General features: G+C 37.1%; 1 protein-coding gene across 2 annotated transcripts; it reads right to left on the bottom strand.

The window, feature by feature from the left end:
* Positions 1-59527: 59527 nt before the first annotated feature.
* BMP5 (bone morphogenetic protein 5) lies at positions 59528-118181 on the bottom strand. Of its 2 annotated transcripts, XM_085324859.1 has the most exons (8): positions 117957-118181; positions 116982-117349; positions 94357-94549; positions 88731-88879; positions 78414-78611; positions 67548-67624; positions 65896-66006; positions 59529-61822 (listed from the first exon to the last, which is right to left on the bottom strand). In XM_085324859.1, the coding sequence occupies exons 2-8, from the start codon at positions 117229-117231 to the stop codon at positions 61673-61675; spliced, it is 1128 nt and encodes a 375-aa protein (XP_085180985.1). In that variant the 5' UTR covers positions 117232-117349; positions 117957-118181; the 3' UTR covers positions 59529-61672. The 2 variants fall into 2 exon arrangements, with proteins under 2 accessions (XP_085180984.1, XP_085180985.1); XM_085324858.1 differs by having other exon boundaries at positions 59528-61822; positions 116982-118181.
* Positions 118182-142236: the final 24055 nt, after the last annotated feature.

Here is a 142236-nt window from a genome sequence, read left to right as displayed (position 1 = left end):
AGCATTAAATTGCTCCAAAAAATAGTAACAGTTTAAATTATAGTTTARCAGAGGTCAATCTATCTTTATCTAGAACTTTTTATCTCTTCTCTGCCACAAACATTACTCTAGTTGAGACCAAAAATAAACAGGGAAAAAATCTACCGTGCAGTATAAAGTTGCCTAATTAGGCAACCAAAAAAATGAAAAAGGCAGAGGTATAACTAAGTGGGCAAAGTATTTTCTCAGTGCAGATACACTATAGTTGGATAGCGTGGCTAGTACCTATATAAAACCAAAGCATCAAAATTTGTACAAGATGACTAATGGACTATCCTCCCAAAAATCTGGGTTCTGAATGATGATGCCTTGAAACCACAATGGAAGATGTTAGTTAACTCGATCAATAAAATGGCTTTTCAAAAATGTAAGTATCCAAAGCACAGTTTATGATATTTGCACATATCACTAAAAATATATATTCTATAATCAGAGTATTTTAGAGCAAGAAGAGTTATTCTATAAATCTTTCTTTTTTCCTAGTTTTACTAGGAACTATAAGAGTGTGTAAGAACTCAAGCTCCAGGTGCTAAATGTTGGAAACTGACTTTCCTATGAATACAGATAAAAGGTTTTTACTTAATGGACAGGGGATTTTTTATTTAGAGGGCACAAAAAGCATGAATTCCCTTTAAAAAATACAGCAGCTACCATCTACTAAACACATCTGTATTTCTATATAAAAGGATAAATTTTGATATTATTTAATATTTTAATTCTTTTAACTTTTATGTTAATTCAGAATTTGATAGAGTTACAATATCTTTGCATCTTCAATAAATTTTCCGGCCAGCCAAGATTTTTATTACATCCTTAAGTTACTCATACATACTCATTTTTTTAACTCCACTTTAAATTGCTTTCTCCCTAGTTAAAATAACATCAGTGAAACAGACAGAAATAGCTCATCCAGTGTAAAAATGTTGTGTTTGCCAAGGTAACTTCCATATGTTTAATGTGACTGTCTGATATTTTTCAATTTACTCCATATCATTTGTCAAAACAGTACATATTTAAAAATGCATACCCACAATAACTGAATGCAGTTGTTAAATTATCAACATAGCAAGAACTTTTGGACAAAATACTACTGACTAATGAAAAATAAATTGAAATAATGTGTAATACAGAATAAAAACAAATATCACATGTACCATAATACAAAGTAATCTATGATCATCAACTAAATGTGTGCATCATTTATTTCATTTCTGTTTGTATTTAACTTCAGAGTCAGATTGCAGGCTTCAGCTGTGTCCTGTGATCTAAAATCCTCTTTGGTAGCATGCATAAGTTAGGACAAAGGATTGTATTTTGGCTTCACTAGCAAAGACTATACCAAGCCAATGAATACTTAACTCTAGAATAAAGACTCATATAGGAAATGCTGTAATGACATTGACATTCAAGGATTCACTTTTTAGCACAATGGTGACAGTAACACTTTAAAATAAAACACTTGGAAGAAAAGTTGCGTTTTTTACATCTACTTTTCTGTCTTCTTCATTAAATTAAGATGTAATCACATAGGAATTAATGTCCACTACTTCATATTACAGTTGCAAAGATAAACATTTTCTTGAGTCTACAGTATTTGAAACAAAAAATGTACCTGTAAGCCTTATCTGTAGATACAAAAAAAAAAGGAAATAGTACTTTTAAAGGAAAATATTGATGTAATGTTGCAAAGCAGAAGACTTTTTTTTTTCATTATTGGTTTTTAGGAGCCCACAATGTCAGGTAAGCAATATTCTGTGAAAAAAAGAACAACATTCTTAGTTTTTGTGACAAGAACATCATTTAGAGTATCAACCATTTATTTCTACCCCAATGATTTCTTTGTCCAAACTAAAATACAGTTCACATCCAGAGAACACTCTTGTGTGTTCTTGTGTGATACCATGACAAGAAAAGAATTGTTTCATAAGAATCATAGAATCATAGAATCAGTAAGGTTGGAAGGGACCTCTGGAGATCATCTAGTCCAACCTCCCTGCTCAGCAGGGTCACCTACAGCATGTTAGACAGGGTTGCATCCAGGCGGGCCTTGAAGATCTCCAGAGAAGGAGACTCCACAACCTCTCTGGGCAACCTGTGCCAGTGCTTGGTCACTCTCACAGTGAAGTCACTGTGAGGCACCTGGGTTTTTTTAAGTTTATGTGTCAGCTCACAGAATTATATGACAACATAAGAATTAACTTCCTTAAGAAAATTAACAGTTTGCAAAGTATGGTGGTTCTAGTACAACAGATATTACAGTCTACCTTCATGAGGCTGCAAAGAATGCCAATAGTATTAAGGCAGTATTAGGAACTTTAGTGCTGAACCATAGCCAAACCTCCCTTAACTTAGTAGCTTAGCTTAGGCACTTAACTTAGGCATTGCAGCATCTAGGAGCCTTTAGATTGTTTTAGACTGCCTAAGCTGATTTTTTTCTACAGAATAAGGTGAGCTGTGTGTCCAAGCTAGGTCTCCCAAGGGGTTATTCAGAGCAGCTTAGCTGTGGGCTTACTTCTCTGCTGCAACAGAGGAAGCTGAAGTACATCTTCTAGACAGTGCTGTATGTGCACATTTTGAATGGGTAGCTACTGAATTTTGGCCAATAGAAAACATCAAGCACAGAGAAATAGCCATGAAGTTCCTGGCTCAGGATTTGAGAAGCCTTAAGGGTATTGAACCCACGCTTCCCATTTCCTAGGAGAGAATCCTAAATGCCAAACCAAATGTTGACACTGGATCACTGTACAGCCAGGAATTTGAGTAATAAGGAATCAGGAATTAAAAACAATGCATAAAGTATTTCTTTAAGTTCTATAGTAATACATTACTGTTACAGCTCTGACTTTTCATTGACCTTTGAGTATTGCTGATCTTAGCGCAGAGAGATGCTCAAAAAGCTATAGTTTCCCTTGAGGACAACAGGTAAATGGACTTTCTAAATTAAAATTATTCTTTATTGTTTTTGGAAAACACTTTTTCCTCTTCTACCCTTCTTCTGTTAAAGTTTCTGAGGTGTTTCATACCATGTTAACATAATTTGACCCAGTATCTCAAATATTATAAATCAGATTTATAATTCAGAGCTCAAGGAGAGAGCAAAGATGTGCATGACTGTAGTGTTAAAAGAGGCAGGTTGAGTTCTTATAGTCCTCTTTCCATGAATCTTTTGAGGAATAGGAAGGACAGTGGACAGGCAACCACAGGGCATCAGAAGATCTAACACATGCAGCAGAGGCAGTGCTGTAGCCAGAGAGGTAATAGGACTGCTGCAACGCACTGTAGCCAGGAAGAGAGGCTTTAAGTTTCTTTCACAATTGGTCCCAGAGAGACTTTTGCTCTTCCAACCTCATTAGCCTCCATTTCCTGCTCCCTGCCACAGTGTTGTCACCACACGTTCTCAAGACATTACCTCTCTTGCTCATGGTAAATCTGCGCCTGAAGTAGTGACCACTATGTTTAAGTTGCCAAACTTTTTTCTATTACAAAAGTATGTCCAATTAATTTTAAGAAACAGACATCTCCAAGTCTTGCAGCAAGAATTTGAATTAATTTGAATTAATTTCTAAAGCTATTGAGAAATACAATTTTCTGGCTGCGTTTTGCTCCTTTATGTTTGCTAAGGGCTAGCAGCAAAGCAATTTAATATTCCATTTTCTCTGAGCACATTTTGCTCTGGCATGTTGCTCCAGCATGGGAAACAATGCGGAATCTACATCTGGAACCCAAACACAATACAAATTCTGCCACTGCCCACAACAAACGTACTCTCCAAGAAGGAAAATTAATAAGACACTAAAGAAGAGTTCTGTAATGAACATAAAACTTCATTCTTTAGGGCTTCAGGCAAGCTGAGTATTAGGGCTTAGGATGAGACCTTCTTAATTGAGAGGTAACCCAACATCTGCCTACTGCAAGGATTTTTTGCACCTTCTCTAAAACATCTGTTGCTGGCTACTATCACAGACAGGATGCTGCACTTCATAGATCACACGTCCAATTCATATGCTTTTTATATTAAGAAGAAGAAGTTCACAGAATGCTAGTACACAGAATATTAGTTCAGAAGGAATGCTGTTGTACCTGTGTGGTGTTTTGGTTTTACTCGAACAACAATTTCCAGCAAGAGATCATTCTGCTAATAAACATAAGATGCTAATTATGAACATATGAAAGTACACAGTACTTGCATGTTTATTTTGAGCTTGGCTGTATGCAGACATAAAATAAAACGTGGTCCCTGTCCCAATTTATCAAAATGCCAAAAGACAGCAGAAATACAGGAAAGGTAAGGTAAATCAGAAAATAATAACCTCTTAAAAGCCTTTCATTTGCAATAATGCTACAGAATAACCATCACTGTTTTTTTTAGAGAGGCACAACTAGGAACAATCTGTAGGCAAAAAGTGCTGTTCTCTATGTACAAGTGGTGACTGGACTTTATGAATGACTTATTAGCTATGTAGGGGTAAGATGTCCTGTAGAAAGCCTTTTAAGAAAACCAAGAAATAATCTCTGTTTTTCTTTGTTAGGTATATTAGCCTATCATTGGCCTGGTGTTTAAACAGTACTATGCTACAAAAAGAATAAATGAGCCCTGTTTAAACAGAGGAGAGATCAAAGTCACACTCTCAGAGCAGAGGACTAGGAGGAGCACTCCAAGTGGGAGGTGGAATTCTAACCAGAAGGAACTCAGTCTTAACAGTGGTGAAAACTCCACCCGTAAGACAGCTGTATGGAAAAGGCAAAAACAGTTCAAGTGCCTTTTCTGCTGGAAGATGTGAAGCAATCTGCTAAATTAAGGAGCATATTCACCGTGTGATGAATAATTCACCACCCTTATTAATCCTCTGGTCTGCTCAGACACATTTGAGATCTTTCCATAGAAAAATAAATAGTCTGTTAAACAAAATAACTATTGTGTCATTTTCGAAATGCAGTATATTTGAAGTGCGCTCTCATGCGTTATTATGCAGCTGGTACTATATGCATACATCGAATAGAGGAATTACAACCATTAAGGTAATATGAATCTTAACTGCCAATAAGTCTTATCTGTCTTTACGTATAGCTCTAATGATTTCTGCTTTTGATGAGTCAAAGTGAGAATAAATAAAATCAAGAATCAATGAGATGCACCTTAAACATGTACTGGATATCATTAAAATAAGTGACCTATTATTTTACGTACTTTTATGATTCCGTAAAAAATGGAAGCTTAGAAAAGAAGGTGTTTGAGAAGTATCTTTACAACAAAAAAAATGTATCTTGTTTAAATAGGTAGTGTAGCTAGTCTGAGAGAAAAAGAAAGGGGGGGAGGGTTAATTGAAAACATATTTCCTGAGGAATGATATCTGAAAACAGTGATTCAGCTTTTAAAAACAAACTGCAAATTATATTCCCATACCATTAAGAAAGCAAATGATTCCTTTGATTCCTAACACATGTCATCATGACAAATCAGAAAAGTATGATTTTCTAACCAAGGTTAAAATTGAGTATGTCACATTTTTCCCCTTAAAGCATAGAAACAAGGATGAATTTCATGGCAGGCTGAACATTTCAAACTGATAAAAATATTTTTATTTCAATATGCATTAGTCAATTCTTAACTAGTAGGGATTATTATCTTTGCATAAAATATCAAGGAAGCTAAGAGCTTAGCAGAATTCTAAGGACTAGTGTCCATATGCATGAAAATATAGACCACTATAAAATGAAGGTTAAGAAATATAGCAAGGATTTACCCAGCTGACACTTGGTTGAATTAGACAGTTTCTACTACAAGCAGGTTTCATTATTGGACACTATCAGATCTCTTATAATAATCAATGGGTTGCAAAAACTGAGACAGATTACTGATAAGCTAGATCTACATCTACTCTGGATGGAGTTTGTATGTTAATCTACAATTCATATAAATATTGCCATGCAACCTTCATTTAAGAACACTAATTATGTCAAACTTCTGAAGTAAGGCTTGATTGTTCCCTTTTATAGTGCTGTAGCTAAGCCCTTCCTTCTCTGCAACTGCAAAAGATAAGGCTGTATAAATAGCTCAAAAGACAGAAAGCATGACAACTTAAACATTTTGAACAGCTGACAACTAAATAACTTGAACAGTTTTTCAGCTGTGATTTCACTATAGATAACGTGTCCCCTAGCAACAACAATATAAGGGTATGAGGTATGATGTCAGAAGACAATAAAGTTGATGGATATGTGGCTGTGATGAAATCAACCTTCTCCTAAAATAGGTTGCCCAGCAATTACTATATTAGGAGTGTCTAGCAACATGGGAAAACCGACTACACAAGACACAACCCAAGACTTTCATACTATTTTATTTTTTCTGAGGCATTATATAGGTAATCAGAACATCCTATTCCTTGTGTCACWCAGTATTCTGCAGAACGAAGAACTGGAACTAGCATGATCACTGGCCCTGCTCCCATTTTTAGCCATTACTGGTGCACTGGTCTGTACAGAGATTTACCATCAAAGTCTGTTGTCCCGACTTGTGCTGCCAAAACACAATTACAAGGCAGAAGGAGTCTTCTTGGCCTCAGAAGCAGAATTAGAATTTGCCCCAAGGGAGAAAAAGCACTTTATTTTCCTCATACAATGAGAAATCCTGAAATCCTGCATAATGACACAGCATTTGGCCTTTGTGCAGGTGATGCATGTGGATCTGGAGGAAGGGAAGTTGCCAAATGTTCATTTGTGCTCTTAACCTGGCCTACCCCAATATATCCTAACTGATATAATAGATGCAAAACTCACCTTTCCTCACTCATCATTGCCTTAAGACCAGTTACAACATTAAGCGCAGGATCTTCTTACATGACACTTCTGGCACAAAAGGCTCAAGTATACCTTGCAACGATATCAGTGAAACCACTCATATCCACTCCAGGATTTCATACTGCTGCCTAGTATTACAGTAGCTGARCTTTTTCTACAGCAATGTTCCAGCTTTGCAAAAAAGACCAAAGTCATTTTGGACTGGAACTTTTATTTTGAGATGCAAGATTTTAATAATTTATTTTTGTTTATATGGTTATATTCTCAAATATTAATACTTGTAGTATTGCTGTGGTTGTGATGGTCAGAATATGCATAACATGTTTGTAGGCAGAGGCACTACCTTTAGTGAAATTAATCCAGTATATTTGGAAAAAATAGATAATCTTTTAGTCCTTAATCCTTCCAAAATGCGCTTTTTTTTTTTTTTTTTTTTTTTTTTTCCTGCTACAGCGACAATTTGACTGGTTTGGATATCTGGTGTTTTTAAGAGAAGAGAAGACAGGGATACAAACATTGAAGTTTTTTTCGAGGGGGGATTTTGTTAGTGGAATGAAAAGGTTAATGGTAGAAAAAAAGAAACCTGTTTTGTCTAGTCCTACCAGATTATCTGGTAAGACAAACAGAAAGCTTGGTTCCTCTGGAATATGATCCTGTAGATTTCCATGTGTTCCTGTTAATTTAATGCCTTGTATGTACTTTTACAGCTGGATTCATGAGCTGAAGCTGTTAAATTTAATTTCTAGTGAGCTAAATTGCTTATGGTCTAGTTTTATTATTCATATTTCTGAACCTTAAGCAATAAGATGTTGCCTGTAGGGATGTGTTAAACCAACACATGACTAATTCGCCCCATGAGAACATGAGTGAAGGAGGGGCCGTATATACACAGCTGATCCCCAATGACTTTTTCTCATTATTCTTGCAGACAAAATAGTATCATTTTAAAATTAGTGCAATAATAGAGAATAAAGCTTGGTGACTAACCTGATGAACTGTTCAAAAAATTTAATAAAGCAAAACAAGACTGAAAGATAAAGTGGGCTGGAATGAGTCTTCTTGGTATCATTCTTCACATTTGACAGACTCACCTGCTATGAAAGGAGATAAAGGATATTTCCCACTGAGATGTAAACTTTTTAGACTCTGATCCAAAAGTCACAGAATGTTGAAATAGGTCTGAGATAAGCYTTTTTCTCCAACAGAAATCTATTTTAAAACATTCTGGAATTTTGCAGACACATRCCTTTGGATAGCTATATTAATCCTTATGATAAAGTGTATGTTCACAGATAAAGCTCCAGTTTGTCTTTAAAATAAGCATTTTATTTTGTATTTAAACTCTACTTGTGTATTTTTCAGCAAAATCCATTCATATATCTTTTCCACATGAAAAATGACAAGCAAACTTCATTTACATTGTTTGGTGTATGATTTATGTTCCAAATTTCAACTGCTTTTRATTTGATATATTTTGTTTAGGCAAAAGCCTCCTTATGTGTAAAGCCTCCCTTACAACAGATGAGTACTTCACAGACTCGCCGCACAAGTTTGACAGAGTTCAGCACCTTTGGCAGGCTTTGCTCAAAAAGGGCTCAGGACTGTAATAGCTGTGGTGTGGCAAAGCAGAAACAAAGTGCAATGGGGAAGCGGTATTGGGATGGTTGCTTAGCACATGTCTGCAATGCATTCAGTTTTACCAAGGTACTGCCAGTTGTGCAATCTTGTAAACTGGCATCTTACTGTATGGCAAAAGCAACAGACCTGAAAGCAGCAAACCACTGGACTATATGAGCAATATAATATTTATTTCAAGTCTGAAAAGTGTATGTGTAGTGTTAGCTTAATAAAATGCAACTGTATGACTGTGCAGCTTAAGGACACTGTTTTGTGGAGTGCTGAGCACTCTTAACTTAAGACACTTAATATTTTTTAAATAAGGAGCTGTACTAGGCAAAAAGAAAGCCATTTCATTATGTCATCAGGTCTAATTAACCAAAATAGGAGTATTTAGTGAACACCTCAATATCCCATGTGCAATTTTTAAAAGAAAGCTTTAAACTTAAAAGCCCTGAGTCTATGAGTTCATCAAACACCTCTACTATTTGAGTAGATTCAATGTTATTATCATTTTGTTCTATAAATCAATGCTATATTACACTAATAAACAAGTATGAGCTAAGTTGTTCAATGTGAATTTAAAAATATAAATAAATGTAACAGCTCTTATATAGAAAGAATACTTCATTATTCCAGTCAGATTTTACGACCATATACTTGGAGGATGATGCTTAGTGCATATTAACAATGTATGTTAAGTCAGAAGAAATAGTTCCTTCTCTGTATTTGTGAAAATGCAGTAGATGAGAATTTCCAAGAATATATTTTTTGAAGAGACATACACACTCATATGCGCGTGCACGCGCACACACACACACACACACACACATGCACGTTCAGGTACACTTTTTAATTATTCATACTCAAGCATGAATTTGCATAGCAGTGACACATATATGTGAATATATACGAATATAAAAATATTGATGTATCTGTATCTACTGTATTTAAATTACACACAGGGCACTCATCCACTAATGAAAGGAGTACCAGACATAATCAGTGAACCGACCTTTATAAACATTAGTGCAGAACTGTCCCTCTTTGACATCTTCACTATTAGTTTCTTTGAGGAATGATTCAGGTTCATACATATGGACGCCTAATGTCTTCTGGCCCTGAAGGCAATGAGATTTTGTAGGTGGCTGACAGGAAATATCATATGATATGATATATGATTTGTATAGAACTGGAAGATTTATGGGACCGTGATCCATTCCTCTTTAGAGTATCTGTGTCTGCTATAATTGTGTAGTAAGTAGCACTGGCTTAAGGTTAGAGATAAAGATAAGCAGTTCAGGATCCTCCTCTGCCCCATGCTCTGCCACTACAGCTTGTATTTGCATTTTCAAATGAGCAAAACAAAACAGAAGGAAGGAGCATCCACATGTATCACCCCATCTCATGTAGGTATATATTTTACATAATGCAGCAAGGCGAAACAGCTTTTGTCTCTATTGCCTCATTTCTCACATTTGACAGTGGGGAGTGTCAAAATATATAAGCTTATAAAGATTTAGTTTTCTGATTCTAGGGCTCAACCTTGGTGTTTTTACTTACTCAACAATTAACAATGTTATTCTTTAGCAATAGCACATTCTGGGCCCCAAGCATCCTATATTGGTATAGTGAGAACAGATTTTGTTGGCTCCCAGCAGTGCAAAGAGAAACAAATGAAGTCTTCTAAATATAAAAAGATAAACTGTAAAAATGCTAAATTTATATTTTCCTTCTTTTCCTCCACTACTTGTTTTTTGGCAGTGTTTTGTTTTGGCTATTATTTTTGCAACAAAGTAAAACTAAACTGCTGAACTTAAGCCATAACTTCAAAAGTCTGAATTTTAATTACAACATATACAGCAGCAGCTGGTTCAGAAAGCTGGCCTTTTTAAACATTTCAAAATTGTTGGAAATATCATCTGCCAAAAGCACATGGAACACCTCTTAAACAGATGCAGAACAGTACGCTACAAAGGACACTGAATTCAAATGCCCTTTAAAACTGTTATCCAGTTTTAACTACAAGGCGAAGTGAAAGCCAAAAGACATTCAAGAGACTGAAACACCACAGCTTGGACTTCCTCCTACCACGTGCTGAAGAAAAAGTCAGATAGTAAAAAGTCATGAGCTGAGCTTCCATTGACCTTTGCTCTGCCTTCTTAACTCTGAAGAGCTCAGTGCTTCATGACTGTAGATAACCATAATCATGCTTCAAAAAGAGATAGTCCAGATTCAGGATACCTGCTAATGTACACATAAGTAGCAGAGGAAGAAAAAAACCTAATCCTCAAAGGTAATGTATTTCCACTGGGTAATTAACCACAACAAAATGGTTTAGGAATAACATTTCTTTCTGATAATAGATTTTTAAACTCATTTTTTCAAACTCAATGCAAAGGTGAAAACAAAAATAAACCTTTTCCCCCTCTAAAACTAACATCATCAAAATGCTTTTCTAGTTCCACAGATTTTTAGACATGTCATGAGAATTACAGCTGGCAGCAGTGTAACATCACTAATGCTTTAGACAATAACCTAGTGGTTTTAGCCTAGCTCTAATTGCTATATAACTATTGTTCAAGTTTTTTTGAAAATTTTGGGAATTCACTCTATTATCCTTATGAGCTATAGTTTTATGAATTACCATCTCTACAGAGATATGTCAGGTGTCTAAAAAGAAATAGTCCAGTTTTGTGGCAAACTTGCCTAATTGCAGGCATTTGCTTAAAGCAGGTTTACAGTGTTACTGACCTTACTGCTACTGATCTTTTTGGGAGGCAGCAGGAGGGAATTACAGTGCTTGTCTCACATCTCCCTACCATAGCTAAGATTCGCTTCTCACATACCACAGCACTGCTTACTTCACTKGCACAAATAACTTTCTGTCATACAGCACAGGCCAAAGAGATGATAATCCAAATCCATTAATAAGTCAGGCAGAAACAAACAAACAAACAAACAAACAAAAAAAAAAACACCACATATCCTTAGGTAAATTCATTTTCTCAGTGTTCTTGAAATAAGCTTAAGAAACAAAGTATTGGTAAGATCATATACTGGTTGCTTTATTTAGTGAGTATTCTGCTGTGTTAATTTAGCTGAAAAATTATGGGACGCTTAAGGGTAGAAAACGATCCTCAGTTTGGCAGATGAAGCTCTTCACTATAGGTTGAGATCATAGTCTTGTTTTTTTCAGAGCTCATTTTGGAAGGAAAAGGAATATATTCCATTCTACCCTCTCCTCCTTTTCCTTCCTTCTCTGTCCTTTTCTAATTCTTTTTCAGTCACCAGTTGCAAGAAACCTTGGGATAGCCTACCCTCATGTCCATCATTGGATTATTGAATATCTCCTGGCTCTCTCATCAGCAATAGCAGAAGCAAAATGATGATCTGAAGTGAGCTACTTAAGCAATGTCTTAAAGTGTCTTCTTCCTAATTGAAGATTTGCAAAAAATATATCAAATCCTATTTTTTTCTAGCTTTATTATTGATGTCAAATTACCTGATAGGTTCATGCAAGCTGGAGCCTCACATATTCATCTAAATGAATGAGAAAGACTGAAATTTGAATGCATCCAACTCGTGTAATCACTGCAAATAAAAAGGCAATAGTCTAGTGATTTTTTTTTTATCAAAATCATAGAGGGGTGTGTGGGTGTCGGTGTGTGGGGGGGGGGTGCGCGCACACGCATGTGGCTCAGGGAGCTGACAGCTGGGCCTAACTTCTTCCCATAACACTCAGCTTCCAGCAGTTGATTTGTACATTGTTCCCGCACCAGTAAAGCTTAGCAAAGCACTGGTGACATGACAGCAGGTGACCATCTTTTCTGTGGAGAGGAGACAGGGAGATGGGGTAGCAGATGAAATGATTAAGCTAGGAGAGAAAGTTCTCCTTCACCAGCTAAGAATTTCAATTCAGTGAATGGAGGAGCACAAACCTTCTCGGAAGGAAAGAGTCACAAAAGGCTTCAGTCTCTCCCAGTGGAGAAAAATGAAGCTAAATCAGCTGGCTTGAGAGACTGGAATAGGCAGCTACTATTCCAGAAGAGCTGTGCAACAAGAATCCCACTTCTGTGACCCATAAATATGACTGTTATATTTATTTCTCAAGGAAAGAGAAGAAGCCTTGTGAGGCACTCCTCACAAGCATACATTAGAGAAAATACTAATAAGAAGTTGTATTCTAGGGGAGAGAGGGAGCTGTTTTAACTACATGGGACAAGTGCCTAAGCAGAGCTTGATCCTGTGAGTTCTCATCCCTTTTGAGTAGCTCAAACAGTCCCATTCACCTGACCTAGGGAATTTCAGTGAACTTTTGGTCAGTGCCTAAGTGTGCATGTTTGGGGGGCAGGGGGCAGGACCGGGGCCAGTTTGTTATTTTGTAAGCAGGAAGCTCCTGAGGTCTTTGATTTGCACTGCAGAAAGGTACAAAGAAACTCCTCCTCMWMAAAAAAAAAAAAAAAAAAAAGGAAAAAATAAAAAGAAAGAAAAAATCAAATTCTGATATTCATCCTATCAGTGAAATTATGCTTGATTCCCTGCAAAGTTAGCAGGGAGAGAAGTGGTCAACACACATCACTCAAGAATTGCAGTGTATTTTCTTATTTTCCAAAGATGGGAACTTACATGAAACTGTCTTGACACTTCTCTATGGTGGAAGGAGATAACTAAAGATTTTTTAAAATGTTTGTCATCATGAAGGCATGTTTTTAGAAAAGTTAATGTAATCCAGAGAGTCTGGGAAGAGAAGAGGGATATTTCCCTCCTGTCCTGTCCCAGTGTTACACCTTCCTTAAATTATGTCATTAGAGTTGTGAAAGGTTTTCTTCAACATTAGAGAGGGAGGATCTGAAGCAGCTATATGTGAAGGTAAACTCAGTACTCAAAGGGAGAGATAACAACCTCTGCTTTTAACATTCCTCAGCATCCTCTCTTCTCTTCAACTCAGGCCCCCTGCCCCCCGTTCTTGTTATAGAGATGTTCCCTCCCTGTAGGCTAGGCCTAAGTGTTTGATTGCTTCACCATATTGAAGGCAAAATGCATACTTTGAAGAAAGCACAGTTCATATTTTAAGATATTTCGTCACTCAAGGCCACAGCTGGTCAATACCAAACAACTGATCAAGAGACTAAGGACTGTCAACAAAGAACAGTTCTTTACATCACAGAATCAGACACATTTGCACTCAATTAACACTTTGCTTAAAAATAGACAAAGATAAGCAGTAAAGAGCATGGTGCCCCACAACCCAATCCTTATATATACAAAAGCAATACTTAGCAATAGTTATCCTAAAGCCTTACCACTCCATTTGCTGTAACAAGAAAACAGAAACACTGCCTTATCATGTTATGGATATATTTGGAGATATTATCACAAAGCTCTCTCAGTGATATAGTCAAAGGTATGATAATCTAGTATTTGCTTTAAAAGTGAAATTTATACAATCTTCTCTTTTACTTAAATTCCTTGAGGCTGATTAAACATAATCCTTTGTCATATATGGGTGCAAAGATGCCTTTATGCTACCTTCAGTGTTCTTGAGGTTCAGCARAAGCCACTTAGAAGTTAGTTCTGCCTCAAAATTATACAAGTCTATATATAGAAACAAAGATATAGGAATCAGTGGAGTACAGGAATGCTCTGGACCACAGCATTTTCAGGGATACCCCACTGCTCTTTTTTGTGGCTAAAATCAAGTGGTACTCAGCTTTGCAGCCCTTTTCCATCAGCACTACCTGGGGATTCAGGCACTCAGAAGAACTTAAATCTGCATAGGTCAGCTTACTGAACAGCTGTTCTGCAGCATGTGAGTAGTACAAAGCAGAGAGAATTAGGCTGAGAGGAAAACTCATGTTATGGCAGGTCACAATTCAGTAAAGTATTCTGCCTCTCCTCAAACACTTCCATCTGCAAAGCTGTATCTGGAGAAGGCGTACAGTGTTTGCAGAGCACTCAACAAAAGAGTAAACTCTCTGTCGTTTTCTATAGCAGCTTTCTAGTGAAGGAAAACACTTGTAGAACAACAGTAATAGCTTTTTTTTTTATGGAAGTATAGTTCTTTAGAGATGGTTCCCACATGGAGAAGAAATGCCTCAAATTTTTTTTAGCATTTACTTGACACTTGGGACCTATTTATTACTTCATATACTTGGATGTAATGGCAGTTAACACACAGTTATGCTGGGGAAGTGATGTAGTATTCTAACAGATACAAATTGTAGTACATATTAAACTTCAATTTGCCACCAGTCTCGAGGCCTTCAGCTTTCCTAGGACTGTGTYGCCCCTCCAGAAGAACCATAGTGGACATGAGCTGTAGCAGCTTTTAGTTAAATCTGGTGCTGCAGGTCCAGTCATTGGGGGAGTAATATCAATATATTCTCTTCTCTGTACACTTCCATGATGCTATAGAGAGGATATGCATAAGTGATTGTAGTTTTGATAGAAGTGTGAGTGTGCAATACCTGGCTTCCTTGGTCATCTTACAAATAGGTGGTTTACAACATTAATATTTGTTGCARTGCGTTCTCTATTTCCCTATAGTTTTACTGATTACAATGGAAAAATATAATTAATTATAAGATTCAGTGCATGATTAAGACATCTGAATTTATGTGTCTACATGTAATTTTGTATGTGCATGCTAGGCAGATAAGCTCCAGTGACAGCCAGTGAGGACCTAGCCAATACAGTCAGCAGAAGTGGAGGAGCAGGTCCCAGCTCCAGGCACCAAGTGGATTAATTTACTCTCTAGGCTACATCAACTACATAGCCACCAACTATTACGAGAGCTTGAACACCCTGATTGAGATTCAGTTGCCTAAACCTACAGATTTGCTTAGAAGTGCCCATTGCCATTTGAGATGACATAGTCTCCTAGCTGCCAGTCCAGAAGTGTCTCCTGCAGGTCCTGTGATATTCTGCGAGGYCTTGGACACCCCACATCACCTCAGATGATGCTAGGTGCAGCCTAACCCTTAGTGGGTCTGTAGACATTTGTACGAGTCCCGGTGTTAGTGCTTATGGAATCTGATCTTTTCTCTGTGCAGTCCCTAATGCTGGAACTATTTCTCCAGGGAAAAAAAAAAAAGAAAAGAAAAGAAAAAAAAAAGAAGTGATAGTCAAGTACTTCAATTCAGCCCCAGAATGCAACTCCCTGGGAGATTTCACAGCCACATATTAGATTTCCTATTCAATCCTAAGGCAGAACCTGGGATCCAAGAGTGGGATTCACAGAAAGCAGAGATGTTGACCTTGGATCAGAAAAAGTAGTTAATAGAAAATGCTGTAAACAGGAGCTTGTCTTCAGCTTCAACCCTTGTAAGGATTTGGATATTTGCAGGTTGGGTAGATATACTTCTCACCAACGGCATTTCACAATCTTGAAACAAGTAATTCTTTCTTGCAAGAAAAGCCAAAGCAACCTTCTCTTCAGCCACTAGTCTAGTGGTATGGTTCAAAAAACACCTGAGCAGACCTGAACCCTTGTATTTGACTGAAGGAGTTTCCCAGCCATCAGGCTATAGCTTTTCCTAGAGTAATACCTTGTGTTAGGTGTCTCCATTTTCTCCAAACTGTATTTCATTATTTAGTTAAGTTTAGTTTAGTTAGTCAATAACAAAACCTTAATCAGCCAAAACTAACAGCTCCTATTCTCTGAAACCTCTGAAGTCAGGTACTTTAGAAAYGCTGCTAGATTCAAATCCTTTTAAATAAAAAATGGAACTGAAACCATATTTCTCATACATGCTAGCTGCACTATATCTGCTGGTCTTTCAAATAAAACCTCTACCCTCTTTAGGCATTGAGACAGTCATCTGTGGATACGCTGAGAAGCAAAATTTGAGTTACATGAGCAATTCTGTTGTCATAAACTTAAATTCATAGGATTTTTATATACCACTAGTGCTAGGAATTAGCTGAAAAGGGAGTTAGAAAAACTATACTTTAGAGTTAGGGTTCTAAAGAGGCATTTAGATGTATAAATTCTGCTTTAATCTCAGTTATCCTAGCTCTTAAGTAACTAATTTGGCAATAAGATTGTTGTTCAATTACAGCAAAAAGTTGATTAAAAATGTTAAACATTTTAAAAATATTTTAACATCAAGTTAAAGTTGATTTATCACACAAATTATGTATAGATCTGCTGTGCATTAACATTATATTTTTCTTTGTTATACCTGAAATCATCATACGGTGTGATGGAAAAGATAAGTCAAACAAAAGGAAGCATAGTTTTTCAGTAGTCTACCATRAGTTAAAGTAACTCTTATCTTTTGTRTCTAGAACTTGAATAAATGAATTTATCTTTTATCACACCATAACAGAATGTATTTTTATTACTGTTAAATACATTATTTAATACTAAAATTAAAAAACTGCAGGGAAATATCTGTGAGAACTTCCTGGATGAAGTCAACTTATCACTGAAAAAATAAATATAGAACAAAGATGAAAGAACCTGGAAAGTAGCTATGACTATTTTTAGATAATGGTATCCTTCCACTCTTGCATGATTATAACATAATCTTCAAGTAAGAAGCATGTAAAAACTTTCACTGAGTCTTACACAGCAAGTATTCTCAAGAGAGGACAATATATGGAAACATGCATCTGAAGTTTTTCTTTTGTCTTTCGATATTACTTACCAGAAGATACTACTTTTTTTTTTTTTTTTTGATTCCATTTTTCTTATTTCTCACTTAAAAACACTTATAATTTTTAGAAGACTGACAGAAATCAGGACTGTACTAGCCTTATGTGGTAAGTATGGTCTAATAGGGGTATTTGGTTTCATGCATACACTTAAGCAGCTAAAAGGATTTTCAGTGTCCAGGCGGTAAGTACATGCCTTTAGTGAATTGTTTTAATTTTACATATTTACACTAGAAACATTCTATGCTTGAGTGGAGAGGCAGGGATACCACTTACAATCTAAACTGTAATGTACTCAGATTTAAATGATGAGCATTATCTTCTAGAAAGGAAGGAAAAAAGGGTCTGTTAGCACTCTTAGTCAAGAATGAATTAATTTTTATCTTAATCCATATATGAAAAGCATTTCTTCCTCTTTGATGTGGCATATATTAAGTGAAAACATCATGCTTTACCCATCAAAATCATGCAAGTGGTCATTCTTTCTTTTGCACCRATTTTACAAAAGGAGATAGCCTGCATGGCTGGAAGGTATCCATGATATTAAACAGTTCATGGGCCTGTGAAGTGCTGAGAGCAATCATGCAGAGCAACAGGCCACAGGAATGCAAATCATCCACAAAGCCAAAAGTGGAGCTAGCAGGTGGCCTCTCCTATTCATCTGATGTCAACACACTGTTCAGATCAAGCCCTTTTAACATCTGGGTAGGCCCTCTATTGCTTTTAATTAAATATAATGCAGCCATTCAATGTTCTTGCATATAAGAAAACCACACAGTAAAAAGCATATCTTCTGCACACCAAGGGTCACTATAGTTATATAAATAAATAGTACCATTTAACTTAGATTCTAAGGTAGTTTATGTTTCATATACTTTCCATATACTTACTATTCAATGTTTTACAGTTAAAGTCTCTTTGACATTTCAGTGACTGACCATATTTCCATGGAAAATGTTCTTACTGCTTCAGAGGATTTGGGGGCAGAGGGGAAGCCTTATAATTAACTTTTCTACCTTTGAAACATTTCCACTGTAAAAGGTTTTGAACAGAAACATTTGTTCTCAAAATTAGTTTATAGAGAGAATTTAACTGTGTTAACATATAAGCCATGGAAACTGTCATAATATCTAATTAAATTATTACTGACGTTCCAATCAGTAGCAAGAAAACATCTGTAACTGTAATTCTACTACAGAGAAAGTATAATTAAATCTATTCAGTAATGGGTAACAAGACATTGCAAAAGCATATTGCACTGCTTTAGAAAGCTGGAATGCTTCAAATATCTTTTCAAGTATAATAAACCTTTTTAATAAACCTTTTCTTTTTTTAAGTGGGAACATGAATATATGCATTCTTCTGAAGACCCTTTATTAGTATTTAATTTCAATGCATTTATGATTACATTAGTACTTCTGTTTGAAATAAACTGGAAAAAAATAACTCTCATCTTTCAGAGTCTCAACTGAAAAGCACATAAGTATATATTCAGTCTTTTTCAAKGGAAAGCAAACAGTAATGGTCTGCTTCACTTTAATTTCATGAAATAAGTGCATTCTTAAAATAAAGCACACAGCTGATTGTTGTCCTAAAAAGAAACATTTTCCAGAATAGGAGCCAGAAACATGTGACAATGCTGAAATGCATTAATGTAAGATATTAAGAAAGTAGATGACTTGGGATGAAAGTAATGGGATACGAAGCATTTAAACTAAGGTCACAAGGTCGCCTGTTGATAATGGACTGAGAGTTTTAATGTAAATGATGGCTGTTCAGTAGCTCTGCTTATAGAGAGATAGATGTCCAGTCCCTAATGGGCAAATGTGATCATCCCATAACTATGTCACACTTGCYTTTTTTTCTTCCTTCAAGCAGAAAAGACTGCATCCAACAAGAATCTCATCTATACAGTCCTTTCAAGTCAGCACTAGATGTGCTAGTAGGCCAGAGTTTGGAAAGCTGCCTAGCCTGAAATTGTCTATATTGTAATTATACGTATATTGCAGATATTTTTCTCCCTGCTTCAAATTTGAAATTATTATTAAAACTGTAATAGACCACAAGGCCAAAAACACATCARCCTTCCAGCTCAACCACTTACAGATGTTAAAGACAAAGTTTGACTTATAAGCAGCAATATTTATCTTCTTCCCTGAAGAGGCACTCCATCCACTAGTTCTGTTTCATTCAGATACTCMATAGCGTATATTACAAACAGGCAATGTGTATTTTAGTTCATTATTCTGAGATAAAAGGCAGTGTATCTACTAAGAATCAAACAATATACAAGAAAACGGTACCTCACAACACTTTCAGAGTGAACCTCAGGTTTCAGCTGCATAACTTCTGCTGATTCGCTGGAGATTGTGTCTCTAAAAGCCCTATTAAACTCTTTCAAAATTTACGGGTATGTAACTTTTACCAGTGTTAAGTTAGTCTAACTGTAGGCACAAATATGTGGCAGGCACTGKGAAGATAACAAGTTTATTGGCCTGMAGGAAGAAAGAGAGTGTTACTTCTATTGAGATCCTCGGTAAAACTTCCATGGATTCTAACTGAGGAAGAACTAGGCCTGGAGGGAAAGCCATTTTCCTTCTCTTCTGTGTAAATTCTCCTATTCGCTTGGTTTCAGCTGGGGCTGGTTGCCTGTGCTGAAGAGAGGGAAAAGGAGAGAAACTGAGACCATCTTTGTTGCTAGCAAGCTCTTGAGAATTCTCAAGAGCTTCTGGATTATAGGCATCACACTGAGTAGGGAGATTTGTTTGTTCAGTTTATGGCTATTGAAAAAGAAATATGTAATAATAATAATGCAAATGAATCCATTCTGATTAGCTGACAAACATTGTTAGGCAATTAGAGTTAAGGGATTTACAAACTGCATACTTGAGAAAAATCTGTAAGTGGTCAAGCATATCAGATACCTAGCACTAAAGCATTTTGATGTTGTGTAAATGGGTRAAAGACAGTATACCATTTAATTTCAATAATTATACAAAAGCTTCCATGCTGGAAAAAATCTGTTCCTTATATTAACAAAATATTTCTTTTCGGACACAAGGAAATACATACATATACTCAATGGAATGTCTTATTGGACGTATATCTTTTCAGCACATTTTAGTAGTTGATCATTCTTTATCTTATAATCTCTTCAGTAAAGAAGATGAAGCGCTACCTGAAATGATCAAATAATTATTTCTATAACCACTGCCTTCCAAAATATTGAAATCTCAGAAATACAGTAAAAGTTCACAGAATCACAGAAGTGATTCCAAAAGTTCCAGAATCATTTTAGCTCTTAAATCAATTCAGTAATTGAAAATCTAATCAGAATTTTTGTATTGTGTCCTGTAATGAAGTGCAGTGTTTTTGAAAATAAACTGTTTGCATAATTTTYATTGGTATTAGGAGTTAATTCTATGACATTGAAATTGGTATTCTGAAAGCTGTGTGCTCAGTGCTGATTTTTCACCTCTACTTTGTTATAAGATTCCTCTCCTTTCTTGGAAATGTTGGTCTTGCTTAGGCACTTTAGTCAAACATAGCATTTCAGATGTATTTCACTGAAGCATCCACACCTTTCTTTCATTCATTTCATTGTAGAAGTAATTATGTTTTCAAGGTGTTATCTCTGTTAAATACTTCATGACCGTACATCTGTCAAATCTATTTTTGCATATATGATACTCTTTGGGGGAATTCTGAGGCACTCATATGGATTTCAGCTGGATTAGATGTTGTAATGAAAATGCTGCCCAAGTGTATTTTATACTACAGTAAGTACTTACTTCACAATTCAATTACACCTATAGGAATATATTCCCTGTCTGCTTATCTGGGATATATAGTTTTTTTGCAGAATGACTTCAGCTCTGCTAACTATGTTAGTGCTTTTGAACAAGAGATTGGGTGAAAATATTACATAGAGTCCAAGTTTCTTATTCTGGTCTACCAGACAATGGTATTCACTTCAGAGAAGTGAGAACAAGAAGGCTGCTCTCCTTGCTCCCTTTTGCATGTGCTCTTAGTTTTTCCACTATGCCTACATAATTGGAAATGTATCTACTAGGCTTTTTAAATTACAGTTTAAGAAAAAAAATCGCTKTGGCTTGCACTAGTACTGTACTTTGCAAAATCATCATGTGCAAGAGCTGTTCCAGGATCCTTCTGCAGCACAAATAACAATCAAAACGAGAAAATTCTGTTAGGTAGAAAGATAGGTTATCTCAGTATTTCATTATGACTATATTTTGGGAAACAGGTCTTATTACTCTGTGTTTAATTAACACTGATTAAGAAAAAAAATAAGTAACATTTTGGGTTTGGATTTCTGACTATTTATATCAGTTAATACTATGTAGAAATTACTAAAATTCTCTGTCACTTTTAGTTCTAGTGAATTCTTTTGGGGCTATCTTGATGTGCTTTCAATGTCTGATTTTACTTTTACTCGTTCATTGGTTTACTTGGCATATTCAAACAAATTTAGTTTTACAATTGTTTGAAATTTGTTATTTTATTTAGATGTTGGTTGTATGAGCTGTTTAAGACAGATTCTATTGCTATTTAGCATTCTTAGTATCTCCTAAATATTGAAAGATCCTCAAGATATAATTTTATGAAATAGTTTTACCAAAAATAATTTTATTTTTAATATTTAGTATTATGTGCAATGCACATAAAGGACATAAAATATACAAAATCATTAGGACTGAGAAAAATATTATCATTTTATTTATAGTTTTGCACCTTTTAATTCTTTAGTAGCTTTAGTATGCATTGATTGCTTACTGACTCTTCCTTTTGTCTTTATTGAAAACCAACTAACACATTCCTTTCCCCAAATCTCCTATCTTTCTGACCTCTTGAAACAGTGAAACTTTTTAAACTTTAAAAAGCTTTACAATGTGTTGTATGACGGTTCCCATACAAAATTGTCCATGCCTTATCTTAAAAAGGAGTTTAGAAAACTCTGTATTCATAGCAGATATCCAAAAAGAACCTACAGAAATGGTAAGAAGAATAGATTTCTAACAGATTCCTTCTGGATGTGATTTTTGGTAACACAGGGATAGGATTTTAGTGATCATGTATATTTGTTAGATCAGTGGTGTTAGAAATAATCAACATGTTTTCAGGGATACAAAATGTAATGATCATCTGCTGCAAATTTTGAGCTAAGTACAGACTGATTATAACCCTTTTGAATGAGTTAGTTATGTGACTCAGACATTCCTTTGAATAAAGGAGGATATAAGCAAGGAAAGGTGATGAACTTCTTAGCCCTTTAAAACAGATACATTTTTAGAGAAACATGTTCCCCTGAATATTGTTGTCCAAGGACAAATCTAAAACCGTTCATTTTTTTTTTGCATTTCAACTCTCATGTTTATCCTGGGAGTGTCAATTTGCAAGATAATTATCAAAATAGAGATATCTTGGGTTTACACATTCTATTCTGCCTATTATGATCAACCACTGCTCTTGTTAGATTCCTCCAACATCTCCTTATTTTGTGCAGCCTACTAAAAATAATCTATTTAATCTACACTGGAAGCCAAAACTAAGCCAATGGTTATGTGAGACCAATAGCTAAAGAACCCTTTCTAATGTATTCAGGATGATATGAGAAAATGATTAATTTGGAAAGCAATATAGGCACAGAGCAGGCCAAGTTCTCTAGTTGTTCCTCTGCAGCCACCAGCTCATACAGTTCATTCTCCAATACAGTTTAAGGTATGTGTATTTAGCCACTGTGAGTGATACTCTCTTGTTTGGGAAAATTCTGAAAAGAGCACTCTGATGAGGCTTAACCACGTCTGACTTGTAGGTGCTAGCTCTGGAAATGGATTTCATAACATTCGGTAAAGAATCTGCATTCCTTAACAGTAAATTTTGAAAGTTAGCTGCCTTAGGAGGGTATGGCATGTGATTCAGATAAGAAGTGGTGGTAGTGTCACTACTATTTACATAATACCCTAGTGCCTAAAGCATATGCCCAAGAAATGAAAGACCAAGATTAGTTTTTCACCTTAACCCAGGGGATCTGAATGCTTATCTTTCTTCTCCCAGAAGGTGAAACCGTGTATTGGTTGTTCTATTCCTGACCTGGGCAGTCAGGAATACAAATTTTGAAATGAGAAGGAGGTCTAGTAGTTAAGATCCTCTATACATAAAAACAAAATGATTTGCATTATTGCACTGACCTTTACATTAGATGGAGAGGATAAAGAGACATAATCTTGATAGCAAGGACTGAAATGGATAGTTTATTACTAGATTGTGCTGATGGATTAGGCTAGGCAAATATTCCTTAAATCAGCACTCTGATGCTAGTTAGTTCTTCTGTGTGACTATGCAGTGACCTTGACAAATACAATCAACATTTTCATCTAGCATCATGAAGAGTAGTGCTATATATCCCAGTTAATTCTATTGATACGACCAAACAGAAAACGTGACATCATGTCAGATAAAGTTCTTGTCACTTTCAAATTATTAATACCTTTTGGTTTGTTACTGTCTACRCTAATTCTATGGAAAACACTTTTGTTTAATTAAAGTTCTGTAAAGTTTCAAATCAAAAAAGGATAAATACATCAACTTGTAATGCATTCAGATAAAAATCTCTATACAGTTTAGAAATGAATCTAGAAATAAAATATTATCCTTTGAGTAACAAATTTAGCACTTGGCTTCATGATCTTCTCAACATTTCTCTCATCCAGGCTCCTATAAAGTCATCAAAATATGTGGAATGATATATTGTGTTCTGTTTAATCACRGAGCATGTGAATAGATGTGAGTTTTTTAGATGCGAAAAAGTGCTTAGAACTCTATTTTTGTAGTTTATATTTCCTTTATTCATGTCTAAGCAAATACAGACAGCCTCAGCAGTTTATATTCTCTTAGTAAAAGAGACTATAAGCAAGCTGATATTCTTCCCATTTATATAAGCATGCTTTTTTTTTCCTGTTTTGGAATCTTCTTAACTAACATAACCCATCTGTGACAGCTGCTCATGATAAAAGCTCTCTAAAAGCTGCTCTGCTTGAAAATATCATGTGCTGTATTTTTCTCTTTCACAACACCAAAAATTATTAGAAACAACTGACTGACTTTTCAGTCTCCTATTACTTTCTATTATTTAATTTTGTTTTATTATTTAATTTTATTCTTGTATTCAATTGTATTCAATTACATTTCTTTATAAGTACAATTGAAGAAATTCTTGACTGACTGGATCAGAATTCAAGATTCTTATATAACAAAAATGTCAAATAAAATAGGAAAATACCTCAGTGATTAGGTTAATTACTCATGAATGACTATTCTAGAAAGAAGAAAGGATCAAACAGGATTTTTTAGCAGCTGATTGGGAAATCTATTAAGTAAATAGTAGAGAAGTTCAAGAAAACTTTGTAAAGTAGACACAGCACTAAAAGATTACATATTAAGAAACAGAGAATAATTTATATTGTGATTAAGTCTTTTTAAAAAAATCTAAATGTATTTGAAACAGATGCAAACTATTTCCTGCATTTGTTTATATTTTATAAAATCGAGTTAATATTACAAACACTCAAAATTTAGCCTTTCATTCTGAAATTTGCTAAATTGTGACTATCTGAATATGCAATTTGATTACAATTCTTTAGTGTATGAAGAGGATCTTGGGCTTTTCAATAAAGGAAACTGAAATAAGAAAAACAAAGAGAACAGAAACTTTATGCAACTGTCCTTTGATCTCCCAATACACCAGACAAAAATTCTTCCACTTGAACAAATGAAGTAACTTGATAACACATGTAGAGTGGTCTTCCTCTTTGTTCATTATCACTAGAAGGGGGTAAGTCACTTTGTTAGTGTTTGCTGACATCTGAGTTGATAGCAGGTGAGGAATGTTGGGTTCTGGACTGAAGAGGAATAGCTGTTAGGAAAACAGGACATTTCTGCCTGCTGTGACCCCTTCAAGTCCACCAACTCTAAAGTGCCTTGGTTTTGGCCTMTTTACCAATCTGACTAAATATGTGGTTACCATATAGTCTGTTTTTTCTTTTTTTTCCCTTTTTTTTCTTTTTCCCCCACCTAGAATCTTTGTCCTGGAAAAATCTGAGTACACTGCCRTCTGCATGGCTGTCTAGATTTCTGGCTTTCTGATATTTTCATCAGAGTAGCAGCTCTGGTTGGGCTATTGAATGTCCAGAAATTCCAAATATTCCAAATGACTGCACATGTGAAGATCAACACAGTAGGTGTAGTGAATCTGTATTACAACAGAAAGTGCCATCTCAGTACAGTGATTTTGGTCTATTACAGTCATAGCCTTCTACATTATGCATACATATATTTTACAGTGACATTAGGCATTGATCCCAAGACTCATGGCTGGCTACCCACTGGATTGGTAGATTCACCTTCTGTCCTGAAATTCCCTAGAGCATCTTGCTCTTGCTGTTACCCTCCTGCCAACACCCTAATAACAGTGTTCCTAATTCGAATCACAATCACAGTGTCATGTTCCTAAACATGATCTTCCTGTCATAAGGACTGATCCCATCAATGCCATGGTACTGTCAGGTACACAGTACATGCTGGAAACCACTCTTAGTCAGAAATGTAGCTCATAAATTGAACCAATCTATTGTTCAAATAGTTATATTTTAGGGCTAACAGAGCATTTCGCAAGACCTATGGGCAACGCAGAGCCAAGTCTTATGTGCTACAAATGCAGCAAGGCCATATCATTTACACTCAGAGCTAGTGGATGGTACCTGGCTCTGCTGCAGTAACATCAGTTTAGGTCATTGAAAAGTGGCCACAGRAATAATCTCTTATCTGCAGTTATTGGATACCTGGTGAATGCATGATGCCTGGTAAGGTATATCCTAAGAACTTGTAGGATGGATATCATATTTGAAGTGTGGCATGGACACACCYGAGTTTCGACAGCATTGCAGTCTAGAGCCCTGTTGGTCAAGAGACACTAATGAGCAGCCTACAATCAGTTCTTGTGGTTTGATGTGGCTGCAGCAACAGCAAACTAAGTTGCAGTTACAAGGCAGACTGCAATTTCTGACATGTATGTCTTCAAAGCTGGCCTAACTCTCAGCCAGATTTGGGCACATTATCACTGCAAGCATTTTCCCATAGGCCAGAGGCCACTGATACGCCAGCTGAATTGGCAGTTAGTCATCCCTGCTAGTGTAAAGGTATGAGGGATTTTCAAAAAAAAAGTTCACCAGAGAACTGTTTTTTTTGTTGTTGTTGTTGTTCTATTTTGTTTTAGTGTGGGAAAAGAAATGCATTGCTTGTAAAGAATGCATTGGTCTCCCTAACTTTTAGGGGACTACTAAAGAGCTGAAATGTTCAAGATAGTAAATATATGCCCCATACAATCATTYGATTGTGAGGTGAGATATTGGTTTGAAATATTTCAGCCCAAATGGTTACATTTCAGCAACTGAAAATAAGATCTCATAGTGGAAAGTGTCAGGCAACTTGAAACAAACTGAGCTGCCAGCCCTGCCCGTAATAAAACTTCTGCACATGCACATATGCACACGTACATGCACTTCCTCAAAAACCTCGAGTGCCCTCATGCCTGCTTCTGGCCAGAGACAGCAAAACTGGTAAGACACAGACAGGAAGAGTACAGAACTACAAGAGCGAGCCTGAACTCTCTGCAGTCAGCCAGAAAATAGAGCTGCAGAGCCCTGGCCGCAGTTCTCCACTGCAGACAGTGGCTCATAGGTCACAGACATGCTGCGTGTGCGGGTGATAAACTCAAGAGCTAGGAGTAATTAGAGCAACTTGTAGGTCATATGTATGCAGACGTGACCAAAGGGTGACAGCCCTGGATGGCAGCCAGTTCTGCTAATGAAGATTTGGCGGATGGCACTTTTCCKCTCTAGTCTGCACTAAATCAACTCCACTTTAGCGTTCCCTGCCTGTATGAATAGCTATCTAACAGGAAAAGATCCTCCCTAAGATAGGAGTCAAGAGATGCACGTAGCATTTCATTGCATCCCCTGACATCCCTCCTGTTCTGCTAGCTGCCATGAAGAGTGGAGAGAAATGTGGAATCTGCTTGTTAGGAGGCTGAAAATTGTGGAGGGCCTACTTAATGCCCGGGAGTATGTATGTGGTTATACCCTTTCAGACCGGAGGCAAACCACTAGAGCAGCATGTTAATGGTATTTAGGGGAGTTCCAGTAGACCAACAGCTTAAAATAATGCTTTAAAATAAACATAAGAAATAAACCAAATAACGACATATTATTAAAATTAGAAACATATTATTAGAAAAAGGGCTTTATGATAGTGTTTTGAGTATTTTTCAGATTTCTTGGCTGCCACTTTCCCCCATGCTGTTCCAGACTTTCTCACAAGTCTGCAATGCTTGAGCCACTATAGGCTTCAACAGCCTTTCATCTCACATTCATCTTACAGTCCTACATCTTACAGCTTTCTTCTCCCATTAATAACTACACTTAGTTATTTAGTAACGTCAGTTCTGTTYGCTTTTAATATCAAAAAGTAAGTTAAACTGGGCAAGCTTCTTTCTTGAGATGAATGAAGAATGACATGCAATGAACACTGACACAGAAAGAGAAAATACCAGATACATCCCTTTATTTCTATTGTGCAGACACTTTTTTTTTCAGGTTTCCAGTAATATTGTCTACTGCTAATTTTTCTCTTTATGCTTTTCCAGCCTTTCTGGTGATCTCACCTTCCTCATCATGCTGATTTTCAATACCATCACTGGTAGCCATGTAATGAGGTCTGCTGTGAAAAAGAAAATGAGAAAAAATAACTCTGAACAAGAGTAAGGATCCATGTCTGAAAAAATGATAGTGGTCTACTTTTGGGAACCAAGGAGTGGATAGGTACTTGTTTGGGCTGTCAGAGAAATGTATAGGTTCTATATACCTGAAATAGGACGAATAAACTGTTTACCAGTGTTCACATTTGACTAGAGCACAGTTGCTCTCCAAATGCTAATAAATTAAGGTGGAGATCTTATTTTAAATTTGTCCTTGTAAGCCRTAAATGGAGCAGGAGACATTTCTAGTACTCTGGCACCTTGATAAATGGATGAAGAAGAAGAATCATCATGTTATAAAGAATTGGAAGCAGCTGGTATTGCATTTTAACCATCAGTAGGCAGAGCTGAAAAGAATAAGTATTTTCACATATTGTGCCCTAATTATCAAACAGTATGTCTTTTTTTTTTTTTTTTTTTTTTTTTTTTTTTTTTTTTTTTTGTTCTTATCTTCTAGGATCATGACACAGTTAATTTTTTGGTCTCTCTGTAAAAGAAACTACAGAGAATCTTCCACAAGGGTCCTGAAACCATTTAAAACAGCAGCAAACATCTAAATGATACTTAAAACATTGTTCTCATGAGGCTAACAGCTGTGCTCAGCCCTTATCTTTCTAGAAAAGAATGAAGATATTACATTCACAGTGAGCATGTCCAGACATTAAATTTAATCTTAAACTTAAGTGCCTTAAGTATTAACTCTGTAATATAATCAAAAGTGCTAGAAGAACATCTTGACAACATTTTTCCAGCTGTAGAAAGGTCCTTTTTTTTTCCCCCTGAAAAGTTCAGTTTCAGTCACTGTACATCGATTCCACTGAATTTGCACAATAGTTTAATTCATGGGGTTTTTTCCATGTTAAATTGTTCAAAAAACATCTAGTCATGATGTGAAGATCCTTCCTCTGCTCTTTTTCATCTGGTAGCTCAGGGGTTAAAATACTAATGTAGACAGTAGCTAATGAATTTTCCAGATAGAAGGATTTTAAGCCTCATCTTTAAAGAGAAAATTAAAAGATATAAAGCCTTCTGAGAGGAAATGGGTAGGCTGAGCTGCTTCTGTGGAAGCCATTCTATTCTACGTAAACACATTCCCACTGGAACTGTCACTGAAACACAGGCATCCACCACTTGGTGGATGGCACTTAACTAGTCCAGAGTTACTGCCTATCTCTGTCTCAATATTTTTAAGGATAGGACTGAAAAGCACTCACTTCAGAAGAGCAATGTTTCCCAGTATTTATATTGTTGAGCATCAGCTGAGAGAAAACTGGCCCCGTTCCATGCTTAACAGGGTGTAGCTCCTAACTCTCCTGCCTTCCCTAGCCCAGCCCCAGGACTGCTCCTGCTATTGCCCTGCAGAACCAGAGCTTGACCTTGGTATCTCCCTTTCATTGTGCTCACACCTCATTTTCTGGTTTGGAAATCACARATCTAAGCTGTAGAGCACTCATCTACCGGAAGATGACCACATTTGAATCTGTCTGATTCAGGGCACATGTGCTGAAATACGATCAGGACAGTGATAACTCTAGGGTTTTTTAGGCGTCTCTCTTTATCCCTCCTATTAACTTTCAAAATTTCCATTTTGCAGTCCATATTTAATTATTTGCCAAACTGGAGAGAGAAAGATTCTCTATTTCTTGCTTCTCATTAACACTCAGCTGAGAGTTAGCAAACCTTGATACACTTCCACTCACAGGGTGTTCAGTTRCTCATACAAAGTGGAACAAATTTAACAAAAATTGTTAAGAGTTTGGCCTCTAACATAGCATATCTGCTTGCCTTGTGGAGGGGACACTTCTGACAGGCTGAAGATTTGGAAACTGAGGCAGTTCTACCTCTTAATAGCTCTAAGATACTAGATATTTGACGTATTTCCAATTTTATTAATAGTTAGACTTCCCTATTCATTACTTTTCTTAAAGGTACCCAAATTATTTTATGGCACATCAAATGAGATATTTTGACATGAAACTGAACAAAACTGAAAAATGTCATTTTGCACATTCCATTCTTTTTCTTTTCTTCAGCTAATTAAAATAAATCAACCACTATAAACGACTTTCGCAGGACTGCCTTCTGGGTGTGCTGTGGAGCCACTCTTTCTGTTGGTAAGGAGGGGACTAAGAGATGGAGTGTCTCAATATAAAATTAGTCGCTAATAGGAACGTGGGAACATGGTTTTATTTCACTACCTAGTCACTGGAAGGTTTTTCTGTAGCTAACTTGCACCTTCCATGCTGTAGTTTCAGCCTGTTGATCTCCCCTTTATTGACAGAGAGATCATATTTTTTTCTTCTTCTTTATTTATTTCAATTTTTCCCACRAGATGAGGTACACTTCTTTAAGCCTAACCCTTACAATTCCTTCATTCTTTCCTGGTAGACCATACCTTCAAAATCTCAGATTACTCCCTCTGCTGTCCTTGGTCTTTTTTTATTTGAACTACATTTTCCCTGAATGTGATGCCCAAAGCTGGACAAAGTCAGACTTGAGCAGAGTGGAGGTATTATTTCACATGTCTCACAGTCTATGCTCTCACATTATAAAAGTTTTCTTATTGACACTTCAGAAACTTCTGAAACCTACTTGTCACTTTATAGTGAATTGAGTCTTCCTTATATAGGCCTGAAAGCCTTCTCCTCACTCCTACCCCAGCTTGCTGCAAACCACAAGAGGATTAATGATTAATTGAACACAGATGCTGACTTTTTCCTACATCGGATAATTCACTCAGTCACAACAACCATGGAATTAAAACAAAATAAAACAGTCATTAAGAAACCAGGTCACAGTACTGAATTGTCACTTAGAGGCAAGCAGTCCTTATGTCAGTGACTACTTAGACTTCCACTTACCTAAACCACAGCATCAAATTTCTGTATTAATGCAACATAATGTATCCAGGAAATCATCTCCCCCAAATTTGTCATGCAGGTAGTGGGCTGTGCAAATAATTGACTTTTCTATATAACTACAGAATAATTGGCTTTTCTATATAACCACAGACTCAAAATATATGATATGATATAATTTTTATTTCCCCTCTCATGTATCAAAATGATGTTAATTAATTATTTCTCACAGGTATTAGGAGTTTAAACAGGAGTTCATGGGGAGAGAAAGAGTAGTAGAGAGAGTCACCGCACAATATTCTGTAACAACATTGAAAACACTCCAAGGAGAAAGCAGGTAGAGAGCTTGAATAGAACATCTACTAAGCAAATATCCAAGCTGCTGAATTGTGTCCTAATTATGGGAGTGCTGGCAGCAGCAAAACAGGGTTACGAARGGCACCTTAGACTCACTGTGAACTGAACTCTAGGATTCAAAGCATTTAGAAATTTCAAATGAATATGCCTCATTTCCAAAATTTGTCTTTATTTTTCATTCAGTAGGAACAATTAAATGAAATACAAGTCCATTTTGCAACTGTTTCTGAATGACTTCAAACTGTATTTTAGAAAAGGATAGGAAGGGGTTCTTCTTTACTAGGAGAAAAAAAAAATCATCCAACTTCAGCAGTCAGACAATGTATGCAAAGTATACATCTGAGTCTCTGTTCAAAGCAAAATAGTGAAGATACTCAAATTTATCATGACAGTGTAATAAAAATTTGGACAATATAAATCACTTTAAACTACTATAAATAGTGGCTTTTATTTAAAGTCACATGCAGATGAGTTTTTCTTAGTATGGAGGGCAGGAGATTAAATATATTCTGCCAAAAAAATAGGATTAAAAGATAGAGTTGCAATGCTGGGGAAGATGAGGGATGGTAGTGATTATTTTAGAGCTCCACCAAGCACCTTTGTCCAATTATCCAAATACTTTCTTTCTCAGAGCAGCAGCAGTCCAGAGTTGCTGGCTGGCCTATAAAGGAGACATAAGTACTGCTGCTGAAGATGGTTAATCTTTATTTTGTCTTAAATCTGATATTCTTAAGCATGAGAAATAAATCCTCATTCCAAAAAGCAGAAAGCAGGTACAAGAACTGCATAAAATCAAAGTGATTTTGCTTCGTGAGAATTTTGAAAATGTGTCCTTTTGTTTCATGATTTTTCCTTCTCCCACCTAGATATTAAGTTTGAGTCCTCATTCGGACAAAAGTTTGGGTCTTCTTCCTGAGTGGTTCATTGCCGTGATTACCTCAACAATCTTACCTGRGATGTATATTTTTCTTAATTCCCTATAGCTTCTTACATGAGAGTTTAAATGAACTAAAATATTTTGCTTATCCTGAAGAGTTCTTCAGAATAATGATTTTAGCATTTCTTTTTTATGAAGCTGAGCTTCTTCAAAACAAAAAGCCAAAAATTAGAGGGCTAAAGAATGTTGCATCTGAAGGTTATGGCTACACTAAAAGGTTCTCACAGGAAAGCTTTAAATAGTTATAAAATTTTTTTAAATAGATTAAAACTGAAAAAAACAATGATGCTAATAATAATTAGTTAAATTTCCCCTCTCTTTCTCATCATATATGAGTCAGACTCCCAAGTTAGAATGTGGGTAGGCCATTCTCTAACTTTCCTGTTGACAGAAATGCATGGTTATTTGTATACCCGAAAATGCTCAGACGATCCCAGAGTCCAGTTGCTTTTCTTAATTACATTAACTTCAGAGTACAAAGCCCACTGCAGGGGGTGTCTCTTTAGCGCTGGAATAATTAACACAACAACAGCTAGATGGGGAGAACAGTTCGTATCAGCATAACGAGTCRGTCCGGGTATTTGCCTTCGAGGTCCTGAAGAGCTATCCATGCTGTGGTGACCTTATGGTTTCATGAATATGAATCCACCCACAGGGAAAACACACAGAGCCCTGCACAGAGCGCTACAGGGCTTAGCACTGCGTAGCACGCTAGTAGTAGGGGCTTCACARGGCGGATTAATAGATTCATAGACCAGAAAGGATCATGGGCTCATTCAGTGTCTTGTTCTATTTAGTACAAGGCATTGCATTTCAACACRTGTTTGACTAACATAAATCTTTCAGGAAGACATCCAGTCTCAGTTAGAAGAGATATAAAGTCCAAAACTTCCCTTTATTGRTTTGTTCCAGTTATAACACCCTCCTGATTAAGGCATGCCATTTCATTTCTAATCTGACTATTTTTTCTTTCAGAATTYGGTCATTAATTCTTGCTTTGTCTGCTTCTGCTTGATTTAAGAGTCTATATTTTTACCTAGAAAAATAATGGATTTTCAGTTCAATGCTTAATCTGAAAAACAGAAAATAATTTTTATTCAGTTCAAAATAGATCAATTTTATTTTAAGTTTTGCTATGAAACTAGCAAATAAAAGGTTTGAATCAGTTTGAAATGTTTAGGTTGGCTCTTTTATTTGACCTCTTTACTTAGGTCAATTTTTAAATTAAAATCCTATTTTTGAACAATGGAATAAACTCTAGCTTTCAAAGACCCAAAATGAAAAGCTTTTCATCTTTCTGCTGAAACTATCCACATATGCTAGTCATTTCAATCTTCACAAAACTACTGTTCTAGGTGAGTTTACAATGTCAAAATATTTCACAAGATGCATTTATACGCTGCAGTCAATTCACCTCTCAATCTTTTTGATAACCTAAGCAGATTGAGGGGCCTTAGGCATTTTCTCTATGTCTCAAATCATGTTGCAATCTCTCCAATTTCTAGAAATCCTATGCAAAATGCAAATACCAAAGATTTCTCTGCAGTCTTGAGTAACCCTCTAATGCTCGAGGGGGAAAAAAATCTAGTGTTCAGAAGAAAAATCAGCTCCCTAARATGGCAGGAGAAAAGAAAAAGAAAAATATTTGACAAGAAATCCACTGGGATAAAAAATGTGATCCTACCAGAACTACTCTTCYGTTTAAGCTTAAGATGATATAGGTGATATGAAGACAATGACTATGTCAATTTTTAAAGCTCAGACAACAAAGCAGCATTTCTGCAAATAAGGTCAGAGTATCCTACAGATCTCACTGGAAGTGGTAGAGAGGCTTATGGAAGTTTAACCACATCAGAAGCCATTTTTACAGCACTGATTTCAGAAAGGTGGAGCCTCAGTCACAGAGAGGCGCTTTGGCCGAGTAGGAAGAAGTAGGAAGAGTAGGAAGAAGCAGAGTTTCTCCCAGGTGCACAGCTCTGAATGACGGCCTGAAGGAGGAAAGGAGAGATACAGAAATGTGAAGTTGCCCTTTCTGTTTGTCCGATCATGCAGACCTCCTCAGATCTCTGTCTACCTGTGGATTCCATCCAACACAAAGCACGTGCTGCCTTGGGGGCTCGATATGCACTCAGTGGGATTACTTAATGGAAATGAAGGAGATGGCCAAGAAATCACAAAAGGATAAAGCTACTGGCAGAGGAAGGGGGAAGGGTTTATCCTTCAGGCACACATTCAATCAACAAGCCTGCCATCAATCCCATCTCCTATGGCTACTTCAGAGAGCAGCTGTGTCACAGATATGAAAGCAAAGCCAGGAGACTTTGCCAAGCAAGAGCGAGCACAACTTTCTAAGCACTAAATTCTCAACTTTTCTGCCAGTGTAACCCTGCTACATTGATCTTGCAGACAAGCATCCTCTCTGCTTGCCCTGGCCAGCTCAGCAGCCAAGTTTGCCACCACTGTTGTCAACCTTGTCTTAGTAATTCTTTTGCTTCTTGTTTTGCTTTGCTTGATTATTTCTGGCTATCTTTAAAACTATCTCTATACCCCTTTCTGCTTATCTTCTCCAGTACTCTCTTCTGCTACAAATCCCCAGAAAATGGCATGAAGTACATTGAAAAAACAGTTTGTCTTTATTGAACTGGGATGCTCTGGCAAGTGAAAAAAAAGGCCACTAGAGAAGAGGAAACAGTTCTATAGTTTCACTCTCTTGGAGGCATAGTAAGAATTGCCTGTATATTATGAATGGGGTAGACCATGACCCCATTACTGTGTCAATCACACAAGTTCATGGCACTCTGTTCATCGTAGCAGATCATCTACACCAAAAATTAGCACTGGAGCACTTCCACACAAGGAGGGAGAAAAGTATGTCTGAGGCAGGACTAGAATAAGCAACTCCAAGAGCCATTGGAGTGGAAACCTAACCCTGTTAAAGTCCATTAACTACAGTGGGGTCAGGATTTCACCCCAGCCTCTTTTTTTCTTGCTTTAAGTGTGTGATTTAGCAGGGGAAAAGTTCAATTGAAGGCACACAGTTAGACTAGACATAAAACAAAGAGGCGAGGAGGAAAAAAAAGCAGCACAAAGGATTACTTTAAAGTTAGACCTCAGCCCCTTCAGCTTTACACAATGAAGGAAAGCACACAGGTTTCAACAGGATAAAAGCAGACTTTATTTTGTAAAGAGATCTCGGGATGAAACAAAGGGCTGTAATTGTACCTCCTATCTGCAAATCTGAGGTGGTGAAGGAAAAGAAAGTGGGTGGATGGTTAACAAGAATAGCTTGAAACCGGGCTTTGTTAACAGAGTAAAATTAGCTTGCTGAGAACCTTTATTTTCCACATAACTTTTAACAAGAGCATTATTTTACATATCTCCATGGTAGAGAGCCCATTTACAAATTTGTAACAAGTAACCACTGAACTCAAACTAATTTCCCTCTGTGTTCTGTTTCAGCTGCTTAATTAATGGCAATACATTTGAGTTAGCTTTCTGGCATATCTAAAGCTAACGGTCTGTCAATGTTTCCCTTCTGCTCATCATGTGCACTTTCATTTTGGCCTATTAGCAGCTTTTAAAAACACATTCTAGCCTGATGAAACTGGGAAATGTCTGTAGGTAAGAGTATAGCTTGTTTTTTCAAAAAATCATTCATGTGGCTATATTTGAAATACAGGATGAATCATCTAAAATGAAAACAGAGTACCAAATTCAGATGTCTTTGACATTTATTTGATTTTTTGAAAATATGAAAAAAAAAAACATTTGGGTCAGATCAAAGGTCCATTTAGCTCAGTACTTGCCTGCAGCATGAGTTAGCAGCAGATGCTTCAGGGAAAAGTGATACCTCTCCCCAACCCCACCATACCTCCCAGCTACTGGCATAAGAACATCCTCCAAAATTGTCATAAAAATGAGCTGAGATCTGTAATTTGTGCTTGATTTTTTTACAGTCACATTTTAGCAAACATATACTGTACTTGGCATCATAAAACTTTCTTCCTAGTACAGATGTATCATTAAATGACAACTCATTCTGCTGGTTCTACAGACCATCTGTGGTGGAACACTGCTGATTACACAGGAACGTATTTTTATTCTTGCATTTTTGTATGGTGCTTAACACTAAGGAAGTGGTGTGGCCTATCAGTGCTGATGTCCAAAAACACTCTTGGAACTGACTAGTCTGTTTTTAAAATCTGGCAACTGCTTTCAGTTTCTTTTCTAACCTTTTCCGTGATCTTCTAGTCTTTGGTATTTCAAGGAAACAAATGCAAGATACAGGCTGTCCCCGTTATTTGTTTCAAAACCTCATCAGTTTTCATCTAAAAGTGTCCTCTACAACTCCTTCCCTGAAATATAGATTTTCCACTTATTTTTTTTAGGGCTTTTCTACCTTGCAGAGTGAATTTCATTATGACTTATGTCGTGGCAGGTGTTCATCTCCCCTCACCTTCTTAATGCAGGAAGCATATGGGGCACTACCCACAGTAACAACCCCACTGAATGTCTCTACCAGCAAAGATGACAGGAAAGCCAACTGGCCAGTTTGGAGTCCTCTTTCACGAGGGAAATTCCAGGGCAGTTCTGGGGCTTGTATAATAATAGCCTTATTCTGGAATATTTTCCTATGTGAACTTCATGTTCAGGTATGGGCTTGGAGAAAAGAGTTTTAAAAATTATAGGAAGAAGCTARTATTTCTGAATAACAACTGGAGAATATGCACGTTCAGACTGAGTTTCAGATTGTCGTGTTTGGGGGATTATTGATTCAGACTCTTGATGTTATCTGATTGTATTTTTCTAGGGTTTCATTCTTCTTTAATGTTTAAGTCCATTCAAATTCATTTAGCAGATCCATCTTTGGAGAAGGAAATCCCAACATTATTAAATTCAAAGACTCAAAGAAAGGAAGGTAGAAAAAATACGTGCTACCTGGAAAAATCAGTTGATTGATGCTGAAGGGCTCTTAACCAATTTAAAATTAAGATTAATCTCAGTATATATAATATATGGAAAATCATTTAAAAATTGCAACTTAAGAAACTATATTTTATTCTTGAAAAGTTTCATTTCTTCTGTTACAGTAACGTGAATATATATTTTCACTCTGAATTTTATATATATAATATATATATATATATATATATATATATATATATATATTTGACTCCTATTCACCAAATAATTTCTTCTAAAGTGTTCAGTAAGCCTATAGTAAAACTTTTTAACATTGTATATCTAGCACTTTTTGTAATACAGGAGTTGTAATATACAAAGTACAGAGCAAAACCAATCAAATAAACACTTAGCTAAAGAAAATAAATATTTTTAGGTTTTCCTGGTGCTTCTTTTATCCTTGGMATATCTCTAGATAAATTTTTGACTTTATTTTCCTTTTTAACACATCAGTTATTCTTTCTATTCCCTTTTTGAGGTTTTAGCCCAAACTGTGCTGCCAAATTCAGACTGTGCGGTATTGCTTATAATGTGCTCTCTGACTGGGATACAGCAGTCTCCCATGTTAGTGGGAAATGTAGAATTTCTACCACTAAATGGAAATGTTGTTCTAAAGCACTCCTTGCTGGGCCAGAAAATGCCATTGCATTGCATAGCACTAGATGAGATTTGGCCCAAATGCACAGATTTTGCAAGGCTGGGATAAACTCCCTTGGTAAAAAACAATCCAGCTATTCCCTGACTCTCCTTCTAGCAAAAGTATAGTGTTTGCCAGCCAAGCAATGAGCTAGCACATGAGAACCAGAGCAACTATCTATGTTCTCTTTTATCAAGCAAAAGAGCAAAAAGTAAAGACACAGCATAGAAAKTAAATGATGAAGTTGAATATAAATGTAGATATCTAATCAAAGGTGATAGCTGTTAACACAGCTGATAGTCAGAAACTAGGAGCTGGGGTAGACATACTGCAGCAGAAAAAGGAGACCAAAAGACTCACTGCTAGGACCACAGTATCATGTGACRGGGAAGACTGCACCACCAGGCAATGCTCCACTTCAGCACTGAACTTACAGCCAATAAACTTGTACAGAGGCTTACTTATATAAGGCTGTCTAAAACTCTTGCTAGTGCTAGATCCTGTGTTTTCAATTATGTATAAGTTTTCTCTCTTAATAAATGTCCAGATTTTCTAAGAAAGATTTAAGTGCTCTCCTGGAGAAGGGCTCAAAATACATTTTTATTTCTGTGTTCGGAAAATTAATTTAAATCCCTGTGATCCAGTCTGATCATCTGGAGACAGAACTCTTTAAAAATCAGAGGTAAAAGGGTTAGGGAGATGGTAAACAAATGAAACATAGGATCTCTTTAATTATACTTCTAAATAAGAAGCCCCAGCTTTGTGGTCAACCTCACRGCTCTAGTCCTTGACCCCTTCTTCCATCCCTATTGGTAGTTATTGTGAAGGTACTCAAGTAGCATATAAGCATATAAACCACATATAAATTCACCAAATGAATTCAACCATCTCTAATATTCARTGATCTTATTCCCAAATATACAAAATGTACAAAATCAGATGATCATCAAGATGAAAAGTTCTATGACAGTAAGGACTAAAACACTGATTGTTAGCTGAAGCTGGAAGCTATTATGATCTGCTAGTTAAATAGCATAACATTGAAACTAGCGTTAGGACTTGAATAGTGRGGAAAAAGCTTTTGATAAATCCTAAACATATGTCAAATTATAAGGGGTTATCAAACCATCACACTGTCAGTGGTCTAACTCTCTAACATAACTGTTTCCGAGCCACTTACAAATACTGGTGAAACAAATATTCAATATGTCAGAGGATTCTCCTGTAAGCCATCTATTAGAAGCTGGCTTATTTCCTGAAACGTGTGATGGTTTATGTCTCCCAGCATTCTCATCTGTATATTTAGGATTTACTAGTCTAACTCTGGGGGTTAGAAATACACTGGTAAATGTCCAGCCTTTTTTGGATCCCGTCTCAATGAGCTCTTGCAGCAATGAGTTCCACCAGCTAACCATGAATGGCATGAAGAAACATTTCCATATGCCATTTTTACTGCCAGGAAATCACTCTTTTTTTCCTGCTCTCTTTCAGCCAGTTGATCTTTCTAATGAACAAGGTGATCCACCCAAATCTAGCAGCTGTGACTTTCTGTGATTCACATGGTCAGGAATGTGGTATTGCATGGAATTTTGTACAGACGCAGAAGCACACCCAYCGTTTTAGAAGGCTGATACACAACACACATCATGGCTTTACAGTCCAATTCTGCAACGACCTGTAGAACTAGCTTAAAGTTTGAAAGYGGATGAGTTAAGTGCCGTTGAGGCATTTTTTAAGTGCCACAGGTATTTTTAAAGTAATTGTCCTTATTCCTTTGATGAACTTTGCCTGAAGGCTAATGACTCTAAACATTCCTACATAATAGTAGTTTTAATTAACAGATCTTCGACAACTGTCTTTACSAAGAAAAAAGAATATAAGAGATCTGCCTGTGTTTGAATGGCTTGGAGGAAATACAAGATTTCTTCTTTTTTTCTTCTTTTTCCTTTCTTTCCTGTTTTTGAGTGAAATGAATGTGACGATGCACGGGCTGCTAAGATTTTCTATTTAAAAGCACTACATGRGTTACTTTCCCAGTGATATTATGAAACAATTAAGTTTATGTGACACTAGGAAGTTAGGAGGTTTGCAAAAAATATTAGGAACTAAAAATTCTTTTTTCAAGGTCTTTTGGATTCTAACATTGCTGGTTGCTGCTGGCTTTTTTTTTCACTGTGTAATTATTCTCTAAGGAGTTTATTCGCATTCTACAGATTTGCTGAAAGTTATTGTGAAATTTGGCTTTGTCAGTCGTGTGGGCCATTTCAGTCACTTTCCTCAGCTCTGGCCAACTAACGTTATTAGTCTTTATTAAGTGACCTAAAATGTTTGGATTTTTATGAGCTTCTACCACAAGAAATATAACATAGGTAAAATCATAGAGKATAGGTTCAGCTTGGAAAACATGGGAAGTGTCCATCTTGTACTTCAGAAGTGAACCATATATGGATTTATTCAACATGCTTTTGCATTTACAGTGTCCACTGCATGACCTGTTTCAAAGATCAAGGTTAGATAAATTTTTCCAAAATACGTCTTGAATGTTTTGTCCTTTTGTCATTATGGAACGTCTGAAAGAGAGAAATGGAGTGTCTTTCCCCCCACACACACCTTAGAAATAAATCTCTATGGAACAGAAATTGATACAAAGCAATTATTGTTCAGTCTTATTCAGGGAAAACTTTAAAAATAGTGTTAAGTGAGTAATGTGTAAAATGGAGCAAAGAAATTAAAAATAAATGCATTATAACATTCTGAAAATGGAAAAGGAAATGAAAAAGGGACTGGAAAAGATTTGAATTCAGTTTTAATTTTTCCACAGAAAAAGARGCATGAAGACAAAGTGCTAGTTTTACAGACTATTCAAGACATATTAGAGGGATTTTTTAATGAATTGTGATAGTTACGCAGACAAACATTTTTTAAAAAATTATTAATTAGTGAGAGTACAGGCAGCCCTTTCCCATTATTTRTTACAATAGCTTTGCTACAGTGTCACAGTTGTTGTCAACAGAGGCAGAAAGCACATACAGCTGTTTCTCTCCTAGTGATATTACAGTACTTATTCTACCTGATACGACCTAACATTACTTCCGCATGCCCACAAACAATTATTGATTTGAAAATGATGCTTTCTTAGCAATTTGATKATAAGGACTGCTGGCACCCAAATCTTTCAGCATAGCAGCTCTTTATCACTGAGGTTTCAGTAGCAAAAGCTCCTATCCAGTAAGCTTTTAATTATTTCAGCTTTGTAATGAMTGGTAATCTCATCACTTTGAGCTTTATTATACTTGTTGCCCTTTTCTCCCTGAAAAAGAACCAGAGATAGATCCTCCACTTCCAAGCCTTTCTTACTACTACTTTCTTCACATGGTGGACCAATAGTTTTAACTATGCATAAACGTTACGTGTATCTAAGCTCTGGAAGGATGCTTATATAAATATAAATAAATAAATAACTCTATTTTAGAATCACAGAATAGATGATGTTGGAAGGGACTTCTGGAGATCATCTAGACCAACCTCCCTTTTCAAGCAAGGTCAGCTAAAGCAGGTTGCCCAGGACCCTGTCCAGTCAGGTTTTGAACACATCCAAGGCTAGAGACTGCACAGCCTCTCTGAGAAACCTATTCTGGTGTTCAACTACCTTCACAATGAATAAGCATTTTCTTATATTAAGATAGATTTTTCCTGTGTTTCAGTATGTGCCCATTGCCTCATGGCCTATCACTGGGCATCACCAAGAAGAGTCTGGCTCCATCCTCTTTACACCCTCCCTTCAGATATTTATATACATTGAAAAGATCCCCTCTGAGCCTTCTCTATTCCAGCCTAAACAATCCCAACTCTCTCAGCCTCTCCTCATATAAGAGATGCTCCAGTCCCTCCATCACCTTCATGGGCCTTCTCTGGACTTGCTCCAGTAGCTCAATATCTCTCTTGGCCTGGAGAGCACAGCACTAGACCCAGCAATCCAGGTGGGGCCTCACCAGCAGGGCCCCTCAACCTGCTGACAACCCTCTTCCTAATGCATCCCAGGATGCCACTGGCCTTCTTTGCCATAGGGGCATATTGCTGTCTCATGGTCAAYTTATTTTCCACCAGGACCTCCAAGTCCTTCTCCACAGAGCTGATCTCCAGCAGTTCAKCTCCCAGCCTGTCCTGRTGCTTGGGCTTATTCCCCTCCCCAGCAGGCAGGACTTGGCACTTCCCTTTGTCGAATTTCAGGAGGTTCCTCYCTACCCATTTCTCCAGCCTATCAAGGTCCCTCTTAATGGCAACACAACCATCTGGTCTATCAGCCACTCCTCACAGTTTTGTATCATCAGTGAATTGCCTGATRGTGCATTGGTCCCATCCATATCATTAATGAAKTTATTAAATAGTATTGGACCTACTATTGACACTAGGGGACAACACTAGTGATTGGTCTCCAGCTGGGCTTCGTGCCACTGAACCCAGAAGCTCAGCCAGTAATGTTTATATGTTAAATTAAATGTAACCTGTATGAACATTTGAAAGCCTGTAYTTCATTGGCTGAAGTTGATTTTCCCTCAATGAATTCAAAGCTCACTTGCTATTTTAAGAGTTTCCAGGAAGATTCTGCTCTGTGAGAGGACAATGATGTGGGGAAACAATGGAGCTTGGCTTACAACTGGAATTATCTGGAGAATTTCTGATTTTTGGCTGCACTTGCTTTTACCAGATTAGTTTATGCTGAGAGATTTACTGGAGCCTACACAAAATTAGAAAACCAAATCCACTTATGGTGGAAACTTCTCTACCCTCTAAAAGCTTGAGTGAGTATTCTCTGGGCAATCCACCACCAATTGCTTTTCTTGAACACCTGATGCTTGGATCATAGGATCAGATCATATGAGCCTGTTCTTCTATGAGAACAACACATCTTTTGGTCTTTGGATGTGCTTCCCTGAAAATATGAAAGTTGAATGGTCAAAGAGAAATGGTCTAGAACTTCTTTCTTTTCATTGTTTCTCCATAGCCTAACAATTACTCAAGAAAAAGGTGTCTTAATTTTAGCATATATGGCAGTTACGTGTTTCTATTCTAAGCATAAGCCTGAATATTTGTGAATAAACTACTGTTATTAAATGATTTTGCTACCCCTGTTTTTTTTTTTTTTTTTTTTTTTTTTTTTTTTTTTTTTTTTTTTNTTTTTTTTTTTTTTTTTTTTGCCAAGCCTCCTCCAAACAGGCAACTTTTTATCATTGGAATCTGTAATGAACATTTTCTGTGTATTCAAAGCTCATTTATACTGGTCTCACATCAATATGGCTCATTTCAGCTCATGAAGTTTTTCYTTATTTAAACAGTACATATCTGAGCAGAATCAGATTTAGTAAAGAGAATTAAAATCCTATTKATATGAGAATTCATAGTGTTTAAACAGAAGAGCTTTTATGCATATGTCAATATTACTGAAAAATGTTTCATATCATGATACTTAGTACAGAAATCTTAGTTAAGTCTTGATTTGTTCTAAGGAATCCCAATGTTTCTTCTCATGTCATTTCTTCAGTTCCTTTCTCTCTGCTCACACAATTTRTATATTTGTATATTTGTGTTTTATACTGAAGAGATTTTAAAAGAGMAAAAATATTTGCATATGTAAGTCAAATTTAGGAACCAGAAATATGAGAAAGCTACTTCATGGATTTCTGGCCTCATATCGGGAAACTGTGGAGAAGTAAACATTACATCTCCTCTACTGAATGTGAGATCATAATACACTTAGTTATGAAAAATCATTTATAAACTAATACCTCTGCAGTTTTGGTGAAGGGGATGCGCTTTAGTTTGCATCTATGAATACTATAAACACAAGGATTCATTCTTATAGGAAGAAATCTGTGAGTTAKGTTAGTCCAGGATTAGATACTGTTGCTAAATGCAGAGGTTTCCTTGTTGAAAAGAAAGCCATGGTGGGACAGGAGGAACAAGTTCTTTGCACTGTAGCGAGAAATCCTCAGATCAAGCAGTTCTTTTCAAAGTGTGATTCTGCATTGTAGCAGCTGCTCGAGATTCTACTAACTTGCAGGAGATTCATGACCAGTAGATTAATTTGCTTTTCACCAATTATAATTTATCTTACATCAGGACTGTTTACATTTTCTCTGTCATCTACATGCATTAGCACCAGGTTAATGTGCAAACCATGTACTAAATTATGTCCTGTATAAATCTTTCCTGCTAAATACCACAGTCCTTGTCCTTACTTCCTGAGAATAACCTTTGATCTTCACATCAACAACAAAAATAATTACCATCTCTGCCCAACCCAGGACAAGTCATTTCACTCCTAAATAGCTGCACAGCTGGAGACAGATGTGTACTTCTCCCCGGATAGACCCTAAAGGGTCTTCGACTAGGCTTTATATCATACTTGTCATTCGTTTATCAGTGTCCCAATGTTGTACACTGGAAATGTGTGTAAAACATTCTCAGAATTTCAAACAATAACAAATCAGAATGGGGGAGGAGAAAGAAAAGGTTGTAGGAAAAAATAAAGTCTTCCAGCTGTGCAAACTTAAGTAGCTCTATTAGCAGAAAACRAACTCCAAAAGTTACATTATTAACATCTTAAACGAAAGTTGATTGAGGGAATGTATTAATGATTTACAAATCCAATGCAATACTAATGAAAATATGTTTAAAAACTTCCTTCACTATGTACAAAGCCATCAACACAGTGGCATTCTATTCAGAGGAATAATGTAATTTTTTTCAGAAGCTTGATATTTTTTGACTATGTTGCMGAACACTTCTGTTTCCCTTTTTTTCCGGAAAAAAAAARRWTTTTTTTTYCCTTTCAAGCATAAGTCTCAAAGTTTGATTCTATTTTTCCCTTAATTTTACTTTTATTTATATTTTAAGATAGAAGTATTTTCCCATATTGGTTTCTTTTTTATTTCTTAATCATATGAGAAGAACTGGTTCCACTATATTAGAAAAGGGTATATTAAATGRGTGATATGAACAACGGAAATGAGATATTTCCAATCATCTTTTTACAATGTAATAAAGAGAAAGAATTTAAAAGAGAGCAAAAATAGAAAAGTTAGATTAAAGAAATATGTTTTTATCATTAACCTGTGAAATTCAAGATTGCAAGCTGATCAGAATCAGGTATATAGATACCGATAAACAGTTTATTAGAGATAAGTTTAATAAAGAAAGCTATGTATTTTATATAAACCTTCAAAGTCAGTGTAATGACCCAAGTCATATCAAAGAGAATTAAAAAAAAAAAAAACTGTGAGATTGAATATCATATTGACTTGATCCAATATGGCAACTGAAAATGAAAAAGGATGATGATGTGAGGCAGTCTGAGTAATTAATCTCTTAAATACTTTTTTTTTTTTAATTCAGAAATCAGTAGGGTTCAGTAAGAAAGTGCCAATCATTTCTAAATGGGATGGAGAGGAAAAAAAGAACTTAATTAGAGAACCCTTCCCTTCAGAGCTATTTGTGTTGTCATCAGTCTCGGTGGGTCTCTGCTGGAAGCATGGCCAGTCCTGAGTTGCTGCTCCTCTGTTCACCACAGCAACCCTTTTTACCTGAGAGCGGCACCTCTCCCAGCTCTCTTCATTAAAAATGTTAGGATTAAATTGAGTGGGGAGACAATCTGGAGGCCAGAAAGCAAAACGGCCTGTCGTCTAATGGACATGTTCACCGGAGGACTGTTGGTGTACTCCACTGTTTGAGGCACCTGGACAGGCCTACAGCTTCTCTGTCTCAAAGATCTCATCCTTGCTGCATGCTCTTTTGGGTCCTGTAGGTATGTGTCTACCTCCTAGCGAATAAAATGAACCAAGATTCACCCAGCTCCCACTCTGGCTCTGAGAACAAATGGTTTGGCAAGGTACACATCCATGCAGCTAAATTCCATTCCATTCCCCCAAGGCAAGGTGGCCTCATCCATACTCCCAGCTGGGAACAATCCCCCTAGTCCCTAGCACGAGCTAAACCTACGCCCACAGAGAATTTAATACAATACTAACAGTAACAGCAGATTGGATATGGACAACAGGCCAGATATGGACAACAGGCCAGACATGGACAACAGGACAACTGCATATCCTGGCCTTTTTTAATTTATCAGTGTAGACATAGCCAGAGTGACTAAAATTGCCATCCTGATTCATGAGAAATCTTTCAAATATATAGGTGAAGCAAACAGACAAAYTTTTTGAGAGTACTTGCATATCTCTTGTTCATGGTCTTGCTATATTATTGTTATGGACAGTTCTTGAGCACAGGAGGCACAAAGAAAATTACTTTTCTTCAGTCTTGTGAAAACAAGATTTCAGTTGACTTTAGTAGAACAGAGAAAAGCTAACATTACAAGACCAGGAGAAAAGTTACTGTATTTTTAAGCTATTTATTGAAATATAGTTGTATAAGCAATTCCCTTTTTTTTTCAATGAGATCTCCCAAAATAGTGAGCTGGGTCTGATGAAAATTAGAACAGCTACTATGTAAAGATCTCATATTACATTCACCAGAGAAATGCAGTAACCTCTCTTGGTCTACATCTTTTTAACATTTCTGTGAATGGGAGGCTTCACAGTGACTGCAGGGTTCAGAGTCCAGATTACATCTCCTGAAGCAACTGGGGAGTATCACATTCTACATTAAACATTTTTCAGCTAATATGGCAAGCAGTGATACTTTCAAAAGTTTCTAAGTGACTTAAAAGCACAAGTCCTCTTTTCAGCTGGACCTCTGGTCTGTATATGGTATAGTCATCAAAAAGCAGAGCACCACAACAGCAATAGCTTACATACCTCACTATCTCYGAGAATGCTCAGCTGCAGTTGTCCGATACTTCCAGAGAGTTAGGTGCCATATCTGGCTCCCAGCAAGCTGAATGGAGGACTGGCTAAGCTAATGAACATGTGGTGATAAAACAATTTTGGAAGATTTGCCAAAGTCTGCACTGCATAAAGAAGGCTCCTAGTAGTTGGAATTCGTGCCATGAATTCCWTTGCAAACTAACATTTTTGCAGTCTTAAGCACAAAACTTAGTATTGGCAATAAAAACTAATGGCTAAAAGCATTCTTTAACCTGAAAAACTGAGTGTTACAGGCCAATATGTGGTAATTTAGCATTTAGCTTTAGCTATAGGGGATTGGAACGTGCGTCTCCCATATGAATTCTCCAGTCATTAAGGTATTGACCCATATAATCATAGGCATATTTCCTTTTCTACAATAAGATTCAAGTACGCCTCCAGAAGAACAACAATTCTGTCAGGCCACTAAGGCCACTTTATCCCAAAATAGCCTTTAGAATTGAAAGCCACCCTCGCTGACCCAAGAGACATGCCTGTAGATGTCCACTTAATTCTTATACGGCTGAGAATGGGCTGCATGCCATATACCTGGGAGAACAGAAAGGACGAGGAAGAGCTGCAGGAACAGTCCATAGGTGGAAGATGACAGTGGCTCCCCGTGTTCCCATGGGATGGAACAGGCTAGGTCTCAGGAAGATCTGGCAGTGTCAGCTTCAACTCTTGAGTCACTTGCTGCCACAGTGATGATTATGGACATGCTACAGCTCATGTGACACAGTCAAGTGATTTGGCCTCCAAATGGGAGCCAAACTTAACCTGGTCATGAACAAACAGGGACACAGTGAAAAAAAAAAAAARGTGGAAATCTTTCAGCGTGAATGTGATTAGAAACTGAATCTTTACAACCACTGGGTTGTTGAGCAGTGGGGAAAACATATCTTCCCTCCTTCTACCTGTGTTTTGTATGTGGCCTAATCCAACGTGCTCTGATGATGAATTTCCACAGCAGCCTGAGCTGGCCTCACCACTGGTGACAGTCCTGCCCATCCTTTCCTCCCAGCCTTGTTGTTCCACCCTTTCCACTGCACTGACTTCAACATTTGGCTAGCACTGCTCTGGGCCCAGTCATGGTGCTAAGAAAACAACTACTTTTTTCTTTCGTGTTAATTTTCTGTTGGATTTGCATGCTGAAATGACTCATCACAAAGAAGGCCAAACAAACTCTGAAAAAGAGAGGTCAGGACTCTGRCATCCAACAGTTCAATCAGGTTATGCTTGCACACCAACCCTTTAAACCTGCCAACGAAACCGGTAGGATTGCCTGGGCTTTGCTTTACATATAAAGTGTTTAGCAACTTAGCAAGTTTTGCCAGTCCTTGAACTCCCAAGAGCAGGCATTTAAGCGCTTTTAGGGAATTTCACTGAGAGAAATTAGGCTTTAAGCAACTTGAGGATTAGATGATGCTTAAGTTTAGATTTTTTTGGATATACATTTGCACAAAGGTGCTTTTTGTAGGAATTAAACAGCGTGGATTCTTAAATCAGTTAAATTTTCTAAGTCTGAGCATCTCAGCTGCTTTTGAAAATGTGATGAAAGTTGCTAATTTTACTAGATGTCTTTGAGAATTTTAGCCACTATGATTCCAAACCATGCAAAGATATACTGTAAATGCTTTAATAAAATTACTGTTTTACAAGTGACTCCTGACTCCAGCTACAGTATGGTACAAGATAATTATAAAAACCTAGTCTGTAATTTTTTATTCCCAACAAGGCACTTTCATCCAAATCCTAGGTAGATTTTCCTTGCTTCCTCAGATCTTCCTGGGGCCCTGAGGAGTATTCAGCAGTCCCACCAGAGTCTGCCGTTTTCATACTTTTACCTATTTCTCCAAACCTTCATGAAAAAAAGAGGTTTAAAGTATAAGACAGCAGCTAAAGCACAAACACAGAAAAAGCTAGAAGCTTATCTTTATCTTATCTATCTACCATATCTTTGTGTGGACCTCTGAATCCTGAGAAGTGAGAAATACTCTAAATACCAGGTTAAAAAAAAAAAAAAAATAGCGAGAGAGAGAGAAAGAAAAGAGAAAAAAAGAAAGGAAAAGAAAATGGAAGGAGTGATTTTACTTACTCTATTTCAACAGCAGTAAAACAGAGAAAACATAGGAGCCAGAGAGGGAACAAGAGATTATGCTAGGATGCTAATCGCATTTCCATCRTGTAATAAAATTGTTGTAAATGCTTTTTATCAAACAAGAAGAGTAAGTTTATAAATTATAGAAATTCAAAACTGTTTTCAATTGCTAGTAGAACCCATGGGATTAAAATCTGAGCTTTTTTTCTTTTTTCCATTATTTGTCATTGAGATGTATGCCGGCTGTTGGATAAATTCCATATCCAGGTTTCATTTCTGTGTGCACAGCACTGTCATTGTGTTCTGTGAGATGGGRAAGCTTCATTTTTCACTGCTGCACATGAGAGTGTCAACTCTTCAGGTGACRTCAATCAAATATAATAAAGCTACTTTAAAAAGCACCAGCTGCAGAACTAGTTGAAAACCAGAAGTTTTAAGTTGTATGCATGACACCTCAGAGTAGAGTAACATATGATGATAACAAAGAAACTGCCTAGGCACTATTGCTTTCATGCAAAGGCACCGCAGCCTCTCAACATGTGTTGTGACAGATATATGTGGACTGAACACCTGTGCTCAACAGACCCAAAATAAGAGCAAAATCTGTCTGAAGGAGGATGTGAAAGCCCTAAACCCCATACTTCTTTCTGTACAGCCCTTTAGGGAGAAAGTTTATTGTACTCTGGAACACAGTGAGCTGCATATAATATCTGTAAGAAGCCACAAATCAGGCAAGTACAGATTCATAGTCCAGCGAGACCTATCTTTTTACAAGTGATTTTTACCTATCTTCCAGGAAATTCTGAAAGATAAATTCTAAATCTAGAGTTTTGTGCTCTGGCCTTTCTAATGGGATTCTTACCAATTCATTGCACTCAACAGTACGTTGCTTATTTGAAATAGATTGGGTGAAAAAAAGGCTAAAAGGCATTTCTTTGAAATGGGTCTGTACCCCAACAGAGGTTCTGTATATATACATACAAATAAAGTACATGAACAATAAACATCACACTGAAAGGCACACAAATTTGCAAATACTCAGAAAATTGTGTATATTAACAAATGGATATCTAAAACCATTTTTCAACAATAGTACATGGAGAGGAGAATGAGAGGTGGCAGAGCAAGTAGTGAGGCTGAGAAAGGCAAAATTAACAAAGGGAGAATTATTATGATTTAGAACTTGTAGCATATCATGGCTTAAAGCAATACAAATATAGAAGTAAATTTTCATAAAGATTCTGTCGTATTTTATGACACACTGATCTAAAAGAACAGATGCTATGACAAAGAAATGGAACTTTGCATTGCCACTTTGCATATAATACCTAATRTTGTGTTTCCTCAGCATCCTACTCTCTTGAACCATGTGCTGCCCAAAGAACACCTTTTTGAGGTGAACACCTTCCTCAGAGAAGTAAAATAAAATTTTTTATTACAAGGCTGAGCTGAAGAGCAATTTGAAGGAAATGGAAGGAGAATTTATGTGTCAAATCATGGAGGACAGTGATTAGAAAAGGTACAGGGACGTTAGTATGAAAAGCAGGCAGACAGGCAAGGTTGCCTGCAGTTTGCCATCATAACGGGTAACATGAAGAGAGATGTGGAAATGAATATGAAGAGACTGGCCAAAGAAAGGAATGTTCCAACAGGCTTTAGCGTGGAAGGTGACCATTTTTGATCATCAAGTCAACAAGGAAATAACCTGATGCTAGTGTAAGACAGAGAAGCAGCTGGGGCAGATTTTGTGTGGGGGAGTGTTTAGATATCAAGAGGATAAGCATGATAGAATCACTAATGTAGATATATTGAATATACTTACAGTTCACCAGTGTAAACAGGGCTAGAGGGTGGAAAGTTAAGGAGAAAGTTAAGAAGACAATGTTTCAGTGGGTGTCTATGTTCTTCCTTAAGGGCATTTGGTCCCTCGGGATGTTCTGAGTATGCCAGTGTCTATGCAGGAGATGAAACAAGTATGTATAGCCAGAAATCAAAACAAGGAATAAACCCACCTGGGGATATCACCTCACCAGTATTTTAATTGAATACATAGTCTTCTTGCTCCAAGCTATTTTAAGACAGTTCTCTTCTTTCTCCTGACCCTTGTGATCTACAATTCCATCTACTTTTTTTTTTTTAATCTGAAAATAAACAATTGGTAACAATGAGTTTTTCTATCCAGCAAGCTCACAATAATTTTGGGGATCTGTTTCTGAAGTAAAAAATTGTAGATGGTATGGAGTGTGCTAAAATTGAAGCATTTGCTTCTAGCAACACTGAACAAATTTCCTAATGGAGATATGCTGTAAAGAACATTACCATGACCAGCTGTACTTCTCTCTGCTTTATTCACATGCAGATCAACGCCATCAGGGAAATAAAGATCAGTGTGGCTGTAGTTTCTACTTAGGCATTGATTTCAGTTCTCTAGTACCCTGTGTCTTGCACCAGCAGTTACACCTCTGTAAAGATTTGTGTGATGCAACGAATCACCCCATTTTGTCACTAACTTGAGAAAACTCCTCTCAGTTCCCATGAGCCATCATCTGGGGTATTTTATATAGTTCTGCTCATCATGTTTCTCTGATTTTTTTCACAATATGTGGATAATTTAGAAAACAAGAAAATTAGCCTTTCATAGGCTGGCAAAAGTCATTTATGAAGAATAAATACAATAAAAAATGGAGAGTCTGAGCAAATAATCTCTTTCTGGTGATGGCAAAGGAGTTCTTTAAGAAGGAGTAAACTATTAAATTAATCCAAGTAAGCACATTAGAAGGAAAATTGGAAAAGAAGGGCCAAGATGAGTAACAAGTTTCATTGTTATTTAAGGATGAAATGTATCAGACGGTGTGTGTTTATAAAGAACAGATAYGCACTTAAATGACTACTGATATATCTGAGTCCTTCATTATCATTAATGCAATTATCCTCACAATTCTCCCGTGATGCTGAGAAATGCTGTTATTGCTGTATTACAGATGATAACTGAGTAAGGTACCTAAGTCCTACTAAACCAAATATATCTTTCAAAACTTTGATCTTTCACAAAAGGAAATTTATAGTAGAGCAGAATTAGGAAACAAACTGACAATATTTAATGCCCCCAAAAGCACTGTTTCTGCTCTGCCTTACAGATTTGAATCTCTAAATGTGTCACAAATATTAATTTATTTCAGAGTGCATATTTTGACTTCTGGTTTATATATGCATGTAGACAKGGAATTTGTTTTCCAAAGTTTCATACTGAATCMGTGACAGAAGCAAAGAGACAACCCAGAACTTCCAAGCCCTTCTCTCTCTCTYTTGTAGAAGTGAAGCACAATATTCCGTKTATATGCCCTTGAAACTATACTTAAGTTGTAACAGTAACTTATATAAAATGAACTGGATATTTGACTTCAAACCACAGTCCATACACTTTCTGAAATTAATTGAGTAAATAATTTTGAGAGTCAGCAGTCAGTCAGTACTATTTTTTWCATTACAATTCAGACAAAAATGGGAAGGAAGCAATCACATATATTAGAGCATAGCCAAGATAAAGTATGCATAATTTGAAAATTGTACAGATGAACAGGCTGCTTTGGGAAAACAGCTTTTATTGATCTAAGGTTTAAGTCTTTGTGCATACAAAGCAAAGGTGAAATAAGGCCAATTGGTATTATAGTAAAACTGTACTAACTGGACTGTGTTTATACACATATAGACTCTTGAAAACAGAAAATATCTATAGAAAATCTTGACCTTGAGAGAGGCTGAAAAGACAAGTGCTGTCAGTGGCTTCTATTCATACACAACTTAGYCAGCATCAAAAATATCAGTGGAATATTTTCTATTTTCATTTAATTCTCTCAGAGTTTTCATTGGAAATATATGTACATTTCAATATTAGGCTGCCAAAATTAAGGAATTCTTAGTTCTGCACAAATGACTGTGCTATTTAGTATCTGATTCAATTAACCACTTCATCACATCTTTGAAGTAACGCATGAAGCAGYGAAGTAGTCATCTTTTTGCAAAACTAGGATCCTCAGAGATGCAATGAAGTAAAGATAAAAACAGTCAAAAGTACTCTTGACAGGAAGTTAGTCAGAAGATGGTGCTATTATAACAGAACTTCTAAGGCAACAGAGACCCTATATATACCAAAGCATACCAGACAGATACAAGAGAAAGGAAAACCTAAGTGCTAATGAAAATTTGATTTCAGTGAGAATTGATTCTCAGCATCCAGTTGACCACAGCTAACAGAAATGGAGTCACTGAAACGAAAGATTCTTTGATTTTATGCCTTGGCTTGCTCACAATATTCACAGCAAAGAGGAGACACAGAAAAACATGAACTTAACAACATAGCCATTCACAGACCTTTGCAAACTCATTTGGACCTTATCAGCTCACCTCAGAGACCCRTAGATGAACAAGAAGCAACACGTTAATGCATTTTACACCATTTAGTGTACTGCCATGTCAAAATATAGGTTTTGAATGAAATGCTGCTGGTATTTCAAACAACTTGGAAATAGGCAGTAACACAATTGCATTGCCTAGTACTAGCAGTACTAGCTCAAGTATCTACACAGAACTTGATTACGTCACATAGAATAGCCTTAAAAACATTTTCTTGTCTCTTTGTAAGGGACAAAATGCAGGTTGCCCAACTTTCCACAAACAATACCAAATTTTTTGCAGTGTAAAAAGATAATATCATGACTGTGAATTGGTGGAAAAATGAGCAAACAAGAATGTAATTACCAAAACATCTGGGTGCATATAAATGAGTATGTTAATTACCTAGATATCAAAAGACTGATAAGAAATGCAAGAAACTGGAGTAGTTCACAGGAAAGTTAATTGTAGTAATTGGTATGATGAGTGAGACGCTTTCTTCAAGCTTTGGGCAATCATGGAAACTAGACAAAAAGGCAGAGCCAATGAGCAGAGAACATTCCAAAGCATAGTACCATTTTTAATATTTAGAAAATAAAGATCATATTCATCCAACAAAAATCAAGACAGATGTCTTCTTCATGATCCAGATAACGTAATGGAGGAGGTTACCACTCCTATTTGTGCTTCCACATTCTCCCAGATGAAGTTACTGTATTTAGTAATCACCAAATGCAAAGACTGGCTTGATTATGCAGCTTAATTAGCCTGCTGTTGCTTGAAGCAGTCAAATGAACTGTTCTGCTTAAAGACTGAAAGTTGATCTGCTATAGTGCTTGGAGTAGAGCCAGGACAGAAGCCTTTTGCACTGCCATTGCTGCATACGAGAAGARGACATTTGTCCTGATCTCAGCTATACCTTCACTGCATTAGACACAGTCACGCCCAAGGCTTTCAGTGCACGTACACATCTGCAAAGAGCTGCAAACTTATACAAAGCTGTTCATCTTGCCCTGTGACTAAAAATCAAAAGGTAATAGATGAGTATTACATCATATATATGAATTTAATACATGGATCCAGTCTGATTCTTGCCTTGACCATTATTGTTTGATTCATTTCTTATAGTTTTTTTCAATAGCAGAGGTCAGTTAAGGGCAAAGACTCAGAGAASTAAAGGTCTGGCAGGAAAACACCGTAGAAAGCATTTTGCAATACTAATCATTTATTCTAGAGTAAAGCAGGACAAACATTGTTACTTCTAATGGARCTTGTATTTACACTACGGGAAAAATTAAGAGGATTGTAAAAGTCTGAGAGACGGTCAGTGAAAATGAGGTGTAACACGAATGAAGATARGGGTCAACTTCTTTCCTGCTAAAAATGAGCAAGCCTCTGTGAAAAYGTCAGTAAGACTTCACTCAAAATTATCAGTAGAAATTTTAGCCAACAATAGCATGGGAACTTCATAATGTCAAAAAATTGTCAATTTATTGAAACAGAGACATATCTTTAAACACTTTTCTAATGAAATACAGGCATTTTCAGCAGAATCTACCATGCACTACTCTATTAGAAACTTCTGTTTGTCAGCCGTGGATGCACTACGATGCACGGTTCCCAGACAGCCCTGATGTCTGGACTGTGTCAGAGCAAGGAACCCTGCAGCTTCCAGGCTCCTTTCCATGAATCTGGGAACTTGCAGTCCCTGGGAGTCCTGGCTCCTCATCAGGGTGTGGAGGCAGCCCGCGGGCACAGCTCCTGCCAGGCTGCCAGCCTTCCTGCAAGGCATGGAAGCAGCCTCGCTTCCCTGCCCAAGGCAAATGCTTCCCCAGCCCTCATTTGGGCTCTGTGGATTAGTAATGTTTTATTTCTTTTTTAAAYTTTTTAATRGAAGTTTTAGAAWTTCTGCTTTCAATTCCRTTTCGAAATACAAACTTTTCTTGCAGAATTTGAAGATTTTTAAGCCCTGACTTTCAGTAGATTCTCATTGTGGATAGGTGAGAGGAAAGAATAAAAGCAGAGGATTTTTGTTATGAGGAGGATAGATCTGAAGATTAAACAGTTAATGATTTTTTTGGCATAAATAATGCTCCAATTACCTCACTGTCCAATACTGATAAACAGAAAGAATCAGAAATATATTCATGAATATTTCAAGGCCACTGTTAATTATGATGAATTTTGTATTGACATTAGTTTGTCAGACAGTAAATAACTGGTATTGGCATATAAATCCTGAGGCAAACAATGTAGATCCTGCTAATTAATAACTCATTAATTTTGGCTAAAYTAATAGATTTCAAAACAAATGTAAGCCAGCTCAGTATTTTGCTAAAAAATCTCTCCTTAATGGACGTCAATGTTTTCTACCAGCTACATCTATGTTATTATTAGAGAGGAGACTAAACGTGATTTGTTTTGTTTCTTGCTGAATGAAACAAATACAACTCACAGGAAGGTTGCACAGAATGCTATGCACTTATCTACATATCTTTGTCCAAAAGATTTTATATCATGATAACAAACCAAGAAACTTTCCAAATACATGTGACAATAAAATAAAAAGCAAGGAAAAAAAGATTTCTGTTAGCTTAACATCCCAATTAAAGAAGTAACTGACTTGGCAGGTCTTGTCTTTGTTCCATCCCTGCCGCACAGTCTAGGAAAGCACATTCCCTGTGGGAGTTGTTAGTCTTGAATAATAAAACAGATAACATGCTGAGAAGGCTGAAAAGAGCTGTTTCAGAGGTTAAGGGAGAAACACTAATTTTGAAAATGAATCCCCGTGATGGAAATATAATTGGCCCAAATAAAAGGGAACACRCTTTCTTGTGGTAAGTTAATACATGATGTCTCAGCAACGAAGAAAATAATCAGGCATGAAAAGCTTTGTTTTTCAATTAGAACAATTTAGGGAGTTTGATATACRTGCCATGTTTCTTCACCACGTCTTGTCTGACTTTTAGTCCTTATGCAGTTGAGTAGCTCCAGGTCTGAGCCTGGATTTCGCCTTTGTGGAAGGACTTCTGAGAGATAGAGATGCCAGAAAAATCCCCCTTAAAGTTTTCTCCTCAAAATGTCGTTGAAGGTCTTTCCCATTTTTTTCAAATGTTTCTGCTCACAAATCTGTTGAAGACCCAGAGAAGACCAGGACAAGTTATACAGATATCCTGCTCACATATCTCTGCTTCAATTTTATTCTCCAACAGAGTTGTTCCCTAGGAAATATGTTGCCGTCATATCTCCAGCCAACATCTGCCCTGAGATCTCCTGCTACAAAAATATTAAGTCTTAACTCATTCCTAAACTTTCCACTTAGCAGAAAGAAAACATGAGGAGAAAAAGGGATGTATCRCTGATTTCAATACTACTGGCACAGACTGTTGTAAAAGTGCTCTGAGATCTGCTTCAAGGAGATCTCAATTGGTTCTGTAGGAGTAACTTAAAATATAACCGCCACCACATAGCAAAGGTGTATTCTGCACCCTGGAYATCTCCCAATTTTGTCAACCACTGCTCGGATTTCAGCAATCACGAAACTGGAAAACTACTTGAWAAATGCAAGGTGTAGATCCAGCTAAATCCCAAGAGTGTCTATAATCATTAAAAACCAAGAGTGGCAGGAACGTGAAGTGTATATTTCACTCTGCAAGTGCTGGGGGGTAGTRGAGCACTGGGGCACAGGGGGTCTGSTTGTCTCCCCTTCACTGCCTCTCTTCTGATGTTATCTTAGGCAAGCCTCTTCACCTTTCTGTACCTGTAAAGTAGCAATAATAATAAYAACATTTATCTTTTTCATAAACCATTAACCTCCACTAAAGCAATGAAAATATATTCATTTGTAATAACAATAATATCTTCATTCATATTAACAATAATAATTGATGGTACTCATCTKGGAGCAAAGAAGTACAAAAGCAGAGCACAGAGTATTTAACTGGAAATACAGCAGTCGTAAGAAGTATATGTGCCATGTGTCATAAATATGGAAAACAGAATGCAAAAGGCTCACTTAAGTCTCGTGAGATTCATGATTCSTTGTGTACCACGTTTGGCGCTGATTTATTGGAATTAAAATAGCAAAAAAAAATCTCCTCTTGCTGTTCTTTTCTTGGARTTTTTAGTGTAGGTTTCTTTTGTTTTTAATCAAGTTCTTGCTCAAGCCATGTGAGTAAGAATTCAGTAATATATTGTAAATCACAGTTTGCAAGTCCTTTGACTGCAGATGAAATAGTAAAAGATAATGCTATATAATTCCCATATGGCTTATTCATCATTAAAGTACCACACGTCAAATTGTCCCTATGCACAGCTGAATGTGTGAGCAGCAAAAGTACAGATTGTAAAGAACATAATTTTAGTCTTGGCTATTAGAATCCTTTAGTTTTTGCAAAAACAAATCAGAATCTTATGAATACAAGCCTTGATTTTTTTTTCTTAACCATCTTAAAAGCATATTTAGTCAAAGTCAATTTACCATCAAGCTGTTTCAAAAGAGGAGGTGACAAAAATGGAACAGAAGAAATACCCAGTCATCAATCCAGGCAACTTCTTCCAAAAATATGGTAGAGAAAATTATATAYCAAAATGGAAATGTCTAATATCAAGATAACAAATAGAACTTTTACAACAACACATTATTCTAAATATTCTAAAGTTACCAGTGACTGTCATTTACTACATGTGCTCAGACACAAAGGTCTATAGCACAGATGTTGTCTGGAACTCTCTTCGTAATCTTTGGAGAGAAATGGGTGAATTGCAATTCAAAAGTGCAGTAGTTCTCTATTGACCCTAAAGGAAGTCTAAGTTCAGATGTCTACAGCAGAGGTGTAATTCATAGCACCCATGTACACAGTACATAGTAAAATGAAGCCACAAATTGTCTGACAGTTGAGTCCCGTCAAAAAAAAAAAAAAAAAAAAAAAAAAAAAAATCAAAAAAATTCAACATAAATGCAAATTTACCTAAAAACCTAAACAGACCACTGCAAAAGGAAGAATGATGAAGTTGGAAAGGACGTAATGTGTGGGATAATCTTTAAGTTATATATGAACAGAACATGGCGATCATCCTATTTGTCATCTATGCTAATATTTGTCAGAGATACCTCTAGCTGAGTTCTGTAGTGATCAGATGTACTGCTATGTTGTCAGCTATCAGGCAGTTTTATATGACTTTGATTTTCACCTTGATCTTGGATTTTAAAAAGGGCTAATGCAATCATAACAAGCAGGTTTTGACTATCAGTGAGCTTCTCCCACCCTTATTCCCTAATTAATGACTTTTAAACTTTGGGCAAATTCAGAAAAACTTGTCAGAGATGGCTGTAAAACTGTGTGGAAATGGGTATCCAGACAGAGGAGAGATGCACATCAAGTAACCAAAGTGAAGGAAAGGCTCCTAAGTGGGTTCACAGTTTATCACATCAGAGAACTTGTAAACGCWCCAAGTTTCTGTCAGAGATCACCTTCTCTTAAATATCGTAATTACACTCCGAGAACTATGTCCTTTTAAAGGAAGACAAAATAATTGCTGCTGGAATACTATTCACTGTTGAAGTYTGACTTCTATCGGGTGAGCAGTCCAAAGCCATATAAGCGACCACTAGTAGCATACTGTAATCATTGGATTTTGGCTGAGATCGTATAGCAATGATGTTAACATTATGAGTAAGTTAAAGACTAAGAGGCTCTGACACATAATGTAACACTAATTCTGTACAGAGCTTTTTTTTTTTTTTTGTCTGTTTTTTGGCTATTTAGACTTACCAATGTCAGCCCACTTTCCAGTTGTTTAGGATGCAGGAAGCTGAAATAACTTTAAAAAGAACAAAGTTCTGTTGTGTGTCCTAAATTGTAATGTAGTGGAATAGTCCTAGTAATTATATATAAAAATATATAGTAAATTTCATAGAATTTAATATTCTGTAATTATATATTTGCTTAATCTATTCATATATATTTTTATATATGTATATATATGTTTAYTGAAGAAAGGGATACCTGAAGAAGTTTACATCAAAACACAAAGGAAAATATATTTACTCTTCTGGAGCATGTAGAGGGTGTGATGTCAACATCCTTCYTTTCAAACACAGGAATGACCAGTTAGTCATTTATGGAGATTTTCTTTAACTGGTTCTATTTTTTAGTGTGTTTTGACTGGAGTGTTAGTAGTTTGGAGACTGTGGTATGAATTTCATTAATACTGTAGATGGTACAACCAGCTGCAGCTTAAGTAAAAAAAATAAAAGTCATTTTGCAAAATATCTCTGTTAATAAACTGCAAAAAAATCTATCCATAATTATTGGTAATCTCTTGCTTCTACCTTTAAAAGAATATRTGAAGCTGGTATTTTTTTATCATGTGACTCAGAATCAAAAACACAGCAGAGCAAAATAGTATTACAGGTTTATTATGTCTTAAAATATAGAAATATATTTCAACAGCATATTTTAAAGAATAATATAACAATAATCTTCAGTTTCTTATTCTTAAAATGGTACACCATTATTCAAAAATATATTACTTAATGTACCCAAAATTTAGTTTTCATCAAATTCTATTTAGAATAAATCGAGTTTGAAAAGCATATCCATCTACCCGATTTATACACAAATCAGTACACTTTTTGAAGACAACCCTATGACATTTAACTTTCATCTAGTGTCATTAAGTGTTTCGAAATGATAATTCAATGAGAGACATTATATTTTGAAACACACCATTGTATGTGAACTGCAAYTAGACATAGGTATGTAGGGAAAGTAAGTAGAAATGAAATATAAAAAGGAACTGTAATATTAATGGGAAAGAGCTCCAGAGTCTGTTAATCTGTTATTTCTTCAAAGAACTGAATGTATGCTTAGAAAAGATTTATGGTAGTACTCCAATAGTAAGATAAAATAAATTAGCTTCTGCAAAAAAACAGACATCTGCATACACACATGTACACACACACACACACACACACACTTACATTGATGTTATCAGTCTGTAATAATCTGAGCTTTTCTGAAATATAGTTTAAATAATCACCAATGTCAGAGTTTAAATGAATAGATTCTCTCAGATAGGAGGAATTGATGTGGTCTATTCATTTTTTAATGACACTCTGAGAACTGTTTCAATGTAGCATTTTAAATCAAGGCAACTCATGAYAAAAGCATATACGATAATTAACCATGTAATAAAAAGAAAACAGAGTTTCTATTTTCTCATTTTCATAATACTAAAACAAAGGGATGTCCAAAGATATTAAAYGTGATAAATTCAAAATAACCATATGGGTTGTGGTGGTGAGAACGATTACTATCTGGAATTAAACCGTGCAATTCACAACCACAGGAGTTTATTGGGGGCCAAGAATTTAGGGACATTTAAAAATTACTATTTATATGGATTTGATAATTTTCAAAGTGACAAGAGTTAATGCTAAGAGAAGAAAAGATATTAAATCTTACGTCTCATGATTTTGGCCAATCTCTAACCAACAGAAAAGAATAGGGGGCCTAAAACAGGCTACAAATAATTACTCAACAGCTCCTTGTGAAAGGTGTTTATCGCTTTCCTCTGAGGACAGGCACCACCAGAGACGAGATCTTGGGGTAGACTGGCCATAGGGCCATCTCTGAGCAGCAGCCGCTACATCCTTCTCCTTGCACAGTCAGAAAACACTGGAGGAAGCAGGAGCTAAGCCCTTCCAAACACTGGTCTTCTGCACGATTTGGATGCCTGGTCACTCGCCTGTATAATGCGAGGGCTTGTGTGTTTGTTTAATTTTACTTTGTGCTGTTATTAAAAAATATTTGCTGCAGCAGTGCCATAGATAATAAACTGACCTGATTTGAGGTAAGAATGTTGTAGTTCAATTTTTAGTGTTAACATGGAAAGTTATAGATAGAGGCTGGAGTCTGTCTCCACAGAATTCCTGAAACTGAGCTTTTTGCAAAATCTACAACCCACAAGCCAAGAAATAACCTACTCTTCCAAATACACTGATCTTGTAAAAGAAAACAGTTAAAACAATTATGTGCAACCTTTTAACTTCTATTTTCTATCTACTATTTATTTACTTAAACACTGTTCAACATTTCACTTTTTCTAATGGAGCAGAACTTCTAAAAGAAAAAATATGTTTAGCCAAGCAGTTTTGTTTAGTTTTTCTTTTTCCGTGCCTTTATCTAAATAAATACCCCACCACAGTTTTCATTGGCACAATATGACCAAACATATTTTAGTTCCTTTAACAATATAAAGCAGTTACAGAAGTTATGGAGATTCTCACTTTAAAAAAATCTATACAAAGGTTTTACTTTAAAATATTGAAATGGAATGAAGTAAGTTCCAGTATGCTCAACTGAAAAATCTTTTTTTTTAAAGTTCTACTGCATAGTAAGGTGACCCATAAAATAAATGGTTTTGAAATTTTGCTCATACAAAAGAAACTATATACTTTTAAATAAATAAAAGCTACTATATACATTATACTGTACATTTAAATGAGAGATGACATGAAATGGAATAAATTTAGGGTTGCCTTTTCATCAGCAAGGCTCATGACTTTATTACAATTCTGAATAAAACCCTCTGCTTTAGATTATTATTTTTTTGTTCTAGTGGCAGCCACATGAACGCACCACCATATTCCTGTATTTTTTTAGAATAACATTGGAACTGTCATCAAAGTAGAGCACGGAGATTGCATTGAGTTTTGTCGGTGCACAGCATGGCTTTGGTACATGATCAGGGAACATCAAATGAACCTGAAAGACAGATAAATACTTTGGTCATATATCAAACAGAGAAGTACAAGGATCAGGTCAGTGGAAAGCACAGCTATACAATTCAGAGAGTCCCGTGGTTACAGATTTTCTTTCGTTAGGAACTTTGGAAACCCACCTTACCTCCAGAACTTTCCACTGATTTCAGTTCTATGGGCAGACTTACACAAGAGCAGATGGAGAGATAAATTAGGAGGAGCAGCCAAGATAGAAAACTGGGTTTCAGATGAAATTTAGAAAAGCATCCAAGGTTGCTCTTTAAAAAAATCACTTAAACATATCATTAGTACCATCTCTGTTCAAAACCATGTTTAACATGAAGCCCATGCTCACGTCCCTGGACTCAATGAGACTCCAGCATGTACTGAAATGCTTTCCTGCGCAAGAGTCTTCTCAGCATGGAGCAACACACGAAGTCTGCTACGGACAGCAAAGGCTCATTCTGAAACACTAGTTTCAGCCTGTGAAATAGTCAGATACGGGTTTGAAGACAACATCAGTGTATTTTTAAGGTCTTATCTAGGGATCTGTGGATCCAGTTCTCTACCAAAGTCAGAATCACCCCATAACGTGGGTGCCAGCTGGACAGAAGGTTTGGGGAAGGGGTTGAGACAGAGAAGGTTTTCTGTACATGAGGCTGGAATATATCAATGGAAGGTTAAAGAGAAGGAAAACAGTTTTGAACAGCATCCCAGACTGAACAAGATCTAGTGGAAATATCTGAAAATGGGGGAAATATAAGTTCTTTGTACTTTAAAGTTGGATGTAATATTCTACACATGCTGAAGACTTGGAAACTGGGGAGGCCAGAAAGGAGGGAGTTGTAATAGAGAGGGCAAGAGATTATTAAGGCATGGATGAAGACTTCAGCAGTAATAGCTTTCATTTGTATGTTAAGTCTTTGTAAGTCTGTTATAGCCATCTGTCTTGCAGTGATATAAACTCAGAGTCTTTGCCAGACAACAGAGAACAGTCTATCAGGAAACGATTTTTACATAACTGTTACCATGAGAAGGTCTTTTGAAATGAGCAATAATAAATTCTGAAGTAGCAGTTTAGTAAGGGTTTAGACACACATTTAAAAACAGTTTAACAAATGAAAAGCAAAACACTGAAGAATGATTGTGGCTTGCCTGAACAGATGTTTGCCCTGCCATAACTTCTGATCCCACCAGCCTCTGCCTTTCCAGCTACGAGCTCCACGCTCTGCGAATGCGCAGGCATCTCTGGTGTTAGACTTGCTGGCCTTCTTCACCGTACAGATAGCCTGGAAAATCCTGGTCAGCCACAAGCATTTGAAATGGGTTGCTATGGTTTTCTCTCTCTCTCTGAGCTGCCTTTCCTTCAGTGAGCTATGCTGAAGTCCATGTTTGAGAGCTTGCTATTTTTGGAGGGTCAGAGGGGCAAGWGCCTCCCAAAGAGGTAGCTGAGCCAGGGTCAGGCTGTGCTGGTCTGCACAGCCTGAGGTGGCCACGAGGAGCCATGGGAAGCAGCACCGCACTGTGCGTGGGCAGTAAGGACTCTCCTGCTGGGGTGCTCAGCCCGGGCACCTACCCTCGTGGGGCCGGGCAGGAGGTGCTACATCACAGTGCTAACCATCAGTGCTGAGACATCGGCATTAAATTTCTTTCATTAATTGTATTTCTAGTCCCTGTCAGTGCTGGGCGACTCAAGCCAGAGGGTGCTCTGAAAGGAGCATTCACGTAACTGGTTAAAAAGCCTCAGCAGAGGGAGCGATGGTGAGAGGGCAGAGCTGGTGAGGGTCAGGGGAGGGGCAGCAGCGTCTCCAGCGACTGCACTGCACAATGACCACGACATCTGTTTCGGAAGAAAAGAAGACTTTGCCCTAACAATGGCAATACTGACGGGCAGGCCAGGCTTTTAAATAGTGTCTTTACTATGATGAGGATTTCAAAAGCCTGGAAGTCARCATGATACTGGCTGGTAATCCACTGACTGCAATGACCATTTGGTCAATTCCACTCCAATATTTTTTCAGAGGCTCACAGGATGCAAGAGAGGAGAAGAAAAGGATATTAACTCATTTAAATATGACCTATCTTGCATTTATATGCRTCTATGTGTTCTATCTAAGTTTAGTCTCATTTCTTCTGAAGAAAAAAAAAGGAGAGAGAGAGGTACTGGCCCAACATTTCTCCTCTTCTTGTTACAAAAGAAAAAAAAATGAGTCAGTAAAATTTGGAGGGGTACCAAGGAACAATCACTTCCCAACCCAAAGAGTGGGCTTTTTTAGAATGGTGTAATCAGTATGGCTGGGAGATGATTACATTTGGATTAGGGTGGGGTGTATGAATAATTGTTTCCCAAGCCTTCCCCATGTGCACACCTTGTGTAAATCTGAATTTTATATAATTTAAACCAGAAAGCATTCAACTACTGTTATCTCATCTAATTTATGTGCAGTTAAAATTTAATTAGCCTCACGATTTTTGGCTGCATAACTGAATGCATGTACAGTACATGCAGAGGGAGACACACAATTCCAAAAAGGCCATAAAAAGGAGGGAAGATTTAAGTATCCAATTTTTTTTTTTTTAGACATTCTACAGAAATTTGTTAACCATGAGAAATTAATGATTTTTGGAAAGGGCAGATGCACAAGTGAAAATAGCAGTGGGCCACTTTTTATTTCACAGTCCATAACTGTAGGAGGGAACTCTAACCCAGGGATCTCACTGGTACTGGCAATTTTTCTGGGCAATGTTTACATAATGCTAAGCTATTGCTTTGCTGACCTATTTCTTTTCATTTCATGGCTGTGTATGTGCTGTTCTTCACCATCTCATGGACACATTACTGTATTCCTTGCTAACTRGCATTTGCTTTTCCCTGTACCTGAACCCCTTACCACAACTCTTCTGTTTATTCCCACCCTCTGACTTTTTCCCTTCTTTTTGTGAATCCTGCTGACTTGAATTCTGKGCTAGAGGAATAAAATGTTGCATCAGTGGCAGGATTTGCAGAAGGTGCATAAATGAGAAGCTGAATGGAAAGGAAAAGAAAAAGTTCATCATCTAGAGACAGACTCATCAGCACAGTCTGGTGTTCAAGATACTTTCCTGATCACTAGTTTAAATCAAGGGAAGCTTTAAATTTATTTTTCTCCAGTTGCAGTTGAGTGCTTTGACCTTTCAAGAAACTAACTGGGACTGGCAACCATTTCCTGTTCTGATTTCATACTCCCACTCTCATTCCTCTGTTTCTTAATCTGTCAATATTAATGATGTCCAGAGACAGTTCTTCAGTTGGCATAGGTAGAAAATAAYAACTAGATATCAGACTCAAAGCATTACATTTAGGTATGTTCTAAGGGTCTTAGTTTCTGGAAGTGCGGTGCTTTTGGAACYGTAACTGAATGTTTTGGGGGTAGAGGAGGCCTTGCCAGCTAATACAACTCACAGTTAGCTTGCCAGCTAGTACAAGCTCACCCTTTTGGCTACTCCAGCTGATAGCCTAAAACTAGCCTAAGAATGGGCAGAGGCAAAAAGCTGGCCGCAAATCTCCTTTTACGTGTACCAGGCAGAGGAACAAATCCAAAGACACTTGTTTATAAATTGCGTTTGTTAGCCAGGCATGACTGAACACAGTGTCTCACATGCTAATGCATCAGCTTGCAAGGCTTCACATTACGTTACATTTTGAGCTTCTCTGCCAACAGTTGACAGCAGAGGTCCACAGAGTGGCCAAGTGTCAACACTTCTGGAAGGTATAGCATTTAGATGTTAACATGGAGCAGTGAAAAAATCTTGGAATTGGGGCTGGTCCCTCTGCTTCAGTTTGTGCCTACAAAATTCTTCAGTGGTATGACACAGTCTTTTCATGTATTACTGCATTTGAAATGGAAAGTAAACCCATCACACAGACCACTCTGGACAGTTCATCCACTGTTCAGTGTAATCATCCAAATATGTCTTTGAAACATGTTATCGTTTACACAAATATAATCCAAATCTCATTGTAGCAAACAGAGAGAAAGAGATAGACAGACGCTTGCAAGTACAAAATAGATGGTGATAACCTAGGCAGAGACGTACCAGCGTCTGAACGATCGCGTGGTTCGTTGCATTCATGTGGGCGTTGAGGGGGAAAGAACACTCTCCATCRCAATAAAATGCAGCATAGCCCTCCGGTGCAATAATCCAGTCCTAAAACAGAAAAAACAAGTGAACATACTCATTTTTTTCTTCTAGTTCAAAGAACTTAAAACTGTATCAAACTAACTAAGGCTTGTCCAAGGACAAAATGAACTCCGTAATGTGACATGTAAAGTTACTTTCTTTGCCAAAATAATATTTGATTTGTTCCTGCAAAATTCAGATGAAAATTAGTTAAACTTACAAATCTGTGCTGAGTGAATCTGTAAGGGGAATTAAATGCCCAAACATACTTCTCTTCCCTGACTGAAATTCMTGAGCACTTTTTGACACAACCAAAGTAGTTAAAATGCATCCTCTTTCCTCAGCATATTCAATATCATTATTCCTATTATTGCATGAGACAAAAGGTTACAAGTGATTACACATTGGAATTGCCACTGAAAGATGTATTTTGATTCCTTCTAGCAATATAGGCAGCACAGGGAAAAGATCACATGAAGGAAAATATTTTAAAATTTTATTGAAGGCTCTAAGTTTAGTTTGTTGAATTTCTTCTTTGTCAGACAAAGCTAATGGAACTGTGGTGGGAATAGGGGAAAAGAACCAGGTACATTTTCCATAGTTTTAGTTTTTTTAATCTCACTTCATCCCAAGTTTCACTGATCAAATATTGTACCAAATACCTTTTTTTCTCCRACCAGAACTTTGAATTCTTCTAATATTTTTGTGGGAAAAAATCTATATTTTCTCTATTACCACCTTCAGCTACCAAAGATTTGAGTGCCTTGCATCTCCAAGTTCTTACTGACATAGGTTTTTGGTTGCTGATGGCCTTCTTTTTGTTACTTTTATTACTTATGAACTTTTTATTATACTTCTATTTATTTTTATTACTTTTATTATATGACAAGTTCTTACTTTCTGGTAAAAAGAAAGAATCTCTTTTTTCTTTTCTTTATCATGCACTACCTCTGTCTTTCTGACCTCTTACCACATATATCTTCTTTTTTGTTATTGTGCAGCAGGATGAGTTTTTTTCCTACAACAGACTGATGCTAGGAATTAGGAGAGTTTAGCTATGTTTTATCAAGACCACTGAGCAGTAATCCAAGAGCTAGTTCCCTACAGACTGTAACCCAATGAAATCTTTCTGACCTCCAGTAGCTAGTGGTGAACCAGGGAAAATTCAAGAGCAAATTTCAAAAATCGTATTGCTAAATAGGAGGATTTTGGTCTCATTTACTTTGGGTCTATTCAGATTTTGACTGAAGGTTTGGATTTATCTTGAGGTGAATGAATCCAGATCAGAAACCCATTAATGTCTGGGAAACGTTTGAGAGAGTAGTAGCCAAAAAAATTAAATAGATATTGTTATCCTGAGACATGCAGCCTGGAAAGGTGAGTAGCTCTATAATTTGTCCTAAAGGATTGCAGAGTTCAGCACGTCATTGCAAAACACACTTTAAGAATTTTTCTCTCAGCATTGAAATACCATGTATTATGAGGAAATGTCCAACTATAATTAATGGGAGACTGTAAAATACATTTTCCTGATTAGAATTGATAGGAAACAGCATTTATAATCATACCTGCCATCCTAAGTCTCGGAAACTCACATAAAGTTCATGTTTCTTACATGCTTGCTTTTGCTCGCTTGTATTGTAATCTACAGGAAGAAAATAATAGAAATTGTTTAGAAACATTGCTACAACTGACAGTATTTAGCTTGTTTTTGAGCTCCTAATCAAACAGCACAATGGAAAGGAACAAGCTCACTGTCATTTGTATTCCTAGAGCTGTAATTCATACACATAGGGTAGGTCTTAAATACAGTGTAAACTTGGAAATTCAGAATGAGTGGTGTCAGCATGATATCATTCATGTACACAGTGGAAATGATGCCTTTATTATTAGGAGAAATAAGTTTGCATGATATCTATTTCCTGGCTAGCTAACAACTTTGATAACATGACAGAGAGAACCAAAGGAGGACACTGAGACCCCATCCCAAGGTCTTCTGTTTCTTGGATCAGATTTAATTACCAGGTAAAGAGAAGATAGCAGCCCAGCTCAAAAGATAAATTAACAAAAACAAAATTGTCTTGATACAACAAAATTTACAAAATTTGTTATTTAAACATCGGTACAGTTTTACTTTCACCATATTTTCCTTCATTTTTTATATTTTCCAGAAATATTCACCAGCTAATGGTTTTAATTGTTAGCATTAGTGCAAACAAGTAGAATAACAAATGTTTTTTAAAAGCCCAAATGTTTTTGCACTGTGAGAGATTTCCCAGGATAGGACACACAGGACCTTCTATACATGCCAGTCCAGGACAATCCTAATCCTTGAGAAAGCRCAGTGCTCATTCCTTACTGCAACCTGCCCCAGAGTAATAGAAATGGAAATGGATGGGATAATATCTTCATTGCATTAGCACCACTGGAGTTAGTCCAGGATGCCAGTTCTAATGATGCTGTCAGTAAAGCATGTGATGGTGCTGGGAGGACAGTCTGCCTCCTCTGATCCTATTTCAAGAACGATTAATGTGCCTTTTCGGGGGACTAAAATACTCTTTCTGAAAAAAAAAAAAAAAAAAAAAAAGCTGAAATTCGCAACAACAACAACAACAAAGATATACAAGAAAGATACAGAAAAAGAAATCAAATTTTCATTTTCAGGAATAAAGCTTTTTTTGGAAGYGTTTTTAACACTAAAAGACTGGAGGCTGGGAGGGAGACGTCTTTAAAATTTCTTGGAATATTAGGAGAGGGGCTTTTTTTGCATAAAATGAAAAAATAGGCGTTTTCCAAAATATCCTAGAATAAGAAGGAAAAGRTTTCTGTTGACAGGAATAACTCCACAACATAGCTCCAGAACATAAGGTTCTTCCAGAACTTCTGCCTTTATCCTGCAAGGTTCCTTAGATCTTAGTTCAATTAAATACTTACATATATGTTTAGAAATACTAATAGTCCCATTAATTAAAGTTCACATTTAAGTACAATTAAATCATAAAAATGGAAGGTTGCAAAAGCTCTCAGTGCTAATTTATTTCATCTTTCTGCTGTAAGATGGAATTGGTATATGTAGGCCATTGCTGAGAGTTATTTTTCTAATGTATATTTAACAGCCTCCAAGGAAGGAAGTTTTACAGTGTCTGAGATAAGCTCTTCTACTGCTTCTCTRTCTCTGCACAAAGCTCTTCCAAATAGCTAGCCTAAATGATTTTTTTTTCCACAGATTAACCAATAATTTCTTGTCCTACTTTCAGCAGGATAATTGATCCTTATTCTCTTCCTAAAGAATTACTTAACGTCTTTAAAATATTGTTACAATTTCTCACGATTCCCCAGCCTCTTGTTCCTCTGCCACTCTTACAACTTTTCTAAACTAAGTAAGCTCCATTTTTTTCGGTGTCCTGATCTGTGATACCACACACAGATTCCCCTGCTTCCCTGGATTCTTCTCAGTTTGTTGACATCCTGTCAAAGTTGTGATGCCAAGATTGAACAGAGTACCAAATAAAGTAAAATAATTATTTCTTATAGTTAAGCAATATAGCCCAGAATGGGAATTTTTCAGCAAAACTACATTGTCAAATGATCTACTAAAAACTTCAGATCATTTTTTGAGGTGCAATTAGCTATCTTAGCATTATGATTTATTTATACATATCCACGAATAAATAACTGGTTGGGGGTGTGAAGGTTAATGAAAGCTTTGGCTGCAGCAACCATAAGCTGGTGGAATTAAAGATTCTGAGAGATGTGTGCAAGACCAACTGCAGAATTACAGCCCCAGACTTCAGGAGAACAGATTTCAGCTTATTCAGAGATTTTTTTTTTTTTTGGATAGGATTTTATGAGAAGCTGACCCCCAGGGTAAAGGAGGCCAGGAGAGCTGGCTGATCTTCCAGGAGAACCTCCTCAAAGTACAAGATGAGTTAGTCCGTTCTGATGTCCCACGTGTTGAGCAGGTGTGGCACAAAGCCAGCATAACTTTATAGAAAACTCCTGGCTGAGCTCAAATTTCAGAAGTGGGTCTAACCTGGCAGTGGGATGARCTACACAGAAGAAATATACAGGCCTTGCCTGAGCATGCAGGAATGAAATGCAAAAAGCCAAAGTTTAGCTGGAACTGAAACTGATAAAGGATGAGAAGGGCAATAAGACAGGTTCTATAGGTACATTGGCAGCAAAAGGAAAAGTAAGAAAATGTGGGTTCACTGCGCAGCAGGGCTTGGGACCTCATAAACAAAAGACTCAGAAAAGGTCGAGTTACTCAGTGCCTTCTTTATCTTGTTTTTTACTGGCAAGATATGGAGGACTCCCAAGTCCTTGGACTTAGAGACTGAAACACTATCCCCAGAAAAGAAAACTGAGTTAGGAGCCACTCAAGCAAACTGAAGATACACGAGCCCATGAGAGCAGAAGGAGTGCAACTGAGGGTGGGTAATGAGCTCACCAAGATGACTGCAAGGTCACTCTCAACTCTTTCTAAATGTRTGTGGTGTCTAGAGGATGTTTCTGATGACTCAAAAATGGAAAATATCACACCCATCTGAAGATGKGAGCCTAACCTCAGTTTCTGGGAAGACTATGGAGCAAATACTCCTGGAAGCCTTATCAATTTGCATGAAGAACAAAGAGGTGTTTGGGAGCAGTCAACTTGGATTTATCAAGGGGCAATTGTACCTAACCAATCTGAGTGTTTTCTGTATTGAGATCACTAGCTCTGTGGATTTGGGGAGAGCAGTAGATGTTGTTCATTTTGCTTTTAGGAAGGCTTTTGACATGGTTTCCCCTCGTATTCTTAGAATCAAATTGGTGAGATACGATTTGGATATACATACAATACAATGTATGGAAAATTGGCTGGACTCTTGGTCTCAGAGGGTTGTGATCAATGGTACTAAGTCCAGCTGGCAGCTAGTTACTAGTGATGTCCCTCAGGAATCAATACTGGCGCCAATACAGTTTAATGTCTTTGTTAACAACCTGGACAGTGAAACAGGGTACACCCTCAGTAAGTTCACAGAGGATGCCACATCTAGGGGAAGTGATCAATCACCCAAATTACTAATAAAATGTTGGATTTAATCAGATCCAGAAGAGATTCAGTGAGATATCATTCCAAATACCTGGCCGAATTTTAAAATTATTGGCAAAATACTCTTCAAATATGACTTTTTTTAACCAGCTATATAGCCACTTTCTAACAAATGCACCTGGATCACAAAATATGTCTTGAGACTGCATAAAAAGCTGTACACAAATCAAGATATACTATAWGCATGCCTCCACTGTGAGCTTAGCTAATCATCTGAAGTACTAAATAATTTGTCCTGGTATCGCCATTAGTACTGAAGTTAAGCTTACTAAGCTATAATACCCCTAATTCTCATTCTTTTTAAAAAATGAATGCTACTTCCTTTCCTATAGTATTTTCCCAGTCCTTAATGAGATGTCTCTCAATGACAGTCATTCAGGGCTTGATTCTGTTCTCCATGAACTCCATGCACTTACCTGCTGCCATTTCAGATACCCTCAGTTACCTCAGGGCATGTAAGGCCAAAAGATATAGCCAAACTCTATGCAAGTCCTGTGTCTTTTTGGAGTAGTCACTGGAAGCAAGTTAGGATACCCTAAGGGTACCTAAATCACATATTTTTCAAAAATCTGTATGCCTTTAATATAATTATATATATATATGTATAACTAAGAACTCATTGTTCTGAATTGTCCATAATAATCTAATATGTTCCACAAACACAATAGTAAGAAGAAGGTAGAGGAGAGTAAAGGTCTTGAAGCTAAAAAATGTCAACTGTTGTATCAGTCACTTTCTACAAGGATCTGTAGACTGAATTTGACTAAGACAAGTGCTCGTAGGAGGTTAAATACTGAGGTTTTCTGTTTCAGCTATTAACGGGAATTTTAAATCTAGTCACACAGAATGCACATCATTTTGTAAATGTCTTGCAAAATGTGACTGAAAAATGTGGGGAAGATCTGCATACGAGGAAGTTGCAATCTGGTTTTAGATAGCACTCGAGCAGAAAAACAACTGAAAGCTGAAGATTGTTCTTTTTCAAGAAAGTTTCCCCTCAGTTACGGTATTTTCAGAAGTTTTAGCACCATAGTTCCTACAGCTAAAGGAGAAATAATAAATATGTATGAATAATAAATACATAAGTCATCACTTCAGATTCATTCATTATCTTGATACTCTGAATTATTTGAATGTAGCTTAACCTAGGGTGGATAAGTAGTCACTCCAGGATAGTGGAGTGTATAATATAATGGTCTGTGTTTTATGAGAAGATATGTATCTGTGAACCATTTAACCCACATACCTACCTATGAAAAAGGTTAAATTCACACAAATCCATATTCCTTGCTTGAATTCTATCTTTCATATAGGACATATGTTGTGCATAATGTAACATTACATATAAGTATTGTGTGACATTTATAATAATATCTGGTGGAGGATCCAATTTCACAAACTGCAACTCCAAGGCCCACGTGCTTATTCTGTCAAGAATCAAAATCATAGTATTTTGTGACTAAGTAAATGTTCCTAAGCTATTCAGGAACTGCAATAAGGATCCAAACTTTTATATAACAGAGCTATGGAAAGAGAGCAAGAAAATATATTTATAAGAAAATTTAATAAGAGTTTTTTGGGGGAAGGAGAGTAAAGACATATGGACATCTTCAAACATACTAAAGTATTATGATCAAAACATATGACCAAAATATATGTAGCTTTATTTTTGAGTTTCATGGTATAAATCACTATTTGATATTTAAATGTGGATATCCTTTAGTGCCCAATTACTTTGCAATTCTATCCAAAAGATAAAGTTCAAAAATAAAAAAAAAAAAAGCCAAATTTTTTTTTAAGGAAGAGTTATGTGGTGTACTTTGGGGAACAAGCTGTCTTGTTTTGATTTCTTTTAGTTATTTTTCCTTTTATCTACAACTTGACCAAAACAGAACTGGATAAGTAATAAACACTTCAATCCTCTGTGCATAGCAGGCAGGTGGAGTCTGAATGCTAAGTTTAGTTTTCTGTGTTTTTGCATTGCACTGAGGTCATATTCTCTTGAAGTTCTTGGCAGCACGGGGATGCTGACCCCAGATCTGTCAACATTTGCCCAGCTGTTATAATAACTGACACATATAGATTTTATTTTCTACATGTTGTGTTTGTTTGTGTTATTATTCCTCATGAATAATTCAAAAACATGTTTTTCAGTGATAATATGCTGGAAAGAAGGAAAGGAAGAACTAACTGTCCTTTTTGATTTGCTGAGAATGCAACAAGTTTATCTTTGAGGTCCAAAAGAAAAAGAAACAAGAAACAAAAACAATAAAAGAGAAAGAAGGAATGGTCGGAGTAAAGGTGGGATTAGCCTGCAAGAGAAGTGTAACCACACTCTGTGAACCATTAAGTGGCAACAGACCTAGGAGAAAATTATCTCTAGCTATGTAGATGAGATTTTTCATTGTCAATGCTTGACTTAGATGCCATAGATATAAAGCTATGGAACAAGGAGCTACATCACATGACTTTTGCCTATTGCAGTGTCGTTTACTTGGACAGTGTCCTGCACCTGGGGGTAAATGAGAATAGAATACGGCCTACTGATGGATCAAAGTGAAGAAGACGATGGGCAGAATTCTTTGTGATTTTCTTCGGTTTAAATATTAAGAAATGAATTTTACTTTTTAAGCACTGGGCTATTACTGGAAGCCACGCAGAACTAGGAGAGTCAGCCTTCTTCCACAGCATTGCAGGGAAGCAGCATATCCACAGTACTTGGGCAGTTTATGAATAGGGAGAAAAAGGCATGGCTTTTCTCCTTTGTTGGTCTCTCCCCATGGAAGATCGCAAGGACTGTGCCTGTGTTCTGCCTGACTTTGACCTGAGAAATAAGAAAATGTCCTCTCCTTTGCCTCTCTTTGCACACCAGGGCATTTGGACAGAATCTGCACATTGTCATCGGTGTGTTCATCTGCAGATTTTAGTGAGTATTCGTGCAATAGTTAGTAAAATAAAAGCATCTTGAACCATTTACATCATGAAAARTCTCATCGTTCATCATTAATAGCACTCAAATAAAAGAAGTTTGTATATTTGTGATATGAGGATTGCTGGGGTGATGATATGAAAGCCAAATTGGTGCCAAATGGTGCAAGAGCTACTCCTCCAGGCAATTTTGCTATGGGGGACATTGCTATGAGAGCTTGCAGTTACCTATCACACTTAAGCGTTGCGATGAGAAATGGATACCAAGTCCAATCTGCCTACCTTGCCACCTCCATCAGAGGTCACTGTCCCTACCGTCCACATAACTGCACACGCAATTGCTTTTTAACCTAGTTTYGTTTCAACAGTAAAGTTCTCCTATATCAAGATCTTTGCTGACAGATATCTGGCATAATCAACCTCTACAATTATGCAGATCGAGGGCAACCATTACCTCTTGGAGGCAGTTGTGGAAAAGAGTGGAGTAAGATTGCTTCCTTACCTCRTATAGTGCCTCCTACCCCACAACAACTCCCTCTTTCTCTTTCCTAGTCTTAAGTGGCATGTCAAACTCAGTYCTAGGTATCAAAATCGAATGCTTTCCACTACATGGTTCCCTCTGAATACCTAAAGGTTAGATAAATGCAATTAATAAATGGAAGCAAGTTGGAGTTCTTTCATGGACTCCCAAAGACAGAGCATTTAAAWTTTAAATGGAAGTGAATTAAAAATAGAATAGTACTTTAGATGGTAAAAGACATTAACATAGTTTGTAATAGCAACATAAATTATCCCCATTTTAACTTTCAAGACAGAACATCATCAAACATTTATTCTTTAGTGCTCAGCTACTTGCCTGAAGAAGTCAGGAAGAAATTTGGTTTTATAAAGCACTTTTCACTGGAGATGTTCTGGTTTACAACAACTCTGAAGCAACGCTAGATATATAAATGAGGTTGACTAGTATTTTGAGATAAAAAGACAACTCTTGCCTAGGTAATTCCCATGCTAATGCAACTTGCTAGCATATGCAGTTCACACCTGCCACCAAGAAAGTGACCTTGGGTTTTTCCAAGGTTAAAGCAGCAGGGAGCTTATGTACAGCTTCCTGCCATAATCARGCAGGTTTAGCTAATTTGTTCAACTCTCATTTCCTTATAGACTAGAAAAATGGGATTCAGTTTAAAATTGAGATATTTAAATTTAGATATTTGCATATAAGTGCTTACAGATAAGTCTAAGCTCCCAGTAAATTTGATGAAAATCAAGGCAATGAAGTCAAAGGAGATTGGATAGCAATTCAGCTCACCCTGATTAGCTGAACTGATCCCTAGACTTTGTTGAYGTGTTTGACAAGATGCAGGATTCAGTTAACAGGGAATACACATCTATCACCACTTCAGAAACTCTAGGATATTAGAAAATGATATGTGGTTAGCAGATATGACACAGGAACCTTTCTGACCTTTGGGTGGTCTAACCTTTYGTAGACCTTTCTGAAATGACACTAGAGCATCTCAAGTGAAACTAGACATCTGTGTGGAATCCTCTTAATTAAACCTTAGATCTTCACCGGCTGCCTACACAGGTAGACATCAGTACGTACCTATTTTAATTTAGGTCTTCACCTCAGCCTAAAGCCTGTCTAATTGCCTGACAGGTACTTCTGTCTCTTGGTTTGTTCTCAATGTGGCATACAATTTGCTTTCCTAAATGCCTTTRATGTGCTTTATGTAAAGGACGAGGGTGCCTAGATAGTGGCTCACAGTGGACATTGAAATGCAACTGGGTGAAACATTTTTGAATTAAACTTTTAAAATCACAATACTTTCTGAAGGTGAAATGATATCATTAATGAACAAAAATCTTATTTTCACTTTGTGTGTGATTCAAACAGAAACTTCCCTCTTACTGTGACCATTAAGATCATTGACAAAGTAAAGACTTAATTAGTAGATTTAAAAACCATAGTGCTGCTCCTGTCATCAAGACACAAGGTACTTTATCAACTTTTAGATTAGCTTTCATAAAGAAACCAAAACAACAAGCAAATAGTGGATATTGAAATAATTTGATGAAGTAGACCATGAATGATTGACAAAAACATTAATAAAATTGTGGAATTCTGTTATGGATGTAAACAGCATTTTTTAATTTTAAAATGTCCTTCTTAAAAAGTGTATACAGTAATAAAATATATAGCCATTTCTATACTTAGATTATTTTTTTTTAATTTCAGCTATGTAATTCTCAAAATTAGTAGACATTTTCTGGAAAATATTGAAAGTGTTTTTAGGTTTTTTTGTACAGAGAGAGTATTACTTACCCTGGAAGTAAGAGATTGTTTTTTGGAATTAAGGCAGCTGCATAGGGTATGTCTGACTAGATTTTAAGAAAAATAAAAAAAATCAAAAGAAAACCATCTCATTGTGTCATCAAGTCCAAAGCACTTTTATGAGAATAGGGAAGTGTATCTTATGGTTGCAGTAAAATAGAAGAAATAATTTCTGCAGAACCAAAGCTGATCATATTGGAATTGCACAAACAGCATACGCAATTCCTTATAGAAATCAATGAATTTAAAGTAGAAGTAAGCTAGAAAACTTAAGAGATATTAAGATATGAATTGCAAAATGCTCAGCCAATTTTTAACTTGTATTGTTTCAAAAAATCTGAAAAAGTTTATATGCTTAATGAAKAGAGAATGCTTAGTCAATATCACTTTATAGATAATGAATCCTAAAAAAAAAAAAGCTTCCTGCTCTAGACCATGATTTTTTTTTTATTTTACTAATAAAAGTTTACATTTTGCAGTTTTGGTCATCTTTTATTATTTATTTATAATTGCTTACCTGCAATATTGATTTATGAGGGGTTAAAAGTTAATTATGCAGATGAGGTGTTTATGGTATAGTCATACAGAGTATCAGAAAACTTTACCCAGAAAACACAAAGGAACAGTTGTAAACAAAGAACCCCAGTGCCTTAACAAATTTCAGGGGCTTTTCAAAAGCTGGGGTCCTCAGAGGGAACACATGCATCTCTCCAAGTCATCTGCCTCAGAAATAACTGCGTTCCAGGTCCTCAGCAGAAACTAGGAAAAGATGAATGGTATTCTCCAAAGAGCACAGTATTTTTCTGTCTATATGTTGTGTACACGTAAAATTGAACCCAGTACTGAAGTGATAATAATCATTGCKGTGGATTAAAAATCTTTTTCTTTCTGTTAATATTTTAATACTCATTTTAACTTGAAAGTATTTTGTTCTAGTAGATCATCAAGCAAATTCTAAATAAATTTAGAAAGATAGATTCAACCAATTTCTATGATTTCTTTAGCAACTCCAGAGCAGTTTGTGCCTGTTATGGCTAAAATTCATCCTTGTAGAGAGGATCAGRGAAAGGCTTATGTATTACATTAGAGGGGTCTCTAATCTGCCATTTTTGAGGTTTTGAGTTGGATTTAAGTAATGCATAATGCTCATAATGTTTCTCCACAAATAGATGACTTCCACTCTGAGACCAAATTCTTTCCACAACAAGATACTAATTTGCTTGCTTAAAAACATTCACTGAGCTCAACAATAATGTCTACACTGAGTTTTTGATACTCTGATACTAAATCTGCCATGYTTTTATAAAAGTGTATTTTCAGATCATTGCATCCTGTCCCCAGATAGTAGAAAAGTTTCAAAAGTGAGAGTATCTAGAAAGTGACGGTATCCCTCCAGCTGAAAGGAACATTTCAGGAAAGAATTTGAGCAAAACTTATTCCAGGTTCCTAATGGAACTAACATTTCCACATGTATTATTATAAGTACCTTTCTGGTCAAAAAGAGATCAAATTCACTCCCATTCAGGGAYACAGTTTGCATTTGTACCAATAGGTGACATCTGGTCTGTACTCATGAACTGTTTACACTTTCACAGACTCGTTAAGCTGCCTCATTTTCAGTATTCAGATTTCTGTCTTATGTCTCAGCTTCTTTAGCTGGAAACTGTTAAACAGAGTCCAAACATTGTTCCTTGCTGAGGGTCTCTAGACAAGTAGTTGGCGTGCAACTCTTCTGTCTACCTCCTTGTCACGCACAGCGCAGACCTCATGCCATTGCTTACTCCAGAGGACTCACTTCAAACTCACATACAGTTTTTTTTCCAGAACTACACGGGTGCTTCACTATCCAGGAGCTCACAACGTAAGCCCAGACGTAAGCAAACTGGCTCCAAAYAGAGTGAATGAGGTCTAAGCTAAGGGAGCAGGTACAAATGGGGCAGGCTACCAGGAGGACCGCAGTCTCCGACAGTTCAGCCGACGAGCAGTGTGTTGGCAAGCAGCTGTGACTCCGCTGCAATCGAGCAACTGCGTGTAACTCCTATAAACAGAAGCTAGTAAATCACAGAATCATCTTACCCCCAACACTTGGCATCCTAGAAGGCTCCTGATGACTACTGGATTTGTTGCGGCTCTGATTTTTCCTTTTATTGTTGGCTGCCCGGACAGAACGGAAAAGCACTTCACTTGCCTTGAAGAACGCAACCATGAACGGTTGCTTTGACTGAGGCCCGTGTCTTCCAACCAGGCCAGCAGATTTAACACTGATGCTCCGACCTGCAAGGTAATGAAAACTGTAAGTTGGATTCATGAGGGGAACTTCTGGTCCTCCTGAAACCACAGTGTGAATCCTGCCGCTGACTGAAGCCTGGCAAGGATTTTGCCCGTAATCCTGAATTTACATTATTAGGAATCTTAACCTAATTTTGTTGAATAGAATTTAGTCGACAGAAAATTCAGCAATTTACAAAAGTTTCAACAGCCTTACAGGCAGTCTGCCATTGCATAAAATTGTGCCTCTGTATGCTACATATCTTACTTGACACACAGATATTTTAATTCAGTCTCATGTACACATTTTGAGAACTGAAAAATAAATGACCCTCATTAAAGTTGATAGGCTATCAAAAGGATAACGCAATATGGTCATCTAATCTTTGCATCACAAGATGTGGAACCTTATATCCCCAAAGCAAATCGGTAGCAGAGAAATATATATATTAAACATACTCCTGCTTTAAAAAATAAATACTGCACAATGTTACTCAAGCTCGTGTTCATTCACTAGTAAAGGTATGAAGGCACTCAGTCGTTTGAGAGAAATCTATAACAGAGTTTGAAAAATGTACATTATTGACTCTGGTTCTGTTCCCAAGGGATGTGCATATTCCTTTAAAATATTTGTTCAGTCAGGCCTGTGTGGTAACCTCACTATATTATAGGATCTAAACCTCACTAAAAGAAAAGAAAGCAAAGCAAGTCACTGAAATGGCATCAGTGACATTTTAGCAAATAAACCCTTGCTCTTAACAGAATTTATTTTGGCAGCATAAACACTTTTGTGCGTACGTGTATTATGCAGAGCCCTTCAACCGTCAGAAAATGAGACAGTGTCATGTGAAGCTGTGCAGCTGTGCTGGGTGGGGGACACAGAGGTCCTTTAGCCGGGGAGGTATGGGCAGAGACACCGCGTGTGCCCGCGGGCGCCGCGCAGCATCGGGGCGCTCGGGCAGTCTCCGAACCAGGCTGGAGAAGCTGGCTATACRGACAGCAAAGGAGCGTCTGCCCCACAAATGTGTAACAACATTAACCCAGTCCTCCTAAAAAAGGGCTTGCAAATAATCACAGGAGTAAACCGTACAGAAACGAGTGTACGGGTTTCCTTTTCAAACCCAAACCTACAGTGGCTGAATGCCAGAGTCTATATTTCTTAGAAAAACTCTATCACTGGCGTAAATGAAAGAGGCAGTTTGATTTGTGGTTAAAGTAGTTTCCATTCTACTTCCACTGTAACAAATGTATTAATTCAGCTCAGACTTCCTCCTTCTGGCAGCCCTTTTGCAGTAAAAAGAGAAATTAGAAGTTCCAGCCAAATACCATACCTTGAACTGACCCACTTCAATACATAAACACTTTTACAACATGTTTATTCAGGTGTAGCACTTTAAATTGGTTTAAGATGTTTCCAGTGACAGAGAGCCCAGCAAAGGCAAGAGAAGAACTGAGAAAGTTAGCAGTTATGGAGCAAAGTAATTGGCAACATATTCTGAACAATTTTGATAATTACTTTTTTGACTGCAAGGGAAAAATATATTTGCTGAAGCTTCTGATTTCATTTTAAATGGCTTTTTAATCTTCTGTTTCTTTAATTCTTCTTTTCATATATTTATTTAAGTTTCTATTAAATAATTCAGTAACATTAATTTCTATATGTTCAAATTTCTGTAGCAAGTCAGATATGAAAAACTACAGACTATTCTCTATTCATTGCAACATGGACAGACTAACCTCTTACCACAAAATTCCAAGTTTCCCCTCATTTCTAGAGGGAATATTTTTATTATTTTTCTTTATTTTTTCTTCCAATGACTCTCAGAATTTTAATTTTATCTGTAAAAGATTAATACCTTACTGGTGGACATTTTAAGAATACTATTAGATTTATATACTGAGACKATAAAGACATGTGCAGGTTCTCTGAATTTAAATCTAGGTTCTCTGAATTTACAATGGTACATATTGTATGTGAAGCAAAATATCCTTCAAACCAATGTGAACTCCCTTTAAAATAACTTTTACTATTATTAAGTTTCCTCTGGGTTTCCTTTAGACTTCAGCAATGAGATGACTATTAAGATTCCACAAGTTAAGGCTTACTTAGTTATCCAAGGTATAGAGATATACCATAAAAAAATTAAGCCTGTAGCCCACAGTCTCTTTATACACTGAATCAGTTTATGTGACTTTATTCCTTTATTTGCTTGATCTTTTAAGCTGCCAACATAAGGAATCTTCTTCTTCTTCTTTTTTTTTTTTCAATTTCTGAACAGCACTGAAATCTGCTTGCAGTGAAGTCAACAGGAAAATTTTTATTGACTTCAGTGGGTTCATCATTAAACTTTTCTTCCTCTCAGTTTATCATATACCTTAGATTAACTGTAACTTTCAGAAGATGAAGCAATCAAAATATACACTGCCCTTGAGACGCTATATTTCTTCTGAGGACGATCTCTGAACTGTTTGGTTTGGAAATTCAAACCACATATGTTGTCTCCATTTTAGGTTGCTTCTGTGCAAAAGAAAGTTTGCCTTTACAGAACTTCTATTATTCTTTACTAAAAAAGGGGGGAGGCAGAGATTTCCTTCATATGAAGAACTCCAAGGTTTGTCCATGCTGAGCAGGAGGTATTGTGGTGTCCAGCCTCAGGAAGGCTCCTCACCTTTTGCCCTGGCTGCAGCTCTGTCCACATGTTATGGACCATGGCCAAGGCAGGGAGCCCACAGTTCTCCCGCATTACAAACTTCAGACTGCCCAAAGTAAGTGAAACCTCATCCTGACCTGGACTGGCCTCTGTAGCAAGGAGGGACCATGGGCCAAAGTCTAACATTTTCAGTAAACATTTCAAAAACCTTTCTCTTGGCTTCAGTGACAAGTGAAAATTCAGGTCTCTCCAGCACGCATTTGTTCCATACCGTGGTGTTAGGGCAATATTTGCTAAAAGCAGCTGAGTGACTCTGACTGACCCGCTTGACCGCACCATCCCTTCAGCGCTTTGCCCACGTGAAACGGGTAAAAACAAAACAGCAACATGTAGCTCCCTGCCACTCCTCTGCATTTCTGGACAAGAGCTGAACGYGGTCAAGCACTGGGAATAACTTGTTTGTTTTTATATTTCTATCACATCTTTAATCCTGAGGATTTCAAAGACTTTTCTTCAGACTGTAAACACCGAGTATCAATACATTGCTCTYGGCACTAAAGTATGGTGCAAGCAACCAGTAGACAGCCAGCACCCTCTTTGCTGAACCCAGCCACTGTAATCACCCCCACACCTAACAAAAATAAATAAGCATAACAGMTGGATTTACTCTGTACAGGAAGGATCCAGAGCCTTTGTATTCCTTGAATGCTGGTATGCACTTCTCAATCCCACTCCATAATTTATTATCTCTTCTCCATATTGACAGGTATATTTGGAGACTAAAGCCTGTATAAGGCATTGTGTTCTAAATCTGCTGAACTCCTTACTCTTTATTCATATAATTTTGAGTCTTTGGCAAGATGTATTTGTTTGACTTGGCATTTAAACTTATTTTTGGCTTTTATTACGTTTGATAGTAAAATGCCCTTAKCAGTTTGTACTAAAGGTTGTATGAAAGTGCTAGTTTGACTAACTGAACTCAGTGGATGCTATCTGTCCTTTTACCTTCTGTCTCCTTATAATTAAGGAATGACTGCTTTGAAAATGACTGTGCAGTTCAGCTTATAAAAAGGTACTATCCCCAAAGTCCCGAAGATTTCATTCTCTTTTTATACTCACAGAATAGGATTAGCACTCAGGAATGTAACTCCGAAGCTAGTTTCTGGGTCACTACACCCAGTTTTCTGCTGTCACTTGCAGCTGCATCATACAATCACTTTCATGAACCGATCAAGTTCCATCTTAAAAATTCATTTTTCCCCCAGCTGCTCCAACTGGAAATGCAAGAGCACTTCAAGCTTTGTATAACGTGTCTCACAATCCTGACCTGGAGAGATCACCTCATTTTTCATGACATTCAGAATCATGACTTTTTCTGAGATTGCCAGCATGAATACCAATGACAATGGCAAGATTTGTGACTTGGATTTTTCTCCCCAGGCAGTATATATTTTATGTAAAGCACTGAGCAGACAGTAATTTTGCAAGAGCTTTCAGCCACTATGCATCTTGGCCAGATGTACACTGGCAACACAGGACAATGAATGATTCCAAAATCCATTATTTTGTCCTGAGTCATTGAACTGCAGCAAACCACTCATTTTGTTATGAAAAACAAGCACTTATTTACTTTCAAAAGTGTTCAACAAGCCACAAAACACATTTTACAGATTAACTAGTACTTTTGGGTCACAGTAGTTATTGTGGTAATAATTTTATATATTTGTAGAATTGAAAACTCTAGTGATGCTGAGAATTTATTTTTGGTTTGCTGAGAAAAACATTCTGGTGTCACTTCCTTCTTGTGTGGAATAATATCCAAAATGAAGATTGGGAAAGGCATCTTGGAGAAAGATCCTGAGTGTGCAGGGTCCAATAATATCTAATCCTTGAGCAAAACTTCTGAATCTTTGAACCTGAAAGTTCACAAGGTAACTTCAGAATTAGAGCGAAACTTATGTGATTTCTTATACCTGAACAGGGCTCTTGAGAGCGATGGGACTTCACAGAAACAAAAGAATTGAGGTAGAACTTGCCTACCAAAGACTAAATGAAGATTTATTTAACAAAAAAAGAAAAACTAATGACACAAATATGATGAATCCAATAAGGCAACAACAACACTCCGAGATATTTTCTCCTGTCTCTATTGAAAAATCTTCCTTTGCTGATCACATCTATCTAAATGGATGTAATATATAGCTTTTTAAATAAGCTTCATGTATTTTGTTAACTCTTCTGCTCCCTGGAGGCTTAAAGGAATTCTGAAAAAATGGGTGGTCTTGGACAGTCTATTCTACGTTTCCTAGGTTTCACAGCTTCAGTCAAAACTAAAAAACATTTTGTTTTTTAAATCATTTCTTCTTTTGTTTTCACTGAGTTCAGATAAATGAATTTAGCATAGTTTTTTGTGCTGATTTTGATATTTATAAAGGTCTTGAAGGAAGCAAGTGGTATTATTTGTGAAAATGTTAGGAATCATAGTATGCTGTATAACTGGGCAGTACCATGTATACGTCAATAAAAAGTAAGATGTAATCATAAACAAACACAGCTTGTTAATTACTTGATGTATCCTTTGGGTTTAATGTACTTAGTGAATAGTTTGTGGGAGTCCTAGGCCTCTTCCACACAGTTAAAATGTGTTCAGTAAGACAATAAAACAGACACTATACTAATTGGTCACTCACTGAAGAATAAAATGGATAAAAGCCTTCCAAATGAAACTAAATACAAATGCCTATTATTGTCACTAAAATACTGGTGCTTAGCAGCAGATGTGTCCTTCATCTAGAGAGCAGGGCAGGGAGTGAGAGCTGCCCAGCCATGCAGCCAGAACCAGTATGCACCAGCAGGCTGGTGCCTGGAGGAGATGGATGAGCCCATCTCACCTCTCTCACTCCTGTTAAYGTAAGGGTGTCTTTACTAACAAAGRGTGTGTTCACATCACCTTCAACAAGCAGACACAGGAAAACGCAGACTTTGTTTTGACCTAGCTGGAAACAAATGCTACACGTAGTTGGGTAAATGAAAGCRTGCCCAGGAGTGCTCCCAGGCACTGGATCTGGATCATCAGTGCTGTCAGAGAAGGAGGAGGTTCTCCGCATGCCTTTGGTCCCAGCCAGTTACCCTTCTCCTGCAGCTCCCAGGCACATTTCCATACCCCGTGCTGMAGGGACCTCTCCCAGCGAGCAGCTTGCATACAGTTACCCTGTTTTGGAGACTGAGAGTGCCAGCTTTCTAGCTTGTTTCGTACCAGTAGAGGCTAGTGTCCCACCGTATTCCTGAGCATGCTTAATTTACTAGTATAACTTTGGCCAAAGTCAGCTCTGAACCAGAACTCATGTAGCTGTACTTCAGCAATGCCTGAGCCCAAGCTAATAAAACCTGCTGAGGGGCAGGATATATTAGCTCGGGTTCAGTGCTGTGCTAACATGGCTATATGGCTTCCAGATGGTGCAGAACTTAGGTAGAGGTAGCCTGCCAAAGTCCATATATGTATATAAAATACATGCATGCATGCATACATATATATGTGTGTATATCCTAAATTCCCCTACTGCAAAGACATTAATCAAGGTAAAATCACTCCTGATACTTTGTTTTGTAAATACAAAATCCACCAAGAGACTTAAGTGATAGAACTCAATGTACCTGACAGCTACCTTGTTCTTGTAAGTTAGATGCAAAGGCTGACTGGGGGTAACCTCAGGAAGAAACTGATATCATTTAGTGCTGTGAAGGTGAGGCCAAGGCTGCGAAGGAAGGTTAGAGCATCACTACCAACTACCTGAAAAAATCAAGGTGCTCCTACAGGATATGATGGGTTGAAAGCAAGTCAGCCATCTTCAGTAGTAGAAGAGTCAGAGCTAGGTGGCAGAGGATTCTTGTTGCCTGCGCACCTCAAACAGCAAGAAAACTCAAAAAAAGCCTCAGGACTACAGTTACCATCAGTTTCTTCCCCTGTGATGCCTAGACAGAAGGCAAATAACTAAGAGACATAGTGATCTAGGAAGAGACATGGAGGCTACCCAGGATGTCATATTGAGAGCTCTGTGTTTGGGATCTGTCATATTCTGTGGACCATCGGAGTTAAACATTTTCTCTCTCTCCCATTTTGAGAAGACAACACCAGGTTTTCTTCAGCATGAACGACACGAACGGCCAAAGGAATACTCTTGCAGCTTTCTATACGCCTCCAGTTAAAATGATGTGCAAACTGTTGCTAACTTCCAATTATAAAAATGTTGAGTGTTAATACAAAGGTGCTGATTCACTGCAACATGTTTTAAGTCTTACGAGACATATGGTATACATACAGGAAAAGTGTCACATGGAGCTTTTCAAATTGTTTCTGCATCTGCATCGATTTTATGCTGCAGTCCATCTAACACCCTTACTTCCATCAATGTGAAAATGATCACCTCTCATTTTAAACACCATAGAGAGTTTTGGTGTCAAAAGAAGGGAATCAGCCAAAGGGGATGCAGCAGAATGTTGAGGAGCTATTAAAAAAAGAGAATCAAAAAAACCTGATCCTTAATTTACCACAGCCCCAGGGAAACAGTGCATTATATGTTGACAGCTTCCATATGTGTCATACAAACCTTTATTCTTCCTGTTCAAAATAAAATGTCCCATTAAGAGAAAAAGTCTACATTTCATGCTAAAATGATGTGTATGATACCAAATACTGTCTGTAAGAAAAAAAAAACACATTCCAATGTCATGTGGTCTTTTATACTTTTCAGCATTTACAAAAGGGGAAAAATATGAATTATAACAACCAGAGATTCTTCTAAAGTTGTCTTTATCAAACTGTTATATTAAATAGTTACAAATTTTTTTATTCCTCATATAGACATCATTATTATTTATGTGGCATCTTTAGGGAAAATAAAATTCTCATCCTCAGGGAAATAAAATTTCTTCACTAAAGAAATATATCTGCACAAGTAAATCCCTAAAAAGTCACTGAAGGATAAGTACAAGAAAGATTACTATTAATGCTAATGGTAACAATATAGTGGCACCCCAGAGTCTCAGTAATTACAGGTGCCTCGTTTTAAAGATGCTGCATGAATAAATTTAAAAAAACTACTATGCATCTATAGACTTTATTTTCCAGGGCCCCAGTGCAGCATCTGAATACCTCAAATATGAACCCTCCAACTTAACAGAATCCTATTTTGTTGCAATAGAGTGAACGGATCATGTCTCATTGCAGAAGTCCCACYGGTTCCCAGGGCAGAACCAGTCCTGTACTCCCCCTAACTCAATGGCCAGCTGAAGGCATGAAGAAATGTCCTGCAGAATACATGGCCTCAAGATCTCTTAAGCCAATGGAAGATTTTTCAACTGATTTGAATTAATCTCTGAACTTTCATAGAAAAATGATTGGAGGAAAGGTGGGTGGGATTCTCTGGGTTATAAACAGGATCTACTACACACTGAGTCATATATAAAAATTCGTGTTCCATCTGTACACAAACATGTCATTCAACTGATGGTGTTTCTAATAGCTTCCAGAAGTAACAGCAACCCAATAAAAATAATCAAAGCCTTAAGACTAAAATTGTAAGAGCCTGAAAGGATAWTTTTTCTTATGCTAAGCTGAAACGGCAGGCACAGCTCTTCACTATAGTTTTGAAAACTGTAGCCCCTAAAATGGCACTCTTCTTTTAGGAATAAACTGAAAAGGGAATAGAAATCGAAAAAAAAAGAGGGGAATTCCCTCCTCACTAGAGCAACTACCCCGAGAAATTCAAATAAGCAAGGTGCAGAAGGTAAAGCTGTCTGTGGCTTTGGAATTTATGGAAGAAAATTATCTATCACCTTCCTGATCTTGGGAATAAGACAGGGGAAATATTTACATAAAASAGCTCTTTTACAATTTCTTCAGTGTATTAATCTGAAGGCTTCCTTCTACCCATATAAACTTTCCTGATGTTTACTGAACCAATATAATTTCAAGGCTAGAACCAACAAATTGCTCCAACTATTTCTGGTTCCAGGGTTTCTTAATGAATGCCTTTCATGGCTATTTAATTTTTGAGAATTCTTGTATTTGAACCTCCTGGAAAAAAAGGCAGGGATRGAGTTTATGCTGGAGCCAGAAACCTGGATGGATGCCAGCCCACCTAATTTGGATGCCTGACGGAGGTGTCACCTCCCCAGAATCGGGAGGCTTGAAGAGCGCCCAACGCAGCAGTCCACCGAATGGAGCCGCTTCCTCTGCGGCCTGTGCTCAGCACAGGGGCCTCTGATGACCATCCGGATAGAGCAAGAAGGTGCTCTACACCACGCCGGTGTCTTCCCTTTGCACTGACTCTACTGGGCCTGCGTGGGCAATACGAGGTGAAATTGCCCCCCCCCCCCGGCTTAAGTTGTCCTCTTCTCAGCACGATGCTGCTCAGAGGCCACGGAGGCCACGGCACTTTTTGCATAACTCCCCAGCACTTGCCGAAAAAGTATGAGCAGCTTTGTTCACAGCCCCCTGGAGCCCAAGGGGAGTTCAGATCGGAAACAATGAGATAACATAGCCAGGACAAAGCAAGAAGAAAAAATATATATATTAATCCTTACATCAGCATTGCTCCTGCTACTCATTATCATGATGTCAGCTAAGGTTTAGATTAACGGGCATCATAGATCCCCTGGCCTTTGACATAAAAAGCTTTTTGACAAGAAAAAGATAAATTTAAAAGTTTGCTTGTAAAGTAGCATGGATTAAGTGAACCTTCCCAGAAAAAACAGTCTGTAATTCTCTTTTTATTAGTTTCTAAAGAAGTCTACATTACGGACAATTCTTCTAAAAATATTATTTTGCATCAAGAGGTATTTTTGCTTTTTAATGAACAGGACAACTGTGAATACTGTAACACTCTAGTCATTTTAAACTAAAAAAACAACTATGAATCTGATTAATTTCCAATTTTCAGCTAATGAAAATTTTCAAGATTTCAAATTTTTGACACATTGCAAGACAAAAAAGCTTTGAAATTAWTTTTTTTCAAAAGATAGAAAACAATTTCCACATTAACCTTTCTCCAACATCCGTACCAGTGATTACAAGATAAATTCYGAACAGTCATGAGGTTTCTTTATGCTTTTCTCCATGGTCCAGCCCAGAAACATCTTTAGAAACTTTATAAAACGAAAATTCCACAAATCTACTTGAGTTTCCTGGATGTATGCATTTAATCATCGCTGGAAGAGCCTTAATATGAAACTTTATTTTTTATAAAAGAGCTTTTACCCCAAACTTCATTTAATTTAACTTGATTCAATTGAGTTTTATAATTGCCATATTCTACAGAACTGAGAACATTAAAAAGCACAGCTGCAGCAGGATAAGACTTTGTTCTTCTCTTCTAAACTCTCAGTGAATTGTCACCCATCAGAGTTAAAAAAAAACACTCACAGAAACAGACCACAGGAGCATATGCAGGATTATGATCTATGGTTATCTTACCGTCCTCAGTTTCAGCGCAGAGTTGCAAGCCCAGATTGTTCTGCGGATTAATCACCCAGTGATTGCTGGTCACAGTAATGTCAAATACAAACCAGCCCACATCGGAAGCCTGAGCCTTTCTTGTGTCCAACAGGAACAAGTCTGCGTCCCTGAGTTAAGGAAAATAGAGAGTTAGGGCATTCAAATATTATCAATTTTTTGTCCCTAACTTTCTTGCTGACAATAACTTCCTCAAGTCCAAATGAATAATCTTTGGACATATCCTCCTCATGACACAATACAGCATATGCTGTACCTAACATAACTGTTAAGTATAATACAGGTATTCCTCCTCAGAGGACTTTCTGAAATGGGTCTCAGCACATGAAAACTGCAGTTCTGAGAAATYTGAAAATTTTAGTTTCCTGACATGCATACACAATATGAATAAGCAAGATTGCTCATAAAAGACTCATCTTTCTGCACTAGAATGTCTCAGGATGATTAACTTTTATAAACTGTACAGTGAAAAAGATAAAAAAAGTCAAAATCACATTCCAATTTCAACTGAAATTGAAAGGCAAAGCATCACTAAAAAATCTGTTATTAATAACACACGGCAGCAGCTGTATCATATGACAARACATGAATATATGACAGTTTAGTTTCATATTAGTATGTATGTTTAGAAAATAAGTCCATATAGCAAAGTATATACCTGTTCAGTAATGTACTTACATTTTAACCCTTAGTTTTTTCTGTTATATTCTGAAATTTGTTCCCATGTAACTGTCCAGTAATTCAGAAGGTCTATTTAGGGGAGTTAGCATAACTGTGTTACTAAATGTTTGCATGGATCATTTCTTTGATCTGTTTTCACATATCTTCTGACACAATTAGTTTCAGAACCATATTTATATGGCAAATAATGTCCTTGAATAATCATACTAGAACCAAGATATTTAACTCTCATCATTTTACCCTCTTCCTACAAAGCAGCATGCATTATTAAAAATTGTTTTCCCCATTTAGCCTTCTTAACTGAAATCTATAGCTACAGAAGCTTGTTTCTTTTCTGTTGTAACCAAAGCACTTGTTAACCAGAAGAAATAATTTATTCTACATTTTGATTGTCCAAGATAAAGATAGTCTTGGCTTATCCAAACTTTGGAATGGCTCTGTTACCTTACAGACACCATGAATATATACTTAAGGAGGTAAGACAGACAGAGATAATAGGCTTTCTGTATAACAAATGAAGTTAAATTTATGGTGATCTTATCATTGCAGTCCAATGCTGCTTTGTTGCAATGAGGTAACAGGTAATTACTTACTATTTTAAATGCACCTAAAAAACTGAAAAAAAAACTCGTGTAGCTCTTGAAACTGATTGTTTAACACTCAAAAAATAAGACCAAAAGAACTGACAGAAGCATAYATGTATCTTATATGCGAGAAGTATCTGAAGTTTCAGGTTAAAGAGCACAGCAATGATGAAGAGATTGTATTTTATGGATTTTTTTTTTCATTTTTCTATGAAAATCAAAAGAAATTTCTTTCAATTTTCTTTTTTTTTCTTTTGTTGAACTATAATCTTCAGCTGGGATCTTATCACTGCTATTCTAGCAGACCTGGGTTAATGACCACACAAGGAGAAAACATACCTTCTCCCTCTGGAGCCAACATGAAAACAGTCCTGCAATTCTAACAAGCCTGACCTGCTATGCTAGCACTGAACAAATTAACAACGTACCACAAGCTCATAAATGGTACTCTCTGGAGTCTTAAATGCCATTTTTTTCTCCAATAAGCAGTTTTATCAGAACTTTAAAACTGAAGGGTTTCATTCTGAATGGGACATTTTTTAAGATGACTCTCTGTAAATATTTCTTGTATCGTTCAGGAACTTTAATAGAAAACTATAAAATTGTTTGGACCATAAATTTTTACAATATTACAATGCTATAACTTCACATTTGTCTTTTCTGTGAGAATACATTATTTTCCTATACAGATTCATTCAGCTCTACACTTAGCTTTGAGTGCATAAAATACTCCCAAAAGAACTATGCCTGTTATGCCAAACTGGAATAGGGCACTGCTAATGAGTACATTCCTGAAATCCTTATAAAGCATGCATTTCTCCTCAGAATCTTTCCTCCATGTGACTTTATTATTCTGTACTGCAGCAGAATGCACCAAACTATTTTTGACATTGATATATCAGTCATCTTTTCCACATTAGTAGACTCAAACAGGTAGATTGGTCTCACAAATATTAATTAATAAACAGAAAACTGGAACTAATTCTCAAGAACAGGCRGAGGAACACAAAATGAATTATCTAGATGAATGAAATTATTTAGCCCATGTAATATACTACATAAATTGAAAATATCTGTCAAAAAAGCTATTTTTTTCACAWTTCATTATAAACATAGAATGGAAACTTGACGTCTCACAAGTAAGTGATTGCTGTGGGATCAGTATTCCAGCATTAGCCGGTGTTATTCACTGAAATTTGTCAATGTATTTTGTGACATTTTTAATTTCAAAATTCTTCTTTATTTTGTGAAAAGCAGAAACTATCACACTTAAAATGAAAAACAGCTGCACTTTTTGGCTCTAATTTTTAAACATATTTCTATTTCAAAAATAGCCCACAACACATAATAAAAAGAAAAGCATTATGTCGTAAATAGCCTGAAATACAACAGTTAACATATTCAGGCAGAATACAGCTGATTGGCTTTACCTTTATGGAGGCTTTTTTAGCTTACTGATCTCAGGCTGGTCCCAAAGGGTCAGTTGTCTACAACAGAAATGCTACCACAGTCAAAAATTTCAGCAAAGACACTATCGGCAGAATGTCTAAGAAGCTCCAGATCTCCTGGGTCATTTAAGAAAGTAAAGATGGAATAAACCACGTATATTTTCCTTGAAACCTAGCAAAGTTTTAGAACACATCAAATTGTGATTACTATGTAATAGGCCATCCCCATAGTGCTGCTTCACCTCTTGCCTCATTCCAGAAAGCTGCTTTAGCATCTTAATACCACTTGAGGATTCCCTAATGCAGAAAGAATCCTTGGGGTTTAGACAAATTAGTGGCTAGCTGCCACCAGATCTTGAACAAGGGTTTGGCCAGTTGGAGTACATTACTTTCGTCATGAGAAAAGATCAGGGTAGGAGTACATTGGCAGGGCTATGTGAGAAGATTYGCCTTGCTATTGGCTGTGCTTTACATACTTCCATAGGATAAATAGAAAACTTAAATCTGAAACACTGTCATTTCAGCAAACTCCAAGCAAATTCAATGTATACACTTAAGTGGCCATACTGTCATAGAGACAGAAAAATGTCTCAGATTACAAAATAATCTTTAGTCTGCAACTCAAAATTCATCAGCCCTGATCACTACTGGTCTAAAAGTGTACCAGAAGTGCATTCCAGATTGCAGAACTCTAGCAGACATCCAAATTTCCGGTTTAAAGCAAGGATCTGAAGCAGGGGTGAGCTGAGTGGTTTTGCTGTGGTATCACACCAGCAGGGAGTGTGGAGTATTCTGCACTCACAGCTTCTGCAGCTTCTGAGAAATTTCACCTAAAATCTGCTATATATATATGTAGGACAAACCTGAGGCAACAAGTCAAGAACTAATGAGGCCTGAGCCCCAGAGCAAAAGCTGTAATATTATTGCAAACACCAATGATAAAATATTCTTGGGAACTCATCTGTTTGGAGGCATCAAGAAACAGCTGGGAAACCAGCAAAACGTTCCTTGTTTTAAATATGAACAGTACAGAGCTTGCAGTCCTCTCTCATCTCATCCCTCTGAGGCATTTGTCTCTACGTACTCCGCATGTAAGGAGAGACTGGCAAGATCACCAATAGCAAGTAAATGCATGACCATTAGTCTAAGTCTGAAGTTTCCTTAGACCTAATGGCAAAAAGCAATACTTGGATATGCCACTTTCCATCRTCATGGTTCAGTTAGAGGACACGGGGCTTGTAGGTTTGTAAATAGAAATTAGTGCTGTTTACTATCCTAGAAATTTGCAGATGGACACTGAAAGAAATCAGTAGAATTCTTCGTTGGTTCACTATCACAGATTGTGTAGAGAAAATTGTCATTTTAACAAGCTAGATACTACTAAATTTTGATCCTTTTGTCTTCCTTTAAAAAAAAAGCAGAAACTACTTACTGGGAAAAAAAAATAAAAACAAAAAGAAGCACAAACCAGACTAGAAAACTAAYCTTACCCACTAATTCCTAAAAAAAGCTTTTGAGTTTACAGAATTTACATCACCCTAACCTTGACTTGTGCCCTTTAAATAGATACATTCTCTTCCTTCCTATTTTCTTCGTTCTTCCAAGAAGTTTCTTTTAAGACTCTGTCAGCAGTAACTTTTGTAAGCCAAACACAGAGGAAAGCAATTTCTGCACTGTGAACCTAAGAAAGCAGAGGGTATTCTGGAAGGATGAGTTCATTCTCTCTTGCTGGTTCTGCTCCACTTGATATAAAATACCCCAGTGCTTGCTGGGTCAAAAAGAAAAAAGCCACGACAATTTTTTATGTTTATATGCTCAAGGTTCTCATCTGGAAGGCAAAAGCTMAAGACTATGTGCGCAAAAAAGGGATTCAAACTCTGGCCTGGACTTTGAGCTAACTYAAATGTTAGCCTCAGTGATGGGGCCTCCAGAATGCTCTGCAAATTTAGGCTACTATTTTCTTTGCTTTGGTTAAACATGCCCAGAATGGAAATATGTTATCTGTTCCAGGATGAGGGAGAGTTTTCATTCGTCTCAAAATAAAACTATTTTTTTTACCTTTGCTGAGAAAAGACATCCAAAATTTTTGTTTCAAAATGCTCAACAATCCAGCCRCAAAACCAAAAAATTTGAAAGTATATAGCTTTTTTCAGAAGGGCCTTGGAACTGTTAACAGTTTTTTAGTGGGAATTTCAGGTATTGAGCTACTTTGTCTGGTCTAATCTGGTCACTTAGGTTTTGCACAGTCTTGGAAATAAGACACACAGATTGTTCTGCAAACAAATCAGAGATTTGTTCATCTGTAATGTCATACTTGTTTTAATATTCAGTTTTGGTAAGCAGCATATGTTAAGTGCACACATATCATCTTACAGTTAGTGCATGACTTGATCTGTTTAAATAAATTCCGTAGAATATTAAAACATAGGCACAAAAGCAATGTGCCTTCAAAAGTAAACAAAGTTGACTAGTTTATCTGCCTTTAAGGAGCTAAACAAATCGTGGTTGGCACTACTTCTGTGTCAGCAAATGGTGTCTTTCTCAATCCAGATACATACTGTGCATGTGATTCCACCATTTACGCTTTGAGAAGCTAATCCTCACCCCTCTTTGCACCCAGCAGCAGAGAGCTGTATGGGCAGATTATTTGGTGAGATTTGATACGTAACTCTCCATAACACCAGAATAAATTACACTGAGGATACGTTTTATTCTCACTCAGTATTTGTTGTTGTTGCCTGAGAATTRGTACCACACAAGCTACAGCAATAATACCTTGCAGAGGGTACATTTACAATCAGTTATCGTCTCTCCAATTAAGAYAGAAACGTAAGACATTACTCCAAACATAACACGTGCACGCAAACAAGGTACCTGTTTGGATATTCTCTGATGATCTGATATATGCTAATCTGAATTGTTTCATTCCCAAATCGGCTGTTGCTTCGATCTTTATAAATCCGGAATTCAGCTGCTGTCACTGCTTCTCCATGTGGGATTTGAGTAAGGTCAAACCGAAATTCCTTATAGTGCCTTCGCTGATGGGAAAAGTCCTTGTCCCTTTCAACTGTTAGGAAAAGGTTGAATTTAGAAGACAGGTTCTGAGGTGGAATGAATACACATTTCCTATGATTATTGGWGCATTCCCTGTGCTTAGAAGTAAACAAACAGAACAATAGAAAATTGTGCAAATCATAAAACCACAAGCCCAGACATACTTCCAGTTAAAGGAAATTCCACAAGCCGAGTGTCTTCAGTTCAAAAGGAAAAACCCTCTGTGGCTTTTATACGAATTCCAGAAGCCAGAGTGGAAAGAATATCAAAAAAAGCTGAAAGAGGGTATGTTGTTAAAGTAGCTAGAAATATGGGCAAACTAAGACCTGTGAAAGGATTTAGGACCTGAGTTTAATCATAAATGCAGCAGCAATAATGTCAGAGACACAGACAACTTTGGAAAACACTGCTGCAGGTATTAGCCGGGCAGACGGGAGGAAAGCTGATCACTTACACTTAACGTAATAAATTCTGAAGTAGTGCTAAAGTGCGGTACAGCTACTACACATTTAAGAAGCAGTTACCTCCTATAAATTAGCACGTTGCGGTGTGCTGGCACAAGGGTCGTCCCGCCAGCAGCGAGAGGAAGGGAAGGGGGACGGAGGGCTGCGGAGGACGCAGCGCTCCTCAGCCCGCCCGGAGACGCGGCGGGGCTGCAGTGGCAGCTTCCAGCGTTTCTGACACCGCCACGGTTTCCAAAAGAAAAGCCAGTGACCTCCTTGCTTATTCAGGGTTGCACAGGATTTTAAAGAGGAGGAGAYGGACTTTTAGTTGATTTGAATTTACAGCTGCTTTGGGGATAATTCAGCTATCAGCTGCGGTTCGAATCCACTTTCTTAATGACCTTCTTAACAGAGTGAGTGTTTTAATGTGGCAAGTAAACCCACATGCCATGATACGGGCTGATGACCAACTTCTGGGATTAATATTTCAGATTTTACAGATATGGAAAGGAAAATGAGCTGCAGTTTTTATTCCCACAGAGCACAACATATTTTTGACCTCTGAACAAGGTAGAGTCTGTGCCCTGCGGCAGTTCAGAAGCTCTTCCATCTTCCTCGTGATACAGGTGTTTTGGTTCACTGAGGATGGACAAAGCCTAAAACATTCATACCTGGGATTCAGTTGAGAAAAGTAGCTGAACACTTACGGCTGCACCCAGCTCCACCAAACACTCCCCCAAATAAGCCCCACTCATTTACTCAGCTTTAGTATTGATATTCCTCAGATCTAGGAGAGGAACAGCGTTAGTAGTGAAAAAGCACACGTCTAGATTACAAAATGTTACGTAGATGAATTCCATGAATAAAAAAATATTATTACAATGCACATATATTTATACTTATATGCACACGCATATATGTATATCACATGTATTTTAAACAGATATAAAATATTTGTGTATCATGCGTGTGTGTGTGCATTATTATGTACGTAGGATTTAGAAATAGGAATATGTTAAAAGAAACAACTGTGTTTTGGGAGGACCATCAAAGGGATGGTTAGGGACATATGTAAGTGAGAGCTATTGATGCAGAAGTATTTACATTATTTTCGGAGATATATTTAAGACACCAGTGCCCTTATATCTAGTCCTCTAGAGTACACTTCCTTYTCATGCTTTCAAAAATACAAACCATCATTGTTTTCATTAACATAATYCTTTAAAATGTACAAATCTGTTTCTCTGTAAGAACAACAGAAAATAAAATATATACACTATATAACATTGTCTTTACTTCAGTGAAAATGAACGTTCTTTTGGTTGACAAAAAGGAAAATTGTCTGCTAACTGTGAGGTTTACTTGGCTAAGATGCATATCTAACTTACATGGGTTTGCCATCTTACACTGTGTAGAAAAAGTAAAGCAGAAAAGAGGCAAAAGCATGTAAATTGGCTGTTCTGTATCTGAAGACGAATGGGCTGCTACTGAAGAGAAACAGGATACCATCTATTTAGCAGCTCCATTGCGAGGTTTTAAATTGGGAGATATATACAAAGAYCAAACTTGAGGTTTGGGGTTTATTTGTTTTTTTTAAAAAGAACATGTAAAGCCTTTCATTTCTGAGAGAACCTGGCAAGGATTAGCATATGCAAATGCAGTGAATTGATGAGGATTTTTGCAGAATAAAGGTCTAACTGCAAGTTTCTAATATTACAACAGAATTTCTAAACTATAGTGGAAAGGCTACAACAATAATCTTCAAATGTAAAATATATTAAAAGAATTAAAGTAGCAATCGTTTCTGATACTCTTTGATTAATATTTATTCAGCAACTACTTACCATCATTTAGGGGTAATTAAACACTACACAGTACGAGTAAACTTAGAGAATTACACTCTAAACGAAGGTTTTAAATGCCAGTGCTCCTGTGTTGTTCTGTTATTATTTGGGTTTGAGGGGTTTTTTAGCCTAGTTTCTTACAAGAACATTCAAATCAACAACACCAGTTTGGAAACAACAGTTCTCTCCATATATGTTACAGTTTGGACACAAAAATCTGCAAGACGCTATGATAACATTGATAGTATTCGCTCAGGACCACTCACAACTACTGAAAGAATACTGATAGCAATTTCCTGTTGAGTGCAAAATTAATTAATACAGCTAATACAGATATTACYTATCTATGTTCCCATGTAAACCCAGCACTGCCATCTGAAAAGGAAGCAATCATCCAATCATCCACTGTTTCAAAATTTCCTTAGGCCTAGACTTGCCAGGACAGAGTTTGCAGATAAATTATGATTTCAGAGTAATGACAGACTATACGAATGAAAAGTGGAATAAAACAATCAGTCCAAACTGTGAAAAACCCTGAGTCTAAGGCAGTCCCRCTGACCACAATGAAGCCAGAAAGTCTAGACAAGTTTTGCATTACATAGCAGTCTGCAAAAAAAGCAATTGCTGTGATGTCGTAATATTGTCTAATGACTGGAATGACAGGTTTAAGTCATGAATTCAAAGAGAAACATTATTTAATGAAATTAAGTATTTTAATACTGAGGATAATAAACAAGTCTAGATCRCTTCTACATTAGCCAGGGACGAATAACAGCCTTGTCAGGGGAGACACTGCGTATTTAGTCAGSTTATGTCTCAGGTCCTTTGTTCTGCGGAAATGGCACAAATTTCTGTGGGTGCTATGTCTCAAATATCTTTATTTCACATGCAAGAGCTTTGCAATAGTGATAGCCTGTAAAATACAGATTAAGACTTTTAATTACAGTAATTTTTAATTTAATATATTTTTTAATTTTTCCATATTATTCTCATGTCATCCCAACATTACCCGTTTCATCTACCAAAGTGCATCTATTTCTGGGTTTGACCACAGAATCTATAAAATAGTTGACTAGAAAATGAGGAAGTACTATTTTAACTATTGGAGGAATATAATTTTTCTAATTAAAAAAATAGAATATCAGGGCCAATAGAGTATCACTGCTGATTACATGAAAGTTCATTTGCTCTCATTAACCAGGATTCCAAGCATCAACTTAAAAATACCACCTAAAGCTAATAAATTCAGCACTATGGTTACATCAGGTAAATCATAGCTTAAGGTAACATCACAAATACTTGCTTGTGCAAGATGACAAAGAGTAATTTTTACATCCGTGTTGCTCACTGATGAAATATTCATACATTTACACAAAGCACATCTATAAGAAGAGAGAAGACAAATTTGCACCATAGAGACACTTTAGAAAAAGGGTCATCACTGATATCAAGAGAAAATATTTGTATAAATGGATCTGAGAACTGCACAAATTTTCATTAACAAAAAGTATGGTCTTCTGGAAAAAATAGAAAGCATCCACACAAATGCACAGTGTAGTAAGCAATCAGCATATTACAGATTCAGCTTTAAATGTCTAACCGTCAACAGAGCTTAAAAAGTACAATGCAAGAAGTGCTAGCGACAGCTTCATGCATAGAGGGACTACTGTGCATGCTCTTTCGGTGGCGACTGCTTTCCCGCTGCCGAGTGCTCTGCCTTTCCCGAAGAGGCTGGTGCGTTGTGACCCGGCTGGAAAGGGAAAGCTGCTTTATCAAGCTGAGGATCACATCAAAGCTGTGTTGCAATAAGTCGCTTCTGCAGCGTGAGATCCCGAGATCCCGGCCGGACRCACGCATAGTGAAGCTTCACTGACCAGCCTAATGTCACTGTTTAACTACTAAATATACACGCCAAGGCAAAACTAAGAGTCTTACAGACCCTGTGACTGTCAGGGGCCATTTACGCTAATCTCACTGAATTTCACTGTTTGACTCTAAATTCTTTGCATAAGCACTAAGTAAACCAGGCAATTTTAATCACTTGAAGGTGATAAAGGCTACAGTAAGCTGATACACTACAAACGACACTCGTTTACATCTYGAATATAATGAAATGATAGTTTATCTACAGTGAACACTTGTGGTTATCTGACAAAAACAGGTCAAAGGTTCCAGGCGTTTTCTCCTGAAATTACTCAGTGCTGCCTCTAATGACTGATAATTGAAAGCAGAGGCTGGAAATATCAAATGTGGTAGGTGACAGATAAGCAACAGATTAATGCAAGTACTCTCTTACAGGACACTAAAAGGTCAGAGGCCCTAGGAATTAGCTGTTGTGCTACTGTGAAAAGACAGACATCAAATAGCTATTTACTCTTGCTCTCCTCTCCAAAATTCAAATTCTAGAAACCCATTCTCTCCTCCCTGAGTACACCGTTTAAAGGGGTGACACACTGAACAACATACAGCAACATGCTGAGTAGGTAAGGTAGATGTGATCCTAAAGCTGAGTGACAGCTTAAAAAAAAATTACTAGATCTAAATATCTTAATGAAATGCATCTGAGGGACCTTAAGAAGCACATAAGGCTGAACGTCATTCCCATTCTGCAGAGTGAAAATTTAGGGAGACCACATAACAGATTTCAAAAAAATGTAGTTTTAAAGCTTTGTAATTTTGTAAAGGCTTTTACACAGCAGAAAACGAACCTGTTTTAACTTTAGAAATTTAAATTAAGCTTAGTCCAACAAGTGCATCTTTCATTTCTGTACTTTAGAAGCCCTAAAAACTACAAGATCTGATTAAATGACCATTGAAATAAATGACAATGTTTTCTTTYAGCTGATGGCATTTGAATAGGGACTACAGTTCTTCTAAAAGAGGTTTTAAGTAAGTTGAAAGGACTTTTTTAAGTACAACTATTGTAAAAAATATTTTGTAAAAGCAATTATTACAAAAAATTATCATAGAATGTAAACACTGGCGTAAGAGTTTTACTATTACAAGATTTAATTTGTTTTATGGAATTGAAAGAGCCCTGATTGGGACTCTGAAAATCTATTTCAAGTTGGACATGGAGATTCATAACAATAGTCACCTGTCCTCAGAGGAATGATTTGGACACCAGAGACATCTGCCTGATACAGTCAATAGAGAGACACTTCTGTTTGCTAAGGGTCGACTGTCTCGAGTCAGAACAGAAGAATATATCTGCTTTTCCTCTTTAGTCTGCTGGTGTTCCAGAGGCCAGAAATAGGAGACAGACTTCTGTCAGCCAAAGGGCATTTGAGTCTGTATCACCTAATTTCTATGATCATATACCAAGCGCCAGGATAGTGAGTAGCCTGGTAGSGGGACAATCTGGGCCACTCCACAGAAGCAATGAAGAGCTGGGGGTCAAAATGAGGATAAAACAAGTTTCTGTTCCCACATCTACTTTTTATTCATCTGAGAATAAGCATCTATTGAATAATCATTATTCAGCTGAGTGTCCATCCTACACTAAAAAGCTTCAGAGTCATATGCCAGCCCCATTCTCCTTCTGGTACCAATCCTTCTGCATATCTTTCAGCACTGAGGCCAATTTTCAACAGCAGGGTGGGGAGGGCTGGTGGACCCCCCGCCAATATTCTGTAGCCAGTTGTAAGGGAAAGTGGATGATACAGACTTCATACCCCTCTCCTTTACCTTCCCACCTCCCTCCCTGGGCTGAGAAGTCACATCCCGCCCTTTCTCAGTGAGGAATTAGATCATGAAAGGTGTTCATGGAGATGGCATCATTACCACCTGGTTTCTACAGGAAAATATGTTGTGTAGGACTCTGTGATGTCTTAGGTATATTCAGAATTTACCTTCTGAACTGAGGTCTTTTGGGAACTTATCTCTGATCAAAATGGATCAGCACATATTCAAGGCGCAAGTTCAGGCATATTAGGAGCCGTTAGGTCAAAAAAGTTGTCAATGGTTGAAATTGCTGGCCTCGCAATAATCTRTCTTAACAAATTTTGTCCCACTCAACAAGATTGTCTCATCTCGAACATCAAAATCATTGTCAGAATCTTACTCCAAATTCTGACTCCCTCCAACAGAGGCAAAACTATTTCTGAAATCAATGAGAGCTTGATTAAGGAGGGGGAGTTTCTAGAAACTTTACTTTTATCATTGCAACACTTCTGTTTCTTAAAAACTGCAGTATTACAGTACTGTATATTTGAGTTACTCTGTACTTACTAATATTAGAATGGTTACATTTAATTATAGATTTACAATGTAGTTCTGAAAGAGCGATGTAAATAGCTTTTACTTTTTTTTTATTAAATCACAAAGCAGAAGACTTTGTGGCTCACATTTTGAAACAAGTCACTGCTGTCAAGTGTAGAATTATTTCACTAAAGTCTTTATTTTCAGTCGGTTACTGACATCACAAGCAATATTCAGCTATTTTGTTCAGCTAAGTTAGGGATAGCTTTAAAATTGGTGAAATACTCTGTAGTTACTGTCAGTTTCAATACATGAAAAATCATCTCTTATTTACTGAATACCAATTTAATAGAATATCCCCTCCATAACTACATAGAATTACTGAAATGTTTGTATTGCAAAGTTGTTTGAGGCAAGACAAAGTCAATGAAAAAATTTCAGTGACTGAACAGGTTCTAGAGCAAGAATGAAAAGGAAAACTGCAATTTTTAAAAAATAAAAACATACCATCTGGACTTTTTTTGAATACGCATGAATTTTCATTCTTTATCTTCCATAGAGGAAAGGTACTTCAATATCCCATTCTTTATAACAAAATTAAGTTAGAATAATCAAGGATCTTACCTAAGCACTTTATTATTACATTGTTTGGGAATGATTAGGAAAGTACTGCTCTATTATTAAAATTGTAAGTTCTTAATATTTTTGTTGTTGTTAATAAGATTTGCTAGATTCTTACCAGTTAACAAAATATACATTTGAAAACTATAATTAGTTTGAAACATTAAATTATCCATCAGGTGGGTTTTGAAATGGTATGATTTCTACTTTCATATCTCCTCAAAACATTCACACAATACATTCAACTTTAGTAAACAGTAGGGACCAACCAGGCAAATAATGGTAGAAATTACAAAGACATGGTAAAATAGAAGAAAAAATGTATAAAGGGATAAATTTCCCTTCCCCTTGATTTATTTTAAGAATCAAAGYTCAGTTAGTAGTTAAAATTGTTCATCAGACACCCTTAGGAGGAACAGTATGATTGTGTCTACCAACAGCTTTTATAAGCACAGACCTAAGGAAATGTCGAGACCAAAGCGGCTTGACTGAGCACTGCCTTCTCAGGCATAACCTGCCAGATGTTCTGCTCTTAATGAGACTACTTATCATGCCTTCCTGTTACCTTACACTGTTTAAAGTATCATGGGCCAAAATGTGTGTTTTAATGAAATTGCTGSTCACATGATTCATATGTGAATGGTTTTATTGAAAAGTTCATTGGTAAACTTATTATTCATTCAAATTACTCCTCTCWGTGTCTTCCAAGTCAAATGCAATTGCTCGACAAGTCAAAACAAGTGCTATACTGCAGCTGCTCCAATAATAATTAAATGCTGGAAAGCTTCGGTCGGTGGGACTGAAGGAATGGAAAAGCGGCACCCAGCCTTTCTTATGTTAGTTTGATCCCAGTCAGTGCAACAGTGGGAATGAGTAGCCAGAATAAAATGATTGGCTAATTCCTGCTGTAGTAGGGTTTTGGAAGTGAACTATGCGATTGTGTGTCTGAGTATTACCACAGTCCTAATATCAAAGGCGGTTGACAAAGTCTTTCCTCAAAGTCTAATTTTTTTTCCAGCTTGTACGATATAATGAGCTTCAACCTCTCRAATGCAAGACTTTCACTTCAGATATACAGCTGTAGCACAAAGCACAACAAAAGATATACTGCATATATGGTATTTTTGAATTCTACTTAGAGTAGCAGGATGAATCTCAGTTGAATCCTCTTCCTTAAATTAAAACAGTTTAAAATTCAGCTAACCACTGCTTCTAGCAGTGACAAAGGAACTTAATTTGTGCTGTGAGCGTCATAATATGTGCCATAGGAAGGAAGTATCATAACCAACGTTGTGGAGGCCCATGATGAAGAAGAGATTGCTTGGAGTTTATTATTTTGAAAGAAACAAGTCAGGACTCTGTGATTTCTTCATTGTTTTAAGTTACATTGTGTTGCAGAGGCACAATCACAAATAMCTTTGTTGAAAATGCCTGTCCACTAGAGTTTTGGTCATATTCAGTTTCATCAAGAAAAAATATATCTTTACTTGAATAAATAGACTAGATTAGAACAAAGATTACTATATTAGGTAGTTCTGGGCTAATGAATAGATAAATTAGCCAATCCTTTCACCTCATGACTGAAGCTATTAATTTGCATTTTTACTGATGTCTGCTTTGCTGTAGCTTTGACACAGCCAGTACGTTTTGATGCTGTCTGTCAATAGTCTTCCATTTTTTCTGATATTTCATTTTGTTTTTCTCTAATCACAAATTGTCACAAAGAAAACTAACAATTATTTCCAGGTTTCTGACTGTGTGTGAAAGTCAGGATGTCAGATCAACACAACCTCAAGGTTAACAAATGACAGAAAAAAAAAATCCCTCTTGGGTTCAGCTGCAACCGAATAGGAACAAAACTTATACCTCTGGGATCCAACGGTCAGAAAATAGGTGTAAGTTATAACTGTTTTGACACTGTAAAAGTATACAGATGGAACATAACTTCTGAGAAGGGTGAAAGGGTATATATCATCATAGGGCAACTGACAGGGGAGTAAAAGCTAAACATTAAGGCACATTCTGTCTTCCCACATCTTCTTAGCTCATTCTCATGTTAACCCTCTACTCACTCCCACCAAATGGTGGCAAGTTACTCTACCATTTACCATTTGCACACATTGTCTAATAATCTCCATCCGTTTCCCACAGTGCAATTTATCTTAAAAGCTTCCATAGAAGTTGTTTCTACTCACCTAACCGGATATGGCTGGGTATGCACTATTTTCTATTCAACATGTACTCATATTGGAGTATTTTAGCATTACCCGTACTACACTCACTTCAGATTTACAAGCGTATGACATATTACAATAAACTGTATTTGACTGAAGTATGGAAGCTGTTGCAGAATATATGCAACAACATATCTTTCAGAGACCTGAGACTGAGTAGGCAGTTACCACTACCCTGCTACATTTTATTTTCTAAACGTTTAACTCCGACCAAACATTCAGCAAAATCAGTCAAGCTGTAACAACGATGTAGAAGAAAACCCTCAAGAACACCTCATTCAGAGAACAGAAAAATTCTTATGATATACAATAATTTAAAAGTTATTTTGATGCATTATATTTTATATAGGATATTAAATAAGCACATTTTCAAAAACAACTGTTCTAAGGCCATATTCTTTGCTGAAATGGCAGTATGGTCCCCYTTAATTAGGAGTTTCTCAAATGTATACTTTGCGTGCACAAGTGTACACCGGGCTAATCATTATACTAATCAAATCAACACTTTAAAAATTAAAAATACAGAGATATTGGAATTTAATCCTCTCTTATTTTTAGCCCTTATTTTAAAGGTGTGTGCTACGCATACTTGCTGTTGGCCAACGACATACCACCTGCTTGGGTGACCCTGATCAGTGGGGAAGGGGAGCAGAGTTGGGGGCAGAGGCGGGAGAGGGGCAGGAGCGCTGGGCTCTCCCGGACCTCGCGTCTGGGTGCAAATGGGAGCACAAGGAAGGGGGCCCAGGGCAGCGGGCAGTCGTGGTGAGGAGGGGCACTTCCAGAAGGCAGGTTTTAACAGTCAGTTTGGGAGTTGGCTGTGATTTTAACAGCTTGTTATACTGAGTCAAGTCGAACCTTCTCCTCTGCAGCTCTGGTAGTCTGGACTCTGATCACAATTTATTCATCACAAGGAGAAGATATTTCACCCATATAGTATCCCATACGGAATGAGTCTCCTCACTGGGAAGCAACAAACACCTTTTTTTTTTTTTTTTTTTTTTCCTGAAAGGAACTTAAATTAAAGCTTACTCAGTTTAAAAAATGCTTGAACCCTCTTTCAGTGCAGAAACTCACTAACTGATAGCAAGTTAAAAGTCCTCTGTGTTGGCCACTCAGCATTATCCATGYGCCACCCGAGGAAAAACAAAGCAGTCTCCTCAAAAAAAATATTTGTGCCATGGAAGATCTCAGATTAGCTCTAAGTAACACAAAAATGGGTGGTGACCCCTCACAATAGGCAAATTCCTGTTACTTTGGACAGGCTGGGGGAGAGAGGCACAGGAATGTTAAAATGACTTAAAGAGGATGAAAATAATTTCCAAAGGAGAAAGAAGAAACATGATACTTGGCACAGAAATGTACATCTTGACTATGGCAAGAGTGAAAGCTCCCTTCTCTGTGATGCTTGCACCAGTCCTGTGTTTGCACTGTTGTTCCACTGGGAATTGCATTTCTCATGGGCACATAGATATAATATTTCATAGGAATAACACTTTAGTTCCTGGATAAATTACCTACCCACATAATATCCATGCATCTATCTATCAATATAACAAATCTCTGAAACAGTGAAGATGACTTCCTGATGCTCCACTACTAMTAACTGAGCTGAAGCACCTCAGACAAAATTTGAACGTCTTTTTGAGCAGGGGGTAAAGACGAGCAGGGAGTGGGACAGTGGCCACTAACACTGTGCTTTTAGTTCACATGCAATTATTAAAATACAATATTATTAAGAATATTTGTCATTTATTTTRCATCAGCCTTTGCAGCTGTTTGCACTAAACCTTTGTTTCTACTAGGGCTAGAAGTGACTACTGCCCTGTTCTTGGGTGACAGGCCTGGTTTTCTTTACAAAGTAACTTARAACCACGTGTTGCCCATTCCCAAAACAGAAAGCATCACAGTCTCTTCTTTTAGGGACTTTCTTTCATTCCTATTTTGACCAGAGCATGCTCCAGGGCACACTTCAGACAAGCCTACAGGCAAGCTGGAGCAGCAAGGTTTAATGRAGGTCACGGCACATCTACTGGCCCAAAGTGATGCGTTATTAAAGTGTAAATAGAAGAAGCTTCCATCTTGTATTGCAGCAGATGGCAGTCTACACGCAGGATGAACAGGCCTGGACTTTTTCTCGTAACTTATTCTATGTCATGGAGCCAAGTTTTCAGGTCATGCATGTGTCCGTTTTGTTCCTTTGATTCAGCTGATGGACCTCTTTTATCTTAGGTCCCCCCTGTACACATCACCTCCAAGCACATCCAAGTGAGCATAGCCTTTATAGTCACCCATTTCAAATGCATGCATGCCATAGTGGAACACAATWATGGGGAAACGAAAATAGTGGAAATATATTGCTTATAACCTAAATCAATATGTAAATGCAATTGTATGTCACTAAACCATAGGTTTGGCCTTTGCTACCTCAAAGACTCAGTACAAATTTCAAACTTTTGCAATAATACTGTTCACTTCACAGTGCCATTCATGAGCAGTACCATATCAGACTCGAGTTTMCCAGCACCTTTTCCTTTCTATCTAGAATATGACTAAAGCTGGATGACAAACCTTTTACAGTACCTTCATAGCTATGGGTGTTTTACTSTCACAGACCTATTTAATTCCCATTTCACTTCATTCTCCAATAAGCCTCATTATCTGTGTTTTGACAAAATGAAATTAAAGATGTTTTCATTTGTCCTGCAATTCCAGTCCTGGGACTAGATCGTCACCTGGTATTCATCAGCACTGCTCTACTGACATCAGTAGAGCTGCATTATTTACGTAAGAAAAGGAAATTTTATATATATATATATATATATATATATATATATGTTTATATACAAAATAAAAAGGGAAGTGATGCTATATAACCCACTCCCTTTTTAATTTATTGCTTCTATTCCTTCTTTTTTGTTCTTTCATGTTAGGAAATCAAGTTTAATTGAACTTATTGCAAACTTATTGCCRAGTGAGCTGTGGAACAACAATAACAGAGGAAGCATATATGTAATCTTCAGCAAGAAGAGAAGCAATATGGGCAATCCGATGTCCTTCAACATAGCYGCCAACTACATGAAAAATATTATAAAATATGAAGTGTTTGAAGTTGCTTTCTGAGCATTTAGGATGCCTGTTTTGAAGAACTACATTTGTYTGTGGATATTGATTTGTTTTCATTTTTATTTTGCTGCAACTGCAGGGGATAACTGCTGCTCTTTAATGAAAGCTCAGATGTTCCCATAAATCATCAATTCCTAGAAAATCTCATAACAAATATTATGCAACTCTCAGTAAGCTCATGGGAACCAGCAATTTTAGGGAAGAAACATAAGGAACTCTGAAGTTTCAGAAAACCACAGAGAGATCGCTTGTGGTGACAGAGGCTCATCTCTTATGTCATCATATGCGAACTTCAGCCCTTGCAGTGCTGTTGATAGGCCTCTCACTCCTTCCTTGATGTCTTTAGAGAAAGCTCCGTGCTTTTTTTCAGAGAGAAGATGCCCTTGACAGAACAAAGAAAATGGTATGGTTTTATTTTCAGAAATACCAAGGAACATGAATGGAAGAGGAGGAGCTTAAAGAACTMATTTTGCAGTTAACTAAGCAAAGAACAACTCTTTTTTGAGCTAACTAGGAGATTACTCAGCACCTCATACCGCTGAATTCTGTTGCTCTCTTAGTGTTCARCTCGTTGGAACAGATCCATAAACTCTCCTCCTTATTTCAAAATGTTACGACAGGATGCAATTAAGTACAATTAACAAGGAGGTCAAACGGTCATCTGATAAACACTGGTCCAAACAGGCAGCTTGGAAAGGTCGAGGCTGCTCAAGCCACATAGTATTGATGGGAAAGAATATCATGATTTAAGAGGGAAAAAATCCAAATGACTAAAACTGAAGAGATTTACATGCTTTCTATATTACATAGACAAAGACATGCTCACATGCTGATATGCTTGCACACACGCTCCAGAGACACACAGTTCTGTACTTTAAGAACACGGGCTAAACCAATCACATAGTATCTCTTCATTGCAATAAGACTCAAATTTGAATTTTGGTGCTTGAATTCCAGTACTTCTTTTTCTTTTTAAATATGCACAACTGTCTGTCTCAAGAACAACAAATAAACTTATTGCCAAGAGTTTATAGAAGCCTTTTTAAAATAATACTTGAGATCACCAGGAGGAAATGCAAGGTCCTATAAGGTTCTCAGGAGCTAGATCTTTTACAGCACACTGACAGAAGAAGAAGAGGCCACAAGGGAAGAAAGTCATTCTAGTACTCTGCAAGTACAAATTAAAAAGACAYCTCCCTACAGAAGGAGAGCACAGGAGGTGAAATGAACACACAGGTATTCGCCCTTTCTTGTTTTACAGACTGAGAAGCTGAGGCACATTGGTTTCACTTTTATCCAAGTCTCTCTAGGTTTTTTCTTTTTAGTACCTCAGACATTTCATTCACTGACTTTCAGGTATAGCTACGCTGGAGCTGTGACAGACACACTGCAAGACCTTTGCACAGCATTTCACGCACAGTACAGCAAAGTTACTTGCTTCGAAGCAGCAGATTAAATTTTGGGATTACTAGATAGTAATCATTGACAGATACCCCGGCAGAAGTAACCTTGGGGACAATGTTCCCAAAGAACAGGATAGGACAGCAGCATAATCTTCCTGCTGTATTTTGACTTTCATAATTGCCAAAAAGGCTACAACTGTCGTGGTGCATTTGTGGTTTTATCATTCACCCCACTATTCATTCACTTTTTTATTCTCTTAGCCAGCTCTTTTTTTGCAAAATATACCAGGAACATGCCATGGCTCTAGGCAGCAGGTGCAATTAGGTGCCTTCTACTCAGGCACCTACTTTGGTGCTCCAAAACCAAATTCATAAATCATTTAGTGTCTCTGCTCATTCATCTCCTTTCATTAGCACAAAAATTAGTACATTTACTTCCAAAATTGATGCTAGTAATAAATCACTCTTCAGTTTCATCAAAGTCCAACACAATGTCTTTCTGCAATCATTTGGCAGTACCTTGTAATTGAATGTCCCATCTATTTTCCCTCATTACTTTCTAAAAAGAGGATATTTTAAATTAACACACACAGAAAAATTATTATCAGTTTCTAATAACTGTACTAGATCGTGGTTACAGCTTTTCCAGACAATATGAATACAACTGCATTAGTATGACTACAGTTAAATATATGAGAATTAGGACAACAAAAATTTCATTTGATAGATGCAATTTACACAGGAATTTTAGAGACCATGTTCTCATGGCGTTTAAATGGATAATATTACTAAATGTTTAGAAGATAAACCTACTTATTAGAAATTTCACCACATCGAATTCCTATCAGTCTTTCTCCTAAGGCCTTCCTCAGCCTCCGAAAAGAGTGGTTGGGTGGAATTTTCCTTGTGCAAAGCCGCTGGTTGTCCGCTATGAATATACGGCATTTACTGTCGCCAGCTCTCCCGGCTGGCTTTCTCGGCTCTGACCCATTGATAATTGCCACGCTCTGGTAAGGCACCGCACATGCCACCGAATTGCAATAGTGGCTGATAAAGTCAAGTTCTCAATCTGTTGCACTGGGAGAGCTGCCCAAGAAGAGCTGAAAACTAGACGTAGATTCACCTTTTGGAGGATCTCTCAGTAGTAGTGGCCCCTAGGAAGTTTTTGAGTAGAGAACTGAACTGTAACACGTCTCTTTTTCTGCTGGGTTTATAGTCGGTTTTTTGTGTAGAAACAAATCCATAATTCAGTACAAAACACAAACCAGCTCCTGCGGACCCCACCCGCAAACTTAAATAATCTAGTTGTCAGGGCTGACAGCTTCTGCCTGCTGCCGCGCTTCTATGTTTTATAGGAAATTTTAACCAGGGGTGTTATTTTAAGAGATGAGCAAATGGGGAAACCCCATGGCCTAGCCAGTAAAACATGAACTTTAGGTGCAACGGAGCACTCATAAATACGACTCCGAACAAGGGGATTCATTGTTTCTTCCAACCCCTCTTAGCTGCTCCTCTGATCTCAGCCCCTCCGTGTGCGTCATGGCAGCCCTCATCCTTTAACCTGTGGTTTTTAAAAGCTAACTTCTGCGTTATTTATGGCCGTGAGCGTCAGCAGCCGGCCTGCGCGCTCCCGGCACGCACATTCAGTGGGTGGCGGGGGGCTCCGTTTCGTTTTGCAGCGGTGAGAAGGTTTGCCCGGGGAACCGAGTGGTTGGGGAGGCCGAAGCAGTTGCTCTGCCGTGAGAGGCTGTGGGGAGAACTGCTCCCTTCACCCGCACGGCTTACGAGGGAACGGACCCCAAACCCCGGCTCGTTCCACACTTCTCTTTCAACTTTATCTTGTTCTCTCCCACTTTGTCTCGCGCTCCCTCTTTCTGCCTGCATACACCTTCTCCCCCCTGCCATCCTGAGCTCGCTCTTGCGCTCCCCTCGCTTTTGTGACTTTGTCGAGCTGCGAAATGCTCTCCGGGCTGCAACACCGCGCTCCGCGTCGGGCCCGGAGGAGCAGGCCGAGCCCCGCGCCGGCGCGCCTCCGTGCCGGCCCGGCCCCGCTCTCGCCGGGCCCGCGGAGACGGGGCGCCCCGCGCTCTGCCGCTTTCCTCTCGCCCCTTTTCTAATTCCCTCTCTGGCTGTCTCCTCCGTTCGCTCCTGTTGTCGCCGCTTTTCTTCCTCTAATCCCGTCTGCAGCCAACTGACATGGACACAAAATTAAAGTTCAGTGACCCTGCCTGGGCTGAGGGGGCTGGAGACAAGGGGAAGGACGAGCGGGAGAGGATGGAGAAAAGTGTGGGAAATAATTACAAAGTCTGGTAGCAGCCAGAGCGCTCCCGAAGCCCCRGGGAGCCTTTCTTTAGCTGGAGTCTGCAATTGCCACTTCATAAACTGTTCATCCTCAGCTACGTGGAAACACCAGACGACACCTGGAATGATCGGACTATAATCAATCAATTTTCTGCGAAACGCTGCTGGCCTGTGGGCCCGGGAGAGCAAGCTCAAAGGATCTGCCATGGCTAAAAGGGGAAGAAAAAGGACCTGCCCGCACCGCAATTACCTCCATGACTCAGGCAGCCAGTAGGCAGGTAGCCATGGCAAAATTCTTTACATAATTTAGCATTCAGAGAAAATAATAATAGAAGCAATAAATGTGGGTGACCCCATACGTGCCAAAGTTGTCCTGTTATCTGAAAAAAATAAACTGTGGCTTAGGAGCAGAACTGGTCGAATCTCCGTGTGGTCTATGCTGGGCTTATTCCTCCCTAATATCCTCCGCACAGAGTGAGGCTGCACAAACCCTTCTCTTTCCCTTTCATAGCTAGCCAGAGTCACTGTGAGATTGTGTTTTCCTGGGAAAATATGTACTGTACAATACATACAATCCCCACAACCCCACCCAAAGTCTGTGTTTACTCTGGAAAGCAACACATGCTAAAAAGAAGCGGAACTGGGTCAGTTATTCTTCCCAATGGGAAAAATAATAATAATAATACATATTTTTATATATATATACATACACACACACACACACACACACACACACATATATATAGCTTTTCACCATGCACATCCAACCATCTGCTAAATCAGTTTTTCTTCAGCTATCTACAGTTGCTTTCAAATCTATCGGCAAAGAAAGTCAGACAGTTTTATATCCTAGTTAATGGAGAGCTTGACATTTTTTTGGCTGAGCTGATACAATAATTTACTTGGAAGTAAAGTGTTAACTTTGGCAAAAAAAATGACAGTTATAAAAACATTATTTTGTTAGATGATATTTATGGAACACACACAAATCTATGTAGAGGTAGGGCTATATAGTTCATAAAATTCATGTAATATGAGAGATTTCAAAGGAAATATAAAATCTTTTGCTATGAAACAAGAAATGTAATGTAATTCCAAAAAGGAATATGCAGAAAATTTCATACTTGAAATCAAAAACAGTTCCTAACAACCTGCTCTGTCATTGCACAAAAATGGTTAAAACTGTCTAATGAATTATTAAGATTAGGTGAGGACTTTTTGGAAACATTAGCCCATGAGTCAAGCTCTTCTGTTCCGGAAATAAATAACCTATTTTGCAAAAAGCTGTCTTACCATTTAATTTGCTCATAGAGAATGATTTCATTATTACTAGGTATTTCTAATACCTGATTGAGTACCTAGCGTACTTAAGTCACAACAAAATGTTTCTGCTCACTGGCTAGGTAATTAAAATATTAYAAAGCGAAAAAAATCTTAGCATCTTAAGATGCCACTAAGGTGTACAATGGATGAAGGTACACTTGATCTAACTTATTTTAAACATTAAACAAAAGAGTAAGAAATACCATTGTATTGACTTTGAGTAGCCAAATCTTCATAGTGTTTTTTTCATTTTTTCTCAGTATTGATCTAACTCCACAAATAAAGACATGCAATCTATTTGTTATTTAACAAGTTTTATCTCTCTAATAGAATCCCTCTGTCTAACACAAGATAATAGCACTATTTCCACCACTTCAATTAAGACTGTGTCAATATTTTCATTAGAAGTCAGCCTTTTATGGGCTAAAACTTCACCATAGCCAAAGAAATTCACTTATTTAAGGTTAAAATTAAGACAGCAACATCTAAAACTGAGTGGAAAAGAAAGAAAGAAAAAAAAGAGAGAAAAAAAGTGTTGTCATTTCAAAGTTTTAAAAGAATGGAGAAGTTAATAATTCTGAGGCCTTTTTGCCTGTATACTTCAAAACCAGCTCCACTTGCACAATTCCTGACATTTTATAGCTTAGCACTCCATATCCTTTGCTGGTGATACGTTGGCTGTGAGAGGAAGGCAGTAGAAACTGAATTAGTTTAGTTTAAGAAACTAGCTACTATATATGCTCAGGACCTAAAGGTAGTTAGGAATCCTTTATCTTTCTTATGCAATAAAAATCTATTTGTGCATATATTTGTGTATGGATTGACACACAATAGGTAGCTTGAAAGAGTTCTGCAAAAATTGTTCTCTACCACATGAGCATTCTCAGATGAAGGCAGTGGGCTGTAAACATTATACAGTTGCGTACTTTGTTAGTGACTTGTGTTTTAAAGAAAAACAGTCTTCAAGACAGTGTACAAACTTGGGCTGGAGAAGCTGGAGAAATATGAACTGTCTTCCTCAAACAGGCAAAATTTCCTTTGATTTCAAGGTCTTAATAACAGATCAGAGTGGGTGTGGTTTGATAATTATTTCAATTAACGTTGCAGAAACTATCCCAAAAAGCCCTAAATAACAAAAGGTGACTTTTCATGGTGCATTTAAAAAATCTTCATAATAACATATCCTTCTTCAAATTAGTATGTGCAGGTCAAAGACATAAATTTTACAGCAACTCTGACATTTTTAAAATTAAGTTTATATGTTAAGAAAGAAAAACACAAAACTTTCATATTTTTCACCTCTATCATATGAAGAGGTCAGGTCAATTCATAGGAAAATAAGGAAAAAGAAAACTGTTGCTTAGAAAATGCAGGAATCTATTTAGAGAAAAAATTACATATGTGTTGTAAACAAATGAAAGTACCGAACATTTGAACTGCACGTGAAGGAATTCTTAAATACAGTAAGCTAATGATTGCTTTGATGGTACATGGAAAATTCATTCCTAGAAATGTTTAAATGCAAAGTCTCACTGTTCCTCTGAGTTTTGGTCATATATTTTTTTTTTATTAAATCCTACTCTTCTGGTGAGAGGTGAAGAGTGGAAATGCTAACATTTATGTCCACAAAGTCCTTCCCCAGCTATCTTCGGAGTGAGCAAGAAAGTGAATAGGACTGCATGAGTGCTATGTGTCTGCTCTCTGAGGAACAGGGTTTATATTGGTTTAAATACAACAACAGGAGAAAAAAACACCCGGTGAAGAAAACAGAGTCCTGAACTTGTAGGTGATATAATCAAATCTTTGAAAACCCCAGTGTATTTAATGGAGGATTTATTCTTTGACTGCTGGACCAACCCCAGTTAACTCTTCTGTTACAATCATCAGTGTTTATGGAGAGCGGCCAATGCGCAGAGTCTCATACAAAATAGAGGACACGGCATAGCCTCTGTCTTGTTGTATCATTCAAGAAAGAAAGAGCTGGAAATTGTGGCATAAGTTCCAGTATAAAGAGCAGGTGTTTACAATTTTAACTTCATGAGAAATAAATGCAGTCTTGTTTTTCTCCCTGGTTGCTTGACAGACTTATAATTACAATTCCCTTGATGGCATTTGTTAAATTTGTTTTTGAAAGCGAGGTATTTTCAACACCGAGAGGCTGATTTCTATTGAAATTAACATATAAGTTTCAATTTTCATTATTTAATAAAAAATATTTGTCCTTGCTTATTTTTTACTATAATTTTCAGTTTATTCAGTTTTATTTTCTGAGGGTCATGCTTAATAATTCTTGTCAAATATCTCAGATGATACACATCTTGTTTTAATATATAAGTCTTAAATTATTATAACTGGCTACAACTATATACAGAAGATTCAATTTAAAATATCATGATGATTAATAAAGCTTTATAATTGCACCTTATGTAACTAATGGTGTGCAAGTTTGAACATGGTGAATACTATTTTCAGAGCAGATTAATTTGATGCAAGTTGACGGATGCTTCAGTTCTAAAACGAGTTGAGTTATTACTGTGCTGCATCAGCATTTATTGATTTTAGGGTATGGTGTTAGCATTCACTTATCACAGCATATTTTTCCCCCTTGCATATTAAAAGAGCTTGCCCTCATCTGTCATGATCTTATATTGTATAAATCATATAAAAGGGTTACCTGTTTCCATGATTTATTTCATAATGATGTTAATTATACTGAAACATAGGATTGTTTAATAAAAATGTTGAAGCTAATCTATATTAGTCATCAATATTTGTTACAAACGTTACATGGCAGAATGTGTGAGAAACCACAATAACCAATATGTATGGAGGAGGATTTAAAGTGATTTAGAGTTTAGTCTCACTTAGTGCTAAGACGCATTTTAAATTTATAGAGGATAAACAAAACCTGATATTTACGTGATATTTTTTGTAAGTTAATTATTTCTATTAAATTGTAATTACTAGAAAAATAAAATATCTGATCCTCAGTTTACATTTAGAAATGTAAGGTGAAAGATGCGCTCTGACTTCCTAAAAATACTTTGTTAAAGGAATATAGACTTCCCAACAAAATGAGACAAATATTTAATACTTCCTGGTCAAGGTAAGACACTCAGTCGGAACTTGCTTTCTTCCCGAGAGGAGTTTTGCCTGGGAAAGCGCAGCAGGATCAGGCTAGCACATATGTGACACTGATCCTTCAAGGACTTATACATAAGCACTGTAAGAAGGTCTCTTGAAACCAAAGACATTTCTAGAAATTAAAGGCGAGGTCCCACGCACAGAGTCGTCAGTGCCACTGATGAACTGGTCTGCAACATATGTACTGAGGGTTTGCCTGGGGATACATGGGGAAAATCTTCGTGGGATCGGGGCCTTGGCTAGTGCTCAGGATCAGAGCATTTCCTAGTTTCCTTTATAACATTGCCATTTTAAGTACAGCTGACTCCAGATACTCTGGGTGAAATGAGCCATGCAGCTGATAACTTTAAAGTAACACACAGGTAATACCTAACATTTTTTTTTAAGGATGAGGAACACATTTTTAAAAAATAGGGATTTCATTTTCTTCAACTCTTCTGTTTCAGGAGTAAGAGCAATAAACAAATGCATTTAGAGTCATGGACAGATGTTACTCCTACAGAAAAAGACTTCAGAATTGAACACCTTTTAATCTGCCAAATAATTAATGCAAGGTAATTTTATTATTATGACAGCTAAACTCTAGAGTGTCATTTTCCTACAAATTCTATTTGCTGAGGAGTTTAGTGATTGGAAACATTTTTAATCCTGCTGCAGGGATTACAGACCTGGTAGACTTTAAAGGCATAAAATGCGTATGATAATCTGAAGGTATTTCAGAACATGTGCCATTGTTTAAAAAGTTTCTACAGAACGTATTATCCCGGAAAGCAAGACTTTATCACATTTTGTACAAGCTTACTGAGAAACTTCACATTTTCAACTCAATCTCTTGCTATACAGATGAAGAAAAGACATTTTTTAGATAATCCTTTGAGCTTTTCAGCATTTGAAATACTTATAAAAATCATAAATACATTTAATGAAATATTTGCAACGTTCTTAATGAGACATAAGTTACCTTTCATTAAAGAAATCAGTAACTGCTTTTTCAATCACAATCTAAGTGGTAAGCATGTTAACACTCAGAAGCTAATATAATGTAGTTTTATCAGCTTTTCGTATCTGAATTGATATCATTTTCAAAAGCATTCTTTGCCTGCATGTTTCTGGTGTTTAATATTCTGTTTGTTATTTAATTTATTTATGACATAGAAAATTAGAATCAACACAGACTCTAGGCACCCCGGCAATTTAATAAAGCAGTCTGTGGTTATTAAATAGAAATAACAAAGAAACAGCAACAGATTATTTAAAATCCAGCCATTCAGCTGAAAAGATAATAAAAATTTGACTTACCAAGAGGAAAAGAAAAAGACTAAATGACCTAAGAAATCCTCTTTTTTCGGAAATGGCTTAACTTTTCCCTTTTCATAACATTCTAGTCTTTAAAATATTAACAAGTGATATTTGTTCATGTCTAGGCTTTAAACGAAACAGTGCGTGAATTAACCTAGCAATAGGCATAAGTGTTTGATTTTTTGAGATTTAAAAAAATAAGGAGTTAGTTGGCCTAAGGCTAGAATTTTCATTACATCAATGAAAGAAAGAAAACAGAAGCCAGCAGAGGGGAGTTATAGAAACTGACTTTATATAAACAGTGAGAAAAATCTTTTTCCTTGGCCACCTACAACGTAGCTACTTTTCTATTAGTACAACGTTTCTTTTAGCAGTGGCACAGCTACCAGGGCCCAATCCTGCTGGCTTGGAGCAGGCTGGGCTCCAGCTGAGAGATTTGCCTCTGTAAGGACTTCAAGATCAGGCTAACAGTTTGTCAGACAGAGCAGAAACGAAAAAGTTTAGACATACCTAAATTGACAAAGCTCATGACCATGTCAGCATCATTCAGAAAGTTGGTGTCGTGCAGGCTGGCTAAGGGAGGATTCTGCGTGCTCAGGGGGGTCATGCGAGACAACTGTATTCTCCGCGAATATCCATTCGGAGAGGCAGGGTATCCTTTCCGTATCCCTCTGCTCTCCCCTGCCATTGATCCCTTTAGTGAATACTCCAGCTCCTCAGTCTCCTCTTCATTTGTCATGGCATTATACAGGTCCAGCATGAAGAGGGGTGCAGAAGAAGCCTGCTTTCCTGGTGAAAATGGTCTGGGTCTGTGAGGTAGACCCAGGATAGAGAGAATCTCTCTCTGAATCTCCCTTCGCTCATGGTTCCGCAGCCTCCTGTAAATAAAACTCGAATGGACATGATTGTCTCCTAACCCTCCCTGTGCGTGACCCGCCAGAGCCCAGCAATTCCACAGCAAGCCCACGAAAGCTTTGAGCGCAGTTAGGTTCATCTCTGAGAAGGAAAAAGAGCAACAACAACAACAACAACAAAAAATCGTTCTCCTACTTGTTCTGAGTTCCTATGAGGTCTGCTTTCCCAGTGGCTGAAAAACAAAATTTACCTATTCTTCATGTCAATGTCATCTCTAAACATAACATCTTTGGTGATTTCGCTTCCCCCCACCCTGTTAAAATATTATGGAATGTGTCAGGTTGCAGTTATTTCTAAGAAAGCTGAAATTCAGACTTCCAATTTTCCACTGTTGTTATCGTTTTTTCTGCATTTATGCAGCAGAAGACCAGTATTTTGTCAGCTGACCTAGACATTCCTATATCAACCTTAGATAACCAGGTCTTTGGTGGGGAGCAGTATTAGCAAGAGCTGTTCTTCTGACACATTGTAGTTCCCAGAGTTATCTTCCCTTGTTATTCTGAGTTCTTCGTACACCTTGCGCTCTTTCCAAGATAAAATCCTGAGTCACAGATTTGTCTTGATCTGTACCTTGGTGGTGCAACATAAATTTGTCCAGCAGCCTGGTGATAACTTTAACATCTTTTGAATCCCTTTAGTGTAAAGTAATTCTAAAGCATGTACTAATCAAATTAATGTGTTGCCATGAATTAACTTGAAAAAATAAAAAACCTTCTGTAAATCCATTCAACCCTTTTGCAGCTCCTTAACTGTTATTTCCAACTCTAGCAGGCACAAATATAACAGCTCTCTTCAAGAGAGATCTAAAGACTAATGTAAGCACAACCCTGCTGGGAAAGAAGAGGCTTCTCATTGTAATTTGAAACGGGTATAGCAAAAAAGTCCTTAACCCTTCTGTTGCCAGACAAAGCTTTAAGCTCCCCGCCACCATCACCAATTTACAATAATAAACCTAACTTGGCTGTCGACTGTCTTTTTCCAGACAGCTTCCAGAATATCCAAACAATTAATTTTAACTTCAACAATTTTAGGTCATATAACTAAAGTCATGGCGTAAGGCAAAAGATTCAATGAGTCTACAGTTAATAAACTTGAATATGAAACTCTCATAACAAACTAAAATAGCATCTCATTAATTCAATAAATGTTTATATTTTAGGTAAGTTTAGCAAATAAAGGTGACCTTTTCCTCTGTAGGAAATTTGGTCAGTTAGGCTCAATTTACTCTTTTCTAAAAATGTTGGGAATGCAATATGAAAGAAAATAAATTTATTCAGCAGGCAAGATCTCAAATTGTGCACAGCCGGTGGTATAATTATAGTTATAGTCACAACTTTCATAAACTGTAATTTGCAATGATAATTTATTCAAAGTACATTTTGACTCATAAATCGCTACACTACGTTTCTCAGTAAATATCAAAAGCTAAGATTTAATCCCACAACCTATTATTAACTGGAGAAAGAAACAGCTTAACTCAAGAAATAAGAAATACTAAATAGATTTTGTTTTTTAATTGCTGTGCATGACACTAAGGTTCAGCTAAAAATTTTAGGGTAGCCATAAACTTGTGTTTTTCTTYTCACTAAAACAAAATCACAGTGTTAAATTTCATATTGTTCACATTATCTGCCATCATTTTTCTGTATTTGCCGTAAGTCTTATGGAGACTTTTCTTTGATGAAGGAGAGAAAATACGGACAAAAAAAGTTAACAAAATATGTGACGTTAGGGAAAGAAACAAGTATATAAAACGTGTCCCGCTGGGTTTTCCCTTACATGACTAGCACCTACTCAGCAAATCACAGTACTTAAGTAAACTTGGGAGTGTGACAGCAAGTATAATCACACCCTAAGAAGCCAGGAACAATTTATCTAATATATTAAGTACAAATGAGCTTTTCTCATATATTGTGAGTCCTAGTCTACATTTACAGGCTAGTTCTGCTATCATTAAAATATAGCTAATTGTCTCTCATAAATCAACATGCATAATAGACAGTGCTTCTCCCAAGAAAGGAGTAGACTTGCTGAATTAGCACTAGAATTAGTTAAGATTAGATAGCAAAAGTCAATGGAAGAACAATATGTTTTCTTTTTTCATTGAGATTTTTCCTCTAAATCCATTTGAAAACTATTATTTCCTGTTTTTGTTTTGCTTTCACTTGTCCTACTTAAACAGTTGTAATCGTATATGAGAGCTTACTATACATATGTCTTGTTTGAATTAGGCCATCATATATTTTGTAACCGTTTTTTTTTTTTCCTCTCTTTTCCAGCAGTATATTTCCTTTTTTCCCTAAGCATTCATAAAAGCCAGTGGATTGATTGCTCAGAGGATTTAAGTCCTCAGCTCATCAGTACATCCAGCAATAGAAACTTCCTACATTATCCCACTAGAGTGTCTGAAGTATACATTTAGATAGCCTTTTCCCGTTTAAAAACTCAAAAATGCCCTCAATTTTCAGGGTGCGTTTCTGTTGTAAACATCTTTCTAGGCAGCATCAGAGTAAGAAAACATTAAGCTAGTTTGAGGAAAACAGCTCCTGTCATTTTCAGATGGAGCCACAACCAAACATGTAACCTAAATACAATAGATTTATTTTTCAGTAATCGAGCCAAACTGAGTCACCAGCCATCCTTGACTAGAACTTCTAAAAATTAAAGCTTTTAACTATTTTTCATCGGTATAAATACAATATCCTTTTGTAATAAACCTCTGTTCCATAAACAACCACTGTTAATGTGGCGATCTTATAAACATAGGATACAGTCAGCTCTAAAATTAAAAGCCTTTGCTAAAGAAATGAAAGGAACCCATGGTAGCTAATAGGTCCCACTTCATATTTCCAATAGGTAAATTGGCTTCTAAAGGAAAATATGATATACAATATAAGCATGTCAAGATATTTTATTTGATAATATATAAAAATACACTGGCACAGATATCTGGATTTAGTTTAGGTTCAGTTTCAAAGTCACCTTAGGTCTAGATTTCTAATTTTGCAACAAAAAATATTCAGTTGTTTGCGTGAAACGTGAAAGAAATGCCATGTTCATACTGTTTTCAGCCGCAGTCAAATCCAAATAACAGCTAAGGTTGGTATAAGATGCGGACCCAGAATCAAAACCAGGGATTTGAATAAGAAGACTCAGAGATTCCAGTTTTGCCCTGCGTCTAAAACTGAAATACCGGAGTAGAAAATACGCGCGCTGCTTGACCTGCTTTCTTTCCCAGGTGCTCAACCTGGAAGCAAAGTAGGAAATCACCTGACCGGTCCTTATCCAGTTGTTAGAAAACTAAAATGACTGCGAGAGTGAGCTGGCGAGAGTGAGCTGGCGTTAGGGGTGGAGAGCTGATAGAGGAGCGTGTAACCGCGGAGCGTCTGGAGCCTCGGGCCGCGGCGGCAGGAGCGCAGCACAGCCTGTGCAGGCACCGCTGCGAGCGGGGGGCGGGAAGCGATTGCACCAGGGTCTTAAACGGCGAGGCATACACGTGTACGACGAGTGAATTCAGAGCGAGTTCAGCACCCTAGCCAGTATTAAAGCCAATACTGTAAGGAAAATAATGAAACCTGGGAATCAGGATCTCGCCTATCTCAGATTCCAGCAGATCRTAACACTGCAACGGGGAAAAATCTGTAATTATCCAGCAGACCATAGCAATCACAGTGAGTGTGATTGTTTTTATGGGCACTGCCCACTACTCCAGAATAAAACCAGCAAGTGGCTACTGAAGGCAGCAGTCTACTGGATCCTCGATATCGCAGTAGCCGCAGGTGTTTCGCCGTAACAACGGTTCTCTGTAGCTGTTTGCCATGTACAAAATAGAAGAAAAGGTAGAGTCACCTCGAGAAATTTACAGTCTAAATCTGATATCTACAAATGCAAGTTGGATGATCTTGCTAGCTCTTTGCCCCTTAATGACCACCAAATCTGGCATTCAGATCAATATTATGACCAGATGACGCAGGATTAAAGATGTGCAAGGCTGTTGATGCAAGAAGTACATGGAGAAAGAGACTTTTATGAAAATGTTTTGTGAAAGAAGGAAAATCGTTAGGAGTTAAAACGAGACATTCCCCAGCAAAAAGAAAGCAAATCTTCCATTCTCTTCCTGGGGCACAAACATTGCACGGACACGACAGGTATGTGTACCTGTTATACTGCCACCATTTAAGGGTCTTTACAATGGTATGGCCAGCAGGAGGTATACGTATGATTATTCCCACTTATTATACGTATGTGTTTGTGTTCCAGATTAACCAAATACGTAGACATCTTTCACTCAGTTACTTTCTAGTTTAATTGAGTTGGATGTTGTGTGAAGGTTGTATTCTTCTACACATGTAGAAGAGACACAAACATATTATTCCATGCCACTCAAAGCTAAGTTTCCTAATGCAAGGGGAATTCCACTTGTAATAGACACAATGTGAAAACTGATAGGAATAGCTGAAGAAATAGGCAGCTGGAGATATACATTGACTATGTTATTTTTAAAGGCAACATATCTATGCAAACCCCTTTTTATTCAGAATAATCTCATGACATTTGTTAATTACTGTATGAAAGATGGGAATCATTTTTGCATACAGAAACATTACCATTTCTGGAATAGAAAATTTGTTCAAAATTTGATCTTTATTTAATTTTATAGCAGGATGGGAATGTAGCTGTGCTGAATTCTCTTCAACCGCAGGGAATTTTAGGAAAACCTATTAGGGTTTTACCCAGTATTGATACTCGTTACACATATTCCTGGGGATCATTTAGCATTATACATAGAAAGCATTTGTCTTTTATGTTCCAGGCAGAAGAATGCACTGCAAAACAATACCCACTATGTAGAAGTGTTCAATATGTAGATTACAGTGCTATTTATTCAGTTACTAACCAGCTTCCTGTAGCACAAGAGTTTTTCATCCAGAATTTCAAAAACTCAGGCAATATCATAGATCAGCCTAGGAGGTAAGCCGTCAGGCATTTTATAGACAGTATTTAAGAGAATACTTTGTTTAAAATTTACAGAAAGATCTCCAGCTTTAAGTATAATCATCTGTGAAGTTTGTTCTATTCATACTACAAACATAACGTTGTAAAGCTATCAGCACGGAATCATCTGCAGCATTAAAAATATACTCTTCTTTAAGCAAGTGCGGAAAAGTAATTTTGTTATGTGCCTAAAGACTTTTTTTAACCTATTGTGTTCAAGGACTAGAAAAAAAAGAAGGAAAGCTTGTTTCACACATATTCCTTGGAATACGTGAACCACAAAATTTACAATTAATTAATATAATCCAAAAAAAAATAAAAATAAAAATAAAAAGGAGGAACTACACTGAGGCAAACACAAAATAGTTGGACAAGAGCAACATTTGTAAGTAGGAAAGAATAGCACTTTTTAAGGAGCTTTTTCTTGGCTGAGCTCATAGCAGGGTTTTACCGTGCCCCAGCTGCACACTGGTACCTGCTAGTCTGATTGCTCTCTGGCTGCAGCATTTCCACAGGCACTTTCTGCTATGCCAGTGCTGTCCCCAGTGCTCTCTCAGGAAACCTCTTCTAGCTCTTGCTGGCTGCCTTTCGGTTTTAAATGCAAATATATATATACCTTTGCTCATAAACTGACACCCGCCAAGTAGCTGCATTGCAATACTTTTTGTTTCTTGAAATACTCATCTATCTCAATTTGGGATTTGCTTCTTCCCATGAGCATTTTTTCACTAAATTCTATAGCTGTGGCTTTAGCACCTCTACTGGAAATTGTGCGATCCAGCAGTCTCTCAATCTCCTTTTGCAAATTACAGCTTTGCTTTTATTCTTTTTTCCTGTGACTTGTTTTATATGTGCTCTCTCTCTCTCTCTCTCTTTCCTATGCTTCCTCCCATTACCTCTCTCTCCTTTTGGTCTACTGCTTGGAATTGCTTGCCTCTGCTCCCACATGGCCTTTCTTTTCAGCTTTTTAACCTTTAAACCTTTTCCCCCAACCATCTCCATTTTCTTTTACCCCTTTCCTGCCTGTCATATTTCTTCTTTCCCTCCCCACATATCCGTAGACAGATGTTATTTTTTTCTTTTAAAATGACTTCCTTTGTTTAGCAATACGTTTCCCCTTTTGTAAGGGATCAGCTGGCCTCTCGGGCAGTAAAAGAGGAGCTGCTGCTCCAGTACTTTCAATTAAATGAGTTCTACAATGAATCATGCAGTCCTTCAGAGACCAGTCATCTCTTACTGTTCAAAGAGGATTGCGAAAGAAAAGGATGTGCACAGGCCCATTGTAAGGCTGCACATATCCTAAAATCTGTTACATGCTGACTGCTCTTTCTACATAGACTTCTTTGGACATGGTCATCCATCAGGGAAGCAGTCCAGATCCAGCTAAGGAACTGGCAATGACTCAATGGCAAAATGCTGTAAAGCCTTCTCCACAACAGCATTTTCAGGAAAATGGACAATTCAGAGTCAAATAAGAGTCAGCAATATCACACTAGGTACTTCTTGAATTTTCCAGTAACATTAGAAAAGGATATTCTGCTGGCACTATTTTATTGCTAGCTCAGTCAGAAAGGACATTGTTTGTATCCTCTCATCACAAGAACAGAATCAAAACAAGACAGGAGCTGAGCTGCGTTGTGATGAGCAAGAATGTGAACACGTCACGAGAATCCGTGAAGTCTCCGGGGTTGGGTCTATTGAATCAGGCAAAACACAAAAGCAACATGGTGGCATAACACAAGTCAAAGAAAGTGTTCACAATAAAATACTAATTTCCTCAATTTCTATCATTAGACTATATGCCCTTCTAATGCACATAATGACTTTACATTACAAAATATTTACATCTTGCCATAGTTGATAAAATTCGTTTAATCAACAATAGGTAATAGTTGCTAAAATTTACTACTCCAAACAGTGCAATTCAAGTCAGAATTTGTTAAGCTAAAAAAAGTAAAGGAATAGAGTGAAAAGCCAGTCTACACTGCTGGCCTGGAAAAMGCCACTTGTTTCTCTCAGTGTTTTGTTACTACAGCTGAGAAAAACTGAAAAAAATGGGAAAGTGTTTACCTTCTTCACACTAAAATCTGTATATTGAAGGATTGCCTTAGCCACTCATCTTTCCTTCATGTAGGCAGAGTTCTGAAAACAGGATCTGTCTGATGTTTAATAGGATAAACCATGCTYTTCACGAGACAGGCACAGGCAAGAAGAGCATAATTTACATCAGAAGTTTTATATCTAAAATTGCACCATAGTCTAAACATGATATACACAAACAGACCTTCCTTTCTGCTTCATTTCTATACAACCTTTGATGCTCCTTTCTTAGCATTAAGATCTTTAATTTGGAATAAATGGTATTTCCTGCAGGAATTCGAGTTAAATCACGTAAATTAGAAGACAACTACAGATGCAGACTGGTACTGCAGAACAATCTTTTCCTTTGGGAAGTGGTTGCATAATGATATTTTCATGGTTTTTACTATTTGTCATTCAGYACTAGTCATCGAAAAGCATGTGTCTCTCTAGAAACTTGGCCTTGGAACATAAAAATAAACCAAGTTTTGTTTATTCACAGGTCAAATTAGGATAATACACAGGGAACATGACTGACCTAATTTGTTGTTCCATCTGTAATGCTCAGCAGGTATAGCTTACTGCAGCAGAGCCTGAGGACAGGGTTGTCCCACTGTTGTTTTGGGGGGACAACAACATAAGTGCACCTTCTTACAGTCATTTTTCAGAGCAGATGCCCAGTATTTTCTATGCTCATTTTCCTCTTATCATCCTTCAGTGATAAAACATGYACAGGGACAAATTACTGAGAACTTTCTACAGGATAATAAAATGTGACTTTTGGATAAATATTCTGCTCATCCCCCCAGAAGCACCCCGTGAACAAACAGAGGTGAGGGTCTGCCGCAAAGGCTTTGGCCTCAGCTCTCTCTATGAGATAGTGAGGTGGCTTCTGCCTCATCTTCCTCCAACATGGGCTGCCCTTGGGGTTTTTGCCTCACCTTCCTCCACCATGAGAAGGTGCTGCCCAACGTCAGTCTTTGCCCACTGGCTGTGCTGCCTTCTTGGCATATAGCTGCGTGTCAAGCATATCTAGGCGTATATAAGGTATCTGGTATGTACAGTTAGGCTGTAGATTTTAATGGACAGAGAATATAACTAGAAGACAGAAACATTTTGCAATGATTTCTTCTGTGGCCCAGGATTAACTAATCTCCATTTGTTCTCATTTCTCCATTGCAATTCAATGTTAGTTGTACTTCATAATTCACCTCTTCTGTAAAGAATCATGCAGTTTGTTTTCACATATTTATGGATCTTCGAAGGACTAAAATCCTCTGCTTCCAAGCAATGAAGGATATTCTTGATGCAGATGAAAAAAAAGAAACAGTGTTTATGTTAAAGGATGGCTAGAAAGCCTCAAAACCATAAAAGTTCTGGCTTCTTTAGTGCTCTCCTAAAAAACATAAAGATGATCAAACAGATTATTTGTGTTAAAAAAAAGAAAATTTTTTTTKGTCTAAGAATTTCTTTGCCAAGTTTCAGTCTAAAATTATTTTTTATGGTTAAGTTATAAATTGCTTAAAAATGGGGTTTATAATGGAAATGGTGACAGACTTAACTATGGCGGCACTAGCAGGCGCCAGCATAATTACAGTCTTCCCAAGACATAACTTATTACAGGCTACACAGCAGAGCCAGTATTTTGTATTTTAATTAAGAAACCTGGATTTTGTTTGTAATAATTGACTGTTATGCCGCCTCTATTGCCAGGATACTCTTGTAAAAGAGACTCTTGCCTCTAGTAGTCTTTCTTTGTTAAATATTTTAAATAAATTTTATATTGTTGACTRGAAGATTGCATGCATTTTATAGGTCCTTATTAACTATCTTTTGGTGACTGTGATTGTTCTATAATTTTTTTAATTAAGATTTTTGTTCCTCTTATCTGTAACCAGGAAAGGTTTATAATTAAGGTCTCTGAGAAGTATAAAGCTATAGTATATATGTTACCTGCCTTATTCTATACCACACAGGCCTTAAATGGGAAAGTAGGTTCTATATTTACAAAGGTATTAGGCCTCCTTTAATGCACTAGACAAGTACATACAGGTTCTGCTATCAAGTGAGACAATAACACAGAGAACATCTCTACACTGCTTTGAAAAGCATATCTCAGTAAGTTCTGCTGTGTGTTGTCTCAGTTGAGGTGAATTCATTTTCTACAGAGAATTTCAGTTCCTTGATCCTAAACARTATTTTCTGCATGCATACAATGCCTTTCATTGTACGTCTTTGGAGCAAAATCAGAGTATGCAGTGGTCTGAAAAGCATCAGATATGAGGCATGTTTTGCTGGGATGAGCTTGAAGAAACGCGCGCGGTAGCGATAGCTGTTCCGTGAGGATGTTGCATGGAATGCTGCCACCTCTTGGTGCTGCACACTGCGTACACGGCGCGGAGGTTGCAGCCAGCTGCAAACAGCTCTCCACTCTAAACCATTTTCCGTTCCACCAGTAGCAGTTTATGTTATAAATATGCCCTGTAATTTTTCAGACTTTACATTTGTTTCTTGATTTATTTGCATTTAGCTTAGTGTTGCTGGGGTGTGTGTTTTTCCACAGCCAGCAACTACAAGAGGCATTGGCTCTTTTCATGCACATAAATGTTGTATATCTAATTTGTCCAGGAAAACCAGTAGTGGTAATTCAATAGATTCAGAAATGGACCCTGACACAAACAAACTTTAGCAGGTAAGCACATGTCTAATGTAAGATTCTGCAACATTAGAGCCAGACAGAAACATAGAAGATGTGAGATCAGTAGAAGTGCTTAACACGTAAAACTGAAAAACAAAACAGCCCAGGACTAGAACAATATATATTCCAATTTATTTTTTTCTAAGTCTGGCTTATACTGGGTACAGAAGAGACTAGGCTAAAAAATATTGCTCACAGCTCCCTTATTCCCTCAGTTTGGCCTCAGAGTGATGCTATTTGAACAAACACCACTCAGCCATCTTCCCCCAAGGACCACCTACCCACCGGGGAGATTATCAGAGTTGGTTATGTCACTTCCTTTCTTGTCTCCAGCACAGTCCCAGGCTAGGAACAGTGATAAAGGAGTCAGCTTTACCAGCAGATCTCTCCTGCTCCCTCCTACAGAAGTTTCTCTTATGCCAAGAGGACCTTCAACAAGTCTTCACTGCCTTTGTATCTTCCAAGCGGGGCATGGGGAAAAGAGCACAGGAGATAATCTCCTACTATGTGCTTAGAAAAAATATTAGCAGGGAAATAATTATAGTCTTGTGATTTGTTTTTGCATCTTGAAATAGCTAACAGTGTTACATTACCAAAGAGCTATAACTATGGCCAAACAGCTGAATGAAAATGGAAATACAATATTTGTTTTTATTTTGTGTCCTTAGAGCACAAATGCAAAGCAGAGAAGGAAGGAATACATATCAAGAAAATGCTGAGAATAGTACAAGCCTTTCTCAAATATCTATATTTGAGGTATCAAATATCTATCTATATTTGAGGTAGCAATTATGTCTCTTCATCAGCTGTTCATTAGGTGGCATTTATTTCAACTGCATGGGGAAGAAAGTTGGAATTAGAAAATTGGCTTCAGTAATAAGTTGTCCTCAGTCAGAAATACTGGAGAACAAGCATGGGATGTCTGGAAAGATTAATCTACCTACTTCTAGCCAGATTTCCAATTAAATACTGAAGAACGCAAAATCCAAATGATCCATAGTGGATTCTCTTCTGGGATGCAGACTTGCATTCTGCTGTTAATCAGGAAAAAGAGAGAGGTTTTGAAGGTAAGCTGTAGAGCATGGAAGTGACTCACTGCTCAGCAAGTTCCAGCGAGCTGATACAATGTGAGTGAAAGGGCACCCTAGGTCCAGGCGGCCGGCCGGGGGGAGGAGAGATGCTGAGGAGTCAAGTGGGACTGGTCGCCTGAGCAAGAAGTGGAGCTGAGGGCAAGGAATCCGAGTGGAGTATGTCCACAGGGGGTTAGAACACCAGTAGATTTGAAGACTGATCACGAAAAATCATTGCGTTAAGTGCTACTGCAGGTTCAGTTCCATAAAACTTTTTCCCCCTTGGATATATGCTAAAATGTCTCTCCATCTGAGCCCTCAAATACAGCTCAAGTAATATTTCATCACTCACATCACAACAAACAGGCTGTGTGTGACAGACAATGAGAAAGAAAGAAAAGACTAACCTCATCGTCTGACTCCCTTATACAAACTGACAGGACTGATTGGTTTGGCATCATTTTTATCAATTCCACATGTTTTTCTGGTTTGGAGGGCTTGTTTTAATTCTCACAAAAGGATGCCTACAAAGGTGAAAGCGGAAACCAGTAGAGTCCATCTCCTAGGAGAACATATTTGACCACAGCACTTTGTTTTTTTCTGATGTAGTAGGGAAATGAATGAGGTCTTTTGAAAACTGACAGCAAAAAGTGTGAAAAAGATGCATTTCAGAAACAAAATATACTAAAAATGAAGGTGTGRAAGAAAAAGAAAATAAAAGACAAGATAGAAGTTGTCTATGGTCAAGAGAGCTGTAACAGACACAAAGTCCTTGTAAACCAAAAGCTTTTCATCTTGAAGTGTTTGGTAATGTGAACTTGAGTTATTGCCAAGATTTAGTCTACTCAAGAAGAGGAGATAACCAAAAATACTCTGGGAAGTGATTGGTAGAAAACCGAATAAGGTATCATTGTCACAAGAATGATATGCAAATAGGAAACTAATGAAACTAAATCCCTGCCATCAGATATCAATGACAGAAAAAAACATARTAAGTAGAATAAAGTATTAAGGGCCTCTATTAGAAATAAAATGCTATCTTTAAAGGACCTGTCAAAACAACAAGACCTAAGAGCAAAAGCTTCTCTCTGTTTACCTATTAGGAAACCTTTTCCRTCTCATGTCATTGTATAAATAAAAGGGTCATTAAATCTGAGAGCTCAACAGGAGCTGAGTGACAAGATTATGTAGTGTCATTAGCTGTTATAAGTCCATATTCAGGTCCTGCAGTAATCATCCATTTGTTCTCCGAATGAAACGTAAAACATGACTGCTTCTCAGCTGGAATTATTCTGGTGACTTCTGTCATAACAGWGGAATGATAGAAAGTGTGGGCCAAATCATGCAGGCTTTAGGCAGGCAGTGCACCTAATTAAGGCAGTGGGAGATTTTTCCTTCATGCAAACTGTGGAAATTGGCCCGYTTTCTTTATTCAGGCACAGATCAGGATCCTTATCTTTCTTTTGTACTGCGCTGGAGGATGGTTTGAACGCTGTCTGGCTGTTTAATGTGATAACRATCCACAATGCACCTACTCTGTCCTGCATAGGGAGGTTTGCCCTGAGCGGGATTTGAAGATGTGTTGTTTCAGTGTGCTAGATAACTCATCCTAGCCAGCAGTAAAATGCACTCTGGCCCCATTCCAGCAAAGCACTTAATCATATGCTTATCAGTTAAAAGGATGACTTAAATACTTCAAATTACGAACACGCTTTGATACCTTGTTGCATCACACCCAGAATGTTTGCACCATTACCCGGGATTAATATTAACCAAAGACTGAAAGAGATTAAATGGGAAAGCGAGGTTTAAAGTGAATTGAAATTCCAAACACTACAACATACAACTCTTGTATTTTGATCTTGCTAATACTTTTCAAATGGTTTGTACAACCACCTGTGTAACAGATGAGATCACTGATTAGAAACTTAGAAGTCTCAGATCTTCAGAGGGTTTTTTTAAATCTTGTTTTTAAGTCATCCAAACTTATTCCACTTACATTCAAGATTGGTGTCATCAGTATTTCAACTTTCTGAGCTGCATAATAAGAATGTTATAAAGTCTTTTCTATTCCTAACACTATTTCTCTTACTTGCTATTGATGACGCAGTATTTAAAAAATCAGAAACTCTTGCAGCTGCACAATGTAGCCCCAGCTGTGTGGGGGTGATGAACCACGTGGGGTTGTGAATGGTGCTACTGATCAGATTAAAATCTGGCACGTTTTCCCCCTCACAAACCTTTTGCCTTTTTTCAGCCTCACAAACCTTTTGCCTTCTGGGCCATGCACAAGCTCTGTTGTATGCAATGGCCTACTTCTAACAAACTCGTGCTGGAAGCCACAGAAAGGTTTGTACTGTGGATAGTAAAAAAATGAGTAATTTGTATAAGTGATATAAAATCAGCTGATTTTTAGTTACTGTATTGCTTGACATAAGGTAATGAAAGCTAATAAAATCAATTCCGGTTGACTRTGGGCATCAAGACTCCAAAGAGAATGACTACAGACAGATCCACTTGCATAAATGCAAACACAGACAAGAAATAATGACAAATACTTGGAAAACTACTTCAAATGGGAGAGAATTAGAAGTCACATAGAAGCAAGAGTGAGAAAGTAATGAAGGGAAAGACTCCAAGGCCTCCTAAATGAAAATCCAAGATGATATTGGATAGAAAATTTTCTATTGTAACTCATGAAAATACCAGGTTTGGGTAAATAATTCTTCGGTGCAAGTTTTTCGGGTGGAAAAAACAAAGCTGATATTTTGGCCCAAATTTTTGCAGTCACAATCATTTTGTAAATAAGTCATTTTTATCTTTGTTACTTTTTGTACACCCTTGAAAAAAGTTAGCAATAACTTGTAAAAGCAAGCCCCATAATCACTTTTAGTGGTAGTATGGAGCTGATAACAGTGAGAGTGAGTTCACTCCCATGCTCAGTAGACATATTTATCAAAAGTGAAAGAAAAATAACCTAGAGTAAAAGCAAAGACACCCACACACAAGCTTATTTAAGCCAGTAAATGACAAGTGAAAAAAGAGCAGTTGGCTTTTCCATGACATTTATATCTGAGAATGAAGTTTGCACATACACCCTCATTTACATTTCTTATTATACCTCCCATTTACATCAATTTAAAATACCTGTCATTTTACTTATATTACTATTAGCTAAATAAAATAATCTATATTGCTTGTCCATTATTTAAATCTCCTCTCATGTCACGTGGAGATGGCTTAAAAAAGCTGAAATTGATCTCTGTTATTTTTCTTCCTAGCTTCATCATTACAATGCCAGGTTTTGTTTCACAGAAACAACCCAATTCCCTGTTGGTGACTACTGTGGCTTGATAATCTGGCGAAAATGTTATTTTCTTCATTAGGCCAACATATGCCTTGAGGTGACCTACAATCTTATCCATCCTGCCTGACCATATGCATGAATGAGGCACCAAATTAGGATTGCTGTAATCCTAGGCTCTACCTAGAGAGAAATGGCTCTACATATTTCATATCATTTCTCAGGTGGTTATAATCCTCTAGAATTCTATGAGTTATGATTCTACTGAAAGGATAATTACTGCTCTGCAAACGCTGTTTAGCTTTTTCTACTTAACATGAGATAGAYGTGAATGACTGTATAAAAAAATTGTGCGTGGATTTTTATAAGGTGATTCTTACATAAATACAGAGGAAAGGTAACTAAAGACTGAAATATAACAGTCCACTATCTGCAGTACTAGGAAGTCTCCATCTATCGGATTTTRTCCTACACATCTAGAGGTCAGTTTTAATAGGGGTGTGACATTATTCTGCATAGTCCAAACATCTATTCTTAGCTAATATAACTGTTGTATACCTACAAACTGGGAATTTCTACAAAAAAACAGGATAATACTGAAAACTGAAAATTTATCATAAAAGTCACAGACATTTTAATAAAATTCATGGAAGAAATTATTTAATAAATATTTTAGTGAACTGTAMAACCCAATGTATACTTCCAGTATCTAAAATTTATAAATAATGAATTTTAAAACTGTCAGACTACAGGTTGAACATATTATATGATAAATATTATTCATAAATTTTCTTTAAAAACCTTACTTACTAGTTTATGCTTGTAATGTATGGCAAATGCTGGAGTTTTCCTTAGTGTTTGGTTTTGTATAAAAATAGAATTAACTTTCTGGAGAAATGCAGATTTACTATCAAAGAGACAGGTATATGACAATCTTGATGGAGAAGCTAGTCATGCTGTGGACAAATTTAATAAAGACATAAATCAAACATTAAAATAATTCTCAGAGGAAACTTACTTCATTTTAGGGGAGAAATAAAGGTTCACCAGTAACCATAGTGAGTTCATATTATTACCATTGTTTTTATAAGTTGTTGCCATGACTTTTTTGACTTTTGGGCTAGATTGAACTTAAAACACAACAGATGGCTACAATTATGTGTCTGTAACTTTTTTTTTTTAGAATAACTAAACAGAGCACAATAAAATAAACAGGCTTATATTCCAAAGAGACTTGCACAGTTTAAGAGAGCTATACATGGTTATTAAAAAAAGAAAGACTTTCTATACAATAGGAGTAACRCATAAATGAGAGATTGGTTTCGCAAGTGTGCTGTATTAAGTRCATGAGTCATTCCTATAATATGATTTCTTCAATTAGCAATTTTAGGAGCACTGATTAAAATGAAAGTACATAATTGTGTAATTATTTGGGGTCCAACTGTGCATTGTTTTCATCGGCAAAGCTTCCTTTGAATTTTGTCACAGCAAGAAGTGCTAGTTTGGGCTTTTAATTCGTTAGAGTAATTTTTTAATTAGTAAAGATTAATTGTCATTTTTATTATCTAGAATCACTGTTGAAGAAGATTTTGCATCAACTGCTTTTTGGAAAAAAAAGTGATTTAATGATCTCGTGGTACTTTAATTTCWGTATYAGTAGATTTAGTAAAGGACAAAAAKATATTTCAAAAAGGAGAGGAAAATAGAGGAATGGAAAGGAAGAGTATATTGGCTAAATAATACTGCAGTAAATCCACGAAACTCAGCATAAGCTGAATCTTGTTATGTCTTTAAACCATCTGACTTTGTTACTTAACATGGATTATTTTAATACAGGTAATTTTAAGAGCCTGAATGGCTTCAGCCATTGTTAAAAAAAAAAATAAATAAATAAAAAGACCAGGTCTGAGACCTGTCCAGGTCTCCAGGTCTCTCTGAATGGCAGCACAGCCCTCTGGTGTGTCAGCCACTCCTCCCAGCTTGGTTTCATCAGCAAACTTGCTGAGGAGGCACTCTGTCCCCTCATCCAKGTCATTGATGAATCAGTTGAACAGGATGGGACCCAGTACTGAGCYCTCRGGGATGCCACTAGCCTCCTTTCTCATCCCAGGCTACTAAGTSCAACACATGCAGCAGAATCAACCAATTCTGTTGCCAGTCCATGACTGTGGCAGAAACCGTTTTATCCAGAATTAGCACAATTCATTCAGTGACTACATAGCAATAACTGCAAGATTCCTGTGCCAAGCTGAGGTTATGCAACCTAAAATTTCCAAATCTGCCCTCATTTTGCCAGATAATCCAGCTAAACTTCACAGCTTGTCCGCAGTGGACACATGCAGAACAGTAGAAACTTGTACACATCACTCTGAAGTGCCCATGTGATATGCATGTGGCCTTCCATCTCTCTAGAGACAGAGGACACAACCTCCCCAGTAATCTTCCTATGGATGCATGGAGCCATTATGGTGAAATGTCTTAGTTTCTACAGGTTTTTGGAACTCTATCTTCATGCCTGAGCATATTTAATACATTTCCAAAATCATTCAATAAGCTCTGAGTAGGTCACACTGGAGAAAGTTTATGGCACAATGGGTCAGAAAACAAGCTCATCAATGGTAAATTGTCTCCTTATCTTACAGCACATGAAAGCAGTTTCATTGGTTTGATCCTGTCGACTCAGTGGTTCCAGTCAACCTTGTCATCTTTGCTTTGTCATCCCTGCTGCACAGAGTTCCCCTAGGATAGGTTCCTTTTCACATTGAAAAGTGAAACTTCACACTACACATCAAATGCAAGGAGAATTTTAAAAGCAAGAAGTTATCCAGGCTGTGAACGCAAAGGTGACAAGCACAAGACACTTACCAGAAAGCATAATAAAAGCAAGATAAATCACAAGACACAAGCTAGATGTCCAGTTTAACAAAGCATTCCAGCATATGTTAACCTTTAAACATATGCTGCAATTCACTGAAGCCAATTCGTCTTAAGTATTTTATTGGATCCAGGATAAGTTGTGGAATACAGTAAGCAATAAGAATGGCCAACAGACATATCTTATTTTTCAAGGTTTATTTCTATGAATTTACTAAAAGTCTATATACAAAACCAGATAGTTTTGCCTTCATGGGGTCCTCAACTTTCAACTTATTAAGATATCAGGCTCACATCTGCTGCAGTACTCTAATTTTAGCTAGAGTGAAATGCTTAGTAAATCTAAACAGAGACAATTAATTCAGTCTGGCAGCATACATTCAAAAGTGTCAGGGAAAATTGGAAAACAAATTTACTGTATTACTGAGAGTTGTTTCTGAAGTGTCATGGAAAAGCACAGAGAATGCAGGAAAGCAGGGCTGTTCAAAAGCAGCTAGACAAAGACAAAGATTAAGTTTAATCACCAATAAACACTGGAACTTATAACTTGATTGACATATTGTGAGGATGGTTTGCAGAAAAGGCTTTAAGGGTATTCATATACACTGTACAAAGTCATTTTCCATATTCAGTATTCCCTGAATTATGAATTCTAAGCCTTTGCTTAGTTTGGTTCATTTTCAATTTAATACTGATTTGTGTTGTAAGGAACATGTTTTGCTCTTGTCTTCAGTTCCTTTAAAGTCATCTTTCCATTTTAACTCTGGTTAGTTAAATGTTTCCTAAGAATCTTTACGAGTAGTTGAGGAATACACAAAAAAATACAGAAGATACCACATAAAAAGGAAAACTCAACTTCAGTTCCTTCAAACCAAATTCCATTAGCTTCTGTTGAAATCATGAACTCACCGCTTTCTTCACAAGAATAAAGCTGCTAGTCTTGAACTCAGCCTCCAAGAGTTTGATTTTATGAGATCTGATGAAGGATGAAACAGTGAGGCCTTAAATTTTTTTAATAGGTAAAGATATATGACCACACCAAAATGTAAATGGGAATTGCCAGACTGGTGCAAAGAGGTTGAGTTCAAACTTGCAGAGTTGTTTACATGGGAATTTTCTCTCCTACAAGAATCTGATGGGGGAGTTTTCTACGACTTGCTCAAACACTTCAGGGAAAGGAGATTAGTTTGGCTTTAATTTAACCAGCTAAATTGAGTGTTATTACTGGAAACAGCTCTAAGCTTTTCAATTCCCCTAATGAGGTCCAAACTTCTATGGATGCTATCATTTGAGACTACTGTAATATTTTATTTGGATTTAAGTCTTCAACTTGGCAGCACTGCTGTGTCTCCGTGGACACCTCTCATTTTAGTTTTATATTCTCCCAGGTGGTTGATTACTTATCCCCGTAACAGGATTCCTTTTCATATCGAGGAAGGCTCTGACCTCTGTTGCGGCGCTGTGTTGAAACCTTAGCAGGCAAAGGATGTTGTTTTTCTTTGCTTTGTTTTGCTGTCAACCAAACAATCCATAAGATTTGATTTATCTGACAGATTTTTCAAGCCACCTTAATTTTCTGAGTTTCTTTGATTCTTAATGTCATTTGGAACAAATCTCTTCTGCTAACATGAAAGCAAACTAAGAGCCAAGATTTTTATGGGAGACAGGAAACGTATATTTAAAGGAGTGCTGTGTTATCTTTTACAGCAACAACAAAGGGAATATAGGCAAATATACTCCCAAATGACATAGTTGATTTTAAATCYCGTCTGAAGCACGAGCCTTCTTGCAATATTTGTATAGAATCAGGGAGAGGCAGTAAAACCTTACAACCACAACCACAGAGTAAAAACCCCAACTGCCCTTACTTTTAGTCAGAGACGATCGAATCTGCAGGGAAATCTAGCTGGTCTCAGATCAGCTAGAAATGTCACGAGAAGAAACTGTTGACTACCCATTAGTTAACATCAAACTCTGTTTAATGTTTAGCAATAGCAAAGTACAGTTATCCAGACTAATCTAGGCAATCAACCATCTTTCTTTCTCATGTTAAAAAAAAACGAAAAGCTTTTCATACACAAGAAAATATATTTCTAGAACATGATACCATTGTGTGTGACAGATCCTGCTGGAGGAGTTCCCTGAAACAAAGAGTGGGGAGAGAATGAGCATGGTACTGTCTGCAGAATCTTCTCCCAATTTTAAGATGAAAAATGTTTGTTTAGCCTAACTGGTCTCTACGAACTGTTGAGGACAAGCTGATTTCTATAGTGCTACTAACATATTGGTATAGCAGTTGTTTCTTGAGATACATGGTTTGTGAACTTTTTTATTGTGCCCAATAAAATGATGAAGAAAGGAGGGTGCAGAAAAACCTTCACCAGAACTGAAGGGAGATCTCTAATTAAGTGGAAAAATATTTTGCTTATATCTGATATCAGTAGTTTAAAATAATACAATGGACTTCCTCAAACTAAACAGTAGAAAGAAGGATGATGTTCCACAGCATGTCCTTTGAAAAGCCATTTGCAATCTATTGTTCCTCATATAAGGTAAGAATTTAGAATTACTACAGCATTAGGATGCTTTCCTCAGGCCTCATTCTACAACAGATAGTTTTTGCTAAAATGTATTCTCCTTCCTTAGGCTTATGACAAGCTGGATAGAAAAAAAGGTTAGAATGGAGTTAAATTTCCACAGTGTATTACTGTTCTGTTTTTCAGTAACTTTTCTTTAATCACAATGAATCTTTAATCTTTTCTCTTAATAGAATAAAAGAATCTTATTCTGTATTCCCAGGAGCAGCAAAGATCACATTCTCAGTCTGAGTTACTTTTTCTTCCCTGTCTCTCCTCAATTCAGTTTCAAATGTTAAGTTCAGAGCATCAGACAGCAAGAGTCAGTCAAAGAACAGATCCCAGATTTCTTTTTTCTTTTTTCTTTTTTTTTTTTTTAACATGGAATAAATAACTCATTTTCCCTAGGCTTTCTTGGAAATGGTTGAATCTCCTCAGCCAAAAAATTTCCAAAAGGTTCAGTCTGAGGCAGAGCCAGGATATAAAATACTAGCCTGACATGTTACTGTTCAGAAAATCATAAGGAATTGAATACCAGGTCTTGGAACTGACAATATTAAAAGCATGGGTGATTCTGTTAGTCTCTATAATATACAATTTAGATAATATCTGGAAAGCATTTCAACTCACAGGACAAGTTAACTAAGTATAAGCTAATTAAAGCAACCTAATTGAGCTCCAAGTGTTGTTCCATCTGGAAACTTTATACCGATATTTAGCAGTTCATCTGTTTTGTCACTTTAAAATGATAGGATAGACCTTGCTGGAGTTAAGGTCTTTGACACATTTTTGATTTCTACTGAATATTTCAGAATATATTATATCATCCTCAGCCTGAGAGGTAGTTGGATTTTTTTGATGTTTCAAACCTGCAAGATGTTACTGAAACTAAGCTTGAAGCCATAGAAACTAAGCCACAGAAAACAGCAGCATTAGTGATTGCAGCCTTCATCCGATGGTCAGAGAAGCACCTAGTGAAAAATAATTCATCAGATAGGTACATATTTTTATATATGTGTGTATGCTAAAAAGAAGGGGACTTCTAGGTATACAGTGCTGCAAACTTGCTGGATTATTCAGTGATTGCCCCAGCCACCGACCCACGCACTGCTCTAGCAAGAGCTGGCGAAACACGGGCTACGGCTTTGCTGAAGCGATGTACCAAAGYCACAGTGAAGTGAACAGCAAAGCAAATGTTAGTGAAAACAGCAACCAAGTAAAACCTTTGCCATACAGCAGCTCAATACGCTATCTACTGTGAAAAGCTTAACATATATATAGTGTATTATATATAGTCTCAAAACAAAATACATATTACAATGAAAACCCTTAAAATGATAGYATTTTGCCAGTTTCGTGGCATCTTCTTTTGACTGATAGATTTTTGAAGGTATATATTTCTCACTGATGTTTCTAGAATTTGTTTATAACATCACTTAAATGCAAGAGAATAACRTAATCAAGCCTTATAGAGTTAATTCTGAATATCTATTTGCAATAATTCAGAGTGGTCTTATATACTAAGAGGAAGCTGGCTAACGTATGACCAGAGATAGCTTGAAGAAATGAAAACTCTGGAGTTGTGGGTCAAAAGCAGCGTTTAAACCCAGCAATTTTGACTTTCGTGTAAAAGGCTCAGGAATATCCTGGTGCAAAGTGTCTTCTGCCATCTAGTGGACGAACTATCTCATAGGCTCCCTTTGTGTAAGCTTGCTCCACGCAGGTAAACTTGCTTTGAGAACTGGAAGATAACAAATACTTGTACTCGTTCAAAAGCAATTGCAGTTGTTGTACAATTAGTAACCAAACAGGCCCTCTCCTCAAATTTCTGTAATGTAAGTATTTCTTTAGGAAAATTTGCATTATTTGTTTCTTTATTTACATTATTTGTTAAGACTTGTTAAACCTTGAACATACTTAGTACCCTAACTTAACCTCTTGGAGCACCTCAGGATGTTCTTAAAATTAAGTATATGATTCTGAACTGCCCATCCTAAGAAGTAGAATATTATTTGCAGATAAAGTCACAATCTTGACCTTAAAGTGTACCATGGAAACCCAAAAAGCTGTGCTGTCCACTTTTGCTAGAGGAAAATAGCAGGAAGACAGATCGCTCTTGCAACTTTCCTTCAAGCCATAAAGAAAATTGCATCTCAACTCCACAAAGACTTTCCACACAGAAGTACCGACCACTAGATTCAAGAGCCCTGAATTGAGCAGAGAAGAGGTCCTTTTGATCCACACCCTAATATCACAGAATCACAGAATGGTAAGGTTGGGAGGGACCTCTGGAGATCATCTAGTCCAACCCTCAGCATAGCCCATACGGGGATTGAATCCGCGACCTTTGCATTAGCAGCACCAYGCTCTAAYCAGCTGAGCTAAACCAAGTTAGGCCCACCTGAACTGGATATTTTATCCTCYGTGTGCCACCGACTCTAGGTAGACGTTATCGCTCTGAAACCTTCGCTGGCCTCAGGATTACAGGCCAGTGCCAAATTCTGACCACCAGGACCCACTTTCAGGATCAACATGGAAGTGACCACAGGTGTCTCAGTAATGACCATTAGRAAAGAGCTTGCTTTCTAGAAGAGATGAATTTGTCTGGATTTTTAATCTGTAATTTATTATATTAAAGGTCAGCAAGAAAGGAAATAATATACCCTCCTTTGAAAGATTATTTACAAGGGTAAAAAATTTAATACTAGAATAAATTTAACCATACATTTGTTGTATTATTTGTTTTCTCTCCCCTGGGGCCCTCGTAACTGAAGGCATCAGGGAAATATTTATTTACTGTTATCATCTGGCTCAAAAACAAGCTTTTGTCAAGGGACGTAATGATCTAAACATTTGTACTGAATCTAGGCAAACAAATGTTAAAAAAAGTAATCACTAAACTTGCTTGTATTTGGTGAGAAAATACCAGTTTGTCTTGCACTTGAAGGCAGCAACCCTGCCTTCCCCTTATTCTTTTACCTGTCTGAACTCTCTTGGCCTGCTCACCATCACGTGAACTCTCTCTAAGCCTGAAATAGGGACAACAAAGACACCTGAAACGGCCATTTCCAAACTTTATGTCTCTGTATTCGCCACTGCTGCTCCTTCAATGAGCAGTCATGTTTCAGATGACCAGCCTGGGCCCATCTTGGGCACGTTAGCTAGCAGCTAACTTCCAAATGAGCCTTAGCCAGCACRTCAAATCTGCAAATGGATAGCAGAAGTGAAACAAGTTGTTTTATTTATATATACATCCATACACACGTATAAATACATATTAAAAATATAAATAAATAACTCTATATATTTACACTATATATGTACATGTATGTGTGTGAGAGTATATATACATATACATACTTTTTAATGTATTTATTATTATATTATTTATATTTATGTTTTCATTGACTCAGGTTTTAGGGCTGCTGTCCTCTCCAGCCACTCAGAGAGGTACACGGCCCACTGTGGAGCTTTTGAAGCAATTCATTGTTACTGTCGCTTACAGACCTAACGTTATAGAAAACACCCAATTCATTAGTGGTGCTCAAACTTACAGGCCTGTTCAGAGCATACTTACAGCCAAAGGTCAGCACAGAAATATTTGGGAGATTCATGTGGCATGCAAATACCTGCTACAGCTGGTATAGCTCATGCTTGATTCAGAGCAGAGACTGAACTGCCAATCCCCCACATCCACAGTGAGCGTTTGCTACTATTTGCTATTTTTCACTGGCTGAAAAACTAGACATTAGCTACCTTAGCAGCTGGCCTAAATTAGGATATAACTCCAGAAGAAGAAATATAGATGAGGAGACRTCTAGATCTGGCACAAGCACAACAGATTAAGATCACCATTGTAATATTAAAATTCCTAAAAAAATAGATCAAGGTGAATTTACAGCTAACTCTACTAGGGAACCAGAAAAGAGAATTAGAAGTTTAGCACTAAGGATTTAAAAGAGTTTGGTAGTCTTTTCAATAGCATCAGACTCATGAGGAATTTTGTTTGGTTCAAAATCTAAACACAGATGAACTCTACTACCGTACCGTTCTAGGCTAAATACAAATCATTTGACCGAGAAGCACAAATAGCCAYTATTCACATAAGGAAGTGCATAGATTGAAACATGTAGGATAATAGGGAAAAAAAAGGTTAAAAAGAATAAAAATCTGGTTTATTCCAGGATCTGGAGGGTTTTCCCATTTACGCAACAGGTTTCTATATGGACACATCATTTAAATTTTMTGTGCCTCTGAGAGTCCATTTGTTAAATAAAAGTGTTATAACCACCTCTGCTATGCTGCAGAGCTTCATTAAATAAGATGTAAAAAGGGAATTAAAACTAGCCATCAAAAAAAAGTTAGAAACAAAAATAAAGACTTCATGACTTCCAGCCTTAGACTGTATCCCAGATAAAAAGAGCTCAGTGAGAAAACAAAATATATAAGAATTTATCACTTGATTAACTCACCATGATTGCACAGTTATATCAGAAAAATGCAGACTGCTGTCTTATTTTAAAATTATAGTGTGATCAGAGAATTTAAGATTATGTTGCAAATCATTCTGATGAGGAAGTAGAAAGAAAGGTCTGTAATTAATCTTAACTTTGACTTTTTTTTCTAGATTCTTTTGCCTAACCAGAGAGCTTAAGCTTTTTCCTAATTAAATTTATAATTAAGCTACTCCTAAATTTATAGCATGTTATTTTCTAGTTTTCTTTTCTCACTAGCAATCAGGCGCACAGCGTAGTTTAATGCTGTGATAAAGATGTCCCAGTAAGATGGGATGTAGGGAGTCTTGCTTCTTTCATTGCATTCTTTCCTTAGGAGGTGCAAAAATCCACTGTCTTCCCACGCTTGTGCCGCCATATCCTCACACGCAGCAAGGACTAGTTTCCCTTGAAGTATTAATCATCCCAAAATAGAATGTAAAAAAAAAAAAAAAAAAAAAAAAAAAAAAAAAAAAAAAAAAAAAAAAAAAAAAAAAAAAATTAATCATCCCAAAATAAAAAATGTAAAAAAAAAAAAAAAAAAAAATCAAAGCAACCTTAGTTGTCAAAGCTTTTCTCCATCCTGAAAAGTACAGGGCAGCATGCTGCTATGATTTTCAGCCTGATTGCAATGAGCAACTCAAGGAAGAAAAAATATATGAGTTTTAAAATGGGGTTCACTCTACATTTACTTTAGATAATAAACTTTTGAAAGGGACTGCAAAAGCTACTTTGTAGCTTTTTATTTGTGTGATGCTTAG

Source organism: Rhea americana, unplaced genomic scaffold (genome assembly GCF_003343005.1).
Source record: "Rhea americana isolate MKP2758 unplaced genomic scaffold, rheAme1 scaffold_94, whole genome shotgun sequence".
In the NCBI taxonomy this organism is placed as follows: Eukaryota; Metazoa; Chordata; class Aves; order Rheiformes; family Rheidae; genus Rhea; species Rhea americana.
Note: the sequence above shows the minus strand (reverse complement) of the source record. Positions and strands in the feature narration are given on the sequence as shown.